General features: G+C 49.5%; 6 protein-coding genes, 1 non-coding gene and 2 pseudogenes across 15 annotated transcripts; 1 reads left to right on the plus strand and 8 right to left on the minus strand.

Annotated features, from left to right (window-relative positions):
* Positions 1-723: 723 nt before the first annotated feature.
* Positions 724-827, plus strand: LOC123807267. The gene has a single exon (XR_006783609.1). It is a non-coding gene; the product is annotated as a U6 spliceosomal RNA (small nuclear RNA).
* Positions 828-5293: 4466 nt separating this feature from the next.
* AMDHD2 (amidohydrolase domain containing 2) lies at positions 5294-16722 on the minus strand. Of its 2 annotated transcripts, XM_045820863.1 has the most exons (11): positions 16568-16721; positions 16292-16428; positions 16073-16212; positions 8179-8233; positions 7790-8002; positions 7615-7703; positions 7390-7534; positions 7209-7316; positions 6979-7047; positions 5933-6034; positions 5294-5543 (listed from the first exon to the last, which is right to left on the minus strand). In XM_045820863.1, the coding sequence occupies exons 1-11, from the start codon at positions 16648-16650 to the stop codon at positions 5455-5457; spliced, it is 1230 nt and encodes a 409-aa protein (XP_045676819.1). In that variant the 5' UTR covers positions 16651-16721; the 3' UTR covers positions 5294-5454. The 2 variants fall into 2 exon arrangements, 1 of the variants encoding a protein (XP_045676819.1); XR_006783600.1 differs by lacking the exon at positions 5294-5543 and having other exon boundaries at positions 6979-7070; positions 16568-16722.
* A 93-nt stretch (positions 16723-16815) lies between these two features.
* ATP6V0C (ATPase H+ transporting V0 subunit c) lies at positions 16816-22320 on the minus strand. The gene is made up of 3 exons (XM_045820915.1): positions 22052-22320; positions 17708-17891; positions 16816-17544 (listed from the first exon to the last, which is right to left on the minus strand). The coding sequence occupies exons 1-3, from the start codon at positions 22128-22130 to the stop codon at positions 17340-17342; spliced, it is 468 nt and encodes a 155-aa protein (XP_045676871.1). The 5' UTR covers positions 22131-22320; the 3' UTR covers positions 16816-17339.
* An 11508-nt stretch (positions 22321-33828) lies between these two features.
* Positions 33829-56393, minus strand: TBC1D24 (TBC1 domain family member 24). Of its 6 annotated transcripts, XM_045820834.1 has the most exons (10): positions 56298-56393; positions 42160-42268; positions 40289-41386; positions 39684-39701; positions 39052-39210; positions 37756-37897; positions 36695-36790; positions 36141-36372; positions 35574-35744; positions 33829-34889 (listed from the first exon to the last, which is right to left on the minus strand). In XM_045820834.1, the coding sequence occupies exons 3-9, from the start codon at positions 41251-41253 to the stop codon at positions 35590-35592; spliced, it is 1767 nt and encodes a 588-aa protein (XP_045676790.1). In that variant the 5' UTR covers positions 41254-41386; positions 42160-42268; positions 56298-56393; the 3' UTR covers positions 33829-34889; positions 35574-35589. The 6 variants fall into 6 exon arrangements, with proteins under 6 accessions (XP_045676790.1, XP_045676791.1, XP_045676793.1 ...); XM_045820835.1 differs by having other exon boundaries at positions 33829-35744; positions 40289-41303; XM_045820837.1 differs by having other exon boundaries at positions 33829-35744; positions 37834-37897.
* A 1190-nt stretch (positions 56394-57583) lies between these two features.
* NTN3 (netrin 3) lies at positions 57584-60148 on the minus strand. The gene is made up of 6 exons (XM_045820861.1): positions 59148-60148; positions 58888-59076; positions 58662-58811; positions 58491-58541; positions 58271-58345; positions 57584-57981 (listed from the first exon to the last, which is right to left on the minus strand). The coding sequence occupies exons 1-6, from the start codon at positions 60073-60075 to the stop codon at positions 57632-57634; spliced, it is 1743 nt and encodes a 580-aa protein (XP_045676817.1). The 5' UTR covers positions 60076-60148; the 3' UTR covers positions 57584-57631.
* A 5990-nt stretch (positions 60149-66138) lies between these two features.
* TEDC2 (tubulin epsilon and delta complex 2) lies at positions 66139-70372 on the minus strand. 2 transcript variants are annotated; one of them, XM_045820796.1, is made up of 10 exons: positions 70302-70372; positions 70110-70208; positions 69802-69872; positions 69304-69685; positions 68785-68838; positions 68057-68150; positions 67757-67868; positions 67569-67670; positions 66965-67155; positions 66139-66643 (listed from the first exon to the last, which is right to left on the minus strand). In XM_045820796.1, exons 1-10 carry the CDS (start codon positions 70325-70327, stop codon positions 66497-66499), a joined length of 1278 nt encoding a protein of 425 aa, XP_045676752.1. In that variant the 5' UTR covers positions 70328-70372; the 3' UTR covers positions 66139-66496. The 2 variants fall into 2 exon arrangements, with proteins under 2 accessions (XP_045676752.1, XP_045676753.1); XM_045820797.1 differs by lacking the exon at positions 68785-68838.
* Positions 70373-73036: 2664 nt separating this feature from the next.
* Positions 73037-91762, minus strand: CCNF (cyclin F). Of its 2 annotated transcripts, none has more exons than XM_045820765.1 (17): positions 91628-91762; positions 90405-90559; positions 89127-89233; positions 87847-87914; positions 86390-86583; positions 85934-85987; positions 85121-85225; positions 84728-84805; positions 82678-82829; positions 80511-80675; positions 78464-78587; positions 78035-78215; positions 77608-77695; positions 75544-75643; positions 75319-75446; positions 74409-74578; positions 73037-73741 (listed from the first exon to the last, which is right to left on the minus strand). In XM_045820765.1, exons 1-17 carry the CDS (start codon positions 91659-91661, stop codon positions 73182-73184), a joined length of 2463 nt encoding a protein of 820 aa, XP_045676721.1. In that variant the 5' UTR covers positions 91662-91762; the 3' UTR covers positions 73037-73181. The 2 variants fall into 2 exon arrangements, with proteins under 2 accessions (XP_045676721.1, XP_045676722.1); XM_045820766.1 differs by having other exon boundaries at positions 91646-91738.
* Positions 91763-111226: 19464 nt separating this feature from the next.
* LOC123807126 lies at positions 111227-112240 on the minus strand (annotated as a pseudogene).
* A 5237-nt stretch (positions 112241-117477) lies between these two features.
* On the minus strand, positions 117478-119115 carry LOC123807127 (annotated as a pseudogene).
* Between the last annotated feature and the right edge of the window lie 5037 nt (positions 119116-124152).

Here is a 124152-nt window from a genome sequence, read left to right on the forward strand (position 1 = left end):
ACAATTTTACAAGGATAATGAGGAGAAATCCCGGATAAGAATGGGGAACGCGCACACTCAAGGGCTCCAGAAAAATACTTAAACTGATAGATTCTCTAGTGGGTTTCACCACATAAAGGTTTTTAAATTAATTTATTAATTGAGTGATTTTAGAGAGAGGGTGGAAAGAAGAGAGAGGGAGAGTGAGAAACACCCACTGATGCCTTCATTGGTTGATACCTGTGTGTGCCCTGACCGGCAAGGTCTCTGGTTCGATTCCCAGTGAGGAGGGCCCATGCCTGGGTTGCAGAGGAATGAGGAAAACCTCAGAAAAACAGCCGTAGTAGAAAGTAAACACAAACACAGTTTCCTAGGCATCCCAACTCATCTCAGCTGTCAGAGATATTTATTCATAGTACAGATTAACTGATTTAACCAGTAATTATCACACTCCACCTGGTAGGACCTGGAGATGGAAGGAGGTAAGGAGTGAGTTGACTTTTCATCTCTTTTGCCAGAAAGGCAATAGATAATGACTGTAAGTGATGAATCAATACATGAAGTATCTCAGTTCAAAGACATTATTTAGCAAGTTGGACATAAACCACAGGAAAAATATTGAAACCTGTAGTAAGTAGAATATGAGTATGGACACATGAGGCATGGCTACTGTTTCTCATTATAAGCCTTTTTAAAACCACCAGGCATCTGTAACATTGATGGAAATAAAAAATAATAAAATGGGTGCTTGCTTCGGGAGCACATACACTAAAATTGCACGGATACAGAGATTACCATGGCCCCTGAGCAAGGATGACACGCAAATTGGTGGAGTGTTCCACATTTTAAAAATTAACAAAATGAGCCTGTCCTCTTTGTGGAAACTCTAAGAAGCTCTCAATCATGAATGTAAAGCTGTGCGTGGATCTTCCCAACATCATAGTTTTAATGTGACATAAGAAATGAAGAAGAAACCAAAATTATTTTCAACAAAATGATAAATTTTGATACACCCATGTTGGAAAATTCTATGTAGTTACTAAAAAGAACAGGGCAAAGCTCTGAAGGCAGAGCAACAAGTTGGAGATGAACTGGAGTCTTTTAACTCTTTTTTAAATCAGAGCCTATGGCACCAAAGATGGCCATGCAGTTCCTGAGTAACTCAGAGTACAGGAAGGGGAGAAAGAACATGGTGAACACTAGAGCCTGGTGGGGCAGCAGGTGGAGCCCCCCTCAGGGAAGGGGGGAGGGGAGGGGTGGGGTGGTCCTGAGAAAGGTGGCTGAGCAGAGAGCAGGAGCAGGGCGGGGAGTGGCAGCAGAGAGAGGAAGATAGGACCATTCTCAGTTCTTGTGGGGCCTGAATGGCAACCAGTGTGCAGAGCCCAAGCCAGGCCAGTCCAATCCTCAGTCCTGGCAAGAGGCAGGGTATATGGATCGAGTTACCCCAAAACTTAAAGGCATAAAGCAGCATTATCTAATGTTTTCTGAGTCAGGAGTCAGACGCAGCTAGGGTGGGAGCGAGAAGAGATGGAACTGTCCATGTTGGGATACAGTGGTTGGTTGTTAAGTTAGGGAACCTCCAGTTTGGAGAACACTGGCTTCCTTGCTCCAGTGGTGAGACTCATGTACCCCCAGAGGAGCACTTGGCTTCACGACGTTTAACTAAAAAAACAGTAAAGGCCCAGTGCTATATAGAGTGCAATGTCAGTTTAGAAAACAAACCCAAACAGAAAAGTGGAAAAAAGTGCAGGATCACACTGCAACTGCACCAGCTGTTAATGTTGGAGGGCTTGGCCACCCTGAGAGGAAGTGGGGAGGATAGGTTAGGAGGTTTGGGTTGTCTGGACGTCCTTAGGGTCATGATGGGCAGGGAAACAAGGAGGTACCAAGGAGCAATGGAAGCGGGAGCACGGTGTGGCCCCAGAAGCAGTGCAGGGGCGGAGCCCAGCAGGTTGAGGCCACATCCGGTCCGCAGGGTGTGGTGAGAGGTGTTGGGACTCAGGCTCCCAGGCGCCCTCCCGGCTTCCGGGCCACCCTTTCACTGGTTTAGAGGACAATGTCAGATGTCAATATCAATGTCCCTGCGGCTCTGACATGGCACGTGCCTCCCTTTGGGGATCTAACCAGCCCCACAGGGCCCACCCCTCACAAAGGAGTTTCTTCCTGGCATGCTGCACCCCATCTTGGATCTGAGGTTCCACACTGATCTAGTGCCTCTGGGTGCCCTCAGCCCAGGACACAGCAGAGCCAACTCTATCTGTTGGGGGTAAAATGACACAAAATGTTAGACTACTGCAGTCAGACTGGTCCTGGGTTCAGCATCCTTGGTACTGGAGTTCTGGCTAAGAAAGAATCGAAATAAGACTAACTCTCAGAGAAAGTTTATTTAGAAAATCAGAGGTAGAAGTGAGCCACAGAAAAAATGGGCTCAGGAAACAAATCACAGAGGCAAAATAAGGGCCCCTGTTGCTTAGGAGAGAGGCAAGGAAAACACTCATGGGGGGAAGGGGACAGGGAAAGGCTTGGGGGTGCTCCATGGAACTGCTCTGGGTCCTCAGTAGTGAGGGCTTTTATATGCAGGTCTCAGGAGTGGATCTCAGGATATGCATCAGCTTTCCAGTAGTAGCTCCTTAGGGTTGTGATCACTGATTGGTTAGCACCAGGACAGAGGGTCATTAGTCATTGCAGCTCGCTTCTGAGTCTGGAGCTAAAACCCAGCTGAGGCCTGGCCATCATCTCCAGGGGCTATTGCTGAAGGGAGTGGTAATGAAAGGACTTAGAGTTTTGCCCCACTGCTAAGCACCTGGGGCTCTCAGCCCTGGTGGCCCTCTGCACCTGGCTACCTTTCCTACTCTGCTCATGCTATTTAACTGCCTACCACAGATTCACCGTTAAAGCCCTGTTACTCAGACCCAGCCCCTATCCGGGGTGTGGCTGCTGCCGTCCAACCCCCCCTCCATAAATCAGTCTCCAGCCCTCAGCGCACCTTCCCCTGTGATGTCTTTGTCATCCTGATGTGGAGCTGAGGCTTCAGAAGGGATCCCTCCAGCATCAGGGCCCACATGTGGTTGGCACAGTCTATGTGTGTCAAGTGAAAGCCACTGGGCTCCCAAACCTGGCAGTCAGGAGGCCCTCGCTATGACCAACAGCTGGCCCTAGAGTCTTCCCATTCATGCACATTAAGCAAGCCAGGGAGATGCTGGGGACACACCGGTCACCTCCCCAGGGATCCCATCCCAGCCTCTCAGTGAGTCACTCTGACTCACCACTGAGTCAGGGGCAAACCTAGCATCACTACCTCTGCCCTAGTCCACACCCACAGTAGGGCAAGCTTGTCCTCCCATTTCACTTGTCTCTGGTCCCACTGCCACCTCACAGTCAGCCCCACAGGGCCTCCTTGCCACCCCCAGCACCACACCCCCTAGCAACTTGAAGGCATACTTAAAATGGCAGCCTCAGACTCAGAACCAAAGTGGACAGGCTGGTGCGAGGGCTGGTGGAGGGGGAATCTGGGTTAGCGTTCAATGGGTGCAATTTCCGTCTGGGGTGATGAAAATGCTCTGGAGATGGTGGTGACGGTTGCACAACAGTGTGCATGTGCCTGACACCCATAGCCGGTACACCGAAAAATGCTAAAGATGGTCGCTGCTATGTATATTTCACCACAACTTGAAAAATAAAAATGAACCCTGGTTGGCGTGGCTCAGTAGATTGAGTGACAGTCTGGGAAGTAAAGGGTCACTGGTTTGATTCCCGATCAGGGCACATGCCTGGGTTGCAGGCCAGGTCCCCAGTAGGGGGGAGCGTTGAGAAGCAACCATACATTGATGTTTCTCTCCCTCTCTCCCTCCCTCCCTTCCCTGCTCTAAAAACAAATAAAATGTAAAAAAAATAAGTAAAATGAAAATGAAAAAAGGACCCTCCAGTCACTGTCCCAACACTTCTGAACTACCCCCACAACAACTGCAGGGCCCAGCTCCGGTCCCCCATCCCTGGACCTCTCTCCAGCCCCAGCGGCCATTAGTTCTCCCCCACCACACGAAGCCTGTGTGTCACTGGCCTTTGTAGGGCAGTTCCCTTTGCCTGAAGTGCTCTTTCTTCCCAGCCAGAGCTGGCTCCTGTCATCTCTGGTGTCACCTGGCTGGCCACCATCTCAACCAGTCCCAACCAGTCCTTCTATGATTCTCCACCCAGACACACCTTAGTGACACACCTAGGGAGACTCCCAGGGTTGTCCAGGCCAAATGCTGGCCCTGACACTCCCCTGCTCTGGGACTCAGTGCCCCAGACAACAAACAGGACATGCCTCTGGATTTTTGGCAGGCAAACGGAGCAAGTGAATACCCACAGATCACTAGGACAAGGCCTGGCACCACAAAGCTGACAACCACTGCTCACTTTCTAACCTGCCCTCTCCTGGGGACCTCTGCTAGGGCCAAGACGACTCAAAGGTGGACTCCAGCTACAGGGCACAGGACACGGGTGAGCACGTACTGCCCACCAACACAGGCAGGCTCGCCCACAGCTACGCAAACACCAAAGCGCAGGATGGCTCATCACACCCTCCTGGGAGCGGGAGCAGGAGATAAGTTGTTCAGAAAAGACACCAGAAGAGCTGGAGCCTGAGTGATCCAAGAGCTCATGAAGGTGGAATGGGGCTGGGCAGGCTACGGCCAGCTCAGGCACCCTTCAACCATGCCCTCTGCACCCAGCTGAGCAGCCTGGGGTCCTGGAGCTAGCGTGGATTCCTCTGAAGGTAGGGGAGCAGTTGCAGGGGGGTGTGCCCAGGCCCTGCACAACTCCAGTGTAAAGACCGAGATCACAGGACACTCACATACACCTGGTCTCCCAAACCTCTGCAGTGCCTACCTGAGGCCTTTCCCTGCCCATCTCTTAATTTGTCTCCATGATCAATGCTTCCCTGTTTAAAATTCCAAGATGGATCTTTTCCCTCAGCCCACACAATAAGCAAACTTCTGAAGTTGTCTATATTCACAGTCCCCAAGCCCGTTCCTGCCAGCTTTCAGCTTTCCAACCTATCGCCCGTGGCTTCCCCGCTCAGGTCTTCATTCATTTCCAAATGACGCATTTGCCTGCAGGTCTGCAGACCTCAGACACAACCTTGCAACAGAAAGGGGCCCTCCCATCACTTTCGTGGACCCCACAAAGCCTCCTCGCAGGGCCGAGCTGAGCTGGAGTCCAGCCACTCACAACCCTAAGCCACAAACACCCCCCGGCCCCCAGGACGACCATCAGGGTGACAGTGGAAACAGCAAGAAGCCCACTTTGAAGCAAAACTCGGAGACCAGGCAAGTCCAGTGGGGTACACGGTTTATCCAAGCCAGCTGCCTCCAGGGCCAAGGCCATCCACCTGAGGCAGGGTTCCTACTCACTCCTCGGAGACCAGCTCCTAGATGGCCCAGCACTGACAGTGTCCAGATGGGGCTGGGTGTCCTTTCCAACTGTAGTCCTTGGCTACTGCCGGGCCTCCTCTGCCTGCCACACCAACTCGCCCGAGATGTAGGTGGCCCGGACGTGGAGGGAGTCGTCAAGCATCACAAAGTCTAGGTCAGAGATGGGCTGTGAGAAGGCGGCAGGGGTGTGGCTGCCCCCACCATCCCCCAGCCCAAGGATGACAGGAAACCAAGGCCTGGGACACGACTTGTGGAGGATGCCCTGACCCAGCACAGATTGACTGAGGCCCTGGAACCAAGACTCCCGGCAGCAGGGGGGGCAAGAGATAAAGGTCCCAGCGGTGCTTTGTCTGACTTTGTCTCAGATGCCAGAACGCCTGGTCTGATGGGAAAGTGGGGCCAGACCGAGGCTGGTGGCCAGGTAAGGCTGCCTGGACACAGGAAAGATCTCACTCTTCTGACCTCCCTGCCCCTGTTCCAGCCTCCCCAAAACTCCTGAGTCTTCAGGCTGCCCAGGCCGCTCCACACGGGGCTCTAACCTGCATCGGCCCCGAAGTCCAGGGTTCCCTTGTGCTTCTCCAGTCCTAGCAGCTGGGCAGGGTGCAGTGACGCAGCCTCCAGGGCGGACTCCACACTGCAGCCTGCTCAGGAAACACGGCTGGGTGACCATCTTCAATCCCCAGCTGGCTCCGTAGGTGCCCCATCCCCACAGCACCGGAGCTCCAAGTCCTACAGACTGGGTTGGGGGACACATCCTAGGCCTCTGTGGCAGGTTGACAAGGTCCCCCAGTCCCATCGTTCCCAGCCACTCTCCCATCCCAGCCCTGCAGGGACCATCTGGACCCAAATGCTCATGGGCCCCTCCTCCACCTGAGTCCCAGGGACAGCACCCCATAACAAAGTAGTGTGCTGGGCATCTGTGAGGCCGCTTGGGACTAGATGCTCTGCCCCTACTCTCCACCAAGAAGTAAAATGAACCCAATTCTCTCCGCCCCGCCGTACCACTCCCTACCAGGCCAGACCACAGCTTTCTCTTGCCTCTCAGCCTGTCTCCTTGCTGCTCTAAACAGAACCTTAGACCGTGGTGACCCTCAGCCCCCAGCGTAACAACCCTACCCTGGGTGCTGCCGAGCATCCCACGGGGCTTGGCCAACCACAGCCTCTGCCAGGTACCCTCTACCCACCTTCCCTGGAACAGACAGTCCCCCGAGAGGCCTCCACATAGCTTGACCCTGGAGCCTTAATCGCAGCTCTGGCCCCCCTCACCTCCCCACAGCTCTGCACCTGGCAAGTCTCACAATCCCATAGGGCCCAGGCCAACACCCTTCTCTTGGATGCCATGGTTTGGGTGCCTGTCACCCTGGGTTCCAGCCATTCGCTTGCTCGTCCTCCTCTTCCCCCACTTGTAAACTCCCTACGGGTGGGTCCTTGGCCACATGACCAGTGCCCGTCTCCAGGGAACCCCACGAGACCTGACAGACTAGGGGTGTGGGCACAGGACCCTAGTGGTCCCCACTATTCCCTGCAGCCTCTCTCGGATGCAGCCTCCACTCCCAACACGCACACACACACCAGCCTTGCTGACCTGTGGCCTGCAGGAAATGCCGAACACAGACGTCCATCGGGGCTATGCTGCCGCTCAGTGTCTTCGTGCCTTGAGAGCAGAGAGGACAGGCTCTGGGGGGCGGGGAGGGGCATGGAAGGCCACTGGGCACACTGGATGGGGTGTGGGTTGGCAGGGGTCACCTAGGCTCTTGCATTCCACCAAAGGGGCTCTTCTAATGTGGGCAGCCAGTGGGGACAAGGGTCACTCACCTGCCACATAGGCCGTCAGCCCATCTACCTCCACCTCCTGCTGCCCCAGCGTGTGACGGCCATTGCCCAAGCCCAAGGCAGGGACAGCGTCAGTGACCAGCACCATCCCTGGGGATGAAGAGGCCTCAGAACCTGCCTCACCTGGTATTCCGACTTGCCACCACCCTGCCCAGCTGCTCACCCTGGGGGTGGGCCCGGTGGGCAATGCGCAGGGCAGCAGGGTTGGTGTGCGTGCCGTCGGAGATCATCCCGTAGAAGATGTGGCGACCTGGAGGCAGCCGGTCACTGGTCAGGAGGCCCACAATACCCGGGTCACGGTGGTGGAACTGGGCAGGGTGAGGAGAGAGAATGCTGAGCCACAGCAGGAGCCTCGACTCCACCCTCCTGGGAGCTGGGCAGCACTCACAGGCAGCATGGCATTGAAGAGATGGGTGATGAAGGTGGCGCCACTCTGCACGGCTTCCTCTGCGACCCTCAGGTTGGCCACCGAGTGCCCTGCACAGGGGCCTTGAATCAGATCCTGTAACCAGCCCGGCCCCTCCAGTGGGCCTGCCCCCTCCAGTGGGGACACTTCCCCTCACCTAGGGACACACAGATGCCTCGGGCCGTCAGTGCCTGGATCACCTCATGGCTGCGGCCGAGCTCAGGAGCCAGCGTCACGATGCGAACGTTGTCCAGGGACCCGTAGGTGGCCAGAACATCATGGAAGGCATTGGCCTCGTAAGAGCGCAAGTGGGCCTCAGGGTGTGCACCTCGCTTCTCCCGGCTGATAAATGGGCCCTCCAGGTGCACCCCTGGGAAAAGGGGAGCAGATGGCTACAACAGGCCTCCCACCCTCTAGCCTCTGCTTTGGCCCCTCTCATCTGCCCGCCCTACCGCCCCATTTGGGCATCTGGAGGTGTACAGACTGCCAATAGGTCCCCAAGGAACATTCCAGGGTAGGGTCAGGGGGGAGGGGTCAGCCACTCACCGAGGACCCCTGCCCCATGGGGACCACCACTCTTCACTGGGATCTGAGGAAGGACCTGGGGGGAACCAGCTGTTAAAGCTCTGCCTCCCACGGCCCAGCACCCAGAGGTTACAGCCCAGCCGAGGTCAGAGTTCAGAGCCCAGCCCAGTGCCCGCTGGCCTTCCACAGTTATCAGAAGATGGTCAGAGGCTCCCAACGGTCAGGGAAAGCACGGTGCTCAGAACAAGCAGCACACAAGGTCAGGAGCACCAAGAATAGACAGGCCTTGGGATGTAAGACCAGCCTGCCTGTGAGGACCAGGAGAGTCCCCAGGCAGGGGGATAGGTGCATGGACACTGAGGGCAGCTCCACCTGTCCTGGCCCTCAAGATGACCCCAGTCCTAGCAGCAGCTGGAACACAGTGAAGTGCATGCCCTGAAGGACTGGACCCAGACAGGGTGATGGGCCTGGCCTCCCTGATGGCCGGAGGCAGGAGTGCATGCAATCCAGGCAGAGTGAGGCGGCGAGGCAGGGGCTCAGGCATCAATGGTGCAGCCATGCTGTGCCTGGAGCTGGACACAGTCGGGAGAGTCAATTGTGTGACAAGTGTTCACACGACACAGTATCTTGGAGGCGGACAGGCAGGCAAGCATCCCAGCAGGGAGCCCATAGGATACTGCGGAGTCCCTGGGGTGAGCCTGGGACAAAGTACAGAGAAGTGAGAGGCTTAAACCCAGTGGGACAGAGAAGACAGGAGGGGAGGCTGACTCGGGAGTCTGGCAAGTGGAAGCTGGACAGATGTGGGCAGCACAGTGGGGCAGGCAGGAAACAAGACCCACGGCCCCCATGGGTTCAGGCCCTGGCAGCACCTGGTGCCTGGAGAAGTGGGGGGACCAACAGCAGGAGCCTTGCTGAAGAGTAGCTGAATCCCCCAGTGTGCCCTGCCAAGTGCTTGGAGCAGTAAGCCAGACAGGTGGGTAGAAGCAGATAATGGGGCAATTAAATGAAGTTCATATTTTTAATGCTCCTGGAATGTCACCAGTCAGGACTGTTCCCTCTGAGCAGAACAAGAAAACTCTTCTCTGGGGTTCCGATCAGCCTGAGAGAAAGGACTTAGGGGTCTCACCCTAAGGGTGCCCTCAGGAACCTCCCTAGGCTGGGTGCTTCTGGTGGCTGGCTGAGACCTTCTCTCCATCGGAGCAGATGACCAAGGCCCCCCAGCGGCGTGGGCAAGCCTCTGAGAGGACACACAGAAAGCAGAACAAATGAACAAGTGACAGGATACAACCGACTGCGGAGCAGACACCCAAGGAGAGGACTTGTGAGAAGAGGTTTCACACCCATGAAACAAGAATGGGATGTTAGAAAAAAGAAACATTCCTGGGGAAAAGCACACACGCAAGTGCCCCCAACACGAACGGGAGCAGGTCAGACAGACGCGGAGCTGCCGGGCCGCAGGGGCCGCCACGCACACCTTCTACCTCACGGCGTTGAAATGTAAAAACAGAAAAAAAATAACCTTTGGACTGGGCTTAAACAACACTGTACTCCGAAAAACCGTTTGCAAAGATAACAGGGAATTATTATGACTACTGAACTGAAAGTTGAAAATATCACTTACAATTAATATCACTATGTTATATTATCCACAACAACAAAAATGCCTTCCTTCTACTGATGTAATTGCTCTCCTTTCCTTCTCATAAATACCCACTGCCTTTGTCTCCAAATCAGAACAATATTTGGACTTCCCCTCAATCAATGCTTTCCAAATTTTTTAAAATCTCAAACCCTTGTTTGCCTCTCACCTTAAAATGCCTTCTTATTTTTAGGTTAACAAAAATGTGCACTGAAGCAAAGAGAGAGAGATAGAGAGAGAGAGAAGAGACAGAGAAGGAAGAAATGGAAGATTAAAAAAACTAAGAAAATGTCCAGAAAACAGAGTCAAAAAGGAAGAGAGAGAAAAAAGAGAAGCCATCCAAGAGGCCCAATAGGAGAATAACTCCCAGAAGGAAAAGACAGAGAAATGAGGGAGAAAAATCATCAAAGAAATAATTCAAGAAAAACAAAAAATCTCCGAACTTCCAGATTGAAACTCTGAATTTGGGGAGGATGGGAGGCTGGAAGGGCCTGCTAAAGGCTAGCACAGTAGATGAACTGCCCCCAGTCCCCAGTGTGTCACCCAGAGACTTTAGAACCCAGTGACAAAAGGAAGATCCCACAAGCTTGGAGAGGGAAGAAACAGGTCACGTACAAAGGATCAGGGGTCAGATGGCTTCCAGCTTCTCATCAGCAACTCTGAAAGTTAAAAGACAATATAGCAATGCCTTCAAAATTCTAGAGGACTTCCAGTCAAGATGGCAGCGTGGGCAGACATGCCTCGCCTCTTTGCACAACCATAACAAAACTACAACTAAAATATAGAACCACCATCGCTCAAAACTGACAAAAATCTGGTTGAATGGAAAACTGACAACTACAGAATTAAAGAAACCACATCCATCCAAACTGGTAGGAGGGATGTAGCCGTGGAATGGCCCACATCCACATATGGTGGAGAAAAATTTGGGAGAGATATCTCAGGAGCAAGGAGTCCCAGACCCACACCAGGCCCCCCAGCCCAGGGTTCTAATGCCAGAAAGATAAGTCCCCACAACTCCTGGCTGTAAAAACCAGCAGGGACTGAGTCAGTGGAAGGAACTGCTAGAATACCAAGCAGTTCCTCTTGGAACCCACAGACTCAACTACTCAGACTCACTCTTCCCTCTGGGCTCTGGTGACAGGGTGGCGGCTTGAGGGGCACTAGTGACATGCAGGGGGAGGCTGATATGTCTGGCATCAAGGTGAGCAGAGACCACTGTCCCTTTTCTGAGCCCTCTCCACCCCACAGAGCTGGCAGACTGGTGCCATAGCTAAGATTCCATCAACCTGGCTAATACTGTTTGAGCAGCCTTGGAGATCCCCAGAGACTCCACCCCACCTAAATTACAGGCCCACCCAAGCTGCTTTCCCACATGAATGGTCTTGGCTCATTTTTCACAACTTCCTAAATCCTCTCAAACAGGCAGCAGCTGGCTTCATTGAGCTCGAGGCCTGGAACTGGCAGCCTAGATTCACAATTTGGCTTTGCCTGGAAATCACCAAGCCCAGCACCAGAAGCAGCCATCTCAGATTGCTTTACAGTTCAGGCAGTATGGCCCAGGGCAAAACACAGGTGGGGGCTGATCTTAGTGCGTACCACCCAAGAAACCCCAGGGGCCAGCACACCCAGTGCACAACTGCAGACCACGTCACAGCACCTCCACCCTGCCCCTGCACAGCTGATCCTCCATGGAGGGTGGAGGTTAATGGTATGTGGTCACAGCCAATCCCTGCAGCTGATTAGCCTGGTAAATCCCTCCCATTGATCTGCCAACAGCAACCAAGGCTCAGTTACAAGAGGGGGGGTGTACTCAATCCATATGAAGGGCATACCTCGAGTATGCAGGCTAGATGATAGGGGAGGCTGTGCCACTGGATTCTACAAGACACCCACTACATTAGGCCACATTACAAAGATTGGGAGTCAAAGCAGCTCTACCTAATACATAGAAACAAACACAGGGAGGCTGCCAATATGAGGAGACAAAGAAACATGGCCCAAATGAAAGAACAGATCAAAACTCCAGAACAGGAACTAAATGAAATGGAGATAAGCAATCTATCACATGCAGAGTTCAAAACAATGGTTATAAGGATGCTCAAGGAACTTAGTGAGGACCTCAACACTATAAAAAGGATCCAGTCAGAAATGAGGGATACACTAACTGAAATTTAAAACAATTTACAAGGGAACAACAGTAGAGCAGATGAAGCGGAGAATCAGACCAATGAGTTGGAACATAAGGAAGCAAAAAACAACCAATCAGAACAACAAGAAAAGAGAATACAAAAGATGAGGATAGCCCTGACTGATGTGGCTCAGTGGTCTGAGTGCTGGCCTATGAACCAAGGGGTCACCAGTTCAGTTCCCAGTGAGGGCACATGCCTGGGTTGCAGGCTGGGTCCCTGGTGAGGGGCACACAAGAGGCAACCACACACTGATGTTTCTCTCCTTCTTTTTCTCCCTCCCTTCCCCTCTCTAAAAATAAATAAATACAATATTTTAAAAAACCCAAAAGACAAAAAAACAAGGACAGTGAAATCAGCCTCTGGGACAACTTTAAACAATCCAACATTCACATCGTAGGAGTGCCAGAAGAGAAAGAGCAAGATATCAGAAATCGATTTGAAAAAATAATGACAGCAAACTTTCCTAATTTGGTGAAGGAAATAGACATGCAAGTCTAGGAAGCAGAGAGTCCCAAACAAGAGGCAAAGAGGCCCATCCCAAAACACATTATAATTTAAATGACAAAGGTTAAAGATAAAGAGATTTAAGGGTGGGTGTGGGAGAATGGGTGAGAGGTGAGGGGATTAAGAAGTACAAATAGGTAGTTACAGAATAGCCATGGGGGTGTAAAGTAGAGTATAGGAAACGGAGTAGCCAAAGAATTTATACACATGACCCATGGACATGAACAATGGTGTGGGGATAGCCTGAGGGAGTGGGGGTGCTGGGTGGAGGGGGACAAACAGGGAAAAATTAGGACCACTGTAATAGCATAATCAATAAAATATAATTAAAAATAAGTACATAAAATTCTAGAGAAAAATGGCTGTTCACTTAGAATTCTAACATAGCCAAAACATCAATCAAGAGAACAAAGACATTTTCAGACCTTTGAGATCTCAGAACCCTTACATGTCATGACCTCCTCTTCTCCAAAAGTCACTGGAGGATATGCTCACACCAAACAAAGGCGTGAACCAGCAAAGAGGAAGACACAGGATACCGGACAGAAAGATCCAGCAGAAAGGGACCCCCCCAGCCAGGCGAGAGGAAGGGGACTCCCAGGACAACTCATCCCAGTGAGACAGGCAGCCAATGCTGGGAAGAGTAGGTCCCAAAGGCTTCCACAGAGAGGAAACAAATGGAACCTTGGGCTGTCTAAATATCCTGAAAGGAGAAAGAAACGAAGGGTAGAAAACTTGGAATTGAGTTAATAGATTAAACAAACAAACAAACAAACCCTATGTAAACAGAGGAATAACTCCAAGGAAAACAGAGTTGACAAGAAAAGTTAAATGAGCTACAATCCCTCTACACAGTCCCAACGACTAAGCTAACCAAAATTACAATGAACTATTTGGGAAGGATGAGGGGCTGGAAGAGCATGAGAGAGGGCTCGAGGCGCCAGAGAGAGCCAATCCTTATCTTTCACAGCGGGGAGGAAGTAAAGGTATACTGCCATGAATGGAAGAGTCACGCAGGAGTACCAGCACAGCTCTTTTAGCTATTTTAAGGGCAAATTCCAAAGGGTCAACTGAGTTGAAAGTGATTGTCCCTCAGTGGGAACAAAGGGCTGCTATTTTTTCCTAATGAGCCATGTGACATATATAAACTCACTAAAGATTAAGGAAGAAACAATGAGTGGGTTTTACAAGGGAAACTGAAAGAACACTAAGCAGAGGGAACGGAGTATCAAGGGCAGCCTGGAGCTGGAGGGAATGAGGTGCCTACAAGGGAAGGAGGCAGTGGGAAGGTCAAACTGCAGAGGGGGCATGATCTTGTCTCTGCAGAAATGGACCTCAAGCAGAGAACAACGCAAGGAAATCTTTCTCCTAAAAGGGAAACAGAGGGCAAGGGTGGAGGAGACCGCAGAAAAAGAGCAGATGGTCTCAATGGACCAGAATATGACGACAAAGAACTGGGTAACTCTGACAAAGTGGCAGTGCAGTTCTGCTCAGTGTGAATGGGCCCTGGAGGAAGGTGGGATGGACGAGAGATATCCAAGTGAACAGTCCTATAGTTTCTAATATAATACCTGAATTTTATTTTTCATATTCAAAGTCCTCCATGATTTCCACTGTAAGTCAGTTTACTCTCTGTTTCCAAGGTCTTTATCCTGTAAGTATTTAAGGTGAATAGTAAGTGCAGGGGAGAGAATGTAAGACAAAAGTCCTACTGTCCAGAAACTCCTTCCCTAAGGAAAAAGACCTCACAGTCTGTATCATGATGGGCAGATGTGCTTGTGGAGGTAGATGGGCAAGCACGGGAACCAGCTGGTGCGGCAGCCACAGCAAGGCCTTCAAGGCAGAGAGCTGGAGTGCAGGTGAGCAAGTGCCTCAAATGGCTGGAATGTGCCTAGGGAAAGAGCAAAGGCTTTGCAGGTAGGGAGGGAATGTTTGGGAGGATGGTGTTTATCTTGCAGATGAGGGTAAGAGAGGGGCATGAGTGATGTGCTGAGCCCCATATCTGGGGAAGGCCGCTCTTCAGGAGATTAGGATAACAGTTACTAAGCCTCGTTGGCGGGGACTGGGAAAGGGGAGGACAAAGAACAAAGAACAAACACGCAAAACGGTGGGCATGTTCCAGGATTCCGTGTAGGGTAAATCATGGAATGATGACCGAGAGAGATAACACAGAACCAGGTGCCAGTTTGCAGCAGGCAAATGAGTTTGATTTTTAATTTGACTCTGTGATGGGAGACCTGGGAGAAGTTTCCAGAAAGATGACCACAGCTGACATTTGCTAAGTGCTTAACACGCACAAAGCACAGTGCTGGGTCCCAACAATCCTAAAAGATGAATACCATTATTATTCTCACTTTAGGTTTGAGAAAACTGAGACTCAGAAGGACAGGAATACCCCAAGTCTCCCAGCTGACAGATGATAAAGTCAGGAACCCACATCCACCTCCCACAGCTCCTGGCTCTAGGTGTCTATACACCCAGGAGGACACCCCATGAGGGCAATGCAGTCAGAGATCCTGGAATGGATCCTATACTAGAAGGGGGGAAAAAAAACAAAAACCACAAAACTGGAATATGGTAGTTTAAAGGATAACTGTTAATTTCCTAATTTCCTAAACTCAATATCCCTACTGCGCTCACACAACAGAGTACCTACGCTTTTAAGTAACAGTTAAGTTTTAAGAAATAAGAAAGCATGAAACACACAACCTACTCTCAAACACCTCCAGAAAAAAAGAGCATGCGCCCATGCACAGAAAATGAGACCAAACAGAAAGTGTCAAAGAGTAAAGTGAAGACCCTGCATAAAAAGTGAAATTTCTTAGCTGTGGCTGGTGTGGCTCAGTGGACTGAGCACCAGCCTATACAAACCAAAAGGTCACAGGTTCAATTCCCAGTTGGGGCACATGCCAGGGTTGTGGGCCAGGTCCCCAGCTGGGGGCATGGGAGAGGCAACCAATTGATGCAACCAATTGATTTTTCTCTTGCACACTGATGTTTCTTTCTCCCTCCCCTTCTCATCTGAATGTTAGAAAAGGTCAGAAAGTGGGAAAGTGGGAGAGGAATGTGGGGTAAGTGGGAGACTGTGGGGTGTAGGCAAGAGCAGCACAGGAAGCCTGGGCTACAACGGAGCTTCTCCCGGGAAGGTATATTTACCACATACCACAGGCACACCATGGGGAGAAAAGCCTGAGAAACGGCTAAGGATGTGGGGAAGTCCCCAGCGGCCTCCCTCCAGCAGGCAGTTTCTGGAGCCTGGAGGTAGCCAGAATGCAGGATAGGAGAGGCAGGTGAAGGTGCTGAGGCAGCCAATGTGCAGGCCTAAGCAGAGAGTCAAAGAGGTCATGAGGGAGAAGGTATTAGGGACAGGGGTAGGTGTCCAGGGAGGCTGGCACAGGGACACCTGAATTTGAGAAAGACCACGGGACAGGACCCCAGGACCAGGTAGAGGGAGGCCAGCAGGTTAAGGTCAAATCCAAGTGCCAGGAGGCATTTGTGGGGAGAGGAGAAGAGATATTTAAGTGAAGGACTTAGCTACTTCTCAGGCCCCCTTTGCCTGAAGTCGGGAGCCTGGCCTTACCTTGTGATAAACCTCAGGTGGCGAGGTGACTAAGGTGGGACAGAAGGAGGTGACTCCATGCGATAGGATCCTCTGGGCCACCAGAGCCACTCCCGAACTCACGTCCTCTGTGGCCTGAGAAAAGTCAACGCCAAATCCACCTGTGGCCACAGAAAAGAGGAGGTAGCACAGTGCTCCGAGCTCCTCCCCTGGGTCTCCACCACCGGCCCCAGACCCCACCATTGATCTGCACATCAATGAAGCCAGGCGCCAGGATGCAGCCTCCGCAGTCCCGCTGCTGGTCGGCCACGAGCCGCTCCTCAAAGAACAGCTTCTCTGGGTCCACAATGTGGCCCTCCCGCACCCACAGATCCTCCCTGTGAAGAGAGGGGCCAGACTCGGATCGGCGGCCCAGCACCCCACCCCCAACTGAACATTGCTGGGCCCTGAGCCCGCCAGCCCCACCCCAATAGTGCCGTAGTGCCAGGCCCCGCACCCACCGGCGCCGCACACCACCTGAGCAGCCTCCGACCCCGCAGGATACGGCAGTTGGTGAACTGGAGTACCGGTGCCCGCACAGTGCCCTTCCCGTTGCGCATCTTGAACCGCGGAGCGGACCTAAGTGGCCCAGAAAGCCTGCAGCTTCGCTCACATGACTTCTCAGCTGACTAAGGCGCTGCTCCACGTGACTGACATGCCCACGTGATCATGCACCCGGCGGCCCACCCCCTCCTGCCGGCCCACACAAGCGCTGCACACAGCCGTCCAGTCACATCCAAGAATTTTATTGGACAAGGCTCCAGGCCTGGCAGGCCCAGTACACTGCCCCGCAGCCAGGGCTGGAGGGCAGTGATTCCATCCAAAGTCTCAGGGCACACGGTAACCCCACAAAGCAACACTCTAAAGATTACTATATAGTTGGGAGACGGGAGGGTTGCTCCACAAACGTGCGAACAGGTCAAATCTTTATAAATAAACATCCAGTGAAAATGACAACTCGAATTCATCCTTATACAGAGCACTCTAGGGCAGGTAGAGGTGAAGGTGGCCAGAAACCAGCATCCTCACTGGTTAGGGGACCTGGATGGGTGATGAGTGGGCCCAGATGTCCACAGCACGGGGCAGTGGGGGCAACAGACGATGGGCACTAGGACACTGCGCATTTACAAGACCAACTACTGGGGGTGAGGGGCAGCTTCCCCGTGCCTGTGTGTCAGGCTGTTCATTCTGGAATGAGGAGAGGGTGGTCTTTACATCATACTCTGTGGCTGGTGGACTTGGAGAGGGGCTACTTTGTGGAGAGGATAAGGGCGACGATGAGACCATAGAGGCCCAGCACCTCTGCGAAGATGAGGATCAGGATCATGCCCACAAATAGTCGGGGCTGCTGGGCAGTGCCCCGCACGCCGGCGTCCCCCACAATGCCAATGGCAAAGCCAGCTGCCAGCCCACTCAGGCCCACACTCAGGCCAGCGCCCAGTTGGAGGAAACTCCTAGGGGAGAAAAGACACAGGATAGACATTAGCTGCCTGCCAGGGAAGACAGTGGGAATGGGCCACTAGCCAGATGCCCGTTCCCTAGTTGCCCCCCATACTGTGCAGTGGCCTGACTTCAGGCAAGGAGTGGGTGTGGTGAGAGGAACCCCCCAACACTCACCTGTAGAGAGTGATGTCTTCATTCAAGGAATTGGCAATAAGGACTGCCACCACTAGGCCGTAGATGGCAATGATGCCAGCCATAACCACTGGGATAATGGACTTCATGATCAGCTCTGGCCGCATGACAGACATGGCTGCGATGCCGGTGCCACTCTTGGCTGTACCATAGGCAGCACCCAGAGCTGTTGGGGGTGAGGGGAGGCAAGGTGAGTCCAGAGCATCTGAGGCCAGGACCCTGGGGGTAGCTCTGACACAGTTGAGGGCCACCTCAAGTTATCACGGGCAATGGGGAGACGAAGGTGGCACCCAGTCAGGGCCAGGAAGTGATCCTCAGGGGAAATGGTCACAGCTGAGCACTCAAGGAATCCAGGTAACTGTTCCTTTCTTCTACCAGAGATCCTTGTGGCTGATGGCTGTGTAGCCTATGTGAGCTCCTGCTCTGCTAGGAAACCCCCACCTGAGCTCACCAGAACTTCCCAAGCCTGGTATACTGACCCCATATTCCCAAGCAGCTTTAGCTCAGCTGCTTACAACCTAAAAGGTGGAATTCTTTAACAGCCCAGCAGTCCCACAGGGAAACAGGCTGCTGGGCCCCTGATAGATGATTCTGGACATGTTTTATCACACCTAGATTCTCAGGCACTCAGGTCAGAAAAGGCTTGGAAAAGCATGAAATGATTGTGTCAGCAGCCCAGATGTTAGGCCAGGGTCAGCCCCCACTGGCCCTAGGGCTGTGCCCGGGGAAAACATGCTGGAAGAGCCCTGCTGCACACAGGGCCTGACCACTGGTCAGGGAAAGCAGCCTGTCAAGTCCAGTCCTGTCCTCCCAGGCTAGTTTCCCAACTCCCCAACACTCCCAGCCCTAGGACACACTGCTGGAAGGGCTGCCATCTGTGTGGATGGGATGAACCTACCCTCAGCCACACAGCAGGCCTAGCTCCTTGAGTTTGGAGAGAATCCTCTCTAAATAACCAGAGAGAAAAGGTGAGCCTAGGCGAAGACAGGCCACAGGAAGACAATGGGTATGTGGGGCCATCACCCAGCCCAATTGTGAAGCCTTGGCAGATCTCCCAGAAGTCTAGCTTCTGCCCAAGGCCTCCAGTAATGGAGGTAGGAGGCTCTTGGGCAACCTGTCTCCTCCTCTTACACTGCCCTCCTGAAAGTTCCCCTTTCCTGGCTTCTGTCTTCAAAGTCTAGACTAACTTTTGCACAGAAGAGAGCCACAGAAGGCCAAGGCAGCTCTTAGGACTCCTGTCACCTGTTCCCCAGGGTCCCACCATGCTTCTTGGACAGAGGACAACAGGGGTAGAAGATGGAAAGAACCAAGACAATACTGGCCATTCATCTATTTGAGCCACAAGGTGCCTACTCTGTTCATCACTAAGCAGAGTAAGTTCAGAGGGATGCTGTCTTCTCAGGCCTCTAAAAGTCTGGTGAGAAGACAGATATGGCACCTCCAAGCAGTGACATGTTCCCGGAAAGTGGGGAAGGTGATGATGGAGTCTGGGGAAATGCTTCATAGAGATGACATCTGAGTAGAGGGGTGACAGTGAGCAGGAAGATTCCAAACAGAATGAATGGAGAGCAACTGGAGGGAGAAGGCAAGGGTGGGGGCAGGGGAATCAGCACTGTCTGCCTCCTCCCCGTAGACCTGAAGGCACCTCAACACTGCCTTGCCTAGACACTGAGTGACTTCAGCCTGCTCAGGCCTGTCTTCATGAACCTTTCCTGGAACTCTCTGGGTTACAGTGCCTTCTTTGGGCTTTTACCGCAGGACCTGCACACAGGCTATGTCACATATATGCAAGGGGCCAGTGCCATGACTCGTTACTCAAGGGGGAGGGCACAGGCTGCCACATGGCAGAGTTTCCATGGAGACTGCTTATAGGGAACTCAGTATCTTAGCCAGTTGCAAGAGACAGGGAGTCGCCTGCTCCAAAGGCCAAGCCCAGCAGGGCTCCAGATCCAGTGGGAGACGCCGGGAAGATTGTGATCAGACGGCAGTTCCGGGAATGCAGGACCAAACAGAAGGTGCCCACCAGCAAGGAGGAAGTCATAGAAAATATGGAAAAGGAACAACTGAAAGCTTTGTGGAAGGTATGATGAAGAAAGAACTGACAGGACTTTTCTTTTTTTGTCACAAGTTAAGAAAAAAGGGGAAGCTGAAATGGGAGATGGGGACTGGGAAGGCCGGCGAGTTGAGTGGGCCTCATTTGGTTGTAAGAAGACCAATCAACAAAGCACTAGGCAGCCCAAGGGCAATCTAGGCCAGGAGCTGGGGACAGCTTGGAATCAGTCAGGCAGCGACACCTGATGCCTGAGAAACGAGGGGCTTGTTCACATAGGTACAAGGAGGCGGATGAAGATAAGCCTTGGAGAAAGACACGTTTAAACAGAGAAATGAAGTAAAGTCAACCTGCTAAGCCCAATGTAGGGAAGGGAACAGGAGTGAAACTGCATTCAAGACCAACAGGAATGAGTTGCCTCAATCACCAGGAGCCTAGGGCAAGCAAAAAACCCTGGGCCAGTGCTATCCTAGTCTCAGTAACTTTCAGAGACCTGCTGGTCAGGGTCAATCTGAAAGTACCAAGTAAGTTCTAGGAGAAGAACAGAAGCACCTGGTAAACAGAGGGAGGCCAGGAGCTAGGCACAGACAAGGGCTCAGGAGGCAAACTCAGGAACAAGCAGTGACAGCCAGAATCCCATGTGGGCAGGCATCTGTTTTGTTCATTGATGTCTCCATGTGCTTGGCACATAGTAGGAGCTCAATCAAGACTCGTTGAACGAATGAATGAAGGCACAAGCAGCACCCCACAGGTGGCCAGGCAAAGCAGAATCCTGGAGGCAGAACACAGAATACACTGGGGTAATGGGGCACAGCAACCTGCTAGGAGGCCCTGGAAAACAGCCCCTGAAGATGTGGAAAGAGCAGCGCTGGCTAGGAGAGAAGGGGAAGTCCAGACCACTTCTCCCACCACAAATGACCTCTTACTCGCACATGATGGGAAGGGCAGGGCTCACTCAGTAGCTCGTGACTGACTGACAGGCTCAGGCAGAGGGAGGCCCCCAAGAGAGCAGAGCCCCCAAGTCCCCACCTCACAAATGTTTACAGTCAGCAGAGACTGTTTGGTGTTCAAACCCTCAACATACCAGCATAGGGAGCCTCCCAATTCACCAAGTAGGGTGGGGCAGGGCGCGGTCATCAGAACTGAAAACCAGATCCAGACCGGGCCAGACCAGTCCATGGGGAGTGCATCCAGACTACAACTCACTTCCCTGAGTTGCACATTTATGAGCCTACCCCAAAGGTCCTTCTCCCGGGAAGACCAATTTTCACTTAATTCAGCACAGTAGGACTGCCAAGATTCAACTTTAAAAGCAGGGTGCCATAAAAAAAAAAAACCCTAGAAGACCCCTTTCTCCATACCTAGGGCCACCCCTCCCAATACCAGGCCTCAGGGAAGGAAAGGAAGGTTATTCCTTCTTTCATTTATTGGGGTCAGAACTAGCAAACTCTTAAGACAAAGACCCAACCCTCTCAACACTAAGGCGCTATGCAACCTTCTCACTCATCCCAAAGCAGCTTCTCAGCGAGTGACAACACAACACTGATGCTGGCCAGACTCCCTTCCTCCTCGACCTGTTTGATTCCCTGCCCCCCCTCAATTCCAAACACTCCCACCTTTAGGTCCCTGCGGGCTCTCAGCACCAACTCCTCAGCCCAGCTCTCCCAACCCACCCACAAATGGCTATTGGGAAACAGTGACAAGTCCTAACCGGAAGCACCTACTCTGGATACAGACCCACCTAATCCACACCAGGGTGGGGGGAGGGTGAGAACTGTGGACCTCAGCTAAGAGCGCCTGGGCCCGATTCCCCCGCCCCGCTGTCCACAGACAGGGCCGGCCCCGCATCGAGGGAGCTTTCTGAGTTGTGATGTCACACCTGCCCGCAAGACTGGGAGGAGACGCACGCAAAGCAAGCGCAGGACCGCGTGCATCCACCCCAGCCTCCCTCCCTCTCCTCCCGGGGCTAAGATGGCAGCGGCACTACCGCCCCACCCCCGCACCGTCACAGACTTGGGGCAGAGAGGCCGAACTGTGTACCCCCGGGATACCCTTGGGACCCGCACTCCAGCTTAGCCCGTATGCCCTGCACAGAATGCCCGATGGCCCAGGCAGCCTTCTGGGACCCGAACCCCGCCCGCGGTCACGTGAGGCTTGGGACCCCCAAAAGCTCGAAATCACGTCAGAGTGACGTCACACACCGAACCCCAGCGAGCTGTGGGCATGAGTACCACGCGCCCTGGCGCCCCCCGCCTCCCTCCTGTCGCGGCGCTCACCGCTGAAGACCATGGCGGCCGAGGCGCCCATGACCGCGAAAAAGGAGGAGTACTCGGGGCCGCTCTTGGCCTCGGACATGTCTGCGGGTGGGGAAGGGGCGAGGTCAGCGGGCCGAGGTGGGGCCGAGGACCGGCTAGGCGAGGCGGGAAGACGGCGAGTGGCGAGCGGGAAGCGAGCTGGAAACAAACGATCTGACGGCTGTGAAGGCGATCGGCCCGTCAGCCGCTGCGCTCTAAATATCAGCACCGCAGAACAAAATGGCCGCAGCGGCCGTATCACATGACTCTATCCCCGCCCCCTCGGTTGGTACCACTTCGTGCCGGTGGGGGAGCCACGGCCCCCGCACGCTTTACCAGCTCTCTGGCCGCCCCTACACCGTGCCGCCACCCCGCCAGCCCTGACTCTGGCGTTCCGTTCCATCTAGGCCTCCGCGGATGCGCTGCGGCACCTCTCGGCCTCTCGGACCCCATGGCGCTGCGCCTGTCAGATCCCCCTGCCGGGGTGGGGCGGTGGCGTGCCACATTATCATACGGGGTTGGACGTGGAGGTGCTCCGCCTTCTCTGCGGCTGCGTGGTGCCAGCCGGTACTCGATTCTGTGGGTTCTTTTTCTTTGCATTTTGTGGCGCGGATCATGGCAATTGTGTTCTCACGGCCTTGACCCCAGATAGCCAGGACTACTCTCTCCTCCTCCTGGAGCGATCTGAGTTCCTAGCACACCAAGCCGAATCTCGAGCCCCGGGCGCCTGCCTCTTCTGCTCCAACCACGGGGAAGCCCCCAGCCCACCTGTGAAGTCCTGGCCTCTGCTTGTGTCCCTCGGTCGCTCTACCCCGACCCGGACCCCAGTCCTCTCCACACCCAGACCCACCAGCCCCCGACCTAGAAATTGGCGACTTATCTCCTGGCTTCCTAGGAAAAGGAACTCCCGCCCCGGCATCTGTCTCCTGTCTTGCATCAGGGGCCCAGACTTCAGTTGGGGGGAGGGACGTCATTGCTTCTTAAGGTGACGGCGTGACTGGTTTGAATTTCGTCAGTGTTGCGACCTGTGGAGGCTTCCCCGGATTTCTGGGGTCCCTGTCCTTCCTGTCCCCACGCAAAGCTTGCACCTGCAGGACTGCACTTATTTCTGGAGCAGCAGCTAATGGTTTCAGCTCAGCACGCAGCCTGGCCTGGAACTGACTGCCCTGCTTATAACAAGTGGTGGTGTGGCACCCCAAATGTCTGCCTCATCTACCCGCCAGCTCTGGTACCCTATGGTCTTTTGTCCCTTCCCTCTTAGGAGCCCTGGGTGACTACCTCCTGGGTGGGTCTTTCTTGAGCTCCAAGCCCTGGTTCTGACATTAAAGAGTTTCCCTGAACATACTGAATGCAGCTGGTCTCAGTCTTCTCCCTGTGGGCTGTGGGGTTCCTGTGCCTGACCCTCCTACTGGACTCTCAGTCCCATCTTCTAGAACAGGAACGTCTGTCCTGCTCTCTTCCCCTTGGTGAGGCTGGGTCTGACACCCTAAACTTGGAGTCCACAGAAATGCCAGTTTTGTCCTGTTTGAAAAGAGAGGAGGCCACCGCTACATGGCTATAGCTCTCCGCATCTCTCTCTGCCCTAGACTCTAACTTCTTGACAGAGGAATCTTTACTCCATGTGTCCACCTCACCTGCCCTCTATCTGTTATCCCTCCCCAGCTCCTTGCCTTTGCCAAGGTTGCCAGTGACTGCCATTTCTCTAAGCTGAGGAACAATTGTCAGACTTTCCGAGTGGGTTTCTGTTGCTGCAGCCCGCTGCCCACTCCTTTACAGCTTCCTTCCTTCCTGCTCATTTTCTCCAGCCCAGACACCTTTATTCCTTCCTGGAGTCACAAGGAGAAATAAGGATAGGCCTAGGTCCTATGATGGATCCTCCCCTCACTGGGTGATCATGTCTTCAATCTGCATGTTTCTAGATCTTCCCTAAGGTCAGCCCTCATAACTTCAGATAAACTTAGGTTCTAGGGCTAGGGAAGACCAGGCCAGGGAGCTGGCTCTGGCTGGGGTTCCAGGCAGGCTGCGTACAGGGGGAGAATTTGGATAAAGGAAAGGAGGAACAGAATAGTCCACAGGAAGTAAAGTGCACAGAACCCCAATATGGCTGAAATCCCAAGGCTGGGAAGTCAGGATCGTTCCCTCTTGGAGCTCAGGTAGCCATTCAGCTTTGATCCCGGTCCTCTCATCCGCCCAAGTTCTGGTATGAGACATCACGCGGGGTCTCCAGTGGGGCTGCTGACACCTCAAACAAGCATGTCTCACACTGAACTTACCCTCCACCCTCATCACCACTAACCGGCTTCCACTTGGTTATTTCCATTTTGGGCAAGACACACCCCCATCCACCCTCCTGCTCACACCAGCAGCCTCCATGTCATGCTCTGCTCATCCTTATTACTCACCAAACCCTGAGGTTCCTCAGCTTCCCAGCACTCAGCTCAGACCCCACCAGCAGCCTGATGCCCCTTGGGTAGGCCTTCATTTCTGCCCTGGGTCTTTTCACAGCTTCTGCATGACCAGCCTATTCAGTCTTACTGCCCTGCCCCAAACCCGTCTCTACCTTAAAGCTACAGAATCTTCCCAACTGGCACATCTGACCAGTCTCTCCCCTGGAATCCTTCAGTGTCCTTTTAATATAGACTGGACCGTTGGTAGTCTCTTCCCAGGCCTTCCTCCTTTCTTTTTTTTTTTTTCTTTTTGGAATTTTATTATTATTTTTTAATTTTTCCATTTTTAAAATTTTTATTGTTGTTCAAGTACAGTTTTCTGCCTACCCCCTGCCACTCCCCCCCACCCCAGCCATCCCCACTTCCCTCCCCTGATTCCGCCTCCCCTTGGTTTTGTCCATGTGTCCTTTATGGTTGTTCCTGAAAACACTTCACCCTTTTCCCCCCATTACCTCTCCCACCTCCCCTCTGGTTACTGTCCATTTGTTCTTAATTTCAATGTTTCTGGTTATATTTTGCTTGCTTGTTTGTTTTGTTGATTAGGTTCCACTTACAGGTGAGACCATATGGTATTTGTCTTTCACCACTCAGCTTATTTCACCCATTTCTTCCCCTTGTGTTACCCCTTCCTCACCTGTGTCCTTGAGCCTGAAGTTCTCTCTCTACTAACTTCTCCTTATTTTTTAAATTTTTATTTAGAGAGAGAAAAACATCAATATGTTGTTCCATTTTATTTATGCATGCATTGGCTATTTCTCGGATGTGCCCTGCCCAGGAATCAAACCCACGATCTTGCTGTATCAGAATGGCTCTGTAAACAACTGACCTACCCAGCCAGGGCTCTTCCTTTCTTCTTACTTAGGGAATGCTACTCAGTCTTTAGAATGTAGAATTCCACTTCCTCCAGGAAGCTCTCCTGATCTCTTTCTCCTCCTCAGCCCCTTTTTCATTTCTTGAACTCCACTACTACTTTTTTTTTCACTCACTACCTTCCGCACTGAGAGTTGCTGTGCCTCTTTTTCTGTATCTGCAACTGCTGGTAGGGTGCCTGGAGCACACAGCTAACATTTACTGATCACTAACTGTGTCCAAGGCCCGTTGCAAGCATTTACTGGGGTAGTAGGTAATCCTCACAATGACCTCTGAGGGAGCTCTCACTATTATTTTCATTTTGTGAAAAGGAAGTAGGCCTAGGAAGGATCATCATCTTGCCCGGGGTCTGGCGGCTAGAGAGCAGTGGCACTGAAACTCTGGTTACACAAGTTGGGCCTGGTGCGTGTAGCTCAAGCACCACCGGCCTCCTGCACCAGGGTTCAGGGAGCGTCCGGCGACCAGTGATGGGGCTAGAATGGACCAGGTCACCTTGCTCTAGACCTCCCAGCCCTGGGCAGGCTCTGAGGTGGGATGGGCTGGGGCTATGGAAGGAAGTGGCCAAGGACACACACCTCTGCCTTCTTCCTCACAGCTAACTCCTTGGCTTGAAACCACAATGTCATGAGCTCCTGGCCTGTCACTGTGAAGCTTTATTCTTGGGATTTCCAAGAATAAAGAAGGAGGGGCTTCGAGAAACACATCAGAGACCCGGGTAGGGAGGTATAGAGATATGAGGTGAGGTCTTGACTCCTCCAAAGGTTTTGAGGGGGACAAAAGGGCCCACTGTCCACACTGAAAGACGGTGGCAGAGAGAAGGCCAATGGCACTTTGCAAGACCTAAGGGAAGAGAGGGGGATGGCTAGGGAGAAAAAGACATTAAGATTCCAAATGGCCTCAAATGATTGGGAAAATGAACTTACCTGAATAAGCCAATTCAAGAGAAGAGAGAAGAGTCAAGCAGCCTGAGCAGGGCCTCAGGGAGAACACTGGGAAACTGGAGACAAGCAAGAGTCCCGGGGCAGGGCGGCCTCTCCCTGTGAGCAATCTCAGGCTCCCTGTGGGTTGCACGAAGATACACCAGAGAGGGCATAACGCTGAGAGATGACTCTTGCTTTCTTGACCTGGCTAGATAAGTATTACGTGTGACCCAGGCAAGGCTGGGAGGAGATGGAACAAAAACACAGTTGTGTTAAGTTGGGGATATGAGTAAAGGCGATTTTTTTGTATAATTTTTAAAATAGGGTTTATAAAATGATTTTTTTTAAATTTTATTTATTTATTTATTTTTAGACAGAGGGGAAGGGAGGGAGAAAGAGAGGGAGAGAAGCATCAGTGTGTGGTTGTCTCTCCCACGCCCACCACAGGGGACCTGGCCCATAACCCAGGCATGTGCTCCTACTGGGAATCGAACAGGTGACCCTTTAGTTCACAAGCCGATGCTCAATCCACTGAACCACACCACCCAGGGCTATTTTTAAAATTTTTTATTTAGCCCTGGCTGGTGTAGCTCAGTGGGTTGACCATGGGCCTGCGAACCAAAGGATCATGGTTTGATTCCCAGTCAGGGCACATGCCTGGGTTGCAGGCCAGTTCCCAGCAGGGGATGCAGGAGAGGCAACCATACATTGATATTTCTCTCCCTCTCTCCTTTCCTTCCCCTCTAAAGATAAATAAAAATCTTAAAAAATAATTTTTTTATTTGATTTTAGGGAGGGAAGGAGGGAGAGAGAGGTAGAGAGAGAAACATCAATTTGTTGTTCTACTTATGTATGCATTCATTGGTTGCTTCTCATATGTGTTTGAATGTGCAGGGATTGAACTTGCAACCTTGGTGATCAGGACAGTACTCTAACCAATGAAGCTGTCTGGCCAGGGCCACAAGTTACTTTTTTTTTTTTTTAATGAAATATGTCTGGTAGGTAAACACAGCATAGCACAAGCAGGACCTGACTGACACACACAACGGCCAGTGGTAAAGGGTGCCCTAGGGCTGTCTGATGACCAGGAGTGGGTGTGAGATGCTCTCCCTGGGCCTGTCTGAAGTAAGGAAGGAAGGAAAGGAGGAGGGAATCCTGGCTGGTGTGGCTCTGTGACTGAGTGCCCGCCTGCAAATTAAAGGGTTGCTGGTTTGATTCCCAGTCAGGACACACGCCTGGGTTGTGGGCCAGGTCCCCAGTGCAGGGCACCTGAGAGGCAACCATGCATTGATGTTTCTCTCCCTTTCCCCCTCCCTTCCCCTCTCTCTAAAAAATAAATAATACAATCTTTAAAAAATATTTAAAAGAAAAAAGGAAGGGCAGATGGACGGAAGAAAGGAAAGGAGGGAGGAGGAATTTTGTAGGTTTACAGTAAATCAGAACCTGGCATTGAGCCTGACACAGGCAGCAGTTTCTCAGAAAAGGTGCCACAAGGGGCATTGACTGCTCTGGACCCTCCCTCTGGTCTGGGGTTGGCATCTTGAAGGCCAGCACAACCTCCTCACCTCCACCAATCAGGGTTCCCAACCTCTGGGCCCTGTCTGCCTTCCACCCTGAGCCACTCACCTGCACATAGTGAGCATCTACTATGTGCAGACACCAAGCTAGGCTATGAGGATCAAAAATCTAAGAAGAGAGCTCCTAACCTTCAGGAGGTCACAGCTCTGGGGGCTGGACAATGATGTCCCAGCCTAACTGGAAAAGCAGTTACTGGGCACAGAGGTGATACAAAGGAGGGAGGGGCTGGAGGGCTGGGGGGCTTGGACTGCCTCCATGGAACTGGTCTTGGAACAAAGTATAGAAAGAAGAAGAGGGCTTCAGTAGGAAAAGACATGATCCACTTTGCATTTAAATTACAGACCATCCCAATTCTGGAACATTGGGCAGCTGCTTATAAGATGGAAAGAGGTGGACACACTCTGGTGTGGATGATCTTGGGGAGTTAAGTAACAAGCAGCAGGGTGGGGAAGAGTGCACCGGTGTATTACCTGAACATGCATGCAGACACTGCTAACAGTGGTGGCCCCTGGGAACCTGGTGGGAAAGGAGACTACCTCCTGTGGATAGTCCCATATGTACTGAGTTGTTTTTTACTAGGTGTGCATTTTACCTTTCAAAAACTGTAAGCCAGGCAGGAGTGGGGAGTAAGTGCTCAATGGGCACAGGGTTCCTTTTGGGGCATGAAAATGTTGTAGACCCACACCCTGACTGGTGGGGCTCAGTGGATTGAGTGCTGGCCTGTGAACCAAAGGGTCACCAGTTCAATTCCCAGTCAGGGCACATGCCTGGGTTGCAGGCCAGGCCCCCAGTAGGGGGCGTGTGAGAGGCAACCACACATTGATGTTTTTCTCCCTTCCTTCCACTCTGTCTAAAAATAAATAAATAAAAAACTTTAAAAAAAAGTTGTGGATCTACAAGTTGCACAGCCTTATGAATGCACTAAATACCACTGAATTGTGCATTTTAAAATGGTTAAATTCAACATAAATAAAATAAAATAGTTAAATTCAGCCCTGTCCAGGTGGCTCAAAAGGTTGCAGGTTCTATTACAAGCCAGGGCATGAACCTAGGTTGTGAGTTCAATCTTTGGTTGAGGGGCATATGGGAGGCAACCAATCGATGTTTGTCTCTTCCCTTTCCTCTCTCTAAAATCAATAAACATATCCTCAAATGAGGGTTAAAAATAAAATAAAATAAAATAAAATAAAATAGTTAAATTCAGTCTTAAAAAGATAAAAAACAAAGCACTTCCATAGCTGGCACATGATTACTATGGACCAGGTCCAAAAAGGGGCCCACAAGAGGTGCTGGTGGGAGGAGGAGAGAGGGTGTTCCCACCTTGTCAAGCTGACCTGGCCTGAGGCAGGCAGTCTTCTGAAACATCAGCAGTTTCTCAGAAACTTCTCTGCACCCAGGCCCAGGCCAGGGCAATTTTCACCAATTCTGCCCTGTGTTACAATGTCTTAATGTCAATCACAAGAAGACCCTAAGCATGCTTACAGCAAAAAGCTGTTACTGCTGGGAATGTTGGCGGCACTCCCCAACCACAGACCCCAGAAATGCATACTGCCATGTGAGACCAGTGCAAGCCCATTTCTGGTGTCGTCCAGAATCACCCTGGACGACACCAGCAGCACAGGCGGGACCATATGGGGGCTCCTGCTCTCCAGCTGACAGTCTCAAGGGGAAGGAATGGGGAGACTAGCAAAAGTGCTGTCTCCTGGGAAACAGGAGCCTCAGGGAAAGCGTCCTGGTGCAGGGGTTCTGCAGCAGACTCAGGGGTGGGAAATGGCCTGTGTAAAGGCCCGGAGGCAGAGGCTGTGGGTTCAGAGGAGAAACTGAAACAGCTGGCACCAAGCCTCCATTCACCTGTCCCATCAGGACTTTTCAAACCTGGGCCTGGCCAGGGCCCCACCCATCAGGGCAGCAGGCAGCAGGAGAGCTGACAGGGTCTTTGTCTTGAGGCAGCTGCAAAGGAAGAGAGGGGCTGGAGCCTGTCTCCATCCTGAGAGACAGAGTGGGGAAGCTGAAGGAAAGAGAGAAGCAGCAGTTTCACGGGAGTGGGGCAAAAGCAGTCCCCCCTCATCCACAGCAGCTACAGGAAGGGAAGGGCACTGGGATGAGACAGACAGATGGAGAAAAAAGGTTTTCATTTTCCTTTATATTGTATAGGTACACCGAATTAAAATCCTGGGTATTAGAAAAGACATTAATATTGACTTATATAACCTTTCAGATAAAATGCTCTCGTTTTGATGAGCATGACTTCTTGATAACTGAGTTTTCCACATGACAGACAGGGGTCCAAGCAATTCTTGACTGAGACATTCGACCACTCCTCTCATTCCTCTTATTTATGGAGTGCATCTACATGACAGGCTGTGTGAACAAGAGAAAGCAAAACAAAATCAGGGAAGGACTTGGCTCACACTAGCCTTGGCAGCACATGGAGCAGGACATACATCTCCTGTAGTGGAGAGAAACTTTTCTTACTTTTTGAGTTAATGCGGTGTTTTAAATTCTTCAAGGGAGCAATACTCCTCCAAGTCCGGGGCTTCGTTCTCCTGCACAGATGTCAGTTCTGAAGGCAGTGTACCCAGGGTTCCCCATCTCACTGTAACGTTTTTGCAACAGATATTTCACAGTGATGTCGTTGCATTTGTTCTCATTTTGTTTATGATTCAAATGAAAACTGACCAAACATATTACTAAATCACTTAGTTTCACTTTTCTAAAGTTGGATTGTGTTGGAAAGCCACACATTCTCTCACTACACATTAATTTCTATAGGGTCCTCGCAATTTTTTTACCACATTTATTTACATGTGCCAGTGTCAGTCCAGTTATCCATGTTTCAGCCAATAACCATCCTTCACTGGAATGGAAAGTAAAAATTATTCACATATTTTTCTCTTCAATCTTTAACTCATACGTTTTTGACAAAACACGTCCTTTGCCAGGCAATGCGCTTCAGTCTGAAATAGAGCAAAGGTTTGCTCCTGTCTCTTTGCATGAAGATAAAAACAGGCTGGGACTGGTCCTGGCTGGGTAGCTCAGTTGGTTAGAGTGTCATTCCCACATACCAAGGTTGTGGGTTCTCTCTGATTAGGGAACATACAAGAATCAACCAATTAATGAATAAATAAGTGGAACAACAAACTGATGTTTTTCTCTCTCCTTTCATCTCTTAAAAAAATAAAAAAACAAAGAAACAGGCTAAGACGGCTTGCACTACGTGAACTTCACCCTGCTGTTGATGGCCTTGCCGGACTGCAGTATCCCTCTCATCGGGGGCTTCTGACAAGACAGCTTCTTCTGGTGAACTGAGCAGCCAGGTAACGCACCTGTGGATTCAACAACCTGAAGTAGGAGGTTTAGTTGGTTGGTATGTCTGTCATGTCAGGGGTCAGTGTGACCACCGACTTGCTTCCTCAGTCTCAAGTGCAGTGCTGACAAGTTCTACGTGATTGCGAGCATGTCTGCAAGTGCGTGGATGCATTTCATCTTTAGTAACAAATCACATGATGCTGTACCTAACTCCCTGAGTACAATTTGACATTAATTTAACAAAGATCATACACTTTTTACACCAGATTTTTAAAAAAGATTTATTTTTAGAAGGGAAGGGAGAAAGAGAGAGAAACATCAATGTGAGAGAGGAAGAGCAACTGGCTGCCTCATGTACATGCCACAACCAGGAAACAAACCCACAACCCATGCATGTGCCCTGACCAGGGATAAAATTTCAACCTTTCCCCTTGTAGGACAATGACCAACTGAGCCACACCAGTCATGGCTACACCAGATAGTTTTCTTAAATCCCCACACTTTTCTGCCTATTTAGTGTTGTCAGGGGAAGCACCATGAGGTATGCTGGGTACCCCCGCTCCATTTGGTAAATTCTCTGTGCAAACAAGACATTTAGGAAGGGATGAAAACAGTCAAAATATATGGACACATGTTTGAGACAGTTGCTGTACTACCTAATTAGTGGCATTTATTTATTTTAAAGATTTTACTTATTTATTTTTAGAGAGAGAGGAAGGAAAGGAGAAAGAGAGGGAGAAGAACATCAGTGTGTGGTTGCCTGTCACACTCCCCCTACTGGGGACTTGGCCGGTGACCCAGGCATGTGCTCTGACTGGGAATGGAATCAGCAACCCTTTGATTCATAGGCAGGTGCTCAGTCCACTGAGCTACACCAACCAGGGCTAGAGGCATTTTTTAAAACCAGTGTTAAGTCTTGTGCATTTGATTACATTGGGTTTATAAAAATGTGGGCAAGTAGATGTCTATAAAAATCAAATCTATTCCTGGAACAGAAAAAAGACTGCAGAAAAACTCAGGACAAAAAAGGTTATAGGTTTGTTTTTCTTTAAACATTTTATTTATTTTTAGAGAGAGGTTAAAAGAGGGGGAAAGAGGGGGAAAGAAACGTTGATGTGTGAGATGTGTGAGAGAAACATCAATCGGCGGGTGCTAGATCCATTGAGCCACACCAGCCAGGGCAAAAAGGATACAGTTTAAGTTAATAGCATTATATCAATGTTAATTTCTTTGTTTTGATAAACGTACAATATTAACATTGGAGGAAGCTGGGGAAAGAATAAATGGAACTCTGTACCATCTTGCAACTCCTCTGTAAATCTAAAATTATTTCAAAATAAAAAGTTAAAACTGAATCTATTGCCCTAGCCAGTGTGGCTCAGTTGGTCAGTTGGAGTGCTGTCTCATAAACTGAAAGGCCATGGGTTTGAATCCCCATCAGGAGGCATACGAGAAGGCAACCAATTGATGTTTCTCTCTCGCTGGTGATGCTTCCTTTGCAGGACAACACTGAACCAACTGTGTTATACCAGTCAGGACTGAAAAACAAATTTTAATTCAATAATTAAAACTCTGCAAAATAAAATGGCTTATTCTGACATTAAAAATTATTTTTGAAAAACTGATTTTCTGAAGCCCTAAAGGCACACAGTCCATTTAATGAATCATTGAATGAAGTGGTTTAAACTAATTGAGTTTTGTTTTTAAAATAAACTTTTCAAACATTTGTAGAAAAATAATAACTCATTATGTAAGTCCATGAAACTTTGGCTAATTTTTTTTTTTACAGAAAAATATTTTTATTTCCCTTTTTGTTCCCCTTTCTTTTTATTGTTGTTAAGTACAATTGTCTCCATTTTCTCCCCATCACTCCCACCCACCCCAGCCAGCCCCACCTCCCACTGTCGATTCTACCCCTCTCTGGCTTTGTCCCTTTGCCCACACGTCCTTTATACATGCTCCCTGACAATCCTTTCCTCTCCCCTCCCCCTGTTATCCCCTCCCACTTCCCAACTTTGGCTAGTTTTTAACATCAAAAGTTAATAATAAATAACTAAGAGGAAATAATAGAGAATATTAACAAATTATGTGCTGTTCGGGAAAATCTAATATATAAAGACAATAAGAAAAATAAAGATAATAATCACAAATGACTTTTAGTTTAGCAAAAAAAATGAGGAAGATAAGAAATTCAGAGTGGGGTGGAAGAGGGTATAAGGGGGATAAGTGGTAATGGCAAAATATACAATAAAAATAAACTAATTATAAAAAAGAAATTCGAAGAAACCATTTTGCATACACACACAAAGATCTCATGAGACAGAAATCATGACTAAGTAGCAATTGCTCTCCCTGGGCTGGATCTCTGAGAAGGCTCAACAGGGGCCTTGGGGCAACCACAGAGAATCCTCTGGATTTTCCAGAAAAAGAATCCCCCAGTTTAGGAAGTTTGCAGAGAGAGCCATGCAAATAGTACTGAAATATACTTTTAGCTGCTTCTGAAAGGCTACGTTTTCAAAACACCTTCAACATTCCAGTGATAAAACATTGACAAGCCTCCCGCATCCCATTTGGTGACAAGCCTGGAATGCAGGAGCCCCTGCAGGCCCTCTGGTTGAAGAGACCAAACTTGGACTATGTAATAAGACCATGTTTAATGAACACCAAAATACAGGTGAGAGCTGCGGGGGCTCAGAGGAAGGGGGAGTGGCGACGGCTGTAGTGATCTTAGGTGGTGGGTAAGCAGTGCTATTTGGTGGGTAAACTACGCCACCCACCACCTTTTCTTTCACAGCCTTTCAACAGTCCTGGGGGACAGCAGAGGGGGATGACTGGCCCCATTTTACAGTGAGGAAAACTGAGTTCCAAACAGGTTCACTAGCTGGTCCAAAGCCACGCAAGTTTCCTGGTCCTTTCTTCAGCCCCACTGTGGTCTGAAGAGATTTGAGTAGGTGGATGGAAGGAGGACAAATACTCCACAGGAAGAGCAAGCCCAGTGTGCAGTTGGGCAGGGTGTGGTATGCAGGAACACTGAGGGGGCTGGCTGAAGGACAGTAACCCTTGGTCCTGGCTGCCGCAGCACAGCCACTTGGGTGTCCGCTTTTCCTCTCTTCCCTCCAGGGTGCCCAGGCCTTCAGGACCAGTTGAGGGGGGTCATAGGGTAGGAGGGCTTTCCCCACCTAATCTTTACTTGGCACCTACTATGCATGAGTCCACTGTAAAGCCAGGGAGGACAGGGAAGAAGGGGAGAGATGGCAGCACAAGAAAATCATGCTATATAGCTGACCACAGTGCTGTGAGAGGGATGCAGAGGGGCTTGTGTTGAAGGTGCCAAGTGGGCAGGGACCTGGGGAGGGTGCAGATCTAGTACATGAACTTGTGAGCCCCAATGAAGTGGAGGTGGGTAGGACTAGATAAGCCAAACACAACAGGCTGGAGTCTGGATGGGATCCTGGGAACCAGGACATCGCAGTGACATGGGGGAGAAATGGGGCCACAACAAAGACTGTAGGAGAGCTAAGGAGGCTCTGGCTGGAGAGGAGGAGGTTTGGAGAAGGCTCTGTTGGTCCAGGCTTCTCCAGGCAGGCCCCTGGAAATGGAGCTGGCTGGTTTGAGGTCAGAGGGCCCTCCTCCGGCCATCCTGGGAGGCCTCTCCAGGTGTGAAAGCACAATGAGGCCCAGCAGAAGCTTCAGGCTCTGCAGAAACACAAGGACATATGATGTCCTTTCTAGCCCTTCATCCCACTGGCCCTTGGCCCTCCCTTGGGAGGAGCCCAGAGTTCAGCACAGGTCCTGCCTTTCCCAACCTCTTTCACCTTGTAGTTAACCATACAAGAGGCAGCCCCTGGAGGCCAGCATGGGAAGGAGAAAACCGGGTTAGAGTCTCCAGGCAGATGCTCCTGCCAAGAAATAGTCCCTAGGGCACCTGTCTCTTCTCAGCACCAACACACAACTGGGGAGCCAGAGGAGCAGGCCAGGCAGGAGGCTGCAGGGCCCTGCACAGAAGCCAGCAGGGGGTGCTATAAACCCACACTTGGCAGGGTTCCTGCGGCCTTTCCAGTCCAGTCCCCACCACGAAGAAATGAACAGGGCCTACAGGACATAGTCCCTCCCAAGCCTTGGGCACAGCATGGCCCACAGAGAGCCAGGGTGTGAGTCCAAGGTGGAGGCAGTGGCAAGTCTAAGCATATCCTAGCAGGGTCCGGAGGCATAGGCCTGGCCAGCTGAGGCCCTGGCACCCCTGCCAGCCCAGTATCAGAGCCCCGGCCGTATCCCAACGCTGCCCATGCATGTGGTGAGATCTTCATTCACTGACTCCTCCCTGAAGAGAGGGCCCGGCCACTGCCCCACCACCCCATCCCACAGCAGCAGCTCGGTCACCGTCAGGACAGGCCTGTCACTGGATGTCAGGGTCCTGGAAGCCCCAGGCCTCCACAGCAGCGATGAGGAAGTTCTCACTGCAGAGGGGCTGGTTGTTGAAAGTGTCGCAGTGGCCCGTGCGGCCCCGGTTCAGGTCCCCGTCGATGTAGAGAGCCTGGCCGCCCCCTCCACCTGGAGGATGCTCAGTCAGTGGCTGCCCATTTGGCACTGCCCAGGAGGTGCTCTCCTCCTGCCCCCAAGCATCGCCACTTGTCCCGGCCCCAGCCCTGCCACAGGCCTAAAACCACAAGGCTGACCTTCAAATCTCTAAAGCCCATCAGTCCTCAGCTGGGGTCTAAACTCTAGGCTAGAACCCCCTTCCCAGCCAGTTTACCCAGAACACCTGTCCCCACTCCCACTCCTCATGCCTGCTCTCTTCCTCTGCCATCATGGGGGCTGTCTGTACTTCAGGTAAGGCTCCTGCCATCTGGGTCAGCAATGGCTGACCCAGGGGCTTTGGCCACCCACTACCCTGTACCCTTCTCCCAGGCTAAGTGAGACCAGCCTGAGATGGAGGGAGATGCCCACCTATGATGAGGCAGTCATTGCCCCCAGCCATGAACATGGACTCAGTCTTGGAGGGCAAGTTGAAGTGCCGGGTGGCCAGGAACGGTGAGAGGCGGTCAGCAGGGTCTGAGGATGAGGACGAGGATGACTGGGAGAGGAGGGATGGAGTGGCAGTGGCCTCCAAGGACACTGGCTTAGTCAGCTCTGGGTGTTTGATGACCACCCATTCATAGCGTTGGACCTCTGGTTGCAACTGAGGGAGGAAAGGCAGTATGAGGAGCAGGTACACTATGCCCTACAGGGCCCTTCTGGTCACTTTCCTCCCACAAAACTTCATTGAAGCCCTTTATGCACGAGGCCTCATGCCTCGGGCTGGGGAGACAGTGCCATACGGGGCAGGTAAGGGCCGCCTGCTCTCACAGAACTATTGGTCTAATGATCACAAACCAGAAGAAAATGGGGAGGTCATCCTGTGGGGTAACTGCGATAACATAGGTAAATAAAGTCATGTAAGTGGGGCTGATGAAGGTGCTGGGCCTGTTGACCGTAGAGCACATGCAGGGAGACCCACTTACCCTAAACACAAAGCATTCTCCAGTTCCAAAGAAGCCCAGTTTGCCTCCAAACTTATTTCTCTCACTCCAGTCTGTTGACAGGTACGCTCCACACACCTGAGGAGAAAGACCCACGGTGATGCTGCACTGTGCTGGCCTGCAGGAGCATCCCCTTCTCAGGCCCTGCTGAGGGGCCACTGTACCATCACAGCTTGGGGTGGAGTGGTATTGTCACAGCATCCTCCACCCCGACTGGAGGGGAAGGGCTGAAGGTAAAGAGAGGTGTGGGAGTCAGAGTTGGGAAGCATGGGATTGGCAGTAAGAGTAGGGGGTGGGTAGCTGCCATCAGCTTGTTTGGGGTGTTTCCATTTGGGCCTTCAAGCACGGGAACAAGCCCCATGTCCACACTCTGATTTTGGGCATCAGCACCTGGGAGGCCCCTCAGATGAAAGCTCCCAGGAGGTACGCCTGCTCGACAACATTCTCCAACCCTGTCAGCCAGCAAAGGGCTTGCTTTCACCATTAGAGTCAAGTCTCTCCAGTGGCTGCAGGGTTCTCCCAAAGTGTCTATCAGAGTCACCTTCTATGATACACATGCACAGGCTCTTTCTGGAAACCCAGATGCAGAGTCTGGAATGGTGTGAGGAACCTAAAACTCCCATGGGTACTGGTCTGGGAGCCACTGAACAAGAAGCCTTTACTGCAGGCAGACACCCCCCATGATGAGGGCACATGAGCTCTGACCTCCCTAGTGTTAGAGGACTTTCCACGAGACAGGTACTGTGGAAGAAAGGGCCCTGAGAACTACCTGTTAGGGGGTGGAGGCAGGTGATGGCAGTCAACTCACCTGGCACTGGCCCATTGTGTTGGGGGGAGGCAGGGCCTTGCTACTAGGCATTTCTGCAATTCTCCTCCTAAGTAGCAAGGCCATTTCAGCAGGGCCTGGATCCTCAGGGGAAATAAGGAGGCCCTGGGTACTTGGGGGTCAGACAGGGAAGCTAGATTCACTTCTTTGTGGAGGGTGGCTCTGCTCTGTGCCCCTAAGCACAGGAAGGCTGGGTGGAGGCTGCAGAAGTACCCACCCTTCCTGGGGCACAGGAGCAGCAGACTCCCCAGAACTCAGAGGCCAGGACCCCAGGTTCCCTCTGGTTCCTGCTCACCTCCTTTTGTGTGGTCTTAATGAGCAGGAGGGTGGGCTCGTGTCCTTCACACTGGAAATACAACCTGGGAAGAGACCACACATTTCAGTCCTGACAAGAAGCAGTTATCCTATACCCCTTCCCCATACCACCTGTAGCCAGCTTCTACTGACTGGCGCCCCTCAGTGTCTGAGAAACCTGGACTGTTTAGGGGTGAATTGGCCTGGAAACAGCATTTCCTTATCTCCTGGGGACCAGGCATAGTGGCCAAGGACCTGGCAACAATCTGGCCTAGGTACTCTTCTAAGCCAAGGTAGGACTTCTCTCAGGCAGCCTGTAGGCTGAGCACTCTGGTAGGGGGAAAGGCAGCATGACAAATGGCCCCCAGCAGACAGAGCTGCGTGCCAGGTGCTCCGAGGAAGCAAGAACAAGAACAAATCCCTGTTCTAGAAAAGCTCAGAGTCCAAGCACGTGGGAGCCAGCTGGCACTGGGGAGCATGTAAGGAGGCCTGAGATTGCCGTTGTGGTGGCTCCAGGTGCCCAGGGCTTGGCTGGCGGCCCTGGCTGCTCTACTTAACCATTCCTCAGTGAGCCTCCCATGTAACAGAGGTTGGGGCTGGGTGGATGCTGCTCCAGCTGTGCCATAATATTTGCAGGGCTACAGACAGTGCCCACCACATGGGCTGGGCTAACTCTGCCTGTGTTGTCTCTGTCAGGTCACCTGTGACCCAAGGCAGAGTTTCTGAGGCCACCTGTAGTATGAAGCTCAAGCGGAGGCTGAACCTGACAGAGCTGCCAGGGAGGCAGTGTGCCCTGGGGAGGCCGGCACAGCCCCAACCCCACAGGGCCAACCTGTTCCTGGCTTGTGGACTGACAGAGTGGGGGTGGGGAGTTCTGAAACACAGCCTGTTTCCTTGAGTCGTCCTCTCTTACAGTTCTCTAAGTGAAGCCTCCCACGTCATCACAGCGCCTACACAGGGACCTGGAGCTGTGGCGTGCATGGCAATGACCCTTGAATTGAAGTGGCCTGGGAGTGAGAGAAGCCCAGAAAAGTGCCTCCCAATTCTAGCCCTCCAGAAAGAGGCAGGGTCTCACCCAGTGTGATCTCCTGAAAGCACAGGCAGAAAAAGAAGCTGGGAAACTTCCGTTCCCTCTGTCCTTCCTGGACTAACTGGCCCTCAGAATTCTTGCCTCAGGGCCTCAGAGGGCAGGTCCAGCCTCCAGCCTCCTGGGCATTACCTGCTCAGGCTGTACCCGTGCTGCAGTGAGGAGAAGAGCAGGAGGGGCTGACAGAGGGCGAATCGCTCAGGGATCCATGACCAGATGTCTCTCATCTCCTTCACACTGACAATCTCTGAGTGGAAGTTTTCCGCATGTACAGCCAGGTGCACAAATTGCCTGGGGAGAGTTTTGAGAGGTTCAGAGCACAGTTGTGACCCCAGTCCTGACCACAACCTCCCACCCCGGGGACGTGCATTGGCTCTCTTGGAAGCTAAGACTGGAGTGTACTTCTCACCTATTTAACCAGGCTAAAGCCTGGTCCTAGGTGCTGTTGGGAAGAAATCTGGTAGAGCTGTCCCCTGGAGGCCCACTCCCATTTCATTACTAAGAGGTGGAGAGCACCCAGTCCAGGTGGGGACAAAAGCACCTTTTCTCTAAGAAATGGGGACAGAAAGTGAGTCAGCTCTGGCAAGATAAGGGCCAGCCAAGCACCAGCAGAGAGCACAATTGAGGCAACCAAGCAGACAGAAGGACAAACAGATGGCACCTGAACAGCTGCCAGGCCATGAGAGCCAGCACAAGCAGGCCCCCAGGACAGCCAGGCCAGAAGACAGAGAATCCAGGCATGGAGATATGGTTTCCAGACCTACCTTTTAGAAAGTGAAACACTGAAAAACAGGAGGAAGCAACGGACGTGGAGAAGAAGAAAAATAAACACAGACAAGGAGAGGTTAGTGGTAAGTATTGATATTCAGAACGTGCCTCCATTTGGCCTGGAAGAAAGGCCTCCACACCTACAGTCATGTCATCTGCCACTGGGAGAGTCTCAGAACACTGTGAGCCCTTCCCATCTATGTTCCCCAGGGGGCTGTGCTCAGGGTAAGGGGGCTAGGCCCAGCAGAAAGGGAGCCCAGAGCTGCAGGGATGGAGAAGGGGCTGCTGTAAAATGGCTCAGCACACTACCTGATCTTCTGGCCTTGTGGTCCATACCTAGCTTTCATCTCTGTCATGGGCCTCAGGCCTGAGGACTGTGGCTGGCACCTTCCATTCCCACAGTTGCCTCAGCAGCCTGTGGCTATAACCAGGAAGGCCCTTTCTCCCTTCCTGTGGTTTTCTATCCATGCACAGATGGCTGGCTGGCAGCAGGCAGAATAAAAGGCTGGCAGGACAAGCTTATGCCCAAGACTTCGGGATGTATTCCACCAAAGCCCCACCCTAAGTGGGCCCCTGGCTGCCTGCCTAGGGACCTGCCTACCTCTTCTGTTTGACAGTGATGCCCTTCTGCTTCAGAGCTTTCTCATTGGCCATCTGCAGGAGCTGAATCTCCTTCCGAGAGAAGAGGCGGATGGCAAATGCTTTCTCCAGCAGCTTTTCAGGAGACACTGTCTTGGCAATGTCCTTGACGAAGGTACGGATGTCTTGCTTCACGTTATCTGACTCAAACGGCTGCCCAGCTCTCACCTTGTGAAAGAACTTCAGGATTGCCAGTGCAACGCGGTACAACACTTTGTAACCTTCCACCAGAAAGACATCAAAGACACGAGCAAAGTAGTTGAGGGGCAGTTCCCCAAATAGCCAGCGCTGCCAGTCTGCGTAGACCTGTAGGACATCCTCCGACACGGCCACCATCAGCTTGTGAGCTGCCTGGCAGTACTTGTTCACCAGGTCCCCAAATGTCATGCAGGAAGACTCAAAGGCCAGAAAGCTCTGGTCAATCAGCTTCTTGCTGGGGTCGTTGCAGGCCAAGATGCGGCAGGCCTTTTCAAAGCACTCAGCCTCATCAATGCTGTAGTGCAGCAGCAGGGCTACAACTGCAGGCAGGGCGGGGCAGAAGGAGATGTCAGGGAACTGGTTGGCAATGCACAGCAGAATCTTCCGAACAGCATCCTCACCCCGTGTGTTCAGGCAGTAGCTGGGCACCTGCGTGTTGTCCACAAACTCAGGCAAGGGCAGGCTGCTGCTGCTGTGCTTACCCACGATCTTGCCCACGATGTCACTGTACACACTAGCATCAGGCGTGACAGTGCGGCAAGGGATGTCCCGGATCAGGCGCTGGTACACCTTCCCTCGCAGAGCGTGGCTGTGGGCCCAATAACCTTGGCGTGCCAGCTGCTTCAGGTCTTGCAGCTCTGTGCAGCTCAGTTCCTTGGGTCCCAGGTCCTGGATGGCAGTGTTCATCTTGTCTCTGTCCACAAAGCAGTTGTACCCCTCGGAGTCCATATTGCAGGGCGTACCCGGGAGGAGGGCCCACCCGGGAGGAGGGCCCTGGGCTACCAGGAGAGAGCAAAGAGCAGCTAAATCCTCCAGCCCCCTCTCAGCAGATTTTCTGCTAAACTCTTTGCCATGCCATACCCTATAGGATTAAAAAACATGCTTAGTATGCATGTATAAAGGTTCACATTTTAAAAAACATATTTTTGTTTCACTCTACAGTATTACGAGGGTTTACATTTAAAGTAAGTGGATATTCTGAGAATTCATTATGAAGTGTGGCATATCTTTTCATGGGGCTTATAAAGTTACTATAATAGGTCACACAGCTTATAAAATATTGGGAGGCTAGAAACGAGTTCCTAGAAGGCTTTGAGAGAGAGCATGACCCTGCTGAAAACAACTCCCAGCTAGGTGGTGGAAGACCAATCAGGCTCCCACACACCACCACCCTGTAGCCCAACCTTCTGAAAAGTGGTTGATTAAGAGGACCGATTTAAGTCAAGAGATGCTTTGCTTCAGTTCATGAAGGCTTCAGGCCTTTAACCAGCTGTGTGTCGTGAGGAAAAGACAGCTAGGTGTCAGGCAGGTACTGCAGAGAAGCAGTACTGGTGGGGAGTAGACATGAAGGCTGAGAAATGAATGAAGCTGTCACAGCTTCAGAATTAGACATTTTTACATCCAAATGAACCAGAATATTGGGGGATTTGGTGCTGTCTTTCCATTTGGGGAAACTATTGAAATTCAGGCAGACATTAAAAAATGGGTAAAATGTGCTATATGAGACTCTCTGGCTGATAGGTAGACAGTGAGTCAGAAGTCTACTGCTGAGGATACCATAATTTAACATTTGTTTTTGCTAAAGGCTACTGTCCTCAGCTTTTACAATGGTCTGCACATGCACCTCAGACTAACCTTTCTGCCTGCAATGGGTAAGCGTCTGGAGATGTCACAAGGGTTTGCTTCAGTGAGTTTTGGTAAGTAGCCAGATCATTCCAGTTTCTCTTGAATCTAGAACATTCATCTGTAAATACAAAAAACAAATAATAACTTAAGAAGAATGAGTATAAAGAATTATAGTATAAAACCTGTACTATGAGAAGATGTCTTAAGAAAGCACTTAGATATGATTTTTTAATAGTAAAATATACATAACAAATTTACCATTTTAACCATCTGCAAGTGTACAGTTCAGTGGCATTAAGTACCACATTGTTTGTGTAATACCATCCATCTCTACAACTTTTTCATCTTCCCAAATTGACACTTGGTGCCCATTAAACACTAACTCCTTGTCCCCTACTCACCTGCAACCACCATTCTCCTTTTTCGTCTCTAAGAATTTGACTACTCTAAGTGCTTCATATTAGTGCAATCATACAATCAATATTTGTCTTTTTGTGTCTGGTTTACTTCACTGATCACAATATCCTCAAGGTTCATTTATGCTTACAGCATGCATCAAAAAATTTGTTTTAATTTAACAACTTTATTTTTTAGAGTAGATTTAGGTTCACAGAAAAACTGAAAGGCACAGAGATTTCCCATACACCCCCTGCCCCCACACATGCACAGACTCCTCCATTATCAACATCCCTCACCATGAGTGGTACATTTGTTGTAATGGATGAACCTACTTTGATACATCACAATCACCTAACATTTACAGATTAATGAAGGTTCGCTCCTGGTGTTATACATTCTATGTTTTGGACAAATGTAAAATGACATGCAATCTCATTAGAGTATCATATGGCGTATTTTCACTGCCCTAAAAAATCCTCTGTGCTCTACCTATTCACCCCGTCCCCATTTATCAGAATTTCATCCCTTTTTATGGCTAAATAACATTCCATTATATGAATAGAGCACAATTTGTCTATCCATTCACTTGTTGATGGACATTTGGGTTGTTTCCACATTTTGGCAAAGTAAACAATGCTGTTGTGAAGGTGGGTGTACAAGTATCTGTTGAAGTCCCTGCTCCACTTCCTTTGCATATAAAGGTATATCCACTGATACTGCTTTTATAAGGGCTCCCCCATAGAAAACATTAATTAAAATAAGGTTTTCTGACAACATCCACTTTATATATCCCTGAAAAAGCCCTGCCCACAGCAGAACTAGACCTGCTGCCAGTGTGGAACCTTCTTCCTCAGAAGAAAAGAAACCCTAGTTGGGGTAGACTTGTTTGCTCTGTTCTGGAGGGGAAAGCGGTGAGGATTCCCTTCTTCTCCAGGTTATGAAGACCAGGCCAATAAGCCCACTCAGACCCTCACGGCCATGCCCAGGTTGTACTCCACAATCTTCCATATGTAAATTACCTATAGCTTTTAAATCTTCATTCTAGGCTCTGAGCCCACTAACCTCTGGAGAGACCCAGGCCCATCCTGTTTGTGAGGAAAGGAACCAGCTCCTTCTCAGAGTGAAAAACATGTTTATAAACAGAACAAGAGCAGGGCAGGACAGCCCCAATCCTCACTCAAAACTGGCTTCAGATTCAGGTTGAATATTAAACTGGAAACTCCAAAAGTGATTATCGCACTTCGCAAAGTTCCTTCAGAGAGGACCCATGGTTTTGCTTGTTGCAGCAAGTTGCCCAGAGACACAGAGATTCAGAGGGACTCTGAGGCAAGAACACAAGTAGGAGGCCCTAAAGGAGGCCCCTAGGTCCCCACAGGCCTCCTCCCCAAGCCTGCATCAAGAAGAGAGTATGATATTGCTGGGGCTGGGCAAAAAGGCTTACAGTGACCTTCTCAGGCATCCATAAAACCAGTTCCAAGGTGGTTTCCTTAGGTTTCTTTTTACACAAATGCATAATCACAAAAAAGTCAAAGAATACACAGTTACAGAGTAAAAATGTAAAGTTCTGTTTACATTACCCCTTCAATCCTATTCCCTCTTCCACCTAAGATAATCAACCATTGCTCACATGTTAGTGCATATCCTACAAAACCTTTTCTTATATTTACACACACATTCATAGCTGAATTAGATTGTTAAGGCTGGCTACTGGGAAGGGGAAGCCAGGAGACGAGGAACAGATCAAAACATTAAATTATCCATTGGATGCTCAAACCCTAGAGGTCTGTTTTACAGTTGAAGTGATGCTCTCACCCTGTTGTTACTCCACCTGCAGCATGCGGCCACAGTGCAGCCATCATGGGGCCAACACACGATACCTGCTCCCCTCCATGAAAGAAGGCCTCACCTGTTCCCCGAAGTCCCCCAGCTCCTGACAAGGCCGAGGGAAAGAAGGGAGGCAGGAGCAAATGTGGGAAATGATCCAGTCTCGAGTCAGATAGTCCCGGCTTCAAAGTCCAGCTTCACCACTTATTTGCCTGAACCTCAAACAAGTCATGGCTCTTCCCCGAAAGGCACATGCCTATCTGTAAAACTGAGCTGACAAATACAACCCACCTCACCTGCATTAGTCCCCACATGACACCTGAAGGCTGAGGTCTTACTGGGACTCACTGGCTGGGGTGTGGGTGACATCTCCCTCACTCTCACTTCCACTCACCCTGCTCAGGCAGTCTAAGGCAGGCAACTGCAGGGCCCTGCTGGCAGGTGCACTTTCCCTTGTACTCAGAGTGTGGGGCGGGGAGAGAATGGTTTCTCACCACAAACAATGAACTTACCTAAAGGCCACCCTCCTAGGTTTACTGCAGAGGAATGGGGGTGGGAGCAGGACTGGTTCTCTGAGGTAACACCTCTGTATCAGCCCACCCCTGTGGGAGAGGGCTGGCCCCAATTGCCTTCAGCTCCCTGAACTTGCAATGTAGGGAAGTACAGTTGACCTTTGAATAACATGTACTGCACAGATCCACTTACATGAGTACTTTTTGTCAATACTGTAGGTGTATTCTCTTTTATGATTTTCTTAATATTTTCTTTTCTCTAACTCATTGTATTGTAAGATACAGTATACAAATACACACACACACATATAAAACATACAAAATAGTGTCAATTGACTATGTTATTGGCAAGGCTTTCAGTCAATAGAAGGCTGCTAGTAAAGTTTTGGTGGAGTCAAAAGTTTTATGTGGATTTTCTTTTTTTTTTTTTCATTGATTTTAGAGAGAGCTTAAGTGATGAGGAGAAAGCAGCCAGAAGAGCTGAGGAACAGTCTCAGTGGACAATTAGAAGAGCAAGTACAAAGGCCCTGAGGTAGGAATAGGCCCAGTATGTTCCGGGAGGAGAAGGGCACCAGTGTGGCAGAGCACGATGAGCAAGAGCAAGAGCAGCAGAGACACCCACAGAATGGACTGTGCACAGGGAGGGGTTTGGATTTTATTCTAAGCGCAGAGGGAAGCAGTGAAGGGATCCAACGGCTGTGTTTAAAAGCCAATTGTCAGGATTAATTGAGACTGTTTATAGAAAGCACTCGGCATAGCCTGACATACCAGGGCAGCTCACACATCCTGAAGGCATCCCAATATTACTGCTCCTTCGGGTCCCCTGGCCTGGCACTGGCTCTGAGATGTCTGGGACGTGACAGGGTTTTGGTGGGTCAATGCTTGATCAGTCCTGCAGAGGTGCAGCACAGAAGGCTACCACTAAGGTTCTCCCACAGGCCCACAGGTCCCCTGCTCTCTCTCAGGGATGGTCCCTCCAAGCGGCCACTCTGACAGACCTTCCCCTTCCCTGCTGTGCCACTGCTTCCCACACAGAAAGTCCCCTCCAGTGACCCTCACATCCTTTTCCCTCACAATGACTGTGCTTGTTTTGAAAGTTCAGGCTATCTGATGGGAAGCAAATATTTCTTAAAAAGAAAAATAAAAACATTCATGGAAGTGAGTGACTTTTATTTCCCCAAAATATATCTTGCTATGTTGGTGACACCTCTGTCCAGTTCCCCATACTGTCATGATGACAAATGCTGCCAATGTACTCTGTCCTGTGTCTGCCTAGGGCAAGTTCACATCAGACTCTGAGACCCAAAGTGTTAAGGGACCCCTGCAGTAACCGCAGCCCCACAGTCCCACAGAGAACTCCCCAAACAGTGCCCAAAGAAAGAAGAAGGTGGCCAGGTGGCCAGCTAGGGTGGGAGGAGACCAGGCTGCCTATGGGCTCTGCATGCAGCCCTCCAAGATTTCTGATCAGGACCAGGGTGGGAGGGGAAGCAGATAAAGAAGGAAGGACAAGACTTTAATGTGGATAGTTGGGCGGGAGACATCAGGACCAGCTGGGGTTCAGGACCCCCATCCTCACCCCATCCTCAGGGACAGCCAAACATAAATCCCACAACTGCTGGCTGTCAGGCAATTTATCTTGGCATTTCTATCTCTAGTCCTGAGGACACCACCATGGCATGGGAATGTGCTCCACCTTATAGATGAGGAAACTGGGATACAGAGAGGTACCTGGGAGGGGGGTTTCCACGTATAAAGAGAACTATCCCTGGTCTGTCAGCCTCCAGAGTGACAGCTCCACAGTGTCTGAGGTCACTTTCCCACCCAGGTCAGCCTGCCCCACCATGTTCTTTCCCCAGTAAGTTCAGGGCTAGCTTTTCCATGATAGCTGCTGTCCCAAAACACTGCCTCAGGTCGGATGAGTCACAGGACCTCTTCGTTTCTCACCTCTTAAGTGGACAACATGATTTCCCCAAAGAATTAAATTTGAAAACAATTTTGTTTTCATGTGACGAACACAGACCCTCACATTAAGCCTGGGCAATTCCATCTTTACCACCCACCAACATTGGGTGCTGCACCCCCTATCCAGTCTGCCTTTCCTGGGGGGGCAGCACCCCATCATGACCCCACTTCTCCAAACTTTTATTGATTTGACAAACTTATATTGAGTTGCCTTTTCTGGGCTGGGTCTTGGGCAGGGCACCAGGGACAAGAGAGTAAAAGACGGCTCTCGAGGACAGTAATGATCGTAGCCCTCACAGGAAGTGCCATGAGGCCAGGCAGGGCACCAGCAGACCACCAAGGCAGGTCAACTCCACATGAGCACTGAAGAAGGTGCAATGGTACCCTGAGTGTACCATAAAGATAGGTGCATAAGGGAGGACACAGCAAGTTGGGGAGCCTCAGGCAGGTGGTGTTGAGTGGCTGACGATGGGATAAGAGGAGGCTAATGGCCGTGAGTGCCAGCTGCACTAGGAGACTGGACATCACCCTCCACATGAAGGAGCTGGAGAAGAGTCTAAGCAGAAGGCAATACGCATTTTAGAAAAATTCCCCTGGTGGCCCAGGAGAAAGGAGGGTAGAGTCCAGAAGAGGAGGCATGAGGAGGGCTGGGCCAAGCCTGGCCAGAGAGGATAGAGAAGATGCGGTGGAACTAAAAGACTGCCTAGGGGTTGGGCGAGGTGACTAATGCTAAGGGGCAGGATCTCAGAAATGAACAGAAAATTACGGCCCCAGGGTGGGGTTTTGGTGGGCAGAAGCAGCTCTCCATGTTGAAGTTGAAAGCCTCTTATGACATAGATGCCTCTCAGGCAAATGCCAGAGCCGCTCAGGTTGGAGGCAGAACCCTGGGCTGCCATGCCAAGGTCTTGGCCAGACACTCAGCCCTCAGCCCAGAGACCCATGCTGGCTCCTGGACTTCTCACCCAATTGACCTCACAGAAAGTGCCCCCCCCCCCCGCCCCACACACACACCAGGATGCCACCAAAGTGCCAACTGTGGTGTCACTGGGCAAAAGGCACCCTGTGCAGAGGAAGATTGGCACTTACCAGGACTGCCTACCCACTCCTACTGCTCCCTACCCAGCCTGAGCCTATTACCCCACATTGGCTGCAAGAACAGCTCATGGTTACAGGACCCAGAGCTCAGCCTGGCTGGCCTTAGTCACTGCCACAGGAGGATGGATGTTCTGTGGGTGTCAGCTGCTGTGTCTCAGTTCTTCCTCTCCAGTCAGAGCAATGTTACATCTGTTTTCCAGGAGTGGAACTAGGAAACAAAGAACTAAGAGGAAGGAGCCTGCAGCTCCAGAATGGCAGATAACTGGGTGAGGATAGGAAGGAATGGCAGTGAGGTGCTCTGTTCTGGGCCTGAAGAGTTCTATGTGACAAGGAAACACATGCTCCTCTGTTTCCCCAGAGCAGAATTCAGAACATCTGCTCTCTCGCTAGTCTGTCTGCCTTAGAGACCATCAATCCCCAGTGAGGTGGAGCTTGCAGAGGTGGAGCAAGCAGGAACAGCAGAATGACTGAGTCTCATGACACCTACTTAGCAACAGGGGACAGGCATGCAGAGTTGATAGCACCTCACTCCTTCAGGTATGCAAGGTCTGGAGATGAGAAAGACACAGCAATTATAGAACATGTTCACTGCCTGATAAGGAGATGCTCAGAGTGCCAGGGACGGGGGCAGCAGGTGAGGAATGTGGCAGCAAGACAGGGAAGGGAAAACAACCTGTGTAAGAAGGAAGGGTGCATCTGGGTGGTTGAGAGTGTGACTCAGCTTGAGGGGCATTAGGGTAGGGGGCAGGGGCCATGGGACAGCTGGAAGGCTTCTGGGCAGGGGAAGGTAGAAGGAGGTGAGGGCTCAGGAGATATTACTGAGGCCATCCACCGTGGACAACCAGAAGGGGAAGGGACAGGCTTGGAACAAGATGCACTCTAAGGTTGATGATGAACCCCCTCCTCCTGTTACATTATGCAGAAACCTTCCTCTCTCCAAGCCTGAGTCAAGTCTAACTTCTTCATGAGAAGCTCTATCCTCCCACCCACAGGGAAAGGCCAGGGAAATGTCAAACCCCACCCCAGAAATCTGCTATAGCCCCCAGAGACACTGCTTTAGGACTTTGTCTCAGCTGTAGGATGATTCTGAATTCTGTGGATGGCCACTGGTGACACTGTTACTGACTGAGGTGACCACTGTCACTGATCCTCCGCATTCCCTTGTCTTGCTGCCCTCTTTTTGCCTACCTCACCACCATTCTCAACTCTCATCTTTCTCTGGAACTTGTCTGTGGGAAATAATCCATCACCTCATCCTCTCCCAGAATGCACTCTTTCTCCTCTGGTCATATAGCGGCAGGCTCTCCCCAGGACCCTGCTGGCCCCTCCCTTCAGGCTTTCCCCAGGACTCTGCCCCTTTCTCTCCAGCTCATGGCCTCCATTCCTTGGCTGTCATCACAAAGCTCGAGGGTTGAGTGGGCAGCCCTGGTGTGAAACTCCTCAAGTTCAGAAGTCTTTACATCTCTAGCATTTTGTCCACAGCCTGGTCAGCCCCAGAAACCGCTCTACCCAGAGGCAGCACATCACAACCCTACTCTCTCCTAGCTTTTTTCTAGAGCTCTTCATTGCCTTCCTCCCACCCGCATGACTCCATCTCCTTCCCCTACCAGTCCCTTGTGGCTTTATGCCTCTGCCCGCTCAGCCTAGACCTGTTCTACCAAGTTCCTCCTGCACTTCCGTCTCAGCCACAGGCAAAATCCTCAGGAGAAGCCAGACTGAAGCATGCTTCTCCATGCTGGTATACCAACTGTAGAGGGAAAAATCACACCGCCTTGCTCATGACCTGGCAGCCCTTCCTGGCATGCCTCGCCAGAACCTTCTCCTATTCCTTATACTAACACATCGGCCCTCAGCCCTTGCCCTCCCTCTCTCCTGAGAACAGGGTGCCAGGCAGGAGCTTCCTCTCCTCTCTGACCCTGGCTCTTGACCTGCACCCCCACGCTTGGTCCTGGATCTCACTTCCTGGGGACCCCAACTCTCCTGCATTTTTAACGGTCCCTTTCTGCTGTTACATACCGGAAAACAGACACTCACAGAACCTGATGCTCCACTTCAGCTCTGCTTCTCCTCTCCTTCCCAGTCGAGTTTCTGGTGAGAGCAGGCTGCACCTGCCTCCCAGCCCTCCCGCCTTCACTGCCTGACTGCTGGATCATTTAACTGACACCTTTGGACCCTTATCTCCCTGAAGCACACACAACTGACCTTAGTGCTCTCTGGTCTCCTCTCCCTGGGCCTCCTGAAACTCTTCCCTCATGTCTGCCCCCTCACCTCTGTGGCTTCTGCTGTTCTTCTGCCTGTCTCTTAAATATCCCTTTTGCAGGAGTTCATCCTTGTCTCAGCCTAGAATCCTCGATGAGCTCAAGTCCTGTATTTCCAACTGCTTTCCTGAACATTTCTTTCTTTGCATGCTCCATGCGACTCCAACATGTTCAGCTCTGACTCCCAGTGTGCTCTGCCCCACTCTTTACCTGAAACCATGTCCTGGATCCCCTGCCATCCCCTTAGGATCTGGCCCTACCTGCCCTCCAAAGGCAGCTTTAGGTTGCCCACACAGCACCAACTGCAGCCTCCATGACACACACACAGGTTATGTCCACAGTCGGGAAGAAAGACAGGACACACGTGTTCTCCTTTCTCCTCTTGGTCCAATCTACTTCAAGCCTCACGGCGAATGTCCCTTTCTCCTTCCCAAAGTCCCAGGCAGGGCTGAAGGCACTTTGGCTGCATTCTATCCCGCCTTATCCAAATCTGTTTTAACTCTTGGCACGTCATTGTGATGACCTGCTTATGAGTCCAGCTCTTCTCTTATACTGTGACTTTTGAGCCAGGTGTCTCACACCACACCCAGTGCACCCAGGAAGAAGGAAAGAGGCAGAGACTCAGAAATATCCCAAACTACCTGGGCCCAAGAGGAAAATTTAATTCTAAACAATAACAACAGGGAGCATTGTTTAGGCATATGACCTTCCCAGCAGGCATCTTCACATGATGGGATGGCAGGCCATGCTCTGCCTCAGCCCTGAAGCAGAGCACAGGGATTTCTCAAATATTAATGGCAACTTGCATTCCACAGTGACTATCAGGCAGCCAGTTACTGGGGAACTTGATAGTGGGCCCTTTGCTATAGCACACAATAGAGGGCACGTGCCAGCTACAAAGGGTGTAACCATTAATGGCATTAGCATTAGGCCTTAGTCACAGCACCGCAGGCCAGTTGGCTGGCCCGTCTGCCTGCCATCTGTCAGAAGTTCAAATGCAGGTCTTACCAGGGGTGCCTGAGCCTATGGCATGGGCCCCAAAGAGGGAAGCGTCCCAACCTTGTTAGCCACTTAAAACAGTTCCCTGCATCCCTTTCTCAGGTAGAAAAATTTTTCCCCCCAGCCTGGTCTAGCCTACCCACAGGCAGGGGCTGGGGTTGGAGTGGGGGTCTGCTAAGTCAGGATCTTTACCAAAGGGTCCTCCCAATAGCAAGTGTGGGAAAATATCCCCAGGGCACAAGATAAACCAGCTAGCTGCACAGAAGGAGAATCAGAGAAAGAGAACTAGGCTGTCAGCAGCATTAGGATTTTGACTGGTCAGAATTCCAAGTGAGGCGCCTTCAACAGATGGGCCTCTGAAGGCCAGGCACATAGCTGGTTCTCCATCAGTATCTTAAGATCTGAGAACAGAGCCAGGAATCTTGCAGATTTACTCATTTTGATAGGTCCTCAAGACACCTCCTGAATGCTGGTGTGCCAAGCGCTGTAATACAAAGATGTGAGGCCCAGCTCCAGGTCTCTATGAGCTTCTGGCTGTGGGGACATGGGTGTGCTGATCATGCCAGCTCAGGTACTGGTGCTATGACAGAAAAGCTCAGGGTATGTGGACCCCCAGCACATGAGGAAAGAAGGGTTGGGAGCCAGTGCTGCCTCAGCTGAGTCCTGAAGGATGTGGTAGCCTATGTCCAGGAAGTAGCAGAAGCAGCAGAAACAGCAGAAACAGCATGGACACAGGATAGGGCCTCGGACAGCACGGTCATTTGGGATGGCAAGCCTTTCAGCTCTTTAAGGGGGCAGCCCAGTGAGTGCCATTTATGGCTCAGATTAAAAGACAATTCTGTAGTCCAGCCTCATGGGCTCCAAGAAGTCAAAGGACCTGAGACAGAGACCCAGGGTTCACCAGGCTGTTGAGGAAGCCACATGCTTCCTCAAGGGTCAGCCCAGGAAGGCAGGAAAACATGCCAGAGGCAGGAGAAGCTAATGTATACACCTAGATCCTTTTAAGGCCTACAGGTTTACCAAGATATGAAGGCTAGAATGACCCTTGCCAGAAAAGAAATTAGAGGAGAATTAGGGAATGAGAGCCAAATGATTCAAGGAAAGGCTGAAGTGACAGGTGAGGGGAATTTTTGGTGGGACACAAGTAATAACCTACATTTAGAACACTACACAGGGCACAGGGCTTTTATTGGTAACAGAATCGCCCATTGGTAAACAGCCCTCAATGTGTATGGTAACCCCATTAAAATTGTTTAACAAGTAGGTAGGCACACATTTTCAGATTATGAAAAACAAGCCAAGCCATGTACAGTGTGTTCTCAATCACCTGTAAAAGGAGAGAGAATGCCTGAGTGGAACGGAGGGAGAAACCGCAATGACTCACATGTGATGACCCCTGCCAGCATATCTTTGTGCAGTACCCAACCAGGCTAGGGGACGACATAACTATACAGGACAGAATGAGATCTTGTCTCACATCTCCTAAGTGAGCAGGTACCAGAGACAAAAATAACTCCTAATGGCCCACGCACTTATCCAGAAGCTGGGCCAAGTCCTGTGGGTGGACAGGGATTCCTTTCCCAGTATCAGCCTTTCCACACCCTCCCCGCTTACCCCTCGGGGTGGGAGAAACAGTGGGGAGAAGCCACCAAATACTTGGCCTCTGTATCAACAGTCCCCCCTGCTGCTAATGCTAAGGTACCACACAGAAACTGGGGTCCTGGAAAGACAGTGAGGGGACCTCAAAAATTCTGCAACCTTGAATCTATCTCTGGGTCTCAGAACACCTTTTTTCAGAGATCTAATTGTGAGAATGCTCTGAGAAGACCAATCTACAGTCTGGAAGGAAAAGTGGTCCTTTGAGATGAGTGACGATCTGGAAGTGTCCCAAAATGCAAATAAACACATGAGACAGGAAGGCCCCTGGAATTGATCACGTGGTTTTTGCACCTTGATCATTTTTACACCTTGCCATTTACACTAACCAACAAACTGGGCATTTGTCACAGAAACGAAAAGCCCACTATCTTGACTCCACACCTCAAAAAAGGCAAGGGTTTATTAATGAGAACTCTTGTTAGCTTATCTACCCTGTTTTATAGACATAAAACATTAGGAGCCTCCAGGGTTCAGTCTTCTTTTTTTCCATACACTCTCCTGGGAAGGCCAATCCCACTACTCCCTGGCTCTACTGCTACACAGGAAGGAGTCCCCAAAATGATCTTGAGCCCAGTACACTCTCCTTGGCTCCAGACCAACATACTCAGCGGTACCCCTACTGCTGAGAAGTCTTACTGTCCCTCAGCTCAACATCTCCAAACTTCAAGTCATCACCTGCCCCCAAGCCTGCCCTCCTCCTGCACACTGTGTGTGGCATGGACCCAGGTGCTGGTCACCCAATCTTGGACTGTTCCCTAAGTCCTCCTTTCTCCCTTGCCCTTCCCCCACCCCCACAACCACTTGCCTCATGGTTTTGCTCTCCTTTCTGTACCCCACTGTCCTTTATTAATGCTGGGCCTTATGTTTCTCTAGAGGTGCTAAGGTGGTCCCTTAACCAACCAGGTCTCAGTGCAACCCTTCATCAATCCACCCTGGCAACCGCAATCTGATCAGTCACTCATAGACCCAAGATCTCTTGGTGACTTCCCACTGCTCTCAGGGTAAAATTCAAAGTCAGGTCTGGTACTCAAGGCCTCTTCCAATCTGCTGCCAGCTTAGCTCCTTAATTTCATCTCCCTCTCTTTATCCCAACCACCAGAGCTACCCACTGCCCTTGTTCTAACAGGTGGTAGGTGGGTCATGCCCTTGTTACTTCACAAACACTGTCTCTGCCCAGAAGGCTCTTTCCCTCACATGGTCTTGCCACTCCTATTCATTTTTCAAAATTTAGCTGAAGCCTTTCTCAGGAACTGCCACCAAAGGCCACCTGAATGCCACTCTGTGCCCAAAGCAAGCTCTGTCCCCCTGTATGGGAGCACCTCCCATAGTGCCACAGTTCATTTGTCTGTCCCCTGACTCTACTGTAAGCTCCATAAGGGCAGAGAGTCACTCAACTTTGTAACCACATAACACAGGGTACAGGCCTTCCTCATGTGAATTATGATTTCAATAAAGTTATGTGGAAGGAATTTTTTCAAATCATCAAATAATAAGGTTGATTCTTAGTACAAAGCTTGAGGTTTTGTTTCCTTGATAAAGTGACACTTGAAACAGTCACTGAAATTGCTGCTTCAAGTTAAAAAAGGCTTCTTTCTTTCAGGCACAGAGTTTTCATAACAGAAAAGGTATGCTCAAACAGGTAAAACATTGAACAGGGTAAATGTTAAGTACCTTTTAATAACCTGCTTCATTGTCTTTATGTACTTTAAACCAGAAACCACCTAAAAGCAAACTTAGATATGTCATCTGAGGTTAACTTAGACTGTAATGAGAATTAGAAGCAACAATGCGTGCCCAAGGTCACTTGGCCTTCTGGACAGTCCTGGCAGGTGTGGTCAGCAAGAGCTGGTGAGGCCCACCTGCTGGTGAACTTGCAGATCCAGGGAGTGAATTTTATTATTGTTATGAAAGCCTGGCTAGATTACTTCTACACCCACCCCCCGCACCCCCACTGAAGGTCACCCTTACTACCAGATGAAAACCACTACACTAGTTTTACTTAGCACCTTGTTCCATTTCAAGAGGTAGCCGTGGCCCCATTCCATGCCAGACAATGGGGGAGCAAAGATGAATGCAATATGCCTCCAGCTCTGTTCATAGAGAGAGACAAGCTTCTAAACAGAGCACTCACTACCAGATAAGTACATCATGTAAAGGCTTTATCTGAAGGCTGAGAAGATTGGATAAGGGCCAACCTTTAGAATAAAAGGAAGCTGCATGTTGGGGTTGTTCCACTGGCTTGTAAGCCTTTGTAAATGTAACACCTTCGTGAGGTTTCTTGTGCTTTTCTTATCTGGGTTTGTTTCTTCCTTAAAACGAAGAGAACCTACATACTTGTCTTTAAGACAATTAAGCAAACTCAGTGCCTACTATGTGCTGGAAATAGAATGTGAGGATGCAGCCCTCACCTTCAAGTGGAGGAAATAGCTACGTATGTTGAATAATGACATGGTCTTCTTAAAATTCAATTGCCTAGAAGTCCTTGCTAAGTCCCAAGTAAACATACAGAAAAATATAGAAAACCACCTTCAAATGCTTCTATTGGCTCTGGAAAAGCAGACAGACTAATGACTTGGAATGACCATAACACCACCACCACCACCACATCGGCTATCAGGACTGTATCTCCTAGCACACCACTAATCTAATAGTCAACCTGTGCCTCCACACAACTCAGGAGGTCCTTAGACAATCTTTGGCCTTTAATGTTAGCCCAGAGGTTGGTGATCCAGGAGGCCCATGGCACATGTTTCCATAATGGGTAAGGTCACCAGTATTCCTGCTTGAAAACCATGACCAGGTGTGGCCCATCCCCAACCTCTAACTCAGATAGCACAGTGCCCAGGGACCCTGTGGAAACGCTTGTCTCTGAGCCCAGTGGCCAGGCCAAAGGGGCACCCGCCAGACAGGGTTCAACCGTCAGGAAGCAAGTAGGTGGGCATGTCATCCTGTGGCAAGCAAAAGGCAGGAAAAGGATCAGTTGCAAGTCTTAGACAGCAGAACGTTACCAGAGATTCTGTTGCAATTTTGAGTCCAGAAGAGGATTTCTCACCCCTCAGAGACAGACAGTGGCCCGAGGAAGGTGTGACACAGAGCTCCTTCTGACTGATGCCTCTCCATGGGCCAGCCAGCACGCAGACGGCCCTGCCGGTGGGGTGAGTGTCCGGTGGAGCTGAGTGCCGGGGGCCGGGGGCAGTGACAGGAAAACGGCCTCGGGCCGTGGACCTCGGACCTCCGCGCAGCGGCCCACCCCGCCACCTCACCTCCTACCGAGGCCCCACAGTCCGACCCCCACGCCCCACCGAGGCCCCACAGCCCGACCCCCACGCCCCCTCCCTCAGCATGCCCCGCCGCAGTGACAGCCGGCAACCTGGTCCGGCAGTCCCAGAGGCCCCACGGCGGGCCATAACTCCCAGCGCCAAACCCACTGTGTACCCACCTCCGCCGTCGCGCAGCAGCGCTCAGCGCACCGCTTTCTCCTCGGCTCGCCGCGCAACTGAGCGCCGGCTTCCTCACGCATGCGCGCAGACTGCCCCGCCCCCACCGAGCACACGCCAGGAGTTGCCCACCCCGGCGCCCGGGTCTCTGCCACAGCGGACTCTGGGCATGCGCACCGACACCCAGTGCCAGAGCACAGAGAACATGCGCCAGCCCAGGACAGTCCTGGCGCGGAGGGGCAGGAGTTCCCGAACAGTTTCTCTTGGAGAGAGTCGAGTGGGCAGGCGGCTACCAGGCCCTGCGAAGGATAGGGCTAGGGGCATCAGAAGCCAGGAGGGCTGTCCGCAGGAGTTGTCGCCCCTTCCTGGGTTGCGTGTAGACAAGGGAACGCGCGTCTGCGTGGGCACGATGTCCGGCTACTAGTGGGAGAAGGGACGCCGGGGATCCTAAGAGCAGGACTTTAGAGGAGAAGCTCAAAGGCCGAGAGACACAGCTGGATGGAGACAAGAGACAGGGAAACAGCTGGCCAGGAAAGCGGCAGAACACAGGCAGAGACGCTGCAGACAGGGACGCCCAACCGGTAGAGAAAGGGCAGGCATAGAGGACAGAGGGGAACCAGAGGCCTCCGTCCTCGCTGGGGGAGGAGTCACAGCGCCCCCTTCGGGTTGTGGCAAGGGGTGGGGGAACCAGTGTCACCTATCCCCAAGGGGGTCCGTGGACGTCTGTGGTGGCCACAGTGCCTCTGGCTGAGTTATAGCGCTCTCTGGCGGATTATGAGAGTCCGTGGGGAGTGGAGTCACACCGACCCTCCGCGTGTTCTCAGACCTATAATGAATGGGTCCTGGATTCACGAGGAACAGCATAACCTTTTGGGGGATGTCTCAGTGCCTTTTATAAAGATGAGAACACCCTTTGAAGGACTATGACATCACGGAGAGGCAGGTCACAGTGGCCTTTGGAGTGTTCGAAGATCTCCAAAGCATTGGACCCCACAATGAAGTTCGCAGCCTTCTGTAGGTATCAAGGTGCCCCCCTTGGAGGGGGCAGATAGCGCAAGTGTAGGGGAATCCAAGGAATCCTCTGGGATATGGCCAAAAGCAGCTTCCAAACAGATCTTTGGGGCTATGACATCCCTCTGTGTTGCTGTGTAGGTCACAACCCCTCCTGGGCCCTGGATGGAGGCACAGAGGGAGGTGTCCTGCAGGGTTGGGCAGGGGCTCAGATGGCGACACGTGGTATGCAAGCAAAGACTCCTTTGCAGACGGATGCACTAGTTGAATGTGTGCCTTGATGTAGGAGCAGTGCCCAGCCCAGCCCCAGCCTGGCCCTGTAGGCTCAAGCCACCCCGCAGCGTCCCCGCCGCTCCCGCCTCTGCAGCCTCCTAAGGCGCCGAGTCCACGTGTCCCGCCAGGGCAGCACGAGACTCCCGCGGGTTACACTGAGCCCAGGCCCTCGACTCCCTGGATCCCCGGCCGTGGCTCCCTGACCGCCTCCCAGCAGCAGGTAGCGGCGGCCAGGTAGCAGGCGTGGGCAGCCGCAGGCAGCATCCCGTGCTGGCACCCACAGTGCACTGCTCCCTCGCCTTGTGCGCTCCTCCCCGCTCCGGAACACAGCGAGCACGGCCACTGGGAAGCGTGTCCACAAGCCACGTGTCTCACTGCGTGCACCCACTGCCACCTGCACCGCTGCAGCAAGGGCGAGAGGGAGGCAGGGTCAGGCTAGAAGAGGGCAGGCCATGTGGAAGAGCACTGGGTGTCTTTAGCTGGGAGGGAAAGCAGAGGAGGGCCAAAGAGGACACCCACTAGAAAGGGAGGGCACAATGAGACCACCAGGGACTAATGGGGTGGGGCCGGCAGCCTGAAGGACCTGAGGGTTGGGGGGTGGTCTGGGGCCCAGCAAGGGTCAGGGTATCCAAAGGAAAAGTGGGGAGGGCAAGGTGAGAAGGTGAGGGCAGGAGGCCTGGGGGCTGCCTACCATAGTCTTTCCTGCAGAACTTCTTCAGGCTGATGCGATAGCTGCCACGAGTGGGTTTGCAGTGCAAATCACAGTCTGGGGAGGGGTGTAAGGTAGTGGGGAGGCTGGGACAAATCCCCCACTTCCTTCCCCCAACCTCTCCTCCTCTTCCTCTTGAGCCCACAGCACCCCTGCCCCCCATGGACATGCTAGTCTAGGACCCTGATCTGTGTCCACTCACCCTGAGGCTCCACAGGGCTGCTCTCTTCAGTAGGTCCAGGGACAGGGGTCTCTGCAGAGAGGGTGGAAGAATGGCCTGCATTCGAGGGGGGCAGGGGGACCTGGAGAGCTCAACAGACAGGTAGGCAACAGCAGGCAGCTGGGGTGGCCTAAGTAGAACAAGGTCACTCACTAACACAGGGTGCCACTGGAGAGCGACTCTGCTGGAAACCAGGAGCGCAACGATTGCAGGTGAGGCCAGTGACACCATCCTTGCAGGGACACTGGCCTGTGGTCTGGTTACAGGTTTTGCCAGCAGCACCAACAGGGTGACAGTCACAGGCTGAGGACAAAGATGAAATGGTCAGAAACTCATCTGGGAATGTTGGAAAGTAAAGGGTGAGGATGTGCAGGCTCACCCCTGCAAGCGTGGCGATCACTTGGTGCACGGCCTGGGTCTCGATAGAAGCCCTCCCGGCAGTAGTGGCAGTGGCGGCCAGCGGTATTGTGCCGGCAGTTGAGGCAGACACCACCACTGCGGCGGCCTGACAGTCGGTACAGCTCCATGTTGAAGCGGCAGCGGCGGGCATGGCCATTGCAGGAGCAAGCTGTAGAGAGGGATGGGTCAGGGACAGGCTGGCTGGGTCCAGGATCCCCAGACCACCCTCTAAGGCCTCACCAAGGCAGGCGTGGGCTTCCCGGGCTGTGGCCCGCTGCCACGGCCTGTCGCAGTAGAAGGGCTTGCAGCGGCCACAGTCGGGGCCCTCGGTGCCATGCTGGCAGTCGCAGATCAGGTGGCCCTGGGTGTCCAGCAAGCACCGCGAGGCATGCCCATTGCACTTGCAGCGCCCGCCCACCTGGAGCTCAGTGGCTGAGTAAGAGTAAGGGACCATGGCCTCAGAGTCCCTGGTATCTCCCAGCATGGCAGGTCTTGTGAGCACTACTTGGATGTCCGTAGCGGTCACCCAGTCTTGGAGCACAGGGCTGCTGTCCAGATCCAGGCCTGGCGGGCTGCTGTCCTGCACGCTGAAGGCCAAAAGGCCACCACCATCAGGCTGGGTCTGGGGCTCAGGGAAGCACAAAGCTTCAGGCCCCGGGCCAGCTGGGCCATTGGCAGGGGCAGGCAGGCGGCCGTAGTCCAGGTCACAGCAGGAGGAGAAGAAGCCCAGTGGCACCCAGCTTCGGCCATGGTCCTGTGACTTGAGTAGGGCCACTGAGGTGGGGGGCGTGGAGCAGAAGCGTAAGCTCACAAACACCAGCTCAAAAGTTTTGCCCAGGGATACTGTGAGGGTCACGTTGAGGGGCGCCTGCATCAGCCAGTCCGAACGCCAGCACACAGGGCTGGTGGTGCCCCCTGTGAAGGTCAGGAGGGCAGCAGAATGTGCCTGCCGAGCGTCAGAGGAATCACAGGCCTGCGTGGGTGGCTGCTCACACGTGCTGGACGCCAGGACCTCACGGCCCAAGGCCGCATTCACTAGGCCAGGCACGCAGCCTCGGGGTCCCCCCCCTTCATCATGGCAGGGGTCGGTAGGCGCTGGTGGCCCTGGGCTGAGCGCGGCCCAGAGTGTGCCCGCGGTCAGCAGCAGCCCCCAGGGCCAGCTGGGCATGGCCGCAGCCTCCGTGTGTCAGCCAGCTGGCCTTGGCCCCACGCCGCTGCCCTCCAGGGGTTAGAGCTCTGGTCCGAAGCTCTGCCGGCCGTCGTGCAACGCTGAGCAACCACAGGCTCCCGGCAGCCCCAACGGGGGCCCAGAGGTGGGAGTAGACGGCACACCCTGGGCCTAGTGCAGCAGCAAGGATGTTGGCGCTCCTCCTGCTGGGCCTGGAGCGATGACAGCCTTCGCCCAGGCTTCCAGCGCCTCCGCCAGCGGAGGCCCCACCCACCGCACGCTGCTCACACTCACCCACGGAGCAGGTCTCCCGGCCTCCCGGGAATTGCCAAGGGAGGGCGGGCCCTGGGGCGCCCGGGCCTCGCCACCTCCTCCGGGCTGCAGCGAGGGAGCGCAAGCTGTGCCAGTTGGGAGTGGGGGGCGCAGCAGGCTCAAGCCTGGGCTCAGCCGGAGGCGGAGCTGCAGGGGCCGGGAAGGAGGGAGGGGAGAAGAGGGGGCCTCCGCGGCATAGCGGGAATCAGAGGCAGATTCAGACACAGGCTAAACCAGCGGGGGAGGGGCCGAGGAGCCAGGAATGCGCTGGCGGGAGGGGTCTGGAGGGGAAAGTTCAGCCACGCAGCCTGTGGAGGACCACCCAGCAGGGTCCCTGGCCGGCAGCCAGACCTTGACTGCTCCTGGGGCTATGTTACATACTGGGCAGGGGGCCTGACAGGCTCCTCCCTCAGACCCATCAGGTAGGCTGTGCCCTGGGTCTGAAGTCTGGTGCCTGGATGCTCCCTGATGTCGGCAAAGGACATACTCAGGGCATGGGAAACCAAGCCATGCTGGTGGTTGTAGGGTGTCCCCAAGGCGGCAGTCTGCTCTAGTAGAAAGAATCCAGGATCGGGACCAGGTCTGATTTTGAATCCAAGCTGCTCTAATTTCCAGCTGTGTGGTTCACATTCCTTAACCTGCTCAAGCCTCAGTTTCCTCTTTGGCCACATGCCTTGTTATTTACATTCCCAGAGCTGGGGTGGGAGTGGGGGATTTGATGAGCTGCTGGCTCAACATACTTGAGTCCCTCCTGCCTTTTGTTCAGGACAGACTGCACTCCTGCGACTGGCCTGAATTCATCTAAGGGATGAGGCTGGCATCCTCCGCCCACATCAGGCTAAACTCTTTTACCTGGGTCTCTGATTGTCTAGTTGTAACACCATGATGGGCCCAGCCAAGCTGGCAGGGAGGAAGTGGAAGCTTGAGGGGTGGGTACATCTAACTGGGTGGCAGGTCTCCTTTGGGGTTCAGGGTCTTGGATACCTATAGAGAGGTAGGGAGAGGGGTTTGATTCATGGGAGTGGGCATGCTGGTCACAGATGGCTGTGCCATACCCCTGAGCCTGGCCCACATATCAGCAAGTTTGGGCAGGGAAACTCAGGAGAAGTCAAGGTGGGTAGCCTGGACACCAATTGGGGATGGGGCAGTTGCAGCTGAGAGTGGCCCCAGCCACGAGGATCCAGAAATCACTCTAGATGGAGAGACTCCTTCCCAACCACTGAGTTCCTTGATGGAGGGGGGCCAAGCATCCCACAAGGGGTAGACCCCATGTAGAAAGGGAAAAACACATAGGAACACATCCTACTTGGGACAGCTCTGAGGCCTGAAGTTTCAGATGGGAGGCTGATTCTAGGCCAAACCCTGGAGGATGCCACCTAAGTGTCTGTATTGGTGGAGCTACCATCCTCTGCTGGGCCTGAGACACTACAAGGACGCACAAGCAGAGGATGGAGAAAAGCAGAATGCTTGTGCTGTTTAGGAGAGGAGGAGCAGGAGGACACTGGAGCCTCCTGGGAAACTGAAGAAGAAGAGAGAGCAAGAGGCCTTGACCTTGGAGGAGGAAGAGAGGGTGATGAGGCACCTGGAGTGACTGACATCCTCTGGTCAGGCCCATTCCCAGGCCTGACTGGCACAAATGCAGGTCCGAGTGTGTATGGAGGGAAGGATGAGATGATGGGAGACTCTGGAAGGGCTCACCCAGGAGGGTCACAGGGGCTGCTGGCTTCTCCCTTCACATTTCGCAGCAACAGGATGGCTGTGGGTACCTGCGCCCCACACAGCAGGTGTCATGAAGTCCTGTCCCTCAACTTCCCAATAGAGAATGTGGCCCTTACAACAAAGAGCTGTACACAAATGAGGGAGCTAGCAGAGTGCAGCTCTCTCATTTTTTAAAAAAACATGAATCATTTATGCTTTGTTTACACAAATACTTAAATACTGTATTGCACCAGCACCCAGTCATGGCTCTGAGCCTGTGTCCTGAGCCCCACAGTTCTGGAGGGTAGTGGGCTGTCCTGCCATGTCCACTCCAATCGCAGTAGCAACATTCGGATGGCTGTGAACAGAGTCCCCTTGCTGGGCAGCAGATGTAAGTGCCCCACTGCTCCTTGGCCCCCAACAGCTGGCTAGCCAGGTTGTAGGACAGAGTCCCTCACAGTGGATCGATCTAATTACCAGTCCATGGTTAGCTGGATGCTGTCAGCACTCATCCTAGTGCCCTGACTCACTATTGGAGACAGATTCCTCTATTGGCTGGGGAGGGAGGGGTGCTGCTGTACCTCCGGGGGCTGTTAAGCAGGAAGTCCATCTCTTCTGGGCTGAAGAGCATCTTCACCAGGTTCTCTGCCTGTACCCTGTCCAGCCTGCTGTGCATGCATACCTGCTCTGGGAGGGGTCAAGGTCAGAAGGAGCACCTTCCCAACCACCTTTTAAAGGTCGCCATCCTCAAACGCTGCTTGGGATGGGAAGAGTTCTGGTGGAAGAGTGGGTGTTGCGATAGATCCTTCGAGGACCTTAGAAGCAAGCAGTTGACCAGTGGCAGTTAGCCACTGTGGGGAAAAATGCCCAGGCCCAAAACAGGAGTTCCACAGGGTTTGAGACAAGCTTCCATGGAAACCCTTGCTGTCTGGATCGGGACTCCTGCCTGGAGGGAGGAAAGGGGGAACAGCCTCTTCTCTGTCAGCCTTCGAGGCTTTGTCTGCGGCCCAGCCTCCTTGCTGAGGTCTGCAGAACATCTGGTGGCTTCTGGTGTGGTGGAAGGAGGCCCCCAGGGCTCAGCCTGTGGTGAGTGTTCATGGGGGTTAGCCCTGGGCCTGTTGCACAACCAGCTTCCCTGGGAGGCTGCAGGCAGCTCCCAGAGGGCTGGAACAGCCCTCTGCACACATTCTCTTTTGGCCCCCAGGGCAGCCCTGGCAGATGGTGTGATGGGAGTTAGGGGGCCCTTCCCCATGGCCTCTGGCCCAGCTCATTGCTTCTTGTGGACTCTGCCACTTGCTCCCAGCCCCTGACTGAGGCCTCTCACACCACCTCCCTCCTCCCTGGCCCTGCCCTGTCCCTGCACCTTAGAAGAGGCTCTGCCTCCCTGCCCTCTCCAGCAATTCCTTGGGCTACTGCATTCTCCCTATTCCTTCCTCACCTCATTCCTGCTGGTTTTGGAGTGTTCTGGGAAACTGTCTGGGGGAGGCACCAGTGGGCCTGACAGTCTGAGGCCTCAGAGGGCTGGGGTATTTCCTTTAAAAAGGTGACCGATTAAATACTGGCCTAGCCCAGGGCCTGCTGTTTCTGCAAGAGGCTTTGAAACCACCACTTGTCTTCGGAGCACACAGATATATGTACTAAGCATGTATTATACCTTAAGGAGCTTCTAACCCAACGAGGAAGACACGACTGGGGACAAGGGGGACAGTACACTGCTTCTCTCTCCAAGGACGATGTCCAACCCGACTCTGTGGCCTGCTGCTAACCTGCATCCTGCACTCACGGCAGGGAACTCCCATGATGCACTCTCGCATGCCCTGCCCTTAAGCCAGGCCTGCTCTGCAGTTGCAATCAGCTCTGGGCGCCAAGAGAGATGCTGAAAAGCAAGAGTGGGCAAAGAGTTGTGAGATAGGAAGAGCTGATGGGGGAGGAGAGGGAAATGTCCTCTGAACCCCCTTTGCCTGCGCCTCCCAAGAATTAGGGGTGGGGGTTCAGTGACCCACGCAGCACTGCACTGTGTCTGCCCAGCCTGGGTGAGGTCTGGAGGGAGGAGGCTCCTGGCTTCCATGACCTCGCAGGGAATCAGGCCTTGCATGTGAGGCTCAGGGCTTCCTGGGTCCTGCTGCTGCCATACCGTACCCCCTCTCTGTCCCCCACCTCAACAGCCAGGAGTCTGAGGCTGGCGCAAATGGGGCCAGCGACTTGCCCTGGGTCAGGTCCAGGCAGGGTCCGTGCAGGGGAGCCTGTGAGTAGGGCCATATTGCCGAATGGTAGGATGCACAGAGGCCAGATCCCCGTCCCCACCCCTTGCCCTGTGTCCCCCAGGGCCCACAGAAACATACACAGGGTCCAGGGATGTTAGCAGGTGCCATGGGTGGAGACTCAGGTGCGCTCATGCCACCAATGTGGAGGCTACACTGGGGTGGATGTGGGCACCCTTCAGTCCCTGCTCCCACTTGCCAAGACACCCATGAGAGTTCTCTGCTGCTTTCTGACTTGATGGGGCAGATGCTAATCTAGATGGGGTCTCCTTTTCCTGCTCTGGGGGCCTACCCAGACATCCCCCTCATATTATCTGTAGCAACCCCCTGCCCATGAAGGTCCAGGTCCCCAGTGGCCCACAAGACACCACCAGTGCCCAGGATTAGTCCCAGACATGTGGGTCTTTGGACGCCCATTTGGACCTGACTAGGGATCCAGGTGGACAGCACCCCTGCCCTTGTGTGACAAAGGTCCAGTAAGGAAGGTGCACAGTAAAACAAGTGAACCAGTGGATAAAATAATTCTGGTGGAAACTACCAGCTATGGAAACTGATTCTAGGGTGGCCAGTAACAGGGTGGCGGTCGGGTCCACCCTGAGGATTAAGGGTTCCTCGTGATCTGAGCACCTGGGCAGCTCTGCAGGCACCAGTGGGTTGGCCAGCTGTCCCTCAGGCTCTGTCTGTTCCCCTTTCCCTGGGTCCTGTCCTGGATTGGATGGTACTGTTCCATTCCCTTAAGGCCTCTCACTGCAATGAAGCCTCTGGTTTTTCCTTTTCTATTTTGTCATCTGGTCCCCAGCAGCCAATGAGACTCAGGACTCTATGCCCAAGATTTCTAGCCTGCTGGATGATGGAGACTTTTGTAGTAGGACCTCCTGCAGGGGACCTGGAGCCTCCCTCCCTGAAGCTGTTTCAACATCACCCAGTTCACCCCTTGTATCTGCTACACTTCACCTGGCTCTGAGTTACCTGCCCCCTGGGCCTGGGAGTCCCCGGGAGCAGAGGCTGGTACTACTCCGTCTCAGTCACCGTCCATTCTAAAGGCCAGTGCCCCAGCTCTGAACATTGTGCTTGGTCCTTGGAGGTGCTCAGTAAAGGTTCATTTAAAGAATGCCACAGACTCCCAGACCTCAGCAGGGCCCAGTACTGTGAAGCATCTCACATCATTTCATTTATCTTCCCCCTAGCCTCAGAGCTAACAACCACACTGTGGACAGTGGGGACAACACTGCAAACTGAGGCTCAGAGTCCTTAAGAATCTTGCTGAAAGTCTCATAGCAGCAAACAAGTCACAATGTAAACTCCAATTTGCAACTGGTTTAAAACCAGAGGCCATGACCTTGACCTCTACTTTTTTGCCTTCCAAAGCAACGATTCCTTCATCGGGGAAGCAGGAACCCCATAAGGAGTGATAGTGCAGAAAGTGAGGGGTGTTCAGTAAAGGATCTGTTCTGTGGCTCAGTGTGGGGGGCCCACACCAGCCACAGCCATGGCCCAGGAGATGGTGGGCATGGGTGCCAAGATAGATGGCTGTGGGCATATAGTGTCCACCTACTCTGATACATGCCTGTGGCTTTCGTATCTTCCAATGAGCCCAGCACGGATCTAGGCACCTGTGCTGGAGCCAATATGAGGTGAGTGCCCAGCGCAGCCACCCTGAGTGGCCTTACCCCTGCCCTACAATATAGAAGGGATATGAGTGTTCTTGGTAAATATACTTGATATACTCTTGACAAACAAAAACACAAATAAAACAAATACACACAAAATCCCACCTTCGTATGATGTAAATATATATAATTTCTAGAGTAGCTTTAATGTCACACAAGTAGCTTTTGAGCCTAACGTGAGAGAAAACAGAGGTGGCTAAGAAAAGCCCCCTAAGGGGCTCTGACCACCCCAAGCCTGTGGAGGGCCCTGCTGTACCCTAAGCAGGTTTAGCAGCTGTGAGAAGGGCCCTAGTTCCTCAGGAAGAGCCAGAAGGCCATCCCTGCTCCTTGGAAATCTGGTTTCCCAGGGGAGTATAGGAATCTCAGCCCAGACCACTACAGAAGTGAAAATCCCTCAACCCCTGTTCATTAAACTCTGACCAGAGAGAGGGTGCTCTCCCCAACAGACCCAGAACTAGCTCGCCCTGCCGCAGGAAGGGTTCAGTCAGCAGGCTCATCTTGAAGGATGGTGAGGAAACGCTGGCCTCCTTCGCAGAGAAGGCTGTGCACAGCCCGGTACAGTGCCAGCCAGGCTGGTCCCAGTGGCTCCTGCATGCTCGCCAAAGGGAGGAGTTCTGCCATCAGGACCTGGGATGAGATGCAGGGTCAAGGTTGCAGGGAGGCCTTGTCCCAGACTGCTAGCCCAGGGCCCCACAGGGGGTGGGGCAATTCCAGGGCAGGCTTTGGGGCACCATACTCCAGCCTTTCCCTCCTCCAAAAGCTCCCAGCTCTCCCCAGTGCTGGCAAGTGCACAGGCCCAGAGGCTCCCATCCTCCTGGGGGGGTCCTGTGGGGAGGAGCACAGACAGGCTCTTGAGCCCTCACAAGGCTCCAGACCTGGAATCTTCCCCATGGCCCAGGTTCTCCTGGCACCCAGTAACCTACTCCTCACTTCCTACTCCGGGAGTACCTTTTGCAGGTGAATCTGTTGGTCCAGCATGCCCACCCGAAGCCTGAGGGCCGCCAGGGTCTGCAGCTCCTGGGTGCTGGAGTAGAGAAGCAGCTGGGGGCTCCAGATGGGGTTTGCTCCTCCTCCACAGGGCAATGAAGGCCTGGAAAGTCTCCCTTCAGGCCACGGCCCCAGCTGCTGTGCCACTATTGCTGTGAGGACAGGGGATGTGGCCTCATGGGGTGACAGCCAGGCATTTCCTCCCCACTCTCCTCCAAGGTTGCAAAGTTTTCCTTTGCCTCCCAGATGAAGCCCTATTGTCCACAGTTATCTCTTGCAAGGCTAGGCCAGTTACTTGCCGGTACTTCTCTGATTCTCACATGCTACTTTTTCAATAACTGGACAAATAAACAAACTACGTAAAGTGGTGGGGCTTTGTGTGCTGGAGAGCTGCCCCAACTGGTCCCACAAGACAACTAGGGAGAACTCAGAACACAGTGGGGTGACGAAGGGAAGGGCCTGCCTGCCTCTGCTCCTAGTTTGCTGTTAAAGTCCCAATGCTACCTGTGGCTAGAGGATCTTGACCCCTGACCAGACTTCAGCATAGGTAGGGTAGGGGTCTCACCTGTCTGCAGCTCCTGCAGCCTGTAGAGACACTGACCAACAAGGGTCTGCAGGCCCTCCAAGGTGAGCAGGCAACGGTATTCCTGCATCCAGTCCATGGGGTCTATGAAAGGGTCAGGGAGGGCAGGCTGGGTCCAGGTTGGTTCTGCAGCCTTCCCTACCCCAAGACCTATATCAGGGTCCACTGACCTGTTGTGAGCTCCTCCACCATTCGCAGTCTCAGCTGCAAGCAGGCCTTCTGCAGGCACCCCACTTCTGCCTCCACCTCTGCAGCACTGAGCCCAGAGCTGGGCCAACCTGACTGGACACAGCTCAGGGAAACTCCCCTGTGGCCAGCCCGCGCCCCCCCCCCCCTCCAAGGTAGGATCTGGGAGTAGCTCTAGCCCTTCTAGGAGTTGCTCCTCATTCTAGGAGGTCTGCAGCTCCTACAAAGTGCAGACCTAGATACTCTCCCACCCCCAACCACCCCAGCAAATCCAGCAAGGATACAGTCATCTGCATTTTCTGGAGGAACTGGGTTTTGGAGGACATAGCAGCATCCATGGAATCACTGGTCTGTGTAGAGCTGAGCTGGGCCCACAGGCTGGGATGCACACACGGGTACCCCAGCAACCAGAAAGTGATCGTTATTCCAGCCAGCTGGGCTGGGCCTTGGGAAGTAGGCAAGGGTCAGGGTGGGGGCCTCAGCCTGGGGTATCTGGGCCTGCTGAGTGCCAAGAGGGACCTTGAAGGCCTCGAGGAACTAAGAGGACACAGTCCATACAGATGACCCACTCTGGAAACTACTAGGAGGGAATTTGAGGAAGAAGGGAGGGCCTGGCAGTGACTGGTAACTAGGACTGGTAAGAGCTCTTGGTGCTGGCTCTGTGCCAGGCACAGTACATAACCTGAAAGGAACCACCTGGGTTAACATCGCTACAAAGTTACTACTATTATTATCACCTGCACATGGAAGACAAATTGGGACTCAAAGGCACTACGTGCCTTGCTCAGTTTTGCACCTTGTAAGCAAGCAGCTGAGCTGGGGGCCTCAAAGCTCACTATGTCTAAGGTGACTATGGCAGTGTGAGCTGAGCAGAATTTAATATAGTGTCCCCACCTAGCAAAGAAAGCAGAGGGATCTGTTGGAAAAGTCTTACCAACACGGCCCCTTTCCTGTTCTCCACACTCCCCTGGCTTCCCCACCGCCTCCACTCAGTTGCAAGACTCAGGCTCACCGGGAGTTCTGAGAAGCCGCCTTCCTGAAGGCCATGGGTAGCTGCAGCAGGGTCCTGTCACAGAAGCCGGTGCTCTGAGCAGCCTCGCCCCATTCTGGGGCTACAGACCCCACTCCCTGCTCAGAGCCCAGTCAGGGGTAAGGCTAACCACTCCCACTCCCTTGAACAGAGTGTCCAGAGTGACCGTGGGAGCCAGCCTAGTCCAGGCCTGCCCTGGCAGAGAGAAGAGAGGGTACCACAGGCACAACCCATCTTGAGCCCCTAGGCTGAGTAGATCAGAGAATAGGGCACTGGAGAACCAGGGAGTAGGACAGGCCCTAGCTCGTCAAGCCTGGCACATTCACAGCCAACTGTTCCATTCTGCCAGCTTCAGGGCAAGGGCCTCACAGGTAGCACTCCAGAACCCACAGCCACCTCAATGCCCTGTCCTCTTTGTCACCCCAAACCCTGGACTCCAGCTGCTAGCCAGCGTCTAATCAGGCAAAGAGCAATTTCTCTAGTGAGGGTCTAGAAACCTACCCCTTCTCTTTGAGTGTGAAAACTTCTGGGGCCTGAGGAGCAGCCAGTGAAGCTATTTGTTGGTCCCTGAGGCTTGGTCCAGGCTTGGCATCTTGGGGTCCACTCCCTGTACAGGTCCGATCCCCCGCTGACAGAAGCCTGGGCTTAGGGAGGCCCTTGGCAGGCATGGTGATCTTGTGGATGCCCCTGGGGGGGTTTGTTTCAGAAGCTCGGGCTGGGGCAGGAGCTGTGGTAGCAGAAGTGGCAATGGACCCAGACTTCAGGCTGGAGGACTTCTCTCTTTTTCCAGCCTTAGAAATGCCTTTTCGAACCTGTACAGCCTTCTCCAGTGCCTGGGTCAGAAGTTCCAGCTCCTTGAGGTCTTGGGGGCTGGGTGTGCATGCTGCAAAAGCCAAGACGTGGTGGTCTTTCACCACTGTCCCTCAGGAGGGTTCCTCACCACTGCAAGCCAGAAGACAGGCCAGGGGCAGCACCTGTAGGTGGGTGGCTTAGGTTTACCTGGAAATGGGGCATCTTCATTAGTTTCTAGCCCTGGGGTTGGCTCCGGAGCCGGGGTCTTGGCTGGTTCCCTGCGAAGACACAGGGCAGCTGTGGCACCACAAGGAGACAGAGCCCAGGCCCAAAAGACCCCACAGGGCCGCCTGATCTGGAAATAAAACCCCAGCCTCTGAGCCTTCGGGGAAAGGGGGGAGCCCGACGATTGGCAACTCAGAAACGGGCGCTAGGCCTGGCCTCTCGGCCCGGGGGCTCGGAGACGGCTTCTGAGGGCACGAGGAAGGACTAATTGGTGGTCCGGGTCCGCGTACCAGGTCCGCAGCAACCGCCGGGAGACTTGCAGGCTCCGCTCCAGCTCCCGCTGTCGCTCGGCACAGGCGTCCAGGGCGCCCCACAGCTCGGCCACCAGCCTGGAAGGGACACACCTGCAGCTCAGCTCCGGGGCCAGCCTTCCTCGGGCCGTGCCCGCTCCCGCCACGCTCCCTCCACCGCCCTGACCCTACCGGCGAGAGCAGGCGGCGGGCAGCATGAAGGAAGCAGCCGTTCTTCAGGATTTGCCGCCGTGGGAAAGTCCCACCCCTTCCGTGCTATAAGACGACCCCTTCCGGCTGGGCTACCCTATCCGGATCCCAGGGCTCAGGACCCATACGTCTCCTCCACCCCGACTCCTGGGCTCAGAGCCCAGTCTTCTTCGCTGAGCTACCACCCTAAGTCTCGGGTAACGGACCTCCGATGCTGCGCAGGCGTCTGGTGCGGATAGCTGGGTAGATGGTGGCATCTGTGATCGCTTTACAGTTGGATTCTTCTTTGTCCTTGTTGAAGTCACTCTGAAGTGGGGCCGACCTGCCTTGCTGACCCCATCTGGCACAGGGTGAAGCACGTGAAGGGGCACAGTCAGTATTTACTGCAAACGGTCGCTAGAGGTGTGGATGAAGTGTGTGTTGAGAGCGGAGTGTTCACTTTTGGACATACTGGCAAGGTGATGACACCTTGGTGATGACACAAGGAGGAGACACCGGGTAGGCACCTGGGCAGAGAGGGATGAAGCAAGATGTTCCAAGGTGGGGCACGTGTGCACGGCCAGGGACAAATGAGGAGTGGATGATAGGTCTGGAGAACCCAGTGTCAAAGAAGCAATGGGAGGCTGTACTAGGAGCATGTCGGAGGGATGGGGGATGGGGTCTTCAGTGACTAAGGGAACCAACATCTTGGATGGGAGGAGTAATGCAAGTAGCAAGGGCCAGTGTAATTGGAGATAAGAATAAAAGAGATCCCTGGGAATCCAAAAGGACAAACCTTGGGAGGGGGGTTTCTTTAAAGATGGAGAGCTGGCCATTCATGGTCTCTAATAGGAAGGAAGGTGCTGCAGCATAGGGAAGAAGGACGTGAAGGGAAGCTGAGGGGGCAGGGCAGAGAGGCTGGGACTCAGGCAACCCTGGGACTGTTCTTAGGGTGGCCACTAACCTGCAGTGGCCCATTCTCATGCCCAATAGGGGAATGCTAATGCCATTTCTGCCTAAAATGAGATTCTCTGTGAGGCAGGGGAAAATGCTTCCATCAGTACTTAGGAGACCCCATAACAGTCATAGGGCACCAAAGTGATGCCCTCCTCAAGGACTTGAGGAGATGCAGGCAGACAGCACCACAGTGAGGAGGTGTCAAGGTGACCGTTAGAACTTGGGGAGACACAGGGAGACCCCACACTATGGTCACAGTGTTGTGTTCCACCGGAGTGGTTGTCTTCTAGAGGTGTAGGCTGGAAGAAGGCAGAGAACTGGTTTCACTGAGTTGGAATTTTGGTAAGGGGCTATGGACAAGTGCCCCAGTGTGACTTGGGTGACATTAGGAAGTGACAAGAAGGCAGTTTAGATATGCACATCACTCATCTTCCACTGTCCTCATCACATTTAATCCTCACAACACCCCTGTGAGGTAGGTATTGCCCCATCTTACAAGTGAGGAAACTGAGGCTCACAGACACCCAGGAGCACATGGTCAACAGGAAGTCCACGATCCCAATACTGGGGGTCCCCTTAACCACACTACACATGGTGTGATCAGTATTCTTACAGTAGCAGAGACAGCTCCCTGGAGACATAGACACATACACACATACACACTCATACATAGGCACCCAGAAAAGCTAGCAGTGAATCAGCATCTCCACACCCTCGTAGTTCTGGTTCAAGAGCATTTGAGGGACACTCCTGGCCAAGTGGTTCTGACATTTTGAGAGGAAACAAAAGCTACTGTAGCATGGCATCAGAGGTCATCATAACTAGAGAGGTCAGGGCCACTTGGGCAGATCCCTCAGGTGTTTTGACTACTGCCCCCCCTGGGGGTCCCAGTATCTCTAGGACAGTTATTCTTAGGAACTCACAGCAGACCCGCCCTCACCCAGCAGGCAGGTTCAAGTCCTCTGAATGCTGCTCTTCTGCATCTGGGTCATCTCAGATGTTACAAATGACTTGCCACGGCCTCCCCCACCCCAGCCTGGCCGAAACCCCACCTGGCTAACTTCTCTGGGAAAATTCTTCTTGCATAAATAGTGCCAGGATAGCATTGAGGGGTTTGAATTAGATTTTTTCCAGTTGATTCTAAATAATGTTGAATCTCTTATTTTAAAAAATTTAATGACTTCTATTTAAAAATTTTCTTTTGTTTTCATTTTTTCATCTTAGAAGAATGAAGGATAGAAATACAAGAAAAGAAATGGACCAGAAACTCAGCACCTCATCAAAAAGAGATGTCCATACAGACACTATCTGTTGGGGACACAGACAAATCATTCTGGGAGGAGGGACGGATTTCTAAAATGAGCTGGGAATGTGAGAGTGAAGGAGCCTATGACTAAGGCGTTGAGGCCCTGGCCTGCAAAAAGTCAAGGCCCTTACATCTGGTGATCACATGTAGTCCCTGACAATGCACAGGGCAGGACTCCCCTACCATGGGTCTCTCTGCCCTATGAGGGAGTAGATGACCCTGGCAGGCAGAGGTGGACATGGGGATTGTGTTTGGAGCTCTCAGCTCCCATAGAACCCCAAACCAGGTAGATGCAGGGAGCGAGGAAGCTGTTTCAGGCTACTTCAATCAGATGTGTTCTCAATTGTGAGAGCGGTCAGCTCCCAGGATGGGGGTTCAGTGGGGCTGGTTATCAGGCAGTGGGCTTAAGCTTCCCAGAAAGAAAGCAGGACAGACACAGAAGGGGACAGAGAAATAGACCTCACACGGTGTGTTGTTTGAGGTTAAAGTTTCAAAAGAGAAGGATGAGTTTTTGTTCTGATTTTGACATTTTGATGGCTCAAATGTGACCCCCCTGGTGAAAGATGGTCAGTGCCCCAAGTTCTCTCTGCTCCCCGTGGAGGCCACTGGAGGTCTACACATCATCCATCGCCAGTGCCCCCACTCCTTGCTACTGCAGCAGCAGCCCTGTTTCCACAAAGATTCACTGTGGCAAACACTGACACACTCACAGCTTCACTCAGGAAGCTCAAGTTCGTGTCCTGCTCTTCCTTGCTGGAGGTGGACAGATTTTTCCTTTTCACCTGTTGCTGGGGAACATTGCTCTCTGGGGAACTCAGGGGACGACACTGTAAACACGACTTCCTGGCATGATGGTGGCAAGGCTGTATGTTTGAGTCACTGCCTGGGGACAGTGCTGAGGTAGGTTGGGGCGGGCTACTGTCCACCGACTTTGTGGGACTCACACCGCTGATGGAGGAGTACCCTGAGGTCATAACGTCCTTGCCTAGTTCTCTGCTGCTGCAGAGAGGGGCCTCAGGTCCTGGGGCTAGAGGTGTCTGGGTGCTTGTCACCATGGCATGCAGGTCCTGATATCCTTCATCCTCCAGGCAGGCCTCCTCATCGCTCGATTCCTGGCAGCAGTGCTGTTCTGGGTTGAGGTACACCACGGTGACATCGAGGATGCCGCTGGGAGCTGTCACTACGGGAGAAGTCAGGCCAGACTGAGCACTGGGACAACCCGGTCCAGTTGGGACCCCAGGGGCCCAGGGTCCAGCTCTCACCCAGCTCTCGGCTACATATCCTGGACCTTGCTAGACAGTCCCCTGTACTGATCTCCTTCTGGTTAAGTGACTCCTTTAAATTTGGAGTGGCACCCAACAGGACTTAGGGGACAATAAGAAGTGACAACTTGAATGGACACAAAAGCAAGCAATTGGAAAATTGACAGAAACTCCTTGAACTGGGCTTTCTGTGCTGCCTGAGTACATGGGCACAGAGTCTCCTGCAGTCTCCTCCTTTGGAGGAGTGTGAGGCACAGAGACTAAGAGGGCAGTGGGGGGACACCTCACATAATCTTCTAGAATGATCTTATTGTGAATTCCAGACAGGGTCTCTTCCTCTTCCCCTGCCCTTGTGAGGCTCTTCCATAAACACAGGCCTGGCTGGAGCCTGACACACATTTGGCCTAAATCCTGCCCTCTCCCCTCTGCCACCTGCTGTGGTGTCCTAGGACTTCTGCTCTCTTACTTCCATGTCTGGACACGCTCTCCTGCAGGTAATGCCAGGGGCCCTCAGTGAGAACTATCCTTCTGCCTGCTGGCCCCTTTGGCACAGCCCCTGGGTGGCTTTGTGGCCATGGGACTCACCATCGCCCTCTTTCTCGCCCTCACTCTCCTGGTCGCCCTCGTAGCCAGAGCAGTAGTCCAGGTTCCAGTCTAGGAAGCTGCCGAGTAGTGTCTCCTCCTGGCTGGACAGCTCTGCAGTGGGCGTGGTGACGAAACTGCCCCTGTCCTCCTGGAGGCTGTTCTCCCGCTTCCTACAAGGGGTTGGGGGGGGGCGGGGAGCAGAAACCAGTCACAGGCAGCATCATTAGGTCCTTGACACCTGCCACCCTGCTCCTGTGTGCTGTGATAGAGATGACACAGCTGCCCAGTGCCTGCCCTTCAAGTCCCAGAGGCAAGATTGGAGGCACAGTGAGAATCCTGGCTCATCTGGACTTTGCAGAATCAATAAGAGTTCTTCAGGTGGGTGAGGCAGGGAAGGGAAGTTATTCTAGGTGGGACAGCCAGGAGATTGAGATGGGAGAGACAGAAGTAAATGGGATACACACAGGAAATAAGGGTGGAGATGAGGGTGAGCAAGGGAGGATCTGAGCACACTATTTAGGTATAGCTAGAGTGCAGGAAGTGACAGCAACACTGTGGAGTAGAGGGCCCAGGGTAATGTGACAGATGGCAGGGCCAGAACCTGAGATGGGCTCAACCTGTGCTCAAGCCCATCTTTCCTCATAGGGTACCAGTCAAAGCAAGAGGGACGGGCATGTTGGAGGGAGGACAGGGTTGCAGACAGTGCAGCTCAGGCCCAGGGGGCCAAGGCCTAGATTCAACTGGACTTCAGTTTTCATGGGATCTGTTCCTTTGCCCTCTAATGCCTTAGGAGCCCCCTGTATAAAATAGTGGAGCCCCTCAAGAAGTTGCATGGGTCACGAGGGAACCCAGGCCCAGCACGTGGGAGCCAACACTGCATCACACCCTTACAGACATTGGGCTTACTAACCTCTTGGTTCTCCTTGCAGAGGGAGAGCTAAGGAAGGAGTGAATGTCCCCTGAGCTGAGGAAAGATGTGGGTTCTGGGCTCTCTTGTTTCACTCCTAGAGCTGCACACACCTGGCTATAGCTCAGCACCTGAGAGAAAGACAGAATCAGAGGGAGGTAAGAAGCCCCAAGGGGCAGACAGGGAACTGTCCTCACCCCAAACAGAGACAGTGGGGGAGGGTGGCACCTCTTCCTGGCTGATCTCTTCGTAGCGCTTGTCCTCAAACCTCTGTTTCACTGCGGTCAGAGAGACTTGTCTGTAATCCTTGGGGATGTCATCGTGGAAGCTGCAAACAGAGGGACACAGGAGAGATAGTGTAGGGGGCAGGAAGGGTTCTGGGACAGGCATTATCAGCATCACCACTCCAAGAGACTCCCATTTTTAGCTTCCCTCACTGAAGTGAGAGGGGACAACATATTTTCATAAACAGCCCACTGATGGGAGGTAAAGCAGGGTGTTGCTGTAGAAGTCTAACAGTTCCTAATAGAGTTAAACCTAGAGTCACCTATGACCCAGCAGTTCCCACCCCAGGTGTATCCCCAAGAGAAATGTGAACACGTTCACACAGAAACTTGTCCGTGATGTTCATAGCAGCACGATTCATTAGTAGCCAGAAGATGGGAATAACCCAAATGTCCAGCAGTGCATGAACGATAAACACAATGTGGTCCATCCATGCAGCAGAGTATTATTACAGTGGAAAACATGCGGGTGGAAGAGGCCAGCCACAAAAGGCCACATATTGTCTGATTCCATTTCTGTGAAATGTCCAGAACAGGCAAATTCAGAGAGACTAAAGTAGATGAGTGTTTGTCCAGAGCTGGAATGGAGGGGGAATGTGAGGTGATATGGGTAAGGAGTGCAGGGTTTTTCTTTTGAGGGTGGTCAAAATATTCTCAGATTGACTATGGTGATGGCTGCACGACTCTGAATATACTAAGAGCCTGTTGAATTGTACACATAGAAAAAAGTTTGGTCTGTAAACAAATGGTTCCAATTTACCTTGTTTAGAAAAAAGAAACTCTGGGAGGTAGGGGACAACCCAGTAACAATTTTTGGTAGCCCAGTAATCACTGCTTGCACTCCTTGTATAAACCACAGGTCAGACATGTGCTGACCTGTCACCTGCATTCCTAGTCCATCAGTTTCAAGGTTTGGGCACCACAGGAGAAAACAAGGTGGGCTGAATCCTACGTCAACCCCTGGGAAATGCTGACAGGTCCCCCCAAGGCTGGAGCACCTCAGGGAGGGTGGAGAAGAAGCAAGTGGGCCAGAGCAGAGGCTGGTAAAAAGGATCTGGGGCCATGCTAGAGTTTTCTGATCTCATCCCAGAAGGTGTAAGCAGAGGCAGCATGCTCAGAGGCTTCTACCGCAGTAATCCAGGAGGTGGCTGGGGGAGTGACCATGGGCAGACAGTGGAGACTAAGGGGTTCAGATTCCTAGATGTGCAAAGAAAGTGCATCGGCCTTCAGAGCCCCCAGGATGTAGGAACGTAGGACCAGAAATGGGCTGGCCTGAGATCTCTGCTGGAACCACTGGGGCCTCATCCACAGAGCACCAAATGCACTCTGTGAGGAGGAATGGCTCCAGGAAAAGAAGGGTTCCGGCTTAGATAAGCTGGCAGGGGAGTCTGGGGCTTTGGGATTAGAGGTGTTCTGAATCTTGGAAGTGGTTACACCTTCCAGGGACATCTGAGGATAAGCAGAAAGATGGAATTACCCAGACTCTCATGCAGGGAGAAAGGGACACTGAGGCAGTGTGGCCTGATGGAGGAAGGAGGTCATTGGAGGCAGGGACTTAAGTAGACATGCATGTGGTGGGGAAGGAGTAGGGACCAGAGTGAGGGAGCCAAAGAGCGGGAGGAAAGAGTACGAGCTGAGATGGGGAACATCTGGGCATGTGCCAGGAGGCCAGTTTGCTAGCTCCTGAGTTATATCATGTGTCTTATACTGAAATTCCTACTCCTCAGGGAGATGGTCTTGGCTTTTCTATTATGTTCTGCTGCCTGTGGAATTCAGCTCGGGTTGGAAAGAGCTACTACACACACATTTAATGTTAAAATTAAGTGAAAAAAGCAGTATGGCCTTGGAATGTTTAAATGTCAACTCTGAGACGCACAGCTCACTGCAGGAAAGGTCTGTGTGGATTAATGGCCATCCTGTGAGAGCTCCCTCCCTTCCCCCATATTTGAGGACACAGCCCCTATGGCAGAAGTAGGGTGAGAGGATCTATTTCCTTTTATAGACTCACCACTTTTGGTGAAGGCTCAAGACACAGGGTATGAGGTCTTCACAGGAGAACCCAGTGAGGTCCCACAGCCGAGTGGTCCAAGGCTGTGCTGGGGAGAAAAAAAGAAAAGCAGGAATGGTGGGCCCATTATGACACCAACTCATGCCTATAGCCTGGAGCTCAGGGTTGCAAAGACCCCCACACGCAAAGCATGCCTGCTCACTGTCATTAGTGAGGAAAATAGTACTTAAGCCAGGACCATCCCTGATCTCACCCCAGAGAATGGTTTTTAGTCCATTGTGGTGTTTCCTTCTCTAGGAGAGGTGGGCCTGCTTCTTTTCTCCCCCTCCCCACTTATATCTGAGCATCGTCTCCTGACTCCAGGAATTGCCCAGGCCCTTGGCTCAGCCTGTGCTGAGCAGCTGGCCTAGAAAGGCAGGCTCCTTACTCTGCCCGTGGGTCAGCCTTGCCAGCAGCAGGGCAGCTGCAGCCAGGTGGGCTGGGGAGTAGGCAGCCAGGCTGGTGTGCAACAGAGAGAGCTCGCAGAGGAAGCTGCACAGGTGCTGGGTTCTTGGTGCCACAGGGATCAGAGTCAGCAGGACGTCCTTGTAATCAACCACAGTGGGGACCTAGACAAAACCGGGAGGTGGATGTGGGGTCTCAGCACACAGAGAGCTCATCCACCCACTCAACAGAGCACAGGGTCTGGCATGACTGATGTTCAGGCTGGATGCCAGGGCACTCGGTGAGAAGATGCCCTCTGGGTCCAGAGGGACTTTTAGAGAAGGAAAGCTCAACACTGTGAGGCTGCCCTTAGATCCTGCCACCCCCTCATGTGACCTCCACTTTTACAAGGAATAAACAAAAGGCCACTTACTCGAATCTTGCCTTCCAGGGCAGAAATGATCTCTCCCATCATCCTCACCAGGTCTTCATACTTGTACGTGTTGTCTGTGAGCCACACAGCTTCCCGGATTGTCAAGATCTCTTTGCTGATGAACCTGGAGTATAGAGAAGAGGTCTGAGAGTTGAGCCCAATTTCTCAGTAGGGCAATCACTTTATGCTTCAATGACAGAGGGTCGGGGGGATGTCAAAGAGTGAACCTGGATGTCTGTGGCTGCAGAAGGGAACTGAAAAGGTCACATAACCCTGTCATAAGGGCTGAAAAGGAGGAGAGATTAATGACATGGACCAGTAGGAATGACTGGACTGCCTGGCACAAAAATGTTTCTGCAAAAGGCACCCATGAATGATGTGACTGGTCAGTCCTCAGAGAGTGAGGGAGGGGGGATTTGCCCTGCTTTGTGCCAGATTCTACAGTGAGTATAAATGACTTAAGTCCAGGAGGCAGTGAGCCAGCAGAACTGAGCTGGAGGTGGTCTAAATGTTTGTACACAGCAGTCTGGCCACTGGAATTTTGATTGTCCCTTAGGCAGGTGGTCACCACGTTCTCTACTCTCCACCAGAGCCAACTACCAGTGAATAAGCTGGTCCAGTAACCTGTTAAGGGTGCCTCCCCTTTCCCCTTGTAAGGACAGACCAGGGCTAAGCCTGTGACCATTCTGTCCTAAGGACTCTGCAGCTCCCACGTTTGCTGTTGGCTTGGCTAAAAGAAAGAGGAGGCATGGGGACCACAGGTACTAAAAAGATGAGAGGCAGGTGGGGACGATGAGCGCCCCATAGCTTGCTGGGAGCCATGGCAAATGCTGCCTTGAGAATATAAGTCAGGGTATCTCAACCTCTAAAAATTTTTAAAGCAATTATCAGCTTACTGCTAGTCAGTTTGTGGCCCAGTAACTTGGTCCCCAATGGCAAGAACATAATTATGCCACCTAGATCCAGGAGACAGGGACCCTGTCTGGTCAGCCCTCTCTGGTGAGGACACCTGAAATAGTGAAGGGCCCAGACAGTGTGTGGTAGTCTGCCTGCTGGCACTGAGTCGTGCTCCCTCCACCCGTGGTCATAATCCCCTGCTTCCATGACTCTCTGAAGAGATCATGCTTTCTAGGTCCAAGTGGCCGTGTGACTGAGCTTGCTGTGAAGGTACACATGGTGACCTTAGGGGTCATGGGGGTGGTGGTGGCAGATAATAAGACAGAAGTGGGTCTCCTCCGTGACCTCATGAAACAGAAAATCCATCCCAATGACATGATGAGCCTAGACCCTTGACTTCTGGGTTACTGTGCAAAATAAGTCAATCCCTGTTGTTTACAACACTGCACACAATACGCCTGTTCCTCATTCCCCCAAGCCTTGCAGACAAGGCCAGCTGGTCTGGAAAGCACTGCCCAAAGGAAATGGCAGACTGTTGGATTTAGGAAAACTGGAAAATGCAAAATGTATGGAAGGCATTGTCATTCATATTTCCACTAAAGGCAAAATTGGACAGACTGGTATTTGTTAAAGGATGGCAGATTTCAGTAAATATAAGATGGTACAGCTTGAAAAGTCAGAGCTGCCAGGGGTTCAGGCTGCCGTGTGAGGAGGATGTGCTGTCTGTGTGGTTGGAGTGGGGCCTGTAGGGAGCCACATGGGGGATGTGAGACTGACTAGGTCTCTGATGACACATACTTAAGAAATACATTCTTGCAAACCTCACTGCCAACAAGCAGTCTTTCTGTGATCTTGGCTGGAGGACAATGACCTACCCTCTTTGCTGAGTCACCCTCAGGGGCCAGGGCAAGAAGGGGTCTGGTCTGAGCCTGCCCAGGCAAGGCCACACTCTGGGTCCTGAGACCATGTGCGGGGACAAGTGGCCACCCACGCACCAAGGATCAACACTCCCTAAAATTAAAACCCCCATCTAACAAGGTGGGACACTGAAGGTTTATCTCACTGAAAAGCCAGCCTATGAACTAGGGCAGAGCCAGTGTGTTATGCGCCAGCCTGTGGGCATGAGCACGGCCATGGGGATGCTTCTCACCGGGTGCAGATGACCATGCAGGCGATGCCCAGCAGCTGGAGCCTATACCGGGGAACCAGCCTCCTCCGTAGGTACCGGTCCACACACTCCACAGTCAGGTGAAGGCATAGGCTTGTGAAGTCCTTCATGGTGGCAACTTCTACAAGCCAGTCGATTAGAATGTACCTTTGGGAAGAACACCACCCCTGAACACTAGAGTGAGCATTCATGAGTGTCCCATCTCCCATTCCAGATGGCCTGTCTGTCCCAAGGGAGTGAATCGCTCATCTGCACCACTGGTTTACCCAGGCACCGTCCCAGGCTGAGATGCCATATTCAAGGGAGTAGGGGAGCCCCACATCTCCTGACTCTGTATCTGGGAGGCAGGTGAGCTCACATATCTGTGTCCCTGCCTCCCCCAGAGAGCACCTGCAAGCACTAGAAAGCCCTGGCACACATAGGTAAGGGGCAAAATAGGGGTGGGGATGGATCACAGGACCAGAGAAAAGACTCAAAGGTGTGAGAGCTTTGGCCTCTCTGTAGCTCACCTGTGGGGTCATTTAACAAACCTTTTGCACTGGGGCAAAGAGCCAAGAACACAAGGCCTGACATAGCCGACACACATGGGGTCCTTCCTCGAGAGGGCTAAAACCTGGGGCCAGGGGCACAGGCATTGCAAGGGAATGTACATGCAATGGCAAGGATACCACAGTGTGGTAAATCCCTTTCTAAATAAAGGAGAGGGGATGCAGAGAATAAAAGAGAGAAAAACTGTGACACTGCAGGCTTCTGCAGACAGGATAGGGGTGGGCTCCTAGTCAGCCCAGACAGAAGCATCTCTTGTATGTGGAGGGGAAGAGGGAAAGATGGGGTCAGAACAGTCGACTGAAAGGAGGAGGGAAGCAATGGAGGAGGAATGGGAGGAGGAAGACAAGCCTCCATTTTCTCCCAGAAGGAAACAGGGCATGAGTGTCAGGTGTTTGAAATTTAAACCAGCCACTATAGGAACCAAAGAGGAAGCTCTCCCATACAGACTTAATAACTAAATGATCTGACTTATAAAAACAGACCAACCAAATTATATACATTAAAATGGTTAAATCTGAAACTAATATAATGTTACATATCAATACTACCTCAGTAAAAAAAGAAAAAGTTGGTAGTTGCCAACTTTTTGGAAAATGAGAAGATGTTCAAGGGCTGAAGTGATATTAATATTTCAATAATATTATTTTAGTTCTTGAAAAGGAAAAAAAGTGAAGTCTGTTATACCCAAAGCCCCCCAAAATAGCATGTCCAAAAAAAGGGGGGGGCAGACTGAGAGAGGCACAAAATGTTATCAGCATATTTCTTTCAACAGAAAAACACCTGAGAAGAGTGCGGAGGGGGGCTGCCGCCACCACCGCAGGATTGAAAAGCTAACAGCTTTGTGACATTTAATGTGGGATCAAAGGACCCCACATTATACGTCCTGCACTGTGTGTGTGAGAGATCAAGCCTCTACAGGAAAAGCTAGATTCTTCAAAAAAATAAATGTTTACTGAACTTATTATGTGACGGGCATTGCAGCCAGAGCCTGCCTGGCCATTATAAATCCAAACGTATCTGAAATCTTGTGCACAAGCTTAATGATTCACATTTTCCATTTTACTAACATGTTCTGTGATTGAGTATACAAGTGTGTTATCTCTAAACCTTGGAGGAAAATGGACCTGCAGGAAGAAGTAGGTAGTGCTGGGGTTTCAGGCTGCTGGGCACACCGAAGCTGTCCCAGAGGGCATAGCTCCCTGGGTCAGGCTGGCTTGATGGCTGTGGAGTTCCACACACCAAGCTGATGCTTATTAATGATGGCTTGTAAAGGTGATTTTTTTGGCTTCAGAAAATGGGGGTGTGAAGCCCATCATTTTAGAAAGAGGTTTAAAATGGTTTAACTTGTTCCGAGGCTTAAAAAGGAAAGTAGGAGAGAGCAGGCACTTTACAAGGGATATTTTCTCTTCAAAGCCCTGGATAACTCCAGCAGGATTTAGAAAACACACCCACACAGAAATGGCGGGATCCTAGTGGCGTTGACAACACAGAGTGCTCTGTGGCACGTGGCTTAGGTGAAAAAGAAGTGAGAGTTCCCTTTACCCCAGAGACCAGTAGTCGCTCTGCCATCCAATGAGAAGCTCTGGCTTGAACCCCTCACCTCATTGTGTCGTTGAGTCCCTTCTGCACAGAAAAAACCTCCTGCTTATTAACAGCACGGGAGGCCTGAAACAGCTGGAGGACTATCTCATTGGATGCTTTTGCTTCTAGTCCAAGCTGGTTTCCATTGGCACAGGCTTTGGCTAAAGACAGCTGAGAAGGAAAGACATGCAGAATGAGCACAAAGCGGTGGCTTTTGAGGTTTTCCATTTCTGAATGTGAAGGTCTGTTCAGAGAGAAGACACATGTATACACATTTGCCCTCCTCATGCCTTCCAAACTTTCTAGATACACTCTGGCTAAGATTTTAATTATTCTTTTTGAAATAATACATTACATGGTCAAGAATTTAAAAAAGGATAAAAGGTATATGATGGAATGTCAGTCCCCTTCCTGGTACAGGTCCTCAGCCAGTAAGTCTTTTGGCAACTTTTAAAAAAATTAAGTTTGTTTCTGTTCAACTCCAATTGTGAGGTTGTGGTTTGCACATCCTGGTTACTTCATGGGACAACTCTCAATTGTGAAAGCTTGATGCTCCAGTGGGAAGCTGAGTAACAAAGTGACAAGGAGCAGGCTGGTGGCTCAGATGACCTGCTTTTAAAATTTGGGTCTGTTATGTGGCCACTGGCAAACTGGGAGACTCTTCTATGACTCAGTTTCCCTTTTCATGAAGTGGCATCCAGCACCTACTTTGGCAGACAGATGTGAGGATTGACTGAGCTTTGCACAGGATCCACCCAGCACCCACTAAGCTCTGAAGTGGTTACCACCAACCATTTCTATACATTTCCTTTCAGATTTTTCTCTGCATTTGTAACTGTGTATATGGATTTGTGATCATGGTATATATACATCTAATGTATTCTTTGCTCACCTAACAATGATATGGTTCCTTAGGAAATAAAATATCTATAAGCATGCATCTATATCTCTGCATCTGTTCTCCCTTTTCACCTATTTTTGATGTATTTTATTATTTCGGGGAACATCTTTGTGCAGCCTTTTCAGCCCCTGCACCTTTCTGCTCATGTGGCCAGTCCACAGGAATGGCTCTGCTGAGCATTTTGCTCCTTGTGCCCAAGTCTTTTCTACATGGTAGGCCCCAGTGTTTACACCCACTAATAGGAACACTATTTTATTACATTTTTTTGCCAGCAAAAACAGCTATTGTTTAAAAGTGTGCATTTCCTGAAGTTATTAGCTATCTAGCCAAAAACACATGAGAATATATACACATATGCATGCATATACATATTTGCTAATGTGATCTCATTGAAACACATGCCCTTCTGGCCAGCAGTGACTGGAATGCTGCTGCTGTGTTCTGGCTAGTGTGTTTATTTCCTCTTTTGAAATAGAGGAAATTCATATTGATGAGTTTGAGCTTTAACTAGAACCACATTGTTGATTGTCACATGTCTTGTAAATATGCTGACTGCCTTTTTGGATATAAACATGACAGTGTTTTGTGACATGTCTACTGTTTTGTGATTTCTTTCCTAGCTTTTGAGGATAGATGATGCTCAATCAACCAAGTGGATGACCTGCTCACCAGGCCTGCTCAGCAGGTCATCCCCTTGATTGGTTGAGCTTCTACCTGCTTGGCTTTGTCTTGAAACAACAACTTTACAGTTCCAAGGAGAGTACTTAAGGAACACCTACAAGGCCCTGAGGTTTTGGTTCTCACACTGGATGACCTGGTGAGCAGGTCAAATAGTAAGAATAGGACAGCATTCCACATGCCCACCTGCTCTAAGGAGTCTTGGGTTCTGTTGCTGAGGTAGGCTTTACCTGGCAAGACAACTTTAGGGGCCAGTATGAATTTTGATAGCAGCTGCAGTCCTCAAGCACTTAGACAATAAGAGGCTGGCTTAAGGGCAATGGGCTTTGAAATGGTAGGGTGGCAATGGCCAGAGATGAAGGAAGCACTGCCAGGGGCTCCTCCTGCACACCCTGGAACTAAATTCCTGTAAGAGCCAGCTCAGTCCTAGGCCAACCTTACTGCTTCCTGAGTGAGAGCCTGGGAAGTGTAACGCCAGCTCCCACCTTACCTGGGCTTCCCAGCAGCCTTTGGCAGCATAGTCCCTGAGTTTCCGGAAGTTGTGGAGGCATCGCCCGGGATCAGACATCTGTCAATGGGAGAAAGTCACCATGATTTTATATGGTTGTGTCTCTGGAAAAACAGAGAACTTATAGGGTCCATAAATGTTCCTCCAACACCCCCAAAGGGTTCCCAGCTGTACTTTCTTCTCAGTCCTTTATCCTCCAAATGATGGTAGTAGTTTTGGGGCAGTGCTGAGAATGGCCTGCTGTGCAGCAGTTCCCAGGGGCCTAGGAGCTGTATGAGGATCCTTCCTGTTTGACTACCTCATCCAAGGGCCAATCTGGAGACTATGCCTTTGGCCAACATAACTCCGCCTCTCCCCAGACCCTGGCCCACTCACGTCTATCAGTCTGTCACTTTCCCAGAGGAGGTATGAGCTGGTCAAACATCCCTGATTAGCAGACTCTTCAAAGAGGTCACGGGCCTGCTTCTTTTTCTCTTCATCCTGGAATGAGTCCAAACAGTTCATTCTTTTCTTATTCTCTTTCTGCTAAACGATTCTACTAACCATCTTTATTTCTCTCCACACCCCTAAGTGACTGCATGCATTGCTCTTTAATAAAAATGAGTTAACTAAATCAGAATAGAAATGACTTCTTTAAAGAGACGCAATTTGACAAGCAACATGGAAAGTGAATTCATTCACAAGTTCTGCCCTCATAGATTCTGCTTTCTCCTTGACCAAGTTGGTATTTGGCTTGGCCTTAGGCCACCCAGAGGGCCAGCCATCCACACTGAACTGCCCAGATGGTGATTTCGGGGATCCCTCACCTCCCCACTAATACTCAGTATTCCTCCCTGGTACTGTCAACGCACACCTGTCACCAGAAGCCACCACCTTCCCTGAGTTTTCTGCAGAGGGGGTTCTTTAATCACAAAGCTCATTAGAGCTTTCTCAAGAGTACAGAGGTATGAATGACAAGTGGGAGAGAGTCACCAATAACCACGAAACAAGCCCCTGGTCCTATGTACACTTGGATGTTCTGCCTGGCTCCACATGGCCTCTCACAGGTGGGACTCGCTCTGGCTTTGAACCCCGGACACTCCTTTTTGTTGCTTTTCACTCCCTTTCTCATCCTTGGTGTTTATGGCTGCCAGAAAGGTGAGCAGCGTGGAAATGTGAAGCTGCTATAGTGGGATGGATAAAACTCACCTCAAAGAGACTTAGCACCTTCCCCAAGCAGTGCAGTATGGAGGCTCTGTGAGTCTAGGAAAAGGAGGAGAAAGAAGAGTGATCATCGGTGGTGAGAACATCCAGGGGCCACCCCTCCCATTTTGTGGGTCCCAGGGCCCCCGACCGTCCCTCTTTACAGAGGGTTGACTGTTTCACGGAGCCTCCATCTTGCCTTTCCAGCTGTCAGTGCGTCTGCAGTCCAGCCCTTCATCAGATTCCCCCGACCCCCAGCTTCGAGGCCTCCTGTCCTGCTGGGTCATTTCCAAACACTCCCATACCTATGCTCTTAGTTTTCTGCACCTCCACTTCCCTCAGGTCCCTGACTTTTTATGGTCCACAGTGTCTCTTCTCAAGGTTTTCTCACCTCTCAGGATCCTACGGGGCTTGAATTTCCAAGCCCAGCCTGCCCTACACGCGCCCCTTGCTAGCACTCACTCTTTGTAGCTGGCACTCCGCCTTGAGGCTCTCATGAACCACAGCCTTGCAGCAACTTCCAGACACTGACCACGGAGGGCGGATGAAGAGCCAGATGAAAGGTGTGGCACTGACATTTAGTCGCTCGGCGAGACTGAAGTAACGAGAGGCTTTCAGGCCGTTCACTTCTGCACGGGCCTCGTCAGACACAGACACTGTAGAGGCAGACAGAATGTAACTCAGGGATGTCTCAAGGACAAATGTGGAAAGTTCTCCCTGGTATTTTGTGCAAGTCTAAAACTTTAAGCCTGCTGTAGTGCAAAGCTGCTGGTATTTTAGGAGAAAAGAGCCTCCAGGACGAGGGGCTTCTCCCTTTTCTTTCCCTTTGTGAATCATGTGCCCCTGCCTGGGTCTTCCCAGCAGCCTGGATTCTGAAGGCTGGGAAGGTGTTCCCTGTGGAGATGTCATATGCCCACCCTCCCTCCTGCTGAGAACTGCTGGCAACACCCCTCACCCCTCCCCATTGACAAGTTTCTTTTGGGGGTAATGAGAATTTCCAAAATTAGACAGTGGTGATGGCTACACAACTCTTGTGACTATACTAAAAACCCACTAGGTCATATACATTAGATGGGTGAGGGTATGTGAATTACGTCTGGGAATTGCTATCTGACAAGACAGCTGGGGCAGGACTGCCATTCTTCTGAGCCTGGGGGAAGAATGCTCATTGTCTCTATTAGTCACAACAGTCTTGTCAACCAACCCTGTGAGGGACTATCTTTCAACAAGATGCCAGAAGCAGAAGAAGCATTTTTCTTCTTCTTTTAGAAGCAGAAAAATGGCTGCTATACCCAAGTCCTGTGTGTTTTGGGAACCAGGACAGGAGGGACCCCCGGCTAGTTCCTTGATGTGCAAACAGGCAGGAAGTGGGAGAAGGCCACACAAGATTCTTTCAAGGAGCACCTGACCTTGGAGTTGAAGAAATTCAGGCACCATGCTGCCTTTGGCCTGCTTGTACCTGCCTCCTGCTTGGAACCTTGGCTACCTGCCATTGTTGACAGCCTATGGAATTAGGCACGCTTTGACTGCTGCGCCAGCTCCACAGAGGAACTGCGGCTGAGGAGCCAGAGTCTGTCTACACACAGATTGTGGTGTTAACCTGACAGAGGGTGGGCAGCCTCAGGGAAGCTGGCTATAGCCCCGATTCTGAGTCTCTGCTCAGTCATTCTTTGCTGACTGAAATTAAAGGATTTATTAAAATAAGAGGCTACTCTCCCAACCTACAAAATCAAAGTTCCTCAATGGGTCCCTTCAGCAGGGCACTTCTTGGCACCAGCTTCCTAGAGGAGACAGTAAGGCAGACCACCAGACACAGCAAGAAAAGCAACTAAATTACACACACTGAGAAGGGCTCATTGTTGTTCTAAAACGTCAGCACTAAGTGGGGTGACGCCAGCCCCAGCCCTGTAAGGACTCACAGCCTTCATTGTAGAGGTAGGCGATGCCCAGCTTCACAGCAGCTTCAAAATTTCCCTTTTCAGCAGCCCTAGAACATTAGGAACATAAAATACCACAATTTTATTCCATAAAGGTTATGTTCCATCACAGCAATTGAAGCTACAATACTTATTTTCTGAATAGAACATTTTTCAGGTAATGCAGTAATATATCATTTATCCATGACATGTTACAACATGGATGAACCTTAAAAACAGGCTAAGTGAAAGAAGTCAGTCACAAAAAGGCCACATGTTGTATGAGTCCTTATATAAGATGTTCATAATCAGCATACCCAGAGACAGGAAGTGGATTAGTGGATGCCTAGGATTTGCGGGAATGCAGGTAAAATGGGGAGTGACTGCTAATTGGTACGGGGTTTCATTTTGGAGTAATGAGAATGTTCTAGATAGTATTGATGATTGCATAACTCTGTGAATATATTAAAAAATATGAAGCGGTACATTTTAAAAGGGTAAATTGTATAGTTTGTGGATTACGTCTCAGGTGGCCTGCCCGAAACCACTGGCACACTTGGACAGTGGGTACAGTCGTCGGCACACTCGGGTCCACTGGCCGCAGGGTTCACATGGACTTTGGCCCTCCCTCTGGGTCTCAACTCTGGCAGGGGGTGGGATCAGCCAGTGAATAAATTGCAATAGGATTTAAATCACATTTTTTAAAAAGATTGAATTTATTTTTAGAAAGAGGGGAAATGAGGGAGAAAAAGAGGGAGAGAAACATCGATTTGTAAGAGAAACATCAGTTGGTTGCCTCTCCCATGCCCCTAATCACAGACCTGGTCTGCAACCTAGGCATGTGCCCTGGTGGAGAATGGAACTGGGACCGTTTGGTTTGCAGGACAATGCCCAACCCACTGAGCCCTACCAATCAGGGCTATATAACACAGTTCTGAACCAAAGAAAAGAGGGCGAGGGCTGAATAAAGATTCTACACAGGTGACCTGGGTTTGAGTCACAAGGGATAGGTCACAGCCCAAGGACTATTCAGAAGCACCACTGTGAGTAATGAGAACCAGGCCTGTGCTGGTGGTGTGGATGACTGAGGACTGTGCTGGAAGTCATATGACTCATAGGGGAGGCTGACAGCCTTCAGTTGCTTCCTTGGGGGAGATAAGGCATTAGCATGGGCTACAGCAAGAGCAAAACCATTCCCAGGTCAGGCCCTGGGACATAGGCTGGAATATCAGGATTGCCTCCAAATGGGAGGAAACCAAGCTGTTCTCAGGGTAAAGGGATACCTTTCAAAGAGCTTCAGGTTCTTTGGAGAAGGCCACAGCTCTTGAAAGCTAGCACATGCCCATACACTGGCGTGGTTGTCCACCAGGTACTTCAGGTGGGAGTGTACCTGCAGAACAATGGAAATGGGGTGAGTGGGGGGGACTATTAAGGGACCTACCAGAACCCATGCCTCTGAAGCTCTTAAAGACAAAATGTATACAGATATAGAGTCTCCTCTCCCCTTACCCACCCCAGTGGCAAAGGCCCCAAGTCTCTATGTCTCAAAACAGTTGCTTTGAATAGAAAAGAGAGCCCAGAAACAAGATTCTCTGTGGCTATAACTGTGGAGACAGTGGTCCTGGAAGGGGGAATAAAGCACCTAGACTGATAAAGGGGATGATACCTCTGTAAGAGTATATACCTGCAAGGATCAGGGAAACCAAGTCTAACTGGAGCAGCTAGGACAGAAATCTGTTTTGTGCTGCTCTGCCTGGAGTCTTGCTAGTGGGAGCACAGCTGGAGCCTGGAGGTAGACAGGGGCTTTTGGAAAAGACTGACACATGTGACAGTAGCCTCAGGTAGGACCTGGAGCCTCTGCCCTGGGCAGGAGCCCTGACCATAGGACAGCAATTTAAACACTACTGTTACCACTGCCATCGGAAACTCAGCACCCACGGATATTATAACCCAATGGAGGGGGATTTTGGGAGCTGGAGAAGTAGGTTCTTGTCTTCCCACTAATTTACTATATATGCCCTGGGTTAAGTTACCCAAAATGAGGCTGCAGTTCCGATATATGTAAAATAACTCCCAGAGTCCCTTTTAGTACTGAACGTTACATGGGATTTGTCCTCAAGAATATGCTTTTATTCTTTTTAATATTATCTTATTTCTTCCATCTGAATACTAACCAGGACTGACCCTGCTTAGCTTCTGAGATCAGACAAGATCAGGTGTGTTCAGGGTAGTATGGCTGTACACATATTATCTTATTTCTTTTAAATTTTTTTAAAAATTATTTTTAAATTACAGTATTATATTAATTTCAGGCATAATATCTTGTTTCTTAAGAGATGCAAATTTTACTGCCATAAGAGTGTTTTCTCCGTTAAACATTACAATGAGTGTGCTATGGTTCAGCTTTCCTACAACCAGAACAACCTCAAGCATCTATTAACAATATCATCCTTGCTTCTCTGCCCTCTTTTATAGCCAAAGTTCTGACATTTAGAAACATGGAGCCTTGATGGTATGACCAATGACTCTAGGGCTGATACTATTTTCATCTCACAACTTACAGATCGAACTGCTAGGATGTCCCCAACAGAAAGCCATTTCAGGATATGAAAGAGCACATCTTCTGGGAGATTCAAGATGGTTAGGTTTCGGGGTCTCCTTCTTATTCTTCGCTTTGTAGGATAACAGAAACACTTGGCACACCTACAGTGGATCACTGAAGAAAAAGAATCGGAATAATCTAAGGGATGTATTGGAAAGGAGTTGTACTGATACGTACAGTTATATCTGAAGATGATTTAAAAGTTACTGTCCCCCACCCCACAAAAGGAACCAACTGGTCACATTCCTAGTCCCAAACAAAGAATAAAGGAGTGTATTATAACAGAAAACATCATCATTCATTCAAATATTCAGTAAGTATTTATGGTGAACAGCAGATAATCATTTAACTTGGCCATTGGGAAACTTCCTGTGGGAAACTTCATGATTCAGAGCCCAGATGACAACCAGGAAGGGAAAAAAGCAGCCAACGATGATGAGGTCTCTCAATGAAGCCCCCAGGACGCTTGCTGATTGATCCCTTTGCTTCTACTTGCATACATAACTAAAATGCATAATGTTCAGTAAGGATCTGTAGACGTGAACAATCTGGTGTTCAAGTCCAAACTAGGAGGGTCAAGTCCAAACTTTCCTTCGGAGGGAAGCAAAGGCTGAACTTGGAGGCCAAGCCAGTCCCCGCTCTGCCCAGTATCCTCTCTCCCCACAGAGGGTCATTCCAACTCCAGCAGCTCCTTCCTCATTCTAAGCAGAAGACTTAGAAACTCCCCGCAGGAGCCTCTCACCTACACTTTACCTGGCTTTCCATCCGATCCTCCCTTTCGTCCCGATAGGAGGGGGCTGCTCTCCTTGCAGTACCCCGCCCCTCGCCTAGCTCTTCACCTGGGTCTTCCCATCAGCAGTTAACGCGAGGCGAAAGCCAAATCTACACTCACGGCCAGTTCCCACAGATTACATGGATTTTACCACACTGTCCTCACTCCCTTGATGTAGGACAGACTCGGAAACGCTTAACCGCCACGGCGATTACCACCGAAACCACAGCTGCGCTCACAGCCCCCAACAGGTGTGCGGACCCGCGCCGGGCTTTCACGCGGACCTAGGCACCGCCTGGTATTTAAACCGCGCGCCGTGCAGGTGCCTCCGGAATCCCAGGCCGAAAGGCTCGAGTCAGCCTGCGCAGGCTCTGGCTGGCCGCCCGCCCGCCCGCCGTCGCCACCCGCACCCGGTGACCGGTGCTCACCACCGCCGCTCCCCATCTCCACCTGGACCGCCACCTCAGCCGTCGCCGCCTCAACCTAAGATGCTCCGGTCGCCCGCCAGCCCTGCGCGCACCGCCCCACGCACGCGCAGACCCGCCCCGCCGCCCGCCCTAGTTTTCAAACGCGCCCAGCACTCCCATTGGCCCGCCCCGGGGGGCGCGCGCTGTGGGTCAACAGGACTCCGTTCCCGCCCCCACTCCACTCGCCGGCTTCCAACGCCTCGGATTGGCCGCCCCAGGACGCGAATTCGAACGCGGGCGGTTAATTGGTGGAGCCCGGGAAGCGGCCCCGGGCTGGGATCCGGGCGGGGATACTAGTGGAGCGCGGTCAGGCTCCGTAGGTAGGGGTTTCTTTACTCCGAAATGGCCCGCGTTGTCCTCGGCTGTTTGGTGTTTGGGCCTCTCTGCTGACTTCAGCGTATGAGGTCCTGGCCACCGGAATCCACTGCGCGCAGTGGGTTGTCAGTGAAGGTCTGTGCGGACCGGCTGCACCTCTGGGCGCTGGGTCTTGCCCAGGGTGCTGTGCAGCTGGGGCCCCGACGGGTCAAAGCCTGTGTGGACGCAGACTAGCAGGCACCCGCGCGCGCGGCGCCCAGGCGGCCCCTGATCTCCTACCCTCCGAGGCCGCGCACCCTGCTTGTAATTCGTGCTTCTGGCGAGGAGACCCCTGGTTCGGGACCCAGCCAGACTGCATAAATTGTAATGTAGAAAGTGGAGTTGGAGATCTCGGCTTGAAAACAGCCAGCACGTTTGACCCTTTCTCTCCCAGGAACGAGGCTCATCCTGGACCCTTACTCCATACTTGCCTCAGGACAGCCTTAACCCTCTCACTCTCCCCAAGTCTGTCACTGCCATCTGGGAGACTTTTTAAGGAAAATGGCCCTGGCTGGTGTGGCTCAGTGGATTCTTATACATCACATCAATGTTTCTCTCCCTCTCTCCTTCCCTTTCCCTCTCTCTAAAAATGAATAAATAAAAATTTAAAAAGGGAAGTGCACACCTGTTTGCTTTACTGGTTACTGCCAGCCACAGCTGAACATTCTGTTCATTCTGAAGTATCAGGCACTGTCTGTCCATTTGGCTTGTCTTTCAGGAACCAACTCACATCTCACTTCTTTCCTGAGACATTCTAACAAGGAAAGAAATGCAATCTTCTGGGCCATTTGATGGAGGACAGAGTGGTTTTGCCTAGAGAAGCTAGGGAATCTGGGTCGGGTCATGACTCAGACTTCCCACAGCCTCAATCAGCTGTGATGTCCCCTTTGTCTCCCTGTCCCTCATGCTCACTGAATCTCATGGTGCCCAGGTTCTCATATCAAGGGATATGAGAATTTCAGTGGTCCCCAAAATGACAAGGGACCGAGCCCTGGAAGTTGAGGGTGGTGGAGGAGGTGAGGGTGATATGCATAGGAAGTCCAGTGGATAGAGCTGAACATGCTTGGGGCCTGCTGCCCAGATGACCCACATTGGAATTTGGGAGGAATCAGTGGAGGACCCCTCATATTTCTCATCCTTCCTCCCACCTTTGTTTCCATTGGTTACTGTTTCTCAATTTGTTACTTTGTTTTCCTCCTTCCCTGCATTGTTACTTTGTTATCGGTTTCCTCCAGGCAGAGGTGCATTCTTTCAGTGTTAGATTTTGGGAGCACCTTGAAGGCACTAATAAACTGGATCTACCAATGAGCAACTCAGTCATTCACCACTCTAACTCCCCTGTGATACTATGTCACTGAGTCCAAAACAGCATCCCTGTCCACTCAAAGTTCCTCAGCTGTACTTTGTCCTTTTTTTAATCTCCACCTGAGGATATGTTTATTGATTTTTTTTAAAAGAGAGGAAGTGGAGAGAGAAAGAGAGAGAGAGAGAGAGAGAAACATCTGTCTGTTGCCTCCTGAAGCCCCAACTGGGGATCAAACACGCAACCTAGGAATATGACCTGACAAGGGATTGAGCCTTTTTGTGTACGGAACGACGCTCCAACAAACTGAGCCACTAGGCCAAGGCTCCTCAGTCTTGTCCTTATCACTCTCATTCATTCAGCAGTAGAGTTTTCTTAATTTTCAGGAAACAAGTGTTCTCTTCTTGGTTACGCTGCAGCCACACCTTCCCCAGCCTCCACCCACTGCTCTAGCGGTAACAGCCCCTAGGGCTCAGTGTGGTGAGAAACAGAAGGTATGTGAAGAGTCCATTTTTTCCTTGGGCTTCAGGAGAGTCAGAGAATGCATTGGAAAAGTCTAGACTGTGGGGAGCTCAGGGAAGTTCCCAGTTGGAATAAGATGGCAACTGAAAGCCTGGGGTGTGGATGAGAAAGGAATTCAAGAGTAGCAGAGTGCAGAGGGGAGAGTAAGGAAACATGAAGTAGGCTGGGGACCCAAATGATCCCACTGTTCAGAGAATGGAAGAGGAACTTACAGAGGAAGCAGAGAAGGGGCCCTGTAGGAACATGAAATGGGGAGAGGTCACAAGAGGGGCTTTCATCAGAAGGCTGCAGGGGACATTGTGAAATGCCACAAGAAGTTACATAGAAAATTCAGGGAGAAACCAGTGGGTGTGGTAGCAAGAGATGTGATAGTGCTGTAGTTTGGGGTGAGTGGTAATGGGAGGTAGGAAGTGTGGGCAGAGACAGTAGATACGACTTTCCTGGAGCTTGGCTGAGAAAGGAGGGAGAGAACGACCTGCAAAGGAAGAGCTGAGGGGGCTTTTTAGAGGGGTCCAAAGTGGAGAGAGAGAAGCTACGTGATGGGGCCTGACTCAGAGGAGATCCTCGTGACAGAGGTGCACAGCCACACTCATCCACCTTCACAGGCCAGACAAGGCAATGGTCCGGAGCACACAGGGCTGGGTTCAGTGGTTCTTACACCTGAGCTGCATCAGAAGCATCTGTTAACATGGAGCTCATTTCAATGAAAATTTCTGAGCCTCATCCCAAAATTTCTGACTCAACAGGTTTGGGGTGGGGCCCATGAATCTTCATTTCTAACAAGTTCTAGATGCTGCTAATGTTGTGGTCAGCAATGTCACTTTCAGAACCTCTCTGCCTGAGTCAAATGTTGGCTCTATACCTGCTGGCCGTGGGAAGTTGCTGAAGTCTGAGTCTCAGCTCACTCTTCTGGGCCATGGCATAATGATCACACCCACCTCAAGGGTTAGAGCAGGGTCACATGCAGGTTTACCCTAACATTTTCAGGAGCTGGGACAGAGGGCAAATCCAAATATGTACCTGCTGAAAAATTGTGACTCAGGCTGCAAACTCATCAATCTGTCTCTTCTTCTGTCTTCAGAAGTATGACATCACTACAACCATGGTCACCCTCAGGCCACTGCTTCTTGAGAGGATGCAGCAAGTGTTTCTCTGAGGCTGACTCCACAGACAGGTCTCAGTGAGGCCACAGGCCACCAGGTGGGACTCGAGGAAATGATTTTCCACTGAAATGCACCTGGGTTCTCCACCATTAAGACAAGTGGCCTCAATCTGGCAGATAGCCACCTCAACCCTCTGCCCCTGCTCACTGGGACCACCAGCTGCCTCGGTAACCCTTGTAGCTGATGGCAGGCTCTGCACCCTTGGGCTAAACTGGCACTGAGAACTTCTTGTTATAGCAAGAGAGACTTTGAGGGAAGTGGTGAGGGAGGTTGGGAGGGAGGTGGGGGTGATGAGGGACGTGTTGGCTCTGCTTGCCCTTGTTTGAGGGATCCCGGGCAGCTGAAGCTCAGGGAGATGTCCTCCAGGGAGACCTGGCTGACTGAGCAGTCATCCAGCACGTACTGCCTCTTGGCCTGCTCCAGAGTGTCAAATACCTATGGAGAGGGAGGAGGCCACTGTGGGCAGTGGGCACAAGGGAGGGGAGAGGAGACAGCAGAGGGTGGAAAAAGGGAAGGCCTCTGGGGTTGTGACAAGGCCCCCAAAAGGCCCATGCCTCTTTCAGCTGCCCCCAGAGCACTCCCAACAAGTCAGCCCCATGGAATTCAGCTGTCTGCAGTCTCAAGGAAGAGGACCCTGTTCTGGAACAGTGCCAGATAGCAGAGGTCCTGGCTGGGTTCCTGGCTTGCTGTGTGATGCTGGGCATGTGGTGTTCCCTGTCTGGGCCTGCTGCCCTCTCTGTGAAATGAGGACAAGCTGATCTCCAGAGTCTCTTCCAGCTCAAACATCTTATATTCTATGAAATCCGTGTGAACGTTGCCAGGGAGACATCAGAGAAGAACTGCTGCAGCACTGGTCGTAACTTCTACCCCAAAGAGAAAACACTAGAAAGCAGGTGACATCAGAGCTGTGCTCCCTCCCATGCCCAGGGATGTGCTCACCTTTGCCCAGCTGAGGTCATCACCAGGCAGGTGGTAATGGGCCATCCCTTGGTGTTCATCTTCCAGGATGCTGCCTGAACAAGGGAGAAAATATGTGCCCATTAGGTCCCAGCTGGAGGGCCAAGAGAGGGTGGCCTGGGCCCACAGAACTGCAGCCCTCTTCATAGGGGTCAGGAACGTGGGACTGGGTAGGGGCAAGGCTCAGATGCCCTCTGTGCAGTGTCACACACCTGGGAAGGTCAGGTCCACAAATGCCTTGAATTCCTGCAGTGCCTCCTGCTGCCTGTCACTTCTGACCTTGGCCCGCAGGGAGTAGCTGCTGCCAAACTTGCTCTTGAGGTGCTGTGGGCTGCCCAGGCACTTGAACTGACCCTGCACCATGATGGCCAGCCGGGTGCACAAGGCCTCGCATTCCTCCATGCTGAGGAGAGAGGGTGCAGGCCTGACACGGGGCTGGGGTATGCTGTCACCCACCCTCTGTGTCAAAGGCTGGGTGTCAACACCCAGATCAGGTGGCCCATGCGTACTACAGCTTGAGGATTCTATATCAACTGATGTCAGGTCTGTTTCCACCCAGCCCCTCCCACAGCCCCTGTCCTGGCTCATCCACTGACCCACAAAGCCCCCAGCTCCGCCTATGGGAGGTGATGATGATGCCCTTGCTGGGCTTATAGACTCTCGCCACAGCACCCCAGAGAAGGCGCCAAGCTACGGGGTCCATGCCAGTGGATGGCTCATCCAGGAAGATGACCGTAGGCGCTCCAAGCAGGGTATGCAAGTGCTTAGCTTCTGCTTGTTGCCACCACTGGGGACAGAGGGGAGGAAGGTTGGGGTGAATGGCCATTGTCAACCTCCAGTAGTCCAACCCTCCCACTTTTGGTTCTCTGTCCCGGAAGTGCTCATACTCACTGATGGGGCTTTCAGTAACAGGGCCCACCACCTTCCCCCAGGATGGCACTGTAACTTCGCTGTGCACTCTGAGTGTAAACCATTCCCCTGGACATGGGGACCAGTCCAGGTGAGTATATGGTCAACGAGTCTCCTTTGAGGATCCCTAGAGGTACTGGGCATAAGGGCAAAGTACCATTTTATTTATTTATAATGTGTAATTCTTTTATTATTCTGTAAAAGGTAACAGAATATACAGAACAAAACTTTCCCTTTTTAAAACTAATGTTACAAACTCAAATTATGGCTTATATATAAATACTATACTCTATGGTTGATCATAATTAAGTGTGTAAGTCCAACAACGTAGCCCTCTCACTGTTAAAACAAAACAAAAAAAAAACAAGAAAATTTTACCCAAGCATGGAGTGTCCTTCTGCAGTGCTCATCTTGGACGATCACAGGATTTTGTCAGTTTCTGGAGGCATCACTGCGCGTGCACGTCTGTGGGAAAGAGTGGCTTTGGACTCGGTTTTCAAAATAATTTTTACCCCTCAAAAATATAAATATACAAAGACGCATCCTTCACAGAAATGAGTACAAATCAATCAGTTTGAGCTAATTTCAGAAAAAAGTACGGCACACAATGGAAGCCATGATGTGGTTTTCTTTAATTATACTGAAGCTTGTATCACACATGTTGACGTAGAGTTTAGCATTAAGACTTTACAGGCATCTTTCCATGGTTCAGCCAGCCCTGTTCCAAGCATAAGAGATTATTCAATAATAATAATGATAATAACAATAATAATAATAATCAGGCCTCTTTGGCGCTATGATGCAAACGGGAAACGACCAGGGACACTTCCACTGGTCCCAGCCCCAGAATATTCCCACTGAAATAACTACTCTGTTTTTAAAGAAGCTGGAGTATGAGGGGACCAGATTTAGAGAACTACTCGGTACAAATGCAAGTTTCGGTCTGTGTGTGACCCTCTGTGAGCCCGAGCGAGAAGCTCCACCCTGCCCAGTGTGGACCTTCATGTGGCCTGGGACTCACTGATGTGCTACTTCATTGTGCCCTGGCAGCTCTGCCGCAGCATCTTGCACTTGTCATAGCCTTGCCTCATGTTCTTATTGTGGATGATGTTGTGGGTCCCCTTGTTCTCATCTCTGGGACAGCTCACTGGACAGTGTCATAAGCTGCTGCAGCACACGTTCTTTCTTGGCCTGGATAATCTGCTTCTCCTCACTGTGGTTATCCAGGATGCCCTCACCGGATTACAGCTCAGCACTGTAGGCCGTGCACTTCGTGCCCTCCTCCTGCATGTTCTCTCCGGATGTGGCAGCTCACCAGCGCATGCACAGAAGGCAGGCAGGGCTGTCGTCAACCAGGTGCAGCTCCTCCTTGGTCTCCAGCAGGTCATCCTCGGCTCCTTTGACCCTGTGCTGCCACTCTTCGACCTTGTCCTCCTTATGGCTAAGCATCTCTTCCAGGAGGGCAATTGTGGTGGTGTACTTGGTGAGTTCTGCAGCCAGCTGCTCCTGGCTTTTTAGCTGACCCAGCTCCTCCCTGACTGCAGTGCAGTGCAGCCAAGGGTTGGCCTCCAGGCACTGGGCTCCTTCTGTGCGCTTCCTCTCCTCCTCCAGCTGCAGGGCCAGAGGGCCATTTCAGCTAACTTTTTAAAAATGAACACACAGCATTTACAGTGTACAAGGCACTATACTAAATACTGCAAATGTTAACTATTCTTCAAAATACATAAGCAAACACAAAAACCTGCTTGAAATCAAAGCCAAGAGTGAGAGAAGAGCTAAGTACAACATCCCTGAGCCCTGGTCGTCTCTGACTTCCCAATCTGGGGAGTGGGGTACAACAGCAAATGTTCAGGTACTGCACACATGGCAAATGTGGGTACGCACAGGAGGGTACTATGCACAAGTCTGAGAGAGTTCAGAGACTCAGGAGATGTGTGGCCTGGCTTTGTTTAAGCTGATTGGAGTTGAGCTAATGCCACTGGCAACAGAAGATTGAGGAATACCCCCAGGATTCTCAGCAGAACAAGAACAGCTCAGATGCCTCAGACACAGCAGGATAAGGTAATGTGTGCTTGAAATGCAAACCTACCAAAATCAGAACTTTGGGTAGTGGCAGGAAGAACGGTCTGTCCTTTCCCTGCCAGGATGGTAATACCTGTGGTGCGGCTACCTGACCTCAGCCACATAACTGCCCAGGGCCAAGAAGAAGCAGTGCCTCAGGGCAGCCAAGACCATTCACCCATTCTTACAGGAGGGTTACCTCCCTGCTAATCCATGAAGTGGCATGGACTGCACAGCTGCCCTCAGCCTGAGGCTCATGGGCCTTGCCCTACACCCCAGCATTGAGCAGAGCCGGAACACAGCTTATTACTGGAGGTGGCAGGCCTGAGGGGGCTCTAACTCTTACCTGTGGGTCCTCACCAGCTCATCTGAGTTTGTGTTCATGAGTCTAGAATTTGGTCCACACGGGCACTGATATGGCACCCAGGGATGCCCCACAGCTGGGCCTACATGACCAGCATCTCCCCACCAGTTATGTGGTCCAACAGGGCCCCAAACTGGGGGCAGTAGCCAACCCACTCCCGCACCTGGGGTTGGGACAAGCCCGAGAGGGAAGCACATCAGAAGGAAAGCTGCCAGCTGAACAACTGCCCTGGCCTTGCCGCAGCCCAGTCTCCTGCCTCTGTCCTGTGCGTACCCACATTTGCCACGTGTGCAGACATGTGCCTCCAGGGCGAGTGGGACAAATACAGACTGTTGGTGTCTATAAACAGGTGCACACGAGGCTGGAGGGCTTACTCGGCACCCTACCTCCCGCCCACCTGGCATGAAACCTCAGCGCCCAGCATCTCCCTACTTCTTGTCACCTTTCAAGTGTCCAGTAGATAGAAGGTGCTTTATTTTTTCCCTCTTAGAAGTATTTCCTGTTAGACAGTTGGAATCTTTTGTTGTTCCCCTACCCAGGCCTTGTGTGGTCAGTATGGTGTGCGCCTCCAGACCTCTGTGTGGCGGTGCTCTCCTTGCAGAGAACCATTTCATGTTGTTTCTGCCAGACAGTATCATACCGTGACTTGCTTTTCTAGGTCAAAAAATGTCTTAAAGGTCTTCCTCAGTCAATAAACACGGACCTACTCTGACTCAGTTTAACTGTGACTTGGTCATCCAGGGAAGGTTTCTAGATTTTACTTAACTGATTATAAAAAAATTCAGACACATTTGAGTTATTTCCAGATTTTTGCCATTATGAACTTTCAGGGAACCACACAGGTTTGTGCCCGTGTTCGAACACTCCTCTGGAGTAGATAATGCAAATAGAGTATCATTTTTGAAAACTAACAAATTTTCTTTCTGCATCTTCCTCCCCACTTTATGTAGCTGGACAGCTTGGGCTCTGAGGCCAGGAGAAGTGCTAAGAAAAAAACAGATGACTTTAATGAAGATGCTTCAAATATTTCACTATTAAATATGAAGATTTCTGGTAGATTGTCTTTATCAAGGGATTTTAACCTAATGTTTCTTTTATTTCTGGTTTGCTAAAAAATTTTTTTAAATTATGAGTTGGTACTGTGTTTTTAAAAATGCCTTTTTAGCATCTATTAATAAATATTTTTGTCCTTTCATCTATTAAAGCAGTGATTTATATTGTTGGCCTTTTCTGCTATTGAATCTTACATTTCTGGGATAAGCCTGACTTGATAATAATTTTTATCCTTTCAATTTACTACTAAATCTGTATTGTTAATATTTCATTTAGGATATTTACGTTCCTACATGAAACTGGCCAATGGTTTATTTTGGGTCCTTGTCTGGTTTTATCATCACTTATGAATTGGTAGCACCCCATCTTTTCTCCTGCGATTCTGAAGGGTTCTCCAAGAAGGAAATAACCTGTCTGGTGGTAGTTGGTAGACTTGCCCATCAATCCCTTTCAGCCTAGACTTTAAAAAAAATTTACTTATTATTTTTGGACAGAGGGAGGGGAGGGAGAAAGAGAGGGAGAAAAACATTAATGTGTGGTTGCCTCTCACACACCCCACACTGGGAAACCCGGCCCACAACCCAGGATGGGAATTGAACCTGCAACCCTTTGGTTCACAGGTCAGTGCTCAATCCACTGAGCCACACCAGCTGTGGCCCTTTTAGCCTAGACTTTTAAAAGAAGGGTTGGGTCTTTGACCATTATTACTATATATATTGTTATTCTCACCAGAGGACACTTTTGTTTGATTTTTAGGGGAGAGAGAGGAAGAGAAAGAGAAACATTGATGCAAGAGAAGCATCATTTGGTTGCCTCAGTATGCACTCAGACTGGGGATCCCTCTGGGGACTGGAGGTCACACACACCCATGCCAGGACTGGGGATGAACCCACAGCCTGGGTATGTGCCCTGACCAAGGAATTGAACCCACAACCTTTTGGTTATGGGACAATGTTCCAACCACTGAACCATACCAGCCAAAGCTGACCATTATTTTAATTTCTTCTCTGGTTTTGGTCTATATAGACACATTTTCTATTTCTTCTTAAAGATATTTATTTTAGAGAGGGGAAGAAAGGGAGAAAGAGAGGGAGAGAAACATCAATGTGTGTTTACTTCTCATGCACCCCCACAGGAGACCTGGCTCAAAAGCCAGGTATGTGCCCAGACTGGGAATTGAACTGGAGACCCTTTGGTTCACAAGCCAGTGCTCAATCCACTGAGCCACATTAGTCAGGACAAGGTTTTCTATTTCTTAAACCAATTTTGGGATAGAAGTCTTAAAAATGTAATTTAATTTAGGAAAATGAAGAAATGTGGCGTTTCTTACACACCTGAGTTGGCATATACCTGTTGCCATGGTGGTCATCTAGGACGGCCAAGGAGCCCTGTTCAGTACACAGCGGCACCACGGCTAAGGACAACTTCACAGTGCAATGAAGTAACTCTGAGGCAGTGAGTGACTCAGAAATGAGTGTGGACTCTCAGAAGTCACTACTGATTTTTGGGATAACAACAGGTATAATACTATATTTTAGGAGATGTGAAAGAATGCTTTAAAATACTTGTACAGATGAAGGGTGGTGAGCAGAAGGTTCACAAAGGTAGAAAGCAGGGATGCAGCTTTGTTAAAGTTTTCTAATGATTTTAATTCAAGTGAGACTTCTAGAAAAAAAGAAACAGAGGAGCAGGTTTAACATGATTCAAATTCCATATTTACAGCTGTGAATTTTTATAAACTGCCAAGAGGTAATGTGCATATGGGTTCCAGGAAGACAGAAATCCAATTTCTTGCCAGCTGGGCAGGATGAGGGCAGATGCCATTTGATTTTAAATGATACAAAGAAATGTAACATTTCTTATCACCCAAGATTATGGAATAAGGTTATATTTTCTTCTATGTGAGCTTCAGTAAATGTGTGTTGATGGATAACTGATGACAATAAGGCCAGGTGGAGAATCTCCCTAGGACCATGTGTCCTTGTCCCATCCTTTCCCTCCCTCCCTTCCTTCCTTCCTCCCTCCCTTCCTTCCTTCCTTTTTAAAATAATTTTTCATTATTATTCTATTACACTTAACCCAATCTTTCCCCCTTTGTCCTCCTCTATACCTAGGAATAAACCTAACCAAGGAGGTAAAAGACCTGTACTCAGAAAACTACACAACACTGAAAAAAGAAATGAAAGAAGACACAAATAAATGGAAGCACATACTGTGTTCATGGATTGAAAGAATTAACATCATCAGAATGTTCATACTACTCCAAGCAATTTATAGATTCAAAGAAATCCCTATTAAAATACCAATGGCATATTTCACAGATATAGAACAAATATTTCAAAAATTTATGTGGAACCATAAACAACCCTGAATAGCCTCAACAATTTTGAGAAAGAGCAAAGTAGGGGGTATCACAATACCTGATATCAAACTATATTACAAGGTGACTATAATTAATACCATCTGGTACTGGCATAAGAACATACATATAGACCAGTGGAACAGAACAGAGAGCCCATAAATAAATCAATGCCTCTATGGTTAATTAATACTTCACAAGGGGTGCAGAAGCATAAAATGGAGTAAAAATAGCCTCTTTAATAAATGGTGTCAGGAGATCTGGACAGCTACATGCAAAAAAGTGAAAATTGATCACCAACTTACACCATACAGAAAAATAAACTCAAGATGGATAAATGACTTAAATACAAGGTACAATACCATAAAAGTCCTAGAGCAGAACATAAACAGGAAAATCTCAGATATTCCATTCAGCAATATTTTCACTGACATGTCCCCTAGAGCAAGGGATATAAAGGGAAGAATAAACAAATGGGAATACATCAAATTAAAAAGCTTCTGTGTGGCTAAAGAAAACATTAGCAAAATGAAAAAGGAGATGACCATATGAGAAAATATATTTGTCAATGATACATTGGACAAGGGTTTGCTCTCCAAAATATATAAAGAACTCACATGACTCTACACAAGGAAGACAATCCAATTAAAAAATGGGCAAAGGACCTGAACAGACACTTCTCCAAGGAAGACATACAGAGGGCCCAGTGAGAGGATGCTCAGCATCACTAGCCATCATGGAGATGCAAATCAAAACTGCAGTGAGGTATCACTTCACAAGGGTCAGAATGGCCATCATAAACAAATCAACAAACAAGTGCTACCGAGGTGGTAGAGAAAAGTGCAACCCTAGTAAGTACACTGTTGGTGGGAATGCAGACTGGTGCAGGCACTGTGGAAAACTGTGTAATTTCCTAAAAAAAAAAACCACCTCAAAATGCAATGGCTTTTTGACCTAGTGATTCTGCTGCTGGGAATATTCCCTAAGAATCTTGAATCACCAATTCGAAATAACTTATGCACCCCTATGTTCATAGCAACGCTATTTACAATAGCCAAGTGCTGAAAGCAACCTAAGTGCCCACCAGAAAAATGAGTGGATCAAAAAACTGGTACATTTACACAATGGAATACTATGCAGCAGAAAGAAAGAAGGAACTCATACCTTTTGTGACAGCATGGATGGAACTGGAGAATATTATGCCAAGTGAAATAAGCTGATTGGCGAAAGACAAATACCATATGATCTCACCTACACGTGGAACCTAATCAACAAAACAAACAAGCAAGCAAAATATAACTAGACATGTTGAAATAAAGAACAAACTGACAGTAACCAGAAGGGAGGGGGTAGGGGGGTAATGAGGGAAAGAAGGGGAAGGGTCATCAAGGAACATGTATAAATGACCCCATGGACAAAGCCAGAGGGGTATAGGATTGAGGGTGGGAGGTGGGGGTGGGTGGGGTGGGGTATAGTAGTGGGAGGACATGGAGACAATTGTACTTGAACAACAATAAATAAAATAAAATAAAGTAGTTGAACTGCCATTCCAGACGAACTGACTTATGTCTGTTCTTATGCCTCAAACCTTTGGGCTGTTAAAACAGGGCAAAATAACATATGGACTGGGCCTAAAGCAAGACTATGTCCCAAAGAACTATGTGTAAGGATAACAAGAAAGCAGATATTACTACTATGGGGCTGATAACTACCGGACTGAAAATTAAAAATATTATACAGAATTAACATCAGTACATTAGCTTATCTGCACCAATAGAAATGCCTCCCTTCTATTGATGCAATTGTTCTCTTCCCTTTCCTATAAATACCCATTGTCTTTGTCTCCTAATTGGAACACTATTTTGGCTTCTGCCTGAATCAGTGCTTCCTGAAGAGCTATTCTTTGGTCTCAAATAAATGCTTGTTGCCTCTCACTTTGGCCTTTTATTTTATTTTTGGGTTAACACCAGAAAGCTCTCTAAGGTCTCTGTTTAGTCAACCCCCTTGGCCCCCAGCTCTGAGGCAACTGCTCTTCTGACTCTGTCCTCAGGATCACAGGGTGTGCTGTCTTCTACTCAGCACCATATTGTCATAGTCATCTACATTATCCATGTGTGAGCAGCTGTTCCCTTTTTGGTGCTGAGCACAATCCATTGGATGAGTATAACCACCCTGTTCATCCATTCTCCTGCAGATGTGGGTTTGGGACATGGCCAGTTTGGTGCTTTTCAGACTATGGCTGCTGAGAACTGCCTCTCAGAGGTCCCCAGGAGATACATGCTTTCATGAATACAGCTTCTGTGGCTGCTGGAAGAAGAAGCAAAGCTCTCTGTCATGTGTAAATATGATGGTTCTCACCTTTTTCACTTGTGACTGAGATCAGAATAAAGGGTCCAATGCTCAAGAAGGTGAGCAATATGATGAGCTTACCACAAGCACCACCCACGTTGTCAAAGCAGAAGCTGGTCAGGGAGTTGAAGGGAATGATAGCCAAGCAATAGAGCATGAGCATCAAGATAGCAGCGGGGGTGTTTTCCCAGTATGTAAAAGCTTCTTCACTGTAGTACAAAAACACCACCTTAGGAAACATGTGGGGAGAATTTGAAAAGACACCAAGTCAATCCTAAGCATTAGGGAAAAAGCATGGTAATGTCAATTTTAAAAATGAGGTGTTAGTAATATGGCCCAGGCAACTCCCTTCATCCTACAGTATGGAGACAGCAGGCTCTGCCCCTGGAAATCAGGGCCTCAGAGACATTTACAAAGCACCTAGGCAGAACAAAGGAGGACATGAGCTGTTTTACACAAATGACCAGGGAGCTGTCAAGCTGTACAATTCAGTCACAATCAAATTCTTGCACCCTCAATGCTCTATGTAAGAGATAAAGATTCTCCATGCCAGTAGGAGGGCTAGAGAGGAAGTCAATTTACATGAATATGTTTAGGTGAATTGACTCTCTTCTTTTGGAAAATAAATATTTTGGTAAATCAAATTCTTCATGCCCCTCCCCTATCCCCATTCAAGTTTCCTGGAGTCAAGCAACTTGCTTATGGACTCACTACTAATCAACTTCACTGCATCCAACAACCTATGGTCCCAAGGATGGAGCTACAAGAGATGCCTCATATCCATGCTCCTGGTGTATTGAGGAAGCTATCACGTTGACAATCAGCATCCCTGTGGGCTGAGGCCTGGAGAAATACTGGAGTTAACAATCTACCCACTTCTCCACACTCCAAGAAGGGCAAGTGTGGCAGCCTTTGCAGAGGTCCAAAGTGAGTCTTATGCAATTCAGATAGGATCAGTCACTTTGCAAACCTGTGGGACAGGACCACCAGATGGTACTGCAGGAAGACTAAATCAGGCACGAAGAGCTCAACTTTGTGAGAAAATTTTAGTCCTTGTAAGAGAGGAGTGATTCTGAGACGTTCATGGGATTGTTGACAAAAGCTGTGGCCCCTGCCAGTGCCCTGGGGTCATACAGGTCTTAAAGAGCTTCAGGGCCATTCCAGCAGCCCAGAGAGGAAAGGGGAGATGGAGCCCTGAGGTCTAAACTGTTGGGGGTGGAGTCCTTTGGGAGATGTGGGCAGATGTGGGATAGCCACAGGCACTCTTGGGGAGCTCTGCAGAGAGCCTCAGCAGTGGGGCAACAGTCACAGAAAGTGACACTAGCTGTTAATTATGCTCCGTTGGCAAACACAAGCTGATAGTTTCAGGGTAAAACCAGGTTAGAGAACCAGGTTAGATTTTCTGGAGTTGAGGTTTCTATCAGGACAACACTTCGAGGGTTAAAAATATTGATGACAAGCTATAAAAAGTCTAATGTTAATCTATAAAAGAGCAGTATTAGTACCCACCATGAGAAGGAAGTACCAGAGATTGGGCGTACCATACTCTCCTGGGAAGACAGACTCCATGTACCAGGCCACCAAGCTGTGCACGAAAGAGTCCACTAGTAGCATCAGCAGCACCTGAGTGAAATTAAACTCTCCATTGACACTGCCCATGTTCCTCCACTGGATGCCTCTGCTTGTTCCAAATTAAGGAGACCTGTCACTACAAGCAAGACAATGACAATTTATAAAAAGGACATTTTAGTATTAATATGATGGCATCCTTGTTTTATTTCTTAATGGGCTCAGAAGTTAAGGAGGAAAGAAAGATGCTACTTACTGGGCCTCTTTAAAACTAAAAACAGTCTAGTAAATAGTAAATTAATAAATGAATCCATAAATGGGAGCCCTGAGCAACAAACCCAGCTAGCTTCTCCACAAACATGCAGGTTCTGATTTTAAGAAGAGGCCAAAATGTTCTGACCACACAAGCACAGAATGGGCCCATTAAGCCCCAACCCAGAGCTCTGCTTCATGTTGTAGCCAGTGATTCCTGCTCAAGATTTGAACTGAAAGCATGCTGAGGAATTTCATCACTTCACTCACTCTAAGGCCTGCAGTCTGCTTTGAACAAATAGGTCAGATGAGGAGAATAATCCAATCCAGCAAAAGGATGAGGATTCTTAAAAAGAAATATTGTTCTTGGATTTCTAATGTCACCAATTATATCCTTAGAGTTTCCTTCCTGCTAATGATCATATGCATGTATATTTCCTTCAGCTACAATAGTAGACACAGCATTTGTGAGTTATTTTGGCCTTTCAGGAAGAAACACTAATCTGAACTCAATGAGGGCAGAGTGCATTCAAATCAAGGGAATCACATGACTGGTTCGGGTGAGTCCGATAACTCACCCCAGTTCCCTCAACTTTCAACAGATAGACTCCATAAAGTGCCCATATGCCATTTTAAATCTACTTTTTCCCTCTGAGTATTTGTAAATTCTGTAGTTTCATCATTACTTTGATAAAGAAAATTACTCACTTTCAATAAATTTTGGTAAACTTAACATCCTATATTAAGCTTGAAGCAATCTTAACCCATTTAGACTACCCCAGCTTAACAAAGAAGTTCATTGATTGGTGATGCCTCTAGTCGGGTCATTGGAGGTTATCCCGCTGGTAAGTCAGCAGATGTAATGTACAGCATAGGGAACATAGTCAATAAAATGTAATAACTATGTTCAGTGAATGATGGTTACTAGACTTATCGCAATCACTTCATAACATATATAAATGTCTAATCACTATGCTGTACATCTGAAACTAATATAATATTGTATGTCAACTGTAACTTAAAAATAAAATTTAAAAAGCTAACCTTGAGCAATGAAGGCACTTGCTAAAGTGCTCACAGCAGTGAAACCGGCCCATTCTGTAAGTACTAAAACCCCACAGAGCTCAGTGGCCCCTACATTTTAATTGATATGTTGGCTGTAATCTTCTGCAATGACTAAGTATTCTGAGGAATTCTTCAAACTCCAGAAACATAGGACAAATGAAAACTTGGGGCTGCATTCCACTGTGGAAATTGTAAGGAAGTTAGAATACCTCTGATGGAAAGTTCTCTAGACCAACCCCAAGGCTATGAGAATAAAATATGATATATGTAAATAACACTACATCATTTATGAGGTTCTAAACAGTTATCTGAACTTCTAATCATAAATCTAAGTATTTCATATCTATGAAATTACATAGATACAGGCATAGAATTTCCTAAATCATCGATATGCTTTAGATTTTCTCCCACACAGCACTGTAAGCTGTATGGTGTGAATAGTATCCTATAATTCTTCAGTGTTCCTTACAGTAGCTACCAGAACTATAAGTATACTATAAATGTTCAGAGCACTGTGTAAAATGCACCAATTATATGTATTTGGAAATGAAGTTCAGATTTGCTTGTCAGCTATGGCAGCTTACCTTGGAAAAGGTAAGGCTCGCCTTTTGTCTCAAATGTGCAGATGAATCGGACTCCCAGTGCCATGGCAACATTGGAGAGGAGACAAAAGATAATCTTCTGGAAGTGGCTTCTCTGGGTGTAGCTGAAAGTGAGGTACAGGTATGAGAGATGAGTGAAGATGAAGATGATGCCTCCTGAGGCAGTTGCAACATGGGCTGCAAATTCAAAGGGAGAAAATGAGAAGAGTTTCATCATAATGCACGAGGAAGCACTGCACAGCCCCTTGGCCTGACTGCGGTAAGGGACGTGCCTCTGCGTTTGTCTCAGCATTCCAAAAGGGGTGCAGTCTTTTAAGAAATTTGGATAAAAACTTTATGTATTTCCACTTTCACTATCAAAAGACTAAGAGTATTTGTGGTTCTTAAAAAAATGACTCATTCTTCATATAAAGGCACAAATATCTAACTGCCTAAAAGTCCCTCTGTCTAAAACTATATTAATACCCCCTACAATAAAGTCCTCTTCTTCAAAGATGGGTGGTAGATTGTACAACATTTACTAAGCATTGCCTGGCTCTGTGCCAAGCACTTGATATAAAGTGCATCTTATTTAATCTTCATGACCTCCCTGTTTTACAGAGGACAAAACCAAGGCTTAGCCACATTAAAAACAAATTTCTCAATGTCATGGAGCTAGTCAATTGTGGGTCAAGGATTCAAGGATTCCCAGGCTCTAAGCATAGTTGCTCCAGATTTGGAGATAAGTCTGATCCAACTGAAGTCTGGGATATGAACTCAAATTAAATGCAAGCATTTAATTTCCAGGAAGTTAGGAGAAGAAGAATCGAAAATGTAAGGATCACATATATGAAAAAAAGAGACACAGTTAAGACATCAGACAGCCCTTTGATGAACCTGGGTACATGAACTGTGGCTGATCTGGATCTTCAATAATTTCTCTGAATTTCAGTTCCTTCTTTTGTAAAAGTGGTAACAATTGCTGATATTTACTAAGGTCTTAATATACCAAGTATTATCCTCAGCAGTTAACATGTAATATCCCACTTAATCCTCGTAATTAAGTTAGAAGTACTATTGTTTTCCAGCTGCATAGATGGAAAATGAATGCACAGAGTCACAACTTGCTCAAAGTCAGGGTCCACACCGAGATGCAAAAACAGCATTATAAGGCCAGAGCAAGAGCTTTCGACCTCAGCAAGGGAGGGATAAAGTCTGCTGTCCATTTGAAGAGTGGGAAGAGGTTTGAAATAGCTGTCTGAGAGAGATGTGGGACAAACTGATAGGGAATGTGGCTGGATTGCAAGGCAGTGTCCTGAGGACCCCACTTGAGGATCAGAGGCCTAAATGAAAAGACCAGTACACACAGTGGAGAGTTTTTCTCCAGCTTCTCAGATGTAGGTGCAGAGTAGACAGGGAGTTGGTTTAACCAGGGTTGAGGTTTTGCAGTAAAAGTTAAATGGAGAACTGATGGGTTAAAGGTGTTATCATAGTACTGGACTATGGGATCGGAGCTGGGTACAGAAGCAAGCAAGGCACATGATAGGGTGATGGATAGTGAAAAAGTGTTAGGGTCAATGGATTAAAGGTCTTTGATGGGAGTTGAAGGATTATCGGGGAGGGGCGTGTCAGATACTACCGGAAAGCAGCTAGCCCTGGCCAGGCGGCTCAGTTGGTTGGAGTGTTGTGCTATACACCCAGGATGCATGTTCAATCTCCAGTCAGGACATACACAAGAAGCAACCAATAAATCCATAAGTAAGTGGAACCACAAATCGATGTTTCTATCTCTAAAGTTAATTAAAAAATTTTTTTTAATGAGGAAAGGAGCTAAAAAGAGAGAGAGAGAGACAGTGGGAGTCAAGAATGGAACATTTGGGTATGAGACTGGTTACTGGTAAGACTAAGGTCTAGGGAATGTCTGTGGGAGCATGGGAGTGCTAATGTGAAGTAGAGGAAAGTATCATTGGAAGGAGCAGGCCCAGGATCTGAGAGGAGAGCTGGACCACCAACAATGGTACAGCAGTAGTCAGTGGAGAGAAATACAGTGACCCAGGAGCTAAAATTCTTCAATAAACAAGTGGGAAGAACCAGGTGCAAAATATGACTTCAATAAAAAGTAGCACTTGGGTTAGTTGGATGACACCCATTTCAAAGGGGATAAGTTTTTTGAGCAAGAAGGGTAGAGGAATGGTCTGGAGGCAGCAGTCAGGACCAAGGATACACCTTCCCCCCTTTAGGCCTTGTGGTGGCACAGGGTGTGAGGTGTAGGTGTCCCAGCAAACTTTCCGATTACCTGTGAAGTGTTTCTTGGGCATTGTTATGAATCATGGCTCTTTACATTTCATATGATTCAATTCACTGCAATCGTCTTTCTTTTTTTTTTTAAAGACACACTTAATTAGCATCATGATCAGACTATTACATTTAGCAATCAACAGCATGGGTGCAAAAAGAATTAAAAAACCTACATTAAAAACCTTTCGTTGGAATGCTTTACACTTTCCGCAGAACAGAAACTAAAATAACCTGTTATACAATTAGTCACAAATACATTTCTCGAGGTTTTTTGCCCATTCACATGAGTATTGTCTAAAACATGTCTTCTTTGTAGCAGCCAGGCTCTGCCACCACTGTGCTTGGCTGAGTTCACATATCTGCTGTAACCTGGAGCTGCCCTGTCACTTCTCTGGCTCTCCTCTCCTGCTAAGCGTTGTTTCCTGGCAGCAATTAAGACCCGTGCCACTGCCATAGCTGCTGCTGCTGCTGCTGCTGCTGCTGCTGCTGGAACCGCCACGGCCACCTGGGGTTCGTGGTTTGGCAAAGTGTTGACCTCCTCCACCACAGGGGCCAGAGCGTCTGCCTCCAGTTTCCTCCTTTTACGGGCCCACAATTTGCAGATTGATTGTTGTAATTGCCAAAATTATTGTAGCTTCCGCCACCTCCAAAGTTGATTCCATCATTACCAAACCCATGAGAGCCACCCCCACTGCCACCATATCCACCACCACCATGGCTGCCACCCTGATCACTGAAGTTTCCTCCACGACCAAAGTTGTCATTCCCACCAAAACCACCTCCACGACCACCTCCAAAGTTGCCAGAACCACTTCGGCCTCTTTGGCTGGAGGAAAGCACTAGCCATCTCTTGCTTAGATGGGGCTTTCCTTCAGTCACAGTTGTGGCCGTTCACAGCATGGTATTTCTGAATGACAATCTTGTCTACAGAGTCACGGTCATCAAAGGTTACAAAAGTGAAGCCTCTCTTTGCCGCTGCCGTGGTCAGTCATGATTTCAATCACTTCAATTTTCCCATACTGTTCAAAATAATCTCTTAGGAGATGTTCTTCAGTGTCTTCTTTAACACCACCGACAAAAATCTTTTTCACGGTGAAGTGGGCACCCAGTCTTTGAGAATCTTCTCTACAGACAGCCCTCTTTGGCTCCACAACTCTTCCACCCACCTCGTGTGCCTCGCACTCCCGGCTGCATCCCCCTCCTCCACAGGGGCGTCCGTGACAAACCCAGGGCCCCTGGAGCGCTTGGTGTTTGGATCTCTCATCACCACACAGTCTGTGAGCGCCCCGTTGCTCACCACAGCTCCTCAGACTCCCATCTGTGGTTTCAAAGCTCAGACCTCCGATAAAGAGCTTCCATAGCTGTTCCTGCTCTTTGGGAGACTCCGACTTAGACATGACGACTGCAGGAGAGGGGACTTCTACAATGCTTACTCAGCGGCGTCCACCAGCAGAAAGGAGTAATGTAATGAAGGTATCTAATCATCATTCTTTTTGATGTTCAAAATGTTCTGCCTTTGGTGAGTGGAAGCATCTTCATGTTGACTCTTTCATCTTTTAGATGTCATGCCTGTTGGTTTTTGAGAGCTTCCCTTCTGTAGTACAAAATGTCCAATGCTCATATTGGACATTTCTGACCTCAGACCTTGAATCAGCTATTTTTCCAAGAAGCTATTCCCTCTTAGAGGCATTCAGAGGCCACAGTCTGGGCATTAAGGCATTTGCTGCTACTGGGCTGTCATTAGTTTTAGGTTTTTTCAGTGCACATAGTGAGGGAATACATTTTTTCTTTTTCTTTCTTTTTTGCTTTGGATAGAGAGAGAGGAAGGGAGAGAGAGAGAAACATTGATTTGTTGTTCCACTTATTTATGCACATTCATTGGTTGATTCTTCTATTTTATATTTTTTATTTTAGTGGGAGGAGAAGGGAGAGAGGAGAGGGAGAGAAACATCGATTGGCTGCCTTCTGTACGTGCCCCAACTGGGAACCCAACCTGCAACTCAAGCATGAGCTCTGACTGGGAATTGTGTCCTGACTGGGAATCAAACAAGCAATGTTTTGGTTTGGTGAACCATGTCCACCCAACTGAACCACACCAGCTGGGGCTCATTAGTTTATTCTTTTTTTTTTTTTTGGTTGATTCTTGTATGTTCTCTGACTGAAGATCGAACCTGCAACCTTGGTTGTATCAGGACGACACTTGAATCTACTGAACTACCTGGCCAAGGCAAGAAAATACATTTTTATCCTGAAAATAACTCTCACAAAGGATATATAATTTAAATATCTATTTAAACTGTTTAAATAGATATTTAATAAGTAAATACATATTTAAACTCTTTGCCTAAGCATAGAGAGGAAGGGAGAGAAAAATATCAATGTGAGAGAGAAACATCAATCCGTTGCGTGCCATACATGCCCTGACTGGGGATCGAACCCACAACCTTTTTTGGTGTATGAGACAATGTTCCAACCAACTGAGCCACCTGGCCAGGGCTAAAATAGGTTTTAAAGGCATTTGAAATAATTCTTTCATTGTGGGAATAAAACCTTTATTTCTATTGCCTTAAAATTTAAAAAGATCCCTGGCTCTTTTTAGCTCAGTGGATTGAGCACAGGGTGCGAACAAAAGGTCAGCAGTTCGATTCCCAGTCAGGGCACATGCCTGAGTTGTGGGCCAGGTCCCCAGAGGTGGCCATGTGAGAGGCAACCACACATTGACATTTCTCTCCCTCTCTTTCTCCCTCCCTTCCCCTCTCTCTAAAAATAAATAAATAAAATCTTTAAAACATTTTTAAAATTGCTTTTATAATTTCCTTTTTGATTTAATTTTTTTCAAGTCATGTACAGAATAAAGTCTTCCAAGAAGTGTCCAATCCTAATTTCTGAAACCTGTGACTATGTTATTTTAAATGGTTACAGGAACTTTACAAATGTGATTAAGAATCTTTTTTAAAATTAAAAAATATATATTTTATTGATTATGCTATTACACTTGTCCCATCTCCCCCTTCATTCCGCTATACCCTGCACACCCTCTCCCACCCAAATTCTCCCCCTTTAGTTCATGTCCATGTGTCATAAGGTCTTTAGCCTCTACATTTCCCATACTATCCTTGACTTCCCCCTGTCTGTTTTCTACCTATCATCTATGCTACTTATTCTCTGTACCTTTTCCCCCTCTCTCCTCCTCCCACTCCCCTGTTGCTAAACCTCCATGTGATCTCCATTTCTGTGCTTCTGTTCCTGTTCTAGTTCTTTGCTTAGTTTGTTTTTGTTTTTGTTTTAGGTGTGGTTGTTAATAATTGTGAGTTTGTTGTCATTTTACTGTTCAAAGTTTTGTTCATATTCTTTTTCTTAGATAAGTCCCTTTAACATTTCATATAATAAGGGCTTGGTGATGATGAACTCCTTCAACTGGACCTTATCTGAGAAGCACTTTATCTGCCCTTCCATTCTAAATGAGAGCTTTGCTGAGTAGAGCAATCTTGGATGTAGGTCCTTGCCTTTCATGACTTGGAATACTTCTTTCCAGCCCCTTCTTGCCTGCAAGGTCTCTTTTGAGAAATCAGCTGACAGTCTGAGGGGAACTCCTGTGTAGGTTACTGTCCCCTTATCTCTTGCTGCTTCTAGGATTCTGTCCTTCATTTTAATCTTGCCTGATGTAATGATGATGTGCCTTGGTGTGTTCCTCCTTGGGTCCAACTTCTTTGGGACTCTCTGAGCTTCCTGGACTTCCTGGAAGTCTATTTCCTTTGCCAGAACGGGGAAGTTCTCCTTTATTATTTGTTCCAATAACTTTTCCACTTGTAGCTCTTCCTCTTCTCTTTCTGGTACCCCTATAATTCGGATGTTGGAACATTTAAAGATGTCCTGGAGGTTCCTAAGCCTCTTCTTTTTTTTTTTTTTTTGAATTATTATTTCTCCCTTCTTTTCTGTTTGGTTGTTTCTTTCTTCCTTCTGGTCCACACCATTGATTTGAGTCCTAGTTTTCTTCCCATCACTGTTGGTTCCCTGTGCATTTTCCTTTATTTCACTTAGCATAGCCTTCATTTCTTCATCTAATTTTCAACCAAATTCAACCAATTCTGTGAGCATCCTGATCACCAGTGCTTTGAACTGTGCATCTGATAGGTCGGCTATCTCTTCATTGCTTAGTTGTAGCTCTGAAGCTCTGATCTGTTCTTCCATTTGGACCATTTTTTGTGTCTTGTCATGCCTGTGTTACATATGAGGGGCACAGCCTTAGGTGTTCACCAGGGCAGGGCAACCCAGTCACTGAGTTTTGACGTTGTATGTGGGGGTGGGGTCCGAGAGGGAACAATGGCACTTGCTCCGCTCTCTGTTGGATTTCAGTTTCTTCCACCACTTCCCCCAAGCAAACTGGGCCTTTCTGGTGCTCCTTCCTGGGTGGGTGGGCATATGTAAGTTCTAGGACCCTGTGGGTCTCTCCAATGCACTCTCCGGTGAGGCTGGGAGTCTCTCCTAGAACCTCAACCCCCACAGGTATTTTCAATTGGTGTTTTGAGGCTTTATTTCCCCATGCTGGGACCCTGGGTTGCTCGGTCTGTCTCACTCCCCAGTTTTGCCTGGTTTATCTGCGTGCACAAATGTGGGACTTCCTGGTCAGCCAGCCACCTTGCACGCTGTGCCCTGCTTCATAATCGCCATCTCACTGGGTCTGCCCATTGCCACCCTGCGCCCAGCGTCCGTCAGCTGCTGCCTTGCGTGCCTGGGGTCCGGAAGCTACCACCTTTTTTGCCCTGACACCTTTCCACCCAGTCACTCTGCCCCTTCTACCTGTCTAGATGAACGTGTCTATTTTAACTCCTTGGTTGTCAGACTTCCATACAGTTCAATTTTCTGTCAGTTCTGGTTGTTATTTTATTTCTAAATTGTTGTTGTCCTTATTTTGGTTGTGTGAGGAGGCACAGTATATCTACCTACAACTCCATCTTGGCTGGAAGTTCTGATTAAGAATCTTTTTAAAAATTGTATTTACTGACTTTTAGAGAGAGAAGAAGGAAGACACAGAGAGAGAGAGGGACATCAACTTGTTGTTCCACTTATTTATGCATTCATTGGTTGCTCCTTGTACGTGCTCTGACCAGGGATCAAACCCACAGCCCAGGTGTATCTAGACAACACTCAATTGAGTTACCAGGCCAGAGCCTAAGAATCTTGATATGAGGAGGTCATTTTAGGTTATCTGTGTGGGCTCAGTGTAATCACAAGGGTCTTCATAACAGAGTGGTAGGAGTGTTAGCACGAGAGGAGCTATGATGGAAGCAGAGGCCATAAACAGAGATTTGAAGATGATACACATGCTGCTGGCTTTCAAGATGGAGGAAAGGACCATGAACCAAAATGTGTGCACACATCTTCCAGAGCTGGAAAAGGTAAAGGGAAGGATTCTTATTCTCCCCTACTGTCTCCTGAAAGAACACAGCCAGGCTGGTTGATTTTAACCTAGAGAAACACACTTGGGTCTCTGGCTATAAGATAATAAATGTATCATTTTTAGCCAGTGAGTATGTAGTAGATTGTTCCAGCAGCAATAGGAAAGTTGTTAACATGTTTCAAAAGTCAAAGCTATATAATAATTAACAACAAAGTTGAAATTTACAACCAAGTTTAAATACCACTTATCTTCAGTAGTATACAAGTACAAACACTCTACCCATATACATCTTTATCCCTTCCCCTTTATATTATTGTTGTGACAAGTTATATCTTTATTTACTGTGTGCTCATTAACATAGATTTATAATTAGTTTTATGCATTTGCCTTATAAATAACATACGAAAAAAGGGGATATTTCAAACTAACAGTACAGTAAGACTGACTTTACTCTTACCAGTGGTCCTTCTTTCTTTTTTTGTTTTGTTTTGTTAAATGTTTTACTGAGTGTAGACATCTGGAATACTATAAAACATACATTATCTGTAGATTCAGAAAGGAGCAAGCCACATTGTCCTCACTGTCAAATGCTTCAGGCTTGGCGTGCATGATGGAGATTACTGAAGTATCACGAGAGTTATATGATTCCTGAAAAGCTTTTACAGTTTGGAGTTGGGTCTTAACCACATGAAAAGCAGAGCTGGTTTTGTTGTTGTTGCTTTCTAATCCTCACACAAAGATATATATATATATATATATATATATATATATATATATATATATATATATACACATACATATATATATATATTTACTGATTTGAGAGAGAGAGGAAGGGGGAGGAGAGAGAGAGGGAGAGAGAGAAGCATTGATGTAAGACAGAAAAATTGATCAGTTGCCTCCTGTATGCACCCCACGTAGTGACTGAACCTGCAATCTAAGTATGTACCCTGACTGGGGAGCAAAACCGCAACCTTTTGGTTTATGGGATGACACTTCAACCAACTGAGCCACCTGGCCAGGGTGCAAAGTCGTTCACATCAGTGAGCTTGCATTTCATTGGAGGTACACAGTATTTTAATTTTAAGACATAAAAATCTGTTTGCAGAAGACTTCCATCCCCCCCCTTTTTGTCCCTTCAGTTTTCAGAAATTTCAGTTTAAAAAATCATATACTTTTTGGAGATTGTATATTGATCTGTGTAATAACTAAAATTTATTTCTTCCCCAGTTTCTAAGATATATTAAATCTGAAGAAGACAATATCTTCATCCTCAACAATATAATTTCTGCCTTGTTGTCTGTACTTTCCAGCAGCCTTGACCTCATTTCAGAAACTTCATCTTTAAAATCTTCATATTTCATTACTTCAGCCATAGTGAATCCTTTTTCAAAATCTGTATGAATCTTTCCTGCAGCTTAAGGAAACTCATGCCTTTCCTGAGTCTGTGCACAGACTTCATCTGTGCCTGCACTGAGTAAGTCTGCTAGTTGGAGTGCTGCAAACCCAGCCCTAATGATCTTTGGCAAAGTTCCTCATGTCCTGTTCGCTTCCAGGCACTTCTGTCTCTCCTCCGCACTCAATTCTTGCAACTTAATTCCACAGCTCCACTAAAAGGAATGATCAAGGCCCCTGGGCCACACTTGTCCACTGACCCTTGAATTTTTATCAACCATTTGTTTTTCTTTCTAATGTAGTCTTTTTCAGAAAGATTAACCAAGTAGACCATTGGTTTTGAAGTCAGAAAGAAGTGTTTACTCACCACTCAATCTCTTTGTCATTCCAATCATGATAGAAGCAAACAGGTTTCTTTTGATCTATAACCCAGGATTTGACCTTGCACATTTTGTCAGATTCAGGTTTTAGTATTTTACCTCCTCCTCTCACAGCTACTTTTCCTAGTTTACCTATAATGGGCCCGATCATTTCCTTATCTTTAAGCTGAAGCTCTTTGTCTCAAATATGACCTATACTTCTTTCAGCATCCGTGATATCATCTTCAAAAACACGTGTTAGCTAAAGATTCCATCACAGGCATAATATGAGGCAAAAAGGTATTTACCATCCCCGGATGCTGTGGCTCATTTGGTTGGAAGTTGTCCTGTGACTGGTAGGTTGTAAGTTTGGTTCCCAGTTGGGGCACATATATACCTTGAAGGTTCCAGCACAGATTGGATTCCCAGTCTGGGTGTGGACAAAGGCATCCCCAGTCTGAGCAGCCAACTGTTTCTTCCTCCCTTCCTATTTTCCTTACTCTCTCTGAAAAAAAAAAAGCAAATGAAAATGTCCTTGGGTAAAAATTTAAAAATTTCACCAGCCCTGGCTGGTGTGGCTTAGTGGATTGAACACCAGCATGTAAACCAAAGAGTCACCAGTTCAATTCCCAGTCAGGGCACATGCCTGGGTTATGGGCCAGGTCACCAGTAGGGGGCCTTCGAGAGGCAACCACACATTGATGTTTCTCTCCCTCTCTTTTTTCCATCCCTTCTCCTCTCTAAAAATAAATAAATAAAATCTTTAAAACAAATTTTACAAAAAAAAGAGGCATTTACTAGACCTTGTACATTGTATGCCCCTTTTACCAAGACCAGCAGTATGCACTATATTTACAAAAGCAGGAATTTCCCTTGCTGGTTTGTGGTATTGGCAAAGAAAATCAAACGTTTCATCTGGCGCAGGTACTCTGCTCTCATTAGGATCAATAGTGCATAATGGGAAGTTTTCTGCTGAAGCCTGCCTATTGGCTGATACACTGAAGAAGATAGATTCCCAACATTTGGCAATCCAACAATAGCAATTTTCAAGGAGGTTCCAAATCTTCCAATGATTGGGGAGTGGTTTAATTCCATCACCTCCCTTTTTTGGGGTCATTGTGTTGGGGCAGACGATGACACAGTGGCAGCAAAAGACACATTCTACCCACAGTGGGAGACAGAGAGAAAGGAGGAGAGAGAGAGAGCAAGCCCAGCATATTTATTTTTACGGCTTCCAGTACCTGTCTAGTGTCTTTTCATTTCAGCCTGAAGAGTTCCCTTTAGCTTTTCTTGTAGGGCAGGCATATTGATAATAAACTCAGCTTTTACCTGAAAATGTCTTAATTTCTCCTTCATTTTTGAGGGATAGTTTTGCCAGATACCAAAATCAGCTCTTAATCTTACTGAAATCACTTATAAGGACTCTCTCCTTTCTTGCTGCTTTCAAAATGCTCTCTGTCTTTGGATTATGACAATTTGAGTGATCCTTACTATGCATCTCTCTGAGTTTATCCTTCTTACAGTTCACTGAGCTTCTTGGGTTTGTAAACTAATGTATTTTATTAAATATGAGGAATTTTCAGCCATTCTTCAAAAAATTTTTTCTGATTATTTTCTCTCTCTTCTCATTCTAGGACTCCTATGATATATATGTGATTACATGTGATGTCTTACAGACCCCTCAGGTTCTCTTTCAACAAAGAAAAGCTCAGGACCAGATGGCTTCACTGATGAATTTTATCCAATATTTGAAGAAGAATGAACACCAATCTGTCTCCAACTCTAAATATAAAGACCAGTATAATATAATAGAGATCTCAGAAATAAACCCTGACAAATATGGTCAGTTAATTTTTAACAAGGGTGCCAAGGCTATTATTCAGTGGAGGGAAGGATAGTCTTTCAACAAACAGTGCTGGGAAAACTGTATATGTGCATGCAACAGAACAAAGTTGGACCCTTGTTTTATACCATATATAAAAATTGACTCAAAGTGGATCAAAGATCTAAATGTAAGAGCTAAAACTATAACACGCTTAGAAGAAAACTTGGGGGAAATTTTTCATAACCTTGGATTTTGTTAGGGTTTTTTAAGTACAACAACAAAAGCATAGACAACAAAAGAAAAAATAGATAAATTGGACTTCAACAAAATTTAAAACTTTTGTGCACCTAAGGACACTATCAAGAAAGTAAAAAGACAACCCACAGAACAGGAGGGAATATTTGCAAATCATATATTTGATACAGAATGAATATACAAAATACAAACAGAATTCCTACAACTCAACATCAACAAAACAAACAAAGCAATTAAAAAATGGGCAAAGGACTTGGATAGACATTTCTTCAAATAAATTAGAATCCTTGTAAATTGATGATGAGAACATAAAATGATACAACTGCTATGGAAAACAATTTTCTGGTCCTCAAAATGTTGAATAGAACTACCAGCAATTGCACTCCTAGGTGTATATCCAAAGGAATTGAAAACAGCGACTGAAACAGATATTTGTACATGAATTTTCACAGTAACATTATTCACAATGGCCCAAAATTGGAAATACCTCAGTGCTCATCCATGAATGAATGGATAAACAAAATATGTCATATCCATAAAATGGAATATTATTCAGCCATTACAAAGAATGAAGAGAGATAGGAGTCCAAATGGTTACACAGCTGTCCCAGCACCATTTGTTGAAGAACTATTCTTTCCCCCATGGAAAGAATGATTTTGGCACCCTTGTCAAAACTCAAATGGACATTACTTCTCCAAGATGGAGGCATAGGTAGATATACTTTGCCTACTCACACGACCAAAAGAAATATAACAACAAATTTAAAACCAAAAAATAGTCCCTGGCTGGCGTAGCTCAGTGGATTGAGCGCGGGCTGGGAACCAAAGTGTCCCAGGTTCGATTCCCAGCCAGGGTACATTCCTGGGTTGCAGGCCATAACCCCCAGCAACCGCACATTGATGTTTCTCTCTCTCTCTCTCTATCTTCCTCCCTTCCCTCTCTAAAAATAAATAAATAAAATATTTTAAAAAAAATAAATAAAACCAAAAAATAACCAGAACTGCCAGAAAATTGAACTGAATGGAAGTCTGACAACCAAGGAGTTAAAGAAGAAATATTCACTCAGATTGGTAGGAGGGGCAGAGAGGATGTGGGGCAAGGCAGTGGCTGGAGGACCCAGTGTGTGAGGTGGTGGCTGGTGGACTGGATGGTCCCACATTTGTGTGCAGATAAACCAGGAGGAAAAACTGGGGAACAAGAAAGACTACGCAACTCAGAGTTCCAGTGAGGAAAAATAAAGCCTCAAAACCACTGGCTGTAAACACCTGTTGGGGTTGCATTTGCAGGAGAAGTGCCCAGCCTCACAGGAGAGTTCATTGAAGAGACTCATGAGGTCCTAGATGTACACAAACCCACCCACCTGGGAATCAGAACCGTAAGGGCCCAATTTGTTTGTGGGCAGTGGGGGAAGTGACCGAAAGCTTGCTGAGAGCTGAACAAGTGGCATTGTTCCCTCTCAGACACCTCCCCCACATATAGCACCACAACACAGTGAAGTGGGTTGCCCTGACCAGGCGAGTACCTAAGGCTCCCCACCTCAAAACTTAACACGGGTGAAAAGACAAAGAAATATGGCCCAAATGAAAGAACAGATCAAAACTCCTAAAACAGATCTAAACAATGAAGAGATAGCCAACCTATCACAAGCAGAGTTCAAAACACTGGTAATCAGGATGCTCACAGAAATGGTTGAGTATGGTCACAAAACAGAGGAAAAAGTGAAGGCTATTCAAAGTGAAATAAAGAAAACTATACAAGGAATCTACAGTGAAGGGAAGGAAACTAGGACTCAATCAACGATTTGCAGCAGAAGGAAGAAATAAACATTCAACCTAAACAGAATGGAGAAACAAGAATTCAAGAAAATGGGAAGAGGCTTAGGAACCTGTGGGACAACTTTAAACATTCCAACATCTGAATCATAGGGGTGCCAGAAGGAGAAGAGGAAGAGCAAGAAATTGAAAACTCTTTTTGAAAAAATAATGAAGGAGAACTTCCCCAATCTGGCAAAGGAAATAGACTTCCAGGAAGTCCAGGAAGCTCAGAGAGTCCCAAATAAGTGGGGCTCAAGGAAGCACACACCAAGACACATCATCATTACACTACCCAAGATTAAAGATAAGGAGAGAATCTTAAAAGCAGCAAGAGAAAAGGAGAGTGTTACCTACAAGGGAGTGCCCATAAGGCTATCAGCTGATTTCTCCAAAGAAATCTTGCAGGCAAGGAGGGGCTGGAAAGAAGTATTCCAAGCCATGAAAGGCAAGGACCTACATCCAAGATTGCTCTATCCAGCAAAGCTTTCATTTAGAATGGAAGAGCAGATAAAGTGCTTCCCAGATAAGGTAAAGTTAAAGGAGTTCATCATCACCAAGCCCTTATTATATGAAATGTTAAAGGGACTTATCTAAGAAAAAGAAGATGATCAAAACTATGAATAGTAAAATGACAACAAACTCAGAACTATCAACAACTGAACCTAAAAAACAAAACAAAACAAAACAAGAACAAACTAAGCAAAGAACTAGAACAGGAACAGAATCACAGAAATGGAGATCACATGGAGGGTTATCAGGAGGGAGGGAGAAGAGGGAGAATGGGTGGAAAAAGTACAGGGAATAAGAAGCATAAATGGTAGGTACAAAACAGACAGGGGGAGGTTAAGAATAGTATAGGAAATGGAGAAGCCAAAGAATTTATATGTATGACCCATGGACATGTGAGCTAAGAGTTGGGGGTGGGGAGTGCTGAGGAAGGCAGGGCACAGGGTGGAGGGAAATAAAGGGAGAAAAAAATGGGACAACTGTAATAGCATAATCAATAAAATATACTTTTAGAATCAATTGGACATTAGATGTATGCCTGTATTTCTAGGTTCTGAATTCTATTCCATTGGTCTGCATGTCTATCCTTATGCCAGTACCATACAGTTTTTTTTAAGATTTTATTTATTTATTTTTAGAGAGGGAATGGAGGGAGAAAGAGAGAGAGAGAGAAACATCAATGTGCTGTTGCTGGGGGCCGTGGCCTGCAACCCAGGCATTTGCCCTGACTGGGAATTGAACCTGCGATGCTTTGGTTCACAGCCCATGCTCAATCCACTGAGCTACGCCAGCCAGGGCAGTACCATACAGTTTTGATCCCTGTAGCTTTGTAGTCAGTTTGAAATCAGAAAGGGTGAGTCCTCCAACTTTGTTCTTTTTCAAAATTCTTTTGGCTTTTTGAGCCCCCTTCCAATTCCATATGAATATTAGGATTATCTTGTCCATTTATGGGAAACAAAAAGAAACAGCTGGGGTTTTAATAGGGGTTGAACTGAGTCCATAGATCAATTTGAGGAGTATTGCCATCTTAACAATATTAAGTCTTCCAATTCTTGAATGCAGGATGTCTTTCCACTGATTTAAGTTTTCTTTTTTTCTTTCAGCAATATTCTGTAGTTTTCAGTATACAAGTCATTCATCTTCTTGGTCAGATTTATTCCTAGGTATTTTATTTTAGATGCTTTTTTAAGTGAAATTGTTTTCTTTGGGGTCCTTTTCAGAATTCTCATTGCTAGTGTGTAGAAATACAACTGATTTTTGTGTGTTGATCTTGTATCCTACAAATTTGTTGAATTTATTTAATAGGTCTAATAGTAACTTTGTTAATTATTTAGGATTCTCTTTATATAAGATCATGCCATCTTTGAATAGTTTTACTCCTTCCCCTCCAGTTGCATGCCTTTTATTTCTTTTTCTTTCTTAATTGCTCTGGCTTGAACTTCCAATACAATGTTGAATAGCAGAGGAAAAAGTGGTCATCCTTGTTTTGTTCCTGATCTTAGGGAAAAGGCTTTCAATTTTTCACCACTGAGTATGATGCCAACTTTGGGTGTTCATAAATGCTCACCGTTGGGTTCAGAAAGTTTCTTTATATCCTGGTTTGTTAATTTTTTTTACCATAAAAGTTACTAAATTTGGCAAATGCTTTTTAGCATCAATTGAGATCAATAAAATTAAATAAAACTGTTTATTTTTTCCTTCAGTCATTTAAGTGGAGGACTACATTGATTGTTTTTCATATGATGAATCATT

The sequence above is a fragment of the Phyllostomus hastatus genome, unplaced genomic scaffold (genome assembly GCF_019186645.2).
Source record: "Phyllostomus hastatus isolate PE091 unplaced genomic scaffold, TTU_PhHast_1.1 phas_scaffold_442, whole genome shotgun sequence".
Lineage (NCBI taxonomy): Eukaryota > Metazoa > Chordata > Mammalia > Chiroptera > Phyllostomidae > Phyllostomus > Phyllostomus hastatus.

Excerpts from the sequence above, each read along its gene's own strand:
- TBC1D24 (XM_045820835.1), bottom strand. The coding sequence starts at position 41,253 with ATGGACTCCGAGGGGTACAACTGCTTTGTGGACAGAGACAAGATGAAC. Across the intron at positions 36,791-37,755 it reads GCTCCTGTGCCCCAGGAAGG|GTGTGTGGAGCGTACCTGTC; the intron begins GTGGGTACTTCT and ends CTTTCTCCTCAG. Across the intron at positions 35,745-36,140 it reads CAATGACTGCCTCATCATAG|GTGGAGGGGGCGGCCAGGCT; the intron begins GTGGGCATCTCC and ends AGCATCCTCCAG.
- NTN3 (XM_045820861.1), bottom strand. The coding sequence starts at position 60,075 with ATGCCCAGCTGGCCCTGGGGGCTGCTGCTGACCGCGGGCACACTCTGG. Across the intron at positions 59,077-59,147 it reads GGAAGCCCACGCCTGCCTTG|CTTGCTCCTGCAATGGCCAT; the intron begins GTGAGGCCTTAG and ends CCCTCTCTACAG. Across the intron at positions 58,812-58,887 it reads TGATCGCCACGCTTGCAGGG|CCTGTGACTGTCACCCTGTT; the intron begins GTGAGCCTGCAC and ends CTTTGTCCTCAG.
- AMDHD2 (XM_045820863.1), bottom strand. The coding sequence starts at position 16,650 with ATGCGCAACGGGAAGGGCACTGTGCGGGCACCGGTACTCCAGTTCACC. Across the intron at positions 7,704-7,789 it reads AGGCATCTGTGTGTCCCTAG|GGCACTCGGTGGCCAACCTG; the intron begins GTGAGGGGAAGT and ends GCCCCTGTGCAG. Across the intron at positions 6,035-6,978 it reads GCATTTCCTGCAGGCCACAG|GCTGCAGTGTGGAGTCCGCC; the intron begins GTCAGCAAGGCT and ends TTTCCTGAGCAG.
- ATP6V0C (XM_045820915.1), bottom strand. The coding sequence starts at position 22,130 with ATGTCCGAGGCCAAGAGCGGCCCCGAGTACTCCTCCTTTTTCGCGGTC. Across the intron at positions 17,892-22,051 it reads GGCCGCCATGGTCTTCAGCG|CTCTGGGTGCTGCCTATGGT; the intron begins GTGAGCGCCGCG and ends CACCCCCAACAG. Across the intron at positions 17,545-17,707 it reads GAAGACATCACTCTCTACAG|GAGTTTCCTCCAACTGGGCG; the intron begins GTGAGTGTTGGG and ends TTTCTCCCCTAG.
- CCNF (XM_045820765.1), bottom strand. The coding sequence starts at position 91,661 with ATGGGGAGCGGCGGTGGTGAGCACCGGTCACCGG. Across the intron at positions 78,588-80,510 it reads TGCATGGTCATCTGCACCCG|GTTCATCAGCAAAGAGATCT; the intron begins GTGAGAAGCATC and ends TCTATACTCCAG. Across the intron at positions 74,579-75,318 it reads TCTGCAAGGAGAACCAAGAG|GAAGCGGGAGAACAGCCTCC; the intron begins GTTAGTAAGCCC and ends AACCCCTTGTAG.
- TEDC2 (XM_045820796.1), bottom strand. The coding sequence starts at position 70,327 with ATGCTGCCCGCCGCCTGCTCTCGCCG. Across the intron at positions 67,869-68,056 it reads TCCAGAAAATGCAGATGACT|TCAGGTTGGCCCAGCTCTGG; the intron begins GTATCCTTGCTG and ends AGCTGTGTCCAG. Across the intron at positions 67,671-67,756 it reads GGTGGAGGAGCTCACAACAG|ACCCCATGGACTGGATGCAG; the intron begins GTCAGTGGACCC and ends ACCCTTTCATAG.